This window comes from Callithrix jacchus, chromosome 11 (assembly GCF_049354715.1).
Source record: "Callithrix jacchus isolate 240 chromosome 11, calJac240_pri, whole genome shotgun sequence".
NCBI classification, from domain to species: Eukaryota; Metazoa; Chordata; class Mammalia; order Primates; family Cebidae; genus Callithrix; species Callithrix jacchus.
This window is the reverse complement of record NC_133512.1, coordinates 123,345,580-123,469,936: the sequence shown is the minus strand read 5'-3', so window position 1 is coordinate 123,469,936 and position 124,357 is coordinate 123,345,580. Positions and strand designations below refer to the sequence as shown.

Below are 124,357 nucleotides of genomic sequence, written 5' to 3'. Positions count from 1 at the left end.
GACTAAGAGAAAGGGAAAAAAGATAGGAGTAGCTAAGAGTTAGGTAGCACTCTGTCCTCAAACTCAGAGGAAAATGAAGAAAAAAAAAACCTTCAGATAAGCTGGGAAAGTCATTAAGGAGTCATAGACACTATATTATGTTAAATAGAAGGTCTGGACAACCATCCCGAGCAAGGTCCTTTAGAAAAGGGAGAGATGGTCAGGCCACAGTGGCTCACACCTGTAATCCCAACACTTTGGGAGACAGAGATGGGAAGATCACAAGGTCAGGAGTTTGAGACCAGCCTGGCCAACATGGTGAAACCCCATCTTTACTAAAAATACAAAAATTAGCCAGGCATGGTGGTTCATGCCTGTAATCTCAGCTATTCAGGAGGCTGAGACTGGAGAATTGCTTGAACCCAGTAGGTGGAAGTTGGAGTGACCCAAGATTGTGCCATTACACTCCAGTCTGGAAGCCTGGGCAAGAGAGCAAGACCCCATCTCAAAAACAAAAAAAAAGGAGTAGGGTGCAGAGGGAGAGGGAGAGGGATAGAGAGAGAGATCATTGACCAGCTGCAGGATAATAAAAGGTTGTTATTTTATATAAGAGTAAGATTATTCTTTTCTTTGTATAATAAAAGATCTATGGCTATAGAACATAGATGAGCGACCACATCTGAAAGAAAACAACTTAAGAAAACAGGTGAAAGCATTCCAAGTGATTAAGTGCTTTATGCCATAGAACTTAAAAACATCAAGTCAATAAAAGAAAGTAGTAAAGTGAGAATAAGAAAATAACACAATGAGATTAAAAAGAATATTGAAGCAATCGTTAAAACATTGAGAACTAAAACAACACGATTAGAACAAACCAGAAATAGCAAGAAAAAAAATAGATGAAAATAAAAATTAAGTTGTCGGAATGAGGAAAATCTTGAGGTAATCACAGCGAATGCAGAGAAAAAAGCAGAAAGTAAAGCAATTAGAAGGAAGATGGAGGATGAAGATAATCTAACACAAGGATAATTGGTATCCCTGATATAATACTGCAAAAGAACAGGAGTTCTTTTGAGACATACTAGTGAAAGACAAAATCTTTGAAACAAAGTAAGAACTAGATCTGCAGGTTGATATTTGTGAGATATTATAAGTAATGTTCACCAGGGATATTGGTCTGTAGATTTCTTTTTTTTGTCATGTCCTTTCCTGGTTTTGGTATTAGGGCGATACTGGCTTCACAGAGTGATTTAGGGAGATTCCTTCTTTCTGTATCTTTTGTAATAGCTTCAGTAAGATTGGTACCAATTCTTTGAATTTTCAATAGAATTCAGCTGTAAAGCCATCTGGTCCTGGACTGTTTTTTATTGTTGACAGTTTTTAAATTACTGTTTCAGTCTTGCTACTTGTATTGGTCTACTCAAAGTTTCTGTTTTTTTCCTGATTTAATCTAGGAGGGTTATATATTTCCAGGAATTTATCCATTTCCTGTCGATTTTCTAGTTTGTGTGCATAAAGGTATTTATTGTAGTATTGAATGATCTTTTCTATTTCTCTGGTATCCATTGTAATATCTTACATTCTGTTTCTAATTTAGCTTAATTTGATTTTTTTTTTTTTTTTTTGAGATGAAGTCTCACTCTGTCACCCAGGCTGGAGTGCAGTGGTGCATCTCAGCTCACTGCAACCTCTGCCTCCTAGGTTCAAGTGATTCTCAGGCCTCAATCTCCCAAGTAGCTGGGTCTGCAGGTGCATGTCACCACACCAGCTAATTTTTTGGTATTTTTAGTAGAGATAGGGTTTCAGCATGTTGGCCAGGCTTGTCTTGAACTCCAGAAGTGCTAGGATTACAGGTATGAGCCATCATGCTCTTTCAGACTTTCTGATGTAAGCATTTAATGCTATAAACTTTCCTCTTGGCACCTCTTTTGCTGTGTCCCAGAGGTGTTGATAAGCTGTGTCTTTATTATCATTCCATCTTTAATTTCTATCTTGATTTCATTGTTTACCCAAAGATCATTCAGGAGTAGATTATTTAATTTTCATGTATTTGTATAGTTTTGAGGGTTCCTTTTGGAGTTAGTTTCCAATTGTATTCTACTGTGGTCTAACAGGGTACTTGATATAACTTCAATTTATATCAAGTTTATTGAGCCTTGTTTTGTGGCCTATCATATGATCTCTCTTGGAGAATGTTCCATGTGCTGATGAAATAAATGTATATTCTGCAGTTGTTAAGTTGAATATTCTGTAAATAGCTCTTAAGTCTATTTGTTCTAGCTTATAGTTTAAGTCCATTGTTTCTTTGTTGACTTTCTGTCTTCATGACCTGTCTAGTGCTGTCAGTGGAGTATTGAACAACACTGTAAATTGTGTTGCTGTATATCTCGATTCTTATGTCAAGTATTAATTGTTGTTGCTGTGTTTGGGTTTTGTCTTTTTTTTTGAGACAGAGTCTTGCTCTGTCACCCAGGCTAGAGTGCAGTGGCATGATCTCAGCTCACTGCAGATGCAGTGTTCACACCAAAGTCTTGAGACAGCTAGCGTGACTCGCCGCATTTTGGCTGCTGGACCTATCTGCTCTCCCCCCGACTCTCGAGGGCTGTCGAGTTGAGGCAAGGGTTGCAGGCTGAGCCACTGAGGCAAAAACAAGATACAGAGCAAGGGCCTGCGGTTTACGAGGGCATTGTGCTGACTGCTTTCATATCCCCTTTAATCTCTGTGTAAGCAACAGACTTGCTGCAATTGAGATGCCTGACAGGGGCAAGGACCCCTGCCCATATTTTCTCAGGAGCTGAGCCTTTGCTCTACCTCCTGATGGAAAACATAATTAACAAGCCACCATGAGGACACCATTGTTTGATTGCACTGTGTACTCTTAAAAAACATATATTAACCTTTAAACTGCTTTGTAAGCTATTACCACAAGCCCTTTTAAACTGCTTTGTGAGCTGTTATCACAAGCCCCTGATAACTATTTTTACGTGGTTTCTGTTCCCTTTTCTGTTTACCCCCTTTTCTGCTGAGCTAAAAAGTAAATGTAACAAGAAAAATGGTATAAAAGCTGTAACCCACATAAATAAAGCTGCTGCCTGACTTAGGGTCACACAGACCTCCAGACTCCGCTTTTCTTTCTTCTTTCACTTCCGTGCACTCTCTCCCTTAGGTTGAATGAGACATCTGCGTTGGCGGTCTCGGGGACTCCCGCAGGTCAGCAGCCCCCCAGCAGATGTGCCGGACCCCAACAGATTCTTACGTTGAGTATTAATTGTTGTTGCTGTGTTTGGGTTTTTTTTTTTTTTTTTTTTTTTTTTTTGAGACAGAGTCTTGCTCTGTCACCCAGGCTAGAGTGCAGTGGCATGATCTCAGCTCACTGCAACCTCTGCCTTCCAGGGTCAAGCAGTTCTCTTGCCTCAGCCTCCCATGTAGCTGAGATTATAGGCATCTGCCACCGTGCCCAGCTAATTCTTGTATTTTTAGTAGAGACAGGGGTTTCACCATGTTGGCCAGGTTGGTCTTGAACTTCTGACCTTGTGATCCACCCGCCTTGGCCTCCCAAAGTGCTGGGATTACAGGTGTGAGCCACCACGCCCAGCCCTAATTGTTTTATAAATTTGAGAGCTCCTGTGTTAGGTGTATATATGTTTAGGATTGTGATATTTTCCTGTTGGACTGATCCTTTTATCATTACGTAATGTCCCTTTTTGTCTTTTTCAACTATTTTTGCTTTAAAGTCTGTTTTGTCTGATATAAGAATAGCTACCTCTGCTTGCTTTTGGTTTCTATTTGCATGGAATGTCTTTTTTCATTCCTTTACCTTAAGTTTATGGGAATCCTTTGTGTTAGCAGATATTTGGTTGGTGGATTTGTATCCATTCTGCCACTCTGTATCTTTTAAGTAGAGCATTTAGGTTATTTACATTCAATGTTAGTGTGGAGATGTGAGATACTGTTTTATTTACCATGCTTGTTGTTACCTGAATTTTTTCATTGTGTTATATTGTTTATAGACCTTGTGAGTTTTATGCTTTAAGGAGGTTCTATTTTGGTGTATTTCAAGATTTAGAACTCCTTTTAGCATTTCTTGTAGTGCTGGCTTGGTAGTGATGAATTCTCTCACCATTTGTTTGTCTTAAAAATACTTTGTATCTCCTTCATTTATGAAGCTTAATTTTGCTGCATACTAAATTCTTGACTGGCAATTATTTTATCTGAGGAAGCTAAAAATAGGAACCAAATCCCTTCTGGCTTGTAGGGTATCTTCTGAGAAATCTGCTATTAATCTGATAGGTATTCTCACCGGGTGGGGTGGCCCATTCCTGTAATATCAGTGCTTTGGGAGGCCAAGGTGGGTGAATCATTTGAGGTCAGGAGTTCAAGACCAGCCTAGCCAACATGGTGAAACCCTTACCTGTAATAAAAATACAAAAATTATCCAGGACTGATGGGGGGCACCTGTAGTCCCAGCTACTCGGGAAGCTGGGAGGCTGAGGCAGGAGAATCACTTGAACCTGGGAGGCAGAGGTTGCAATGAGCCAAGATTATGCCACTGCACTCCAGCCTGGGCAACAGGGCAAGACTCTGGTCTCAAAAAAAAATTTGATAGCTTTTTGTTTGTAGGTTATCTGATGCTTTTGCCTTACAGCTCTTAAGATTCTTTCCTTTGTCTTGACTTTAAATAACCTGATGACTATGTACCTGGGTGATGAGTATTTTGTGATAAATTTCCCAGGTGTTCTTTGAGGTTTTTTTATTTGTATGTCTAGATCTCTAGCAAGGTCAGGGAAGCTTTTCTCAACTATTCTCTCAAATATGTTTTTCAAACTTTTAGATTTCTCTTCTTCCTCAGGAATACCACTTATTCTTATTCTTAGGTTTGGCTGTTTAACATAATCCCACATTTCTTGGAAGCTTTGTTTGTTTTTTTAAAAAAATTCTTTTTTCTTTGTCTTTGTCTGATTCAGTCTTGTCTTCAATCTCTGAAGCTCTCTTGTCTACTTGTTTGATTGTACTATTGAGACTTAACAGTGCATTTTGTATTTCTCTATGTGTATCTTTAATTTTCAGAAGTTTTTATTGTTTTCTTCTTTATGATATCGATTCCTCTGGAGCATTTTTCATCCGTATCCTATACATTTTTTTAAAATTTCTTTAAGTTGATTTTCACCTTTGGTATTTCCTTGAGTAGCTTAATAATCAGCCTTCTGAATTCTTTGGCAGTTCAGAGATTTCTTCTTGGTTTGGATCCATTGCTGGGGAGCCAGTGTGGTCTTTTGGAGGTATTATAGAACCTTGTTGTGTCATATTACCAGAATTACTTTTCTGATTACTTCTTATTTGGGTAGACTGTCTCAGTGGAAAAATCTGGAACTCAGGGGCTGCTGTTCAGATTATTTTGTCCCACAGGGTGATCCCTTGATTCAATGCACTCCCCTTTCCTCTAGGGATGGGGATTCCTATGAGCCAGACTGCAGTGATTATTATTGCCCTTCTGGGTCTAGCCACCCAGTGGGGCTACCAGTCTGTGGGCTGGTGCTGGGGAATGTCTGCAAAGAATCCAGTGATGTGATCCATCTTCAGATCTCCTAGCCGTGGATACCACCAGAGTACCTGCTCTGGTGGAGGTGGCAGGGGAATAGAGTAGACTCTGTGAGAGTCCTTGTTTGTAGATACGTTGAGTGTACAGGCTTTCTCAAATGCTGGTTACGCTAGCAGTGAAGTTGTCATGTGGACACACTGAGGACCACTGGTTAGCAAGGATGTTGCAGGCAGTGGAATTAGCTGTTGTTTTCTCCTTCCTTGGAGCAGGGTTGTTCTGTTATAAGTTGCTGTAATGTCCTGAGTTGGTTGGCCTCCAGCCATGAGGTGGCACTTTTAAGAGAGCACCAGAGTTTTTCACCTGTCTTGTGGAATTTGCAGCAGACTGTCACTTCTTTCAAAGGATCTGTGATTTATTTCGGTTGTCCTGGTATGCTTTTGCAGTGGTTCCTGAGTTCTCTGCTCAAACTATTGGCCGGATGAGTTCATCTAGGGTTCAGGGTCCCTTCCAAGTTCAGTCATTATTGGAATAGTAGAATTCATTTTCTTCTTAGCTTTCCACGTGCCTCCTCCGTCTTCAAGCCAGCAATTGTGGGTGTAGTTCTTCACAAACTTCAAATCTCTCTCATGAGTCACTTTTCTGTTGCCGCTTTTAAGATTGTTTCTTCTGAGAATTATAAAGTAATAATAAATCTAACAAAGGATGTGCATAGCCTATATGCTTAGAATTATAAACGTTTACTTAAAGTCATTAAAACCTGGATAAATGATGAGAAAGTGCAGTACCATAAAGACACCAATCATTTCTAAATAGACCTCCTGACTCAGTGCATCTCTAATTAGATGCCTGTTTTCAATGAAACTTGACAAGCTAATTATACAATTTATATGGAGGAGTAAAAAGCCACAAATAGTTAAGACATTCACTATGCCAGCAGATATTTGGGTTTATCATGAAGCAGGAGTAATTTAGACCCACACTTTGCTATATGGGAGAGAAGACAAAACTGATACATTGGGGAAAATGGGGGCTATTCAACAGATGGAGTTTGAAAAACTGGTTATCTATATGTAACTAAGTAAAAGTAGATCTTCAGTTCATAAAAATACACTTCCAAAGGGTTAAGAATTATAAAAAGTTCTGACTGGGCATGGTAGCTCCCACCTGTAATCCCAGCACTTTGGGAGGCCGACATGGACACATCACTTGAGGCCAAGAGTTTAAAACCAGCCTGGCCAACATGGCAAAACCCCATCTCTACTAGAAATACAAAAATTAGCCGGGTGTGGTGGTACATGCCTGTAATCCCAGCTACTCAGGAGGCTAAGACATAAAAATCACTTGAACCTGAGAAGTGGAGGTTGCAGTGAGCCGAGATCATGCCGCTGCACTCTAGCCTGGGCAACAGAGTGAGACCTTGTCTCAAAAAAAAAAACAAACAAACAAACAAACAGTCAAAAAGTTCTATCTTTTTAAGCCAAATAATGAAAATGTAGTGTGTAATTATAACATATGTAGAAGTGAAGTGGCATGACAGAGACCAGGAGTGGGGATATGAAAGTATATCATTAAAAGATTTTTGGCCGAGTACAGTGGCTCATCCCTGTAATCCCACACTTTGGGAGGCCGAGGTGGGTAGATTGCCTGCACTTAGGAGTTTGAGACCAGCCTGGGCAACACGATGAAACCCTGTCTTTACTGAAATACAAAAGAAAAAAAACTTAGCAGGACATGGTGGCCTGCACCTGTGGTCCCAGCTACTTGGGAGGCTGAGGAAAGAGAATTGCTTGAGCCTGGGAGGTGGAGATTGCAGTAAGCTGAAATCGCACCACTGCATTTCAGCCTGAACAACAGAGTGAGACTCCGTCTCCATAAATAAATAAATAAATAAATAAATAAATAAAATGTTTACACATTATACAAAGTGGTAACATAATACTTGAAAACAAACTATGATAAGTAAAGACATATATGTTATATGCCCTAGAGCAACCACCAAGACCAAAAAACAAAACTCATACACATACAAATACCAAAACAGTAAAAAGAATCATAGTTAAAAAAACAAATGAACAAAATGGAATGATAAAAATAATAAATTCATTCAAAAGGCAGAAAAACAGATTATGTAGTCAGGATGGTAGATTTAAACCCTAATATGTCATTAATCATTAAATATAAGTTTAAATTAAAAGGCATAGATTATCAGATTAAATTTAAAAACAACCAGCTGTATGCTGCATTTGAGAAACCCAGATTACATCTAATAACATAATAGCTTAAAAGTAAAAGGACAGCCAGGCACAGTGGCTCCTGTAATTCTAGCACTTTGGGAGACCAAGGCAGGTGGATCACCTGAAGTCAGGCCTAGCTAATTTTTTTTTTTTGAGACAGAGTTTTGCTCTTGTTGCCCAGGCTGGAGTGCAGTGCCACAACTCCTCGGCTCACCGTAACCTCCGCCTTGCGGGTTCAAATGATTCTCTTGTCTCAGCCTCATGAGTAGCTGGGATGATAGACATGCGCCATGATGCCCGGCTGATTTGGGATTTTTAGTAGAGATGGGGTTTCGCCACGTTGGCCAGACTGGTCTCAAACTCCTGACCTCAAGAGATCCACCTGCCTCAGCCTCCCAAAGTGCTGAGCCACTGTGCCTGGCCTAATTTTTGTATTTTTAGTAGAGATAAGATTCCAACATGTTAGCCAGGCTGGTCTCAAACTCCTGGCCTCAAGCAGTCTGCCTGCCTCAGCCTCCCAAAGTGCTGGGATTACAGGCATGAGCCACCATGCCTGGCTGACATAAGACTTTAAATAAATGTCTTTTAAAATGCTCAAGGAGAATACAGACAACTAAACAAAATCAGGAAAAAAATATATGAACAAAATGCAAAATGACAGTATCAGCAAGGAGATGGAAATTCCAAAAATAGAGCTAAACAGAAATCTGGAGATTAAAAATACAACAACTGAATTGAAAAGTTCGCTAGAAGTGTTCAACAGCAGACTCCAGCAGACAAAAGCAAGAATCAGCAGACTTGAAAACAGATCATATGAAATTATTGAGTATGAGGAAGAAAAAGAAAATAGAATGAAGAAAAGCAAACAGTCCTAAGGGACTTATCAGACACCATCCAAGTATACCCATGTATCTGTAATGGAAGTTCTGTAAGTAACTTTCTTACATAAAGTTACTTTCTACATAAAGGAGTAGAAAGCTTATTCGAAGAAATACTGGCTGAAATTTTCCAAATTTGAGGAAAGATATGGATCTACGAATACAAAGCCTCAATGAACTCTAAGTAGGAAAATCCCAAAAGAACCTGCACTGACTCCCACAGTCAAATTGTGGGAGAGGAAAGACAAAGAGAAAATCTTATCCTTGGAAGTTTCTTAGATGTTAGTTTTAAAATAGTATACCTGATGTTTTCTTTGTGGTAATTAACTCTTCCTATTTCTTTTTGTGATAGTTTTGATAAATTACATTTTTCTAGGAATTTCTCCATTTTCTCTAAATTTTCAAAGTTCGTAGCATAAAGTTGATAGTAATCATATCTTTTTCTTCTATATCTGTAGTTATGTCTCTTTTTTATTTATTTATTTATTTTCTTTTCAACCCCACCACCCACCTCTTTTTTATTTATAATATTATTTCTTTACGCTTTCCCTCTCTTTCTTGATTAATCTTGCTAGAGATTTGTCCTTTAGTCTTTTCAAGAAATGACTTTTGCCAGGCACAGTGGGTCACACCTTTAATCACAGCACTTTGGGAGAACAAGGCAGGAGGATCGCTTGAGCTCAGGAGTTTGAGACCAGCCTGGCCAACATGGTGAAAGCCTGTCTCTACTAAAAATATAAAAACTAACCAGGCATGGTGTCACACACCTATAGTCCCAACTACTCAGGTAGCTGAGGAAGGAGGATCACTTGAGCCTGGGAGTTTGAGGCTGCAGTGAGCTATGATTGCACTACTACACTCCAGCCTGGACACCAGAGCTAGACCCTGTCTCAAAAAAAAAAAAAAAGGATTGTTTTTCTAAATCTTCTACAATAAATCTTTGTTTGTCAATTTTTATTAACTCCTTTAAAAAAATTTTTTTCTGATGATATCCTTTTTTCCTTTAGTCTTTTTTTTTTTTCCTTTTCCCTGGTGCCTTTTGCTTGGAGTCTTAATTAGAATTAATTTCCCCTTTGACCCATCAGATTTACTCAATTATTTTAGTCAGAAAACATTATCTGTTTTAGGAGTTAGCAAACTTTTTTCCAACAGGGTAAACCTTCCTCCCAGCCCAACTCCATCCTGGGCTGCTCTTCTAGTCACATGATCCTTTGTCCTATTTGGCCCAGTTGGTCTTTGAGCTCATCCACTTTTTCCACGTGGCTCGGAGGCAAGGGTGAGATTTTTCTCATTTATCGTGGGAGAAAAGCAAGCTCTGCCAAGCCCAGAATTTCTGGTCTCTCCTGTCCCAGCACAAACCATTCACAGTCTTCCTGCAATTATTTCTGGTGCTGGGTTTTATTTCTAGGAAGCCTTCTGTCCCTCAGCCTCACCAGCCCTTGGCTTTTCAGCCTAGAAGCTCAGGCCATGTGAGGATTGCATGTTCGGCTGTGGGCATGGGGAATGCAGTGACTACACCTGGTTGGCATCCCATACCACAGCTCGGGTAGTGGGGAGGCCAAGAAGTGGGCTGAACACAGGCTCAGTCCTCTCTCTCCTTGCCCCTAAGGGCATTCTCTCCAGCAGGTGACTGGGCATGACCACTACAGTGCTGGTCTGAAACCAGTCAGTGGGTTCAATGGGAGGGTCGGCTGCCGCCGGAACACCCCAGCCCTCTGTGGGAGCATGTCCGTCTTTGGCGAGGTCACCCACTTCTCTCTGTTCTTTCTAACAGCATCTCTTCCCTTCATAGCCCTCAACCTGAATTTCTAAGACAGATGTTTAGATGAACTCTCAATGGTATCTTACATTTTTTAAATGTATTTGTATCTCCAAGGGTGCTGTTTCCTCCCTGAGATTGGAGGAAGGAGCCAGCTCTACCCTCAGCTTCTGTTCCCCCTGGAGAGGAGGTGAGAAGAGAAAGGGCTTCTCAGGCCTCCGCCCTTGCACTCCATATCAAGGAGTGCCAGGTTTGAAAGGAGAGGCTTCAGTTCCCCCCTGCCAGGGGGATAACAAGGAGCCACATTACTCAACCTCAATAAAGCACTTCCCTAGTTATCAGCAGGGCCCCAGGTCAGTGCTGGCTATTTCCATCAAGTACAGAGCAAAGGCCAAGCTCCGTGGCTTACAACTGTAATCCTAGCACTTTGGGAGGCCGAGATGGGAGGATTGCTTGAGCTCAGCCTGGTGGATCATTTGAGACCAGCCTGGGCAACACAAGGAAACCCCGTCTTTACAAGACATACACACACAAATACAGAAACAGAGAGTGTGTGTGTCTCTGTTAGCCCACAGTGAAGTGCACTGGTGTGCTCTCGCCTTACCGCAACCTCCGCTTCCTGGGGTTCAAGCAATTTTCCTGCCTCAGGTGCCTGCCACCACACCCAGCTAATTTTTTTGTATTTTTAGTGGAGATGGGGTTTCACCACATTGGACAGGCTGGTCTCGAACTCCTGACCTCACCTCGGCCTCCCAAAGTGCTGGGATTACAGGCGTGAGCCACCATGTCCATCCCAGGATGTCATTTTTCAAGTATTTCCTCTCAGTTTATTAGTGCCCAAGGGAAAAGCCAAAGCAGATGATAGATAATTAAGAAGGTGGGGCTTTAGAACACCCAGGGTGCCAGAACTCTAGTGCGGGTGGAACTTGATTTATTGAGTCACCATAAGTGGCCAAGAAAGGAGCTCCTGATAGGTGAAGGGGGTATAGCTCAGCGGTAGAGCATTTGACTGCAGATCAAGAGGTCCCCGGTTCTAAATCCAGGTGGAGCATCTGACTGCAGATCAAGAGGTCCCTGGTTCAAATCCAGGTGCCCCCTTCCCGGATGTTTTCTCACTTCCATTTAAAAGGAAATGTTGTGAGTCACAGTGTCACCACAAAAGATGAAGGAACTTTTAACGTTCCTCCCATGTTCCAGCTGACCACTAGGACAAAAAGCCCCTTTAGGAACTCCTTTGTCTTCAATGATGACCAAGTCCTAGCCAGGCATGGTGGCTCATGCCTGTAATCCAAGCACTTTGGGAGGGCAAAGCAGGGGATCCTGAGGTCAGCAGATCAAGACCATCCTGGCCAGCATGGTGAAACTCCAACTCTGCTAAAAATACAAAAAAAAAAAACCAAACCCAAGTCTCTGAGGAAATTCTAAATCTGTAAGTCTGAGAGCTGTGAATACAATTTGGCTATCAGGTATATGTCGGTGTATATATAGAAATGTTCCGCCGGGCGTGGTGGCTCACGCCTGTAATCCCAGCACTTTGGGAGGCAGAGGCAAGCGGATAACAAGGTCAAGAGATCCAGACCATCATGGTCAACATGGTGAAACCCCGTTTCTACTAAAAATACAAAAATTCGCCAGGTGTGGTTGGTGCGCACCTGTAATACCAGCTACTTGGGAGGCTGTGGCAGAAGAATTGCTTGAACCCAGGAGGTGGAGGCTGCAGTGAGATGAGATCATGCGACTGTACTCAAGCCTGGGTGACAGAGACTCCAGGCACAATGGCTTATGCCTGTAATCCCAGCACTTTGGGAGGCCAAGGCAGGCAGACCACGAGGTGAAGAGATCGAGACCAACTGGCCAAGATAGTGAAATCCCGTCTCTACTAAAATACAAAAATTAGCTGAGCGTGGTGGCGTCCACCTGTAGTTCCAACTACACAGGAGGCTGAGGCAGGAGAATTGCTTGAACCTGGGGGGTGGAGCTTGCAGTGAGCCGAGATGGTGCCACTGTACTCCAGCCTGGCGCCTGGCGACAGAACCGGACTCTGTCTCAAAAAAAAGCACAAACTCTTTGATGACATCCTTTGTCATGGTCCTTAACATGTAGTAACAGAGTTCAGTCCCCTCTCCTTTTCGGCGATGCCACGTAAAGGCCTTTAATCACCTTCTGGTTTAAAAGACGTGCTTGTAGGTAGAGGCAGTGGTTGAACATATCCTTGAGGGCTGTGACTGGAGGTTGCAACTTGGGGCTGAGAATGACATGGTCTCCTGAGACCCAGTGGGATCCTTACACATCCCTAGGGTTTAACTGCTGATATATTTGGAACTGAAAAAGCAAAGAGAACCAATATTTAGGTGCCTGGTGCTATGCTAGAAGCTTTACAAGGTTAATTCTCACAACCACACTGGAAGGTCTGCAGTAGTGTTCTCATCTGACAGCCTATGATGCAGACTTTTAGAGGATCAAAAGCCCAGCATGGCTGGGCACACTCCCAGCTGGCCTGAGTCCCGGCAGGTTCGGACCCTTTCTACCACCATCACACTGTAGAGCTTCTCCCCCTGTTTTCCTTTCCCTTCACAGCTTGTGGATTCTTTTATATTTCCAGGAAAGGTCAGTAGCTTTTCCTTAAGAGGAAAATTAAGAATTGGCCAGACATGGCAGCTCACGCTTGTTAACCCAGCACTTTGGGAGGCAAAGGTGGGGCGGGTCACAAGGTCATAAGAGCAAGACCATTGTGGCCAACATGGAGAAACCCCATCTCTACTAAAAATACAAAAACATTAGCTGGGTGTTCTGGCATGCATGGAAGTTGAGGTAAGAGAGTTGCTTGAACCCAAGAGGTGGAGGTTGCAGTGAGCTGAGATTGTGCCAGTGCACTCCAGCCGGGCGACCGAGCGAGACTATGTCTCAAAGAAAAAAGAGGAAAGTTAAGAATCCAGGTACCTGTTAGTGTTGTCCAGCAGCTTAGCTATGATCATTTCCATTGGCTCCGAGGTTCTCATGGCCAAGGGCAGGAGCACTTTGTCACTAACAGTAACTTTATCTTTCACAGAAGGACTCACTGGCTCAAAGATTAAGCAAGTTGATCTAGCCTATGACACCAGCTAAGCTTCCAGCATTTTTCAAAATTTTATAGAGATGGGGTTTTGCCATGTTGCCCACGCTGGTCTTGAACTCCTGAGCTCAAGCAATCTGCTGCCTTGGACTCCCAAAGTGCTGGGATTACGGTTATAGGCATGAGCCACTGCTCCTGGACAGCTTCTAATTGTTAAAATAATTTTGAATAGGGCCGGGAGTGGTGGCTCACGCCTATAATCCCAGCACTTTGGGAGGCCGAGGCAGGTGGATCACAAGATGAAGAGATAGAGACCATTCTGGTCAACAAGGTGAAACCCTGTCTCTACTAAAAAATACAAATATTAGCTGGGCATGGTGGTGCACGCCTGCAGTCTCAGTTATTCGGGAGGCTGAGGCAGGAGCATTGCTTGAACCCAGAAGGCGGAGGTTACAGTGAGCCAAGATGGTGCCATTGCACTTCAGTCTGGGTAACAACAGTGAAACTCCGTCTCAAAAAAAAAAAAAAATTGATTGAATGTTAATGTTGCAGCTATATTTGCATTTTCTACTTCAGACCTACCATCATTAGGGAGAGACAATGGAACCTACAATCGTAATCTGTAATTCTTATCGTGAATAGGATGTTTTAGTTACGGTACAAAATCTGAGCACTTCTAACTCCTCTCTTTCTTTCTGTATTTTAATTTCTATATTTTCAGTAGAGATGGGGTTTCACCATGTTGGCCAGGTTGGTCTTGAATCCTGACCTCTAGTGATCCGCCCACCCTGGACTTCCAAAGTGCTGAGATTACAGGCGTGAGCCACCGCACCTGGCCAGTATTTATGGGCATTTTTGGTAACCAGTGTGTGCCATTGATTGTCATCTCTAGAAGGCTATAAGCAAGCAGACACTGGGCTAGTTAGCAAGGGGTCTATCACAGCTCAGTGCTGCTGTCACAATCACCTGCTCATTCGCTACCTTTCATTGTCACCTGGGGAGTAGGGCAAAATGGAAACCCTTCAAGGCCAGGCACAGTGGCTCACACCTGTAATCCCTGTGCTTTGGGAGGCCAAAGTGAGTTCTAGACAAACCTGAGCAACATGGCAAAATCCCATCTCTACATAAAAAGAAACCCCTCAACCTGAAAAGCCAGGTGAGGTGGTATACACCTGTAAATCCAGCTACTCAGGAGGCCGCGGTGGGAGGATTGTTTGAACCTGGGAGGTAAAGGCTGCTGCTGCCGTGAGCCAAGATCACACCCGCTGTACTCTAGCCTGGGCGACAGAGTGAGACCTTGTCCAAAAAAAAGGAAAAATACTGGAGACTGTGATATATTAATCTTTATGACACCATTGGTAACAAGCAAACCAGTCAAAATGCTTTATCAACTTCTTAGCCAAGTTTAACCCTTTTTCAAGGAGCTGGATATCTTAAATGCTGCATGTAAGTGGAATTTTACAGTATTTGTGCTTTTTAAATTTGCTTTTTTTAATGCTGAATAATATTCCATTCTGTGTATATACCACATTTTATTTGCCCATTTGATGGACATTTGGACTGCTTCTACCTCTTGGCTATTATAAATAGCATTGCAATGAACCTGCTATGCAAATATCTCTATGAAGTCCTTCTTTGAATTTCTTCGGATATATACCTAGAAGTAAGATTGTTGAATCATGATAATTTTATTTTTGATATTTTTGAGGAAGTTTCACACTGCTTTCCATAATGGCTGCACCATTTTACATGTTCACCCACAGTACACAGGGTTTCAATTTCTCTGTATCCTTGCAAACACTTGTTATTTTCTGTCCTTTTAAAGATAGCCCTCGTAATGGACAATGGTTGTTTCTATGTTGTTCTATCAGCTTTGCCAGCCAGACTTTTGGCAGGGATATTGTACAGCAAGAAGTACAGGGATATTGTCCATCAAGATGGAGGATGCTTGGGTGATCTCAATTATAGGCTAATAACAGAATTGTAAGTGTTGCAAAAGTCACAAATCTATACATTCATTTAATGTGAAATGGTGTAATAATAGCGAGTAGTTAAATAGCGGTGGCTTCCATGCACAGTAGCAGTCATTGTGGACGTGACAGCTGCAGCAGCAACGTTGTCAGAAGAAGATAGCTTGGGTCTCCCAGTCCTGTTCATAACACCATCTAGTCATGGGATATGGGAAGATACTTAACCACTCTGAGCTCATTTTCCACATTGTGAAGTAGGGATGACAATATCTCCTGCACCACACATTGTTGGTATGAGGATTAAATGAAACTATGTACATAAAGAGTCTGGCATATTATATGCTCTCAACAAATCTTAGCTTCTTTACCCTTAATCTCCAAAGCCATTTCTCATGCAAGTTAATGTATTGAGAGATCAAGACCTGAATTTTTAATAAAATTCTGATATGAAGTTTCAAGAGACATTTAGCAGCTCCTGTAATTTTTAGGAAGGTTTTTCTATGGTTGTCTATACCCAGCATTCAGCCTGAAGAGACCCTGCATGAAGAGGAGTCTACTCAGATAAGATTTCAGGAATTCTTCAGGAGAAGACTTTCCTCGATCCTTGGGTTTATTACAAAAGGTTTAATCAAAAATGTTGTTTAGCGTGAACTCTTCTAAAATCTTAAGCAACTAGGGCTGAAACTCTATTGCTGCTGCTGCTGTCACGTCCACAATGACTGCTACTGTGCATGGAAGGCACCGCTATTCAACTACTCGCCATTAATACACCATTTCACATTAAATGAATGTATAGATTTGTGACTTTTGCAACATTTACAATTCTGTTATTAGCCTATAACTGAGATCACCCAAGCATCCTCCATCTTGAATTGCTTGCTGTACTCTTAAGCTCAAATGGACAGAAAGAAGACCTCACTCTGATGTCTCCAATAGTCCACCAATCCATTCTATTTGATAAATGCAATCTGTTTACAACAGAGCAGACAGAGAGGTTTTAAAACATGAACCAAGTCACATCATACCTCTACTCAGAACTTTGCAGGGTTTCCTACTAGAATTTGTAAACCTGCAGAGCCAGGATTTTTTTACTGTTTTTTGTTCTTTTTTTTTCACTGCTGTAAACACGGTATATAGAACAATGCCTGACAGAAAACAAGCCCTTAATGCCTATTTATTCAATAAACACACACATGAGTAAAGGCATAAGTGAAGAATTCAAACTTAGAGACTTTCTGCATAGTATCCCTGGGTTCTGCTGGAACGTCATCTTGCATATGCTTCTAGGCATTTCTTGGCTTCTAATCAAGGATTCTGAAAAGTGGTCACTCAGATGTTTGGATCCATAATCAGTGCAGGCATCTCTCCCAAAAGACATCTGGGCTTAAACATTGTGAACTCCTTTCGACTCTTCTCCCAGAGCAAAGTGTTGCTCTAGTTCAGCCCCCAAGTCAGGGTACAGACTCAGGGCCTCCGTGTTGGGGATAAGCAAGTCTAGGACACAATTAGTACTCTCAGCCCATCGAAGATGCTCCTTTCACAGATGGAGGCAAACAAGGGTAAGTTAAACAGTCAATTATCAATAATGTTTTGCTCCTTCTTTATAAATAAGTTTACCCCAGGACTTTAAAGGTTACACTTAACTGAACTGAGTTGTTCAAGTTTGATCAGTCATTTCTTTCTTTGGATAAGATAGCCTTGCAAGAATGATGGCCTATCAGGAAACAATTTTCTTAAACCAAGTAAGCTAGCAATAGAATTTTATAGGAATCAATTATATTCTTGACAGCCAGGGCCCCTAAAATTACTGAATCAATTAAAGTGTTCTTCAAACCTATAATGTTTAACCAACTCTCTACTTTTGACTAGAAAATTAGATTTTACATGCCGACTGTTAGGCTGTGTGTGTGTGTGTGTGTGTGTGTGTGTGTGTGTGTGTGAAAGAAGTTCTTTGGCTTGCTGAAAATTCAGTACTGGAATAAAATTCATTTAATGTTGAGCCTTCCCTACAGAGTTCTCCTGGCATGCCCTGTTGTGCTGCAGCAAAAAGAGAGAGAGAGAGAGAGAGAGAGAGAGAGAGAGAGAGAGAGAGAGAGAGAGAGAAAGAGAGAGAGAGAAAGAGAGAGAGAAAGAGCGAGCGCTCTGAACTGGCTTACCAATTACGTCAGGAATTAGGGACTCTCATTGGTTTGCCTTCACATAGTTCATAAATGATCTGACTAATATTAACTCTGATCAGTGCAACCAAGAAGCCTTGAACTCTATGAATGTGGGTGAGAGATCCAGAATGATTAAAAATAAATTTATTCTCTAAAAAAACATATAAGGAGAGAAGAAAGGCTACTAGATTGAAGGATCAATGAATGGAATAGAGATAAATGAATACAATGTCTTTGAAATTTAAAATCTACACATACCGCCTGAGAATCTTGTTAAAAACACAAGTGTTCATTCACTAGGCCTGGACAGGGACTGAGATTCTACACTTCTAACAGGTTCCAGAGATGCTAATGCCGCCGGGCCACAGACCACACTTTGAGTAACCGCATTTCAGAACATGCAGACGCAAAAGGCCTAGTTTCACAGGTTGAGCTAACCACACAATTCAGGTAAAGTCCAAAAGCGATTTTAGAAAGTGCATGAATCACTGACATGACCATGATTGCATTATGGGAAGGATTAGTGTGCTATAATTCGAGCTGTCTTCCTCTCACAAGTGTGAATCGCTGATACTTGGTCTGGGGTTGTTATCCTGAGTCTTCACTGCTGGAGTCCTAGAGCTACAGGATGAGTCTTTTCTCTTTTTTTCTCACTGCTTTTTTTTTTTTTTTTGGAGATGGAGTTTTGCTCTTGTTACCCAGGCTGGAGTGCAATGGCGCGATCTCGGCTCACTGCAACCTCCGCCTCCTGGGTTCAGGCAATTCTGCCTCAGCCTCCCGAGTAGCTGGGATTACAGGCACGCGCCACCATGCCCAGCTAATTTTTGTATCTTTAGTAGAGACGGGGTTTCACCATTTTGACCAGGATGGTCTCGATCTCATGACCTCGTGATCCACCCGCCTCGGCCTCCCAAAGTGCTGGGATTACAGGCTTGAGCCACCGCGCCCTGCCTTCTCACTGCTTTTATGAACACTGAGGGGATGAGTCTTTTCTTACACTATTTTAACATATATAGGATAAAGAAACTGATGAGTATGCAGAAACACTGTATAAATAAAACTGAGTGCCCCGAATGACTGACATAAATAGGGAGAAGCTGTGAGTCATTGGAACAACAAAAGCTCTCGTAGAAGTCTGCCTGTGGACAGGATTTGAACTCTAGGAAAATCTACAGAGTATGATGAAACCCGATAGGAAGGCCTGGAGAAGCTCTGCCCACTTGCAGCCCCGCAGCTTGATGCTAACATGCCTCTCACATCAAGTGCCAAGACCCATGGTGGGCCATTGTGATCATCCATGTCTCTCCCTAGGCATGTTCAGCATCAGAGGCCGTGCATTTGACAACAGGGAACAAAAGAAAAGAGACGATTATGCAAGAAAGCTCTGGTGAAGATACCAAATAAAACCACTGAAAAGAAGTTCTTTGGCTTGCTGGAAATTCAGTACTGGAATAAAATTCATTTAATGTTGAGCCTTCCCTACAGAGTTCTCCTGCATGCCCTCTTGCACTGCCGCAAAAAATAAAGCAAAGTCAAGTTATTTTCCTCACCACAGACTGAATAGAAGTGTAAGTTGGAAGAAATGTGAGTATATCCATAAGCAGCAAATTCACCCACCTACAGTAAGAAGGCTCATAGACCTTTGAATCTGATGGCTTCAGGGGTTGAAGCTCTCAAATAATAAAATATGAATAGTGTGTTTAACAACACATAAATACTATGACCCATAATATAGTTCTAGACACATTTATTTTGGTCATGATATGTCAAATTGAATACTGAGTTGAAGAAAATGACTTATTCTTTATTCAGCAAGTGTTGAAGTCAGTGTGACTTGCCTGAATATTGCAGAAAATGTTCTAGAATGTGCAGGGTAGACACATTCTAATAGGTTGGGCTGGAGGCCTGTGAGTATTGGAGTAAAATGGGTGGGGGAAATGAAGCCCAAAGGAATGCAGTTATGGAAGAAAGTATAAAGAAACAAGACAGAGGGCCAAGGGTTTAGCTTTAGGAAATTTTACACTTAGGGGCAGGTGGAGAGAAAAGAACCATGCAAGGTCTAGAAAAGGAGTGGTCAGAAAAAATAAAGGAACAGGTAGGATACATGTGAACAGAAGTCAAACGAAAGAACAGCTCAAGAAAGGAAGAGAGGTGTCCAGCAGTGTTATATATTCAATAAAGATCAAGGAGTATGAGCCTTCATAAAGCTTATCAGATTTCGTAGTGGCTGGTCATTACTTTACCTTGAGTGTGAGCTTTATTAGATCCAATGAAAATGAGATTAGAAAGGTACTATGATTTGGATCTGTGCTCGCATTCAAATGGCATGTCTAATTATAATCCCCAGTGTTACAGATAGGGCATGTGGGAGGTGGTTAGATCATGGGGGTGGATCTTTCATGCATGGTTTAGCACCATCCCCTTGGTGCTGTTCTAGTGGCAGAGTTCTCATGAGAACTTTTTGCTTAAAAGTGTGTGGCACCTCCCCTCCAATCCTGGCTGCTGCTCCAGCCGTGACAAGTGCCTGCTTCCCCTTCACCTTCCACCATGATTGTAAGTTTCCTGAGGCCTCCCCAGAAGCTGAGCAGGTGCTGCCATGCTTCCTGTACAGCCTGAAGAATTGTGAGCCAATTAAACCTCTTTTCTTTATGAATTACCCAATCTCAGGTATTTCTTTATAGCAATGCAAGAATAGACTAATGCGAAAGGGTTAAACTGAAAGGATAATTTGTTGCTGAGGAAGTGGAGAAGTTTGGCTTTGTATGAAAGAAGATTAAGCAGAAACAACAAAATTAGGTTTTTGAGAGCCGAATAGAGAGAATAGGTTTATGTCAACATGACAGAGAGGGGATCCACGCCAGGTGGCTTCCATCTCCTCCTCACAGTAGATGGTGGCAGTGCCATTTCTGAGACAGAAAGGTGGGATAGTGCTGGAGTGCTGAAACAGTTGGGAAATTAGCAAGAGAGGAATACAAAGACTGCTGAGCAAAAACATAGGTACACTTGGAGGTGATATAATTTAGTATTGAAATTATCTTAAAAACATATTTTATTTTAAAATACTGTCAGTTTCTTTATTCCTTTAGTTTTATCCCTCAAAGTATATCTTTAGAAAACAATTTTTTAAGAAAACCCTTCCTAAACAAATTTATTATATTCATCTCTCTGTACATAGCTCTACTTAGCCAAAATCAGAACAGTAAACACAGAAGACACGGCAGGAAAGAGACCTGAAGTTCTGCTCCAGCCAAGGAGCCCGTTCCTTGACTCGTTGAATATGCAAAACTATAATTATCACTCCCAGTCATAACCCACTAGCTTCCCTACTCCAGTGTTAAGAGAACACACAAAAAAAGTACATAAAGATCCTACAGTCCTCTTAACATTACATAACCAGCCAACAATAGATCAAAATTCCCAGATCTCTTGTTTTGAGGCCCAGTCCTTGTCTCAAGCATATCTCTCTTTTTTGCTAGAACTCTCAACATAGACCTGAGTTCACCCAACATTTGATATATTTGGTAACTGGTCAATTTAATGCTTAAATCTAATAGGATTTACCAAAGGGATGTGTCATCATTTTAAAATGTTTAGTCAATTTCATAGTTGTGCTACACAAAATAACTCTCAAAAATGATTCTACTGATTATTTGATGATCTATAGTTATTTTAAGTGGACTCTCTGATTACGTTCTCTTAGTCCATTTTGGCTACTATAATAAAATACCGTAGACTGTGTGACTTACAAATGACAGAAATGTATTTCTCACAGTTCTAGAGAACTAGAACTTCGACGTCAAAGTAGAATCGGTATCTAGTGAGGATCCTCTTTGTGGCTTGCAAATGGTGCCTTCTTGCTGTGTCCTCAAATGGTGGAAAGGGCGAGGGGCCTCTTCCATAAGGGCACTAATCCCATTCACAAGGCTCCATTGCCCTGTCTTTATCACCTCTCAAAGGCCCCATCTCCTAATACCATCACCTTTGGGGTTAAGATTTCAACATATGAATTAGGAAGAAGAGTGAACAGAAACATTCAGATCAAAGTATTGACTAACTAATTCTTGGTATTTCTTCATAGATAAGTTACCTATGTGTTTATATTATCTTCATATAAAGATTTCTTCCTTCCCTGTAGTCACCAAGGGGTGTGTGTGTGTGTGTGTGTGTGTGTGTGTGTGTGTGGTATGTGAATCGTAGCTACTATTGGCACTGGGCCACCAGCACTCTTTTGCCTAGTTCCTTGTGATAGGGTGTGAATTCGTGCAATGTTTGACCTATTTAAAAGTATAGTCTAAATGAAACCATTATTTCTTTTGTATAAAGCTAGTTGCTGATAATGGGATTAAGCCTACAACTTTGGACTCATTACTATTGAATTCAAACTGTCTTAGTAACTCCCAAGGGCATTATTACCCTGAAATACATTTGGTTATAACTCAGAATACAATCTCATAATAATATATTAGTATTGTTGGAATATGAAATGCTCTGGCAGTGTGTTATAAAGCAAGGAAACAGGAGCAGGGATTGCAAAAGAGAGGGACATACTAGCATCCACCAAACGTGTGCAGTGGTAAGCAACCAGAATGTTGGCTGCTTCTCATAGAGCTGAGGGTCAAAAGCTGGGGGAGTAGTCCAGGGTAATTTATGCTGGTCAACCACTCAGAGCAAAGCAAGAAGGATATCCACAGGCAGGAAGGTAAGACAAGAGTTAGAGAAGCAGCAAGGAGAACCTCTTGCTGAGGTCAAGCTCCACCAGTGAAGCTCCTCTTAGGGAGAGGATCAGTTTTTGTTGTAAACCCAACACACTAGAAATTAGTGGCTTAAAACAACATCCACTCATTATTTATCATGAGTCTATGGATTCATTGGGCAGTTATCTCTGATGAGCTGAGCCAGGCTCCACTGATCTTAGCTAAGCTCTCCTTATGTGTCTGTCTGTGGTCTGCTGGTATGTTGGTCAGGAGCTGTCTGGTCTAGATGGCCTCACGGCGGAAGACTCAGTTTTTCTCCAGGTGGCTCTCTTATCCTTTCAGCGGATTGGCTGGGGCTTGTTAGCATGGCAAGGTAAAGAAAAGAGGCAGAAATATTCAAGAATTTCTTCAAGCCTTTGCTTGCCTCTAATTTGCAATTGTCCCATCGACCAAAGCAAGTCACGTGGTTAAGCCCAGAGTCAGTGTAGGAAGGCACTACCAAAGAATGCTAGTGCAAACGGAAACCATTAATGCAATCAATATTCCACAGGAAGGAGCTAATATCAGGGCTCTGGTGGTTCAGACCCAAATGATGAGGACAGGTAAATGCATATACTTTCAGATAAAGGATAGTTTGGGGCCTGATGTATGGAAAGAAAGTATTTAGCTCATAAATACTTATTCACTTGCTCAAAAGAAATTAAAGAAATAAAGACCATTCGAATCCTGGCTGCACATTTCTACCTGCTGGTCTCAGGTCTTATATTACTTATTAAATATAATATATATATATCTTTTTTTAGAATTTGTAATCTTAGAATATTCAAAGTATGAATAAGTAACAGTTCTTCTGTGCCTTGCTTTTGTTTATTTTGCAGTGTATCTTGGAGATTATCCCATATTAGCCCTTAAAGATTCCTTTTCTCTTTTTTAACTAGATTCTCTATCATAGTATGGATACCATAATCTATGCAATCATTCCACTGGTGACTGGCATTTAGAATGTTTCTAATCTTTTGCTATTTCAAAAACGCAGCAATAATTTGTAAATACATTACTTCGTGCACATGTGAGTACATCTCTAGGATAAATTCTTAGATGACGGATTAATGAGTCAAAGGTACAGACATTTGTAATTTGGATAGAGCTCTCCATAGGGTTTGTACCAATTTACACTCCAAAAGGGTTGTATACAAGAGAGTTCCTCACCCTCCTCTCAGTGTGATACTGACCTTCTCTATCTTTGCAAGTGTGATTGGTTAAAAGTAGCATCTCAATGTTGTTGTCATTTGATTTCACTTACCTGTGAATGTGTGTTAGTCCATATTTGCATTGCTTTAAAGAAATACTTGAGGCTGGGTAATTTATAAGGAGGTTGAATTGGCTTATAAATTACCCAGGTAATGCATAATTAAGTTCCATGTAGTGAGAAAATGTGTAGATTTCTGAGACAATCTTTTGCAGAGGGGTGGGGCTATGTAAGGTGGTGGCTTGAGAGTGGTATTCTAGGCTAGTGACAGTAGAATTAAGAACATCATCCTTGGCATCAAAAGGGGATTTGAGAATGTCTAAATGTGAGTAAGCAAGGGGATGAAATGTGCTGTGTTCTCAGGTGGGAGAGAGTTGCCAGAGGAGTAAATGTTCTGATCCTTTTCAGGAAAAAGGTGAAAGTTGGGAAGTTCTGGTAAATTCGGTTAGTAGGTCAGGTCCAGATGACTTAGAGCAAAAATCTGGGTCTCACATTTTACAAAATTTGCTTTGCGAGGCCTCTAGCCTATCCAATAAAAGAGTTTTTGTTTCTCCAAAAGTAAGTGTTGGAAAAGTTAGGACCTCCTACACTATTTCTCAGTAATGCAAGACTCTTTTATGAGGGACTGGGTCTTACCAAAATTAGGTGGTTAAAATGTTAGCCTGGAATCTAGGATTCTGGAGCGCTGCTGCATAGCCAATTCCTGAGAGAGGCATGAAGAAAAACCATAGAAAAGGAAGAAAGCATCTCAATTCTCAGAGCATGGGGGGTTCATTTCCGAATATGTGCAGGGGATAAGTACGACTTAGCCAGTTTCCCCTTAGTTTTCAAGACTGGGAGCAAAAGCAAAAATCACCCAGAATCAGAGAGTATTCTTTCCTCTCCCAACCTTGGAATGAAAAAAACACATTCTGCTAAGTTAATAATTAAAATAGATGAATGTATCAACATTCCAGTCAAGTGTCCAAACCAGATAATTATGGTATTCAGATATGGTGATTTTCACTTCATTCTAAAATGGGCTGAAATTCAAATAAAAGCCATTACCCAGTTTTATCTTAGTGGCTATCTGCCTCTATATATTTGAATTAATCAATGTGTGAAGATAGGGATAATCCCACACTCCTACTCAGATTTGGATTAAGTTTAATACTGAGGTTAAATATAGTTGTCTCTACTGAAATTTAAAACTTACGGGAGGATTGAATATTAAATATTTCTAGCCACCTCACCCCTGCTTTTCAGGGAAGGCCTAACTCCACTTCTGTACATGAAATGTTGTTTCCCATTTAAAAGCAAGAAAGAAAATAAGTGATGAAAGGTAAAAACGTTTGTCTAAGGAGATAAAAACTATTTTGTGGGATTAAAATCAATAAGCATTATTAATGTAAATGATAAATGAGAATATACAAATCAACAAAATGGTGATAAAACAGTAATTACTTTAAAAATGAATACCTTAACATAACTTAGATATAGAAAGAGAAAATTAGGTATAAAAAGTTGAAAATTATGAAAATATATAATAAACATTGATACTGCATTTCCAACTAATCTCTTCCAACATACAATGACAAGTGAAAGAAACAAGATAAAATGGGAGGCAGAAGACAACAGCTAAAATAGAGAAAGGTCTTCAGAAATGTGAAAAGAGTATGATCTTTTTATTTAAAAAAAATACACAACAGTACAACTAAAATAATCATGTATTAAGCCAATGTCTATTAGTGTTTACTTTGTGTCAGAACCTGCTGTATGTGCTGAGGATTCTGGGGACCTGTCAGTGAACTAGACTTGCAGTTCTCAACCATTAAGGAATCATTTTTGCCAGGAGGTGGTGCTAGAGAGACAGATGTAAATGGCAATCTTGGTAACATCTTAACACAGAGGGGATAAAAAGCTTTTCTTCTTTTAAATGTCCTGGGAAATTCAGTTGGGTGAAAACATAACAACCAATACAACATAAAGGAGTCTGAGCTAAATGATCTCAGATACATGTAAATAGCAGGAGGAAAAAATGTGGTCCAGCAATGGCTAGGATCCAAAAAAAGCCAACATAATATTTTAGAAGTCATTACTACCTGGTGTGGGTGGTGTTGTGTGGCCCTGCATGGCCTTAAAATGCTATTGCATGCATTTTTAATAGTTAGAGGATGTGTGAGACTGACTTAAGGGACCATAAAAGCAGGAAGAAGTGAGCGAGTCAGTGCATCCCCTGTCAGCGCCTAGGGGAAGGGGAGTAGGCAGGGAAAAGGAAGAGGCTGAAGAAAGGTGGACAAGGTTATCATAAAATCCAGATAAAGAAGAAGATGAACGCACAGTAGCACAAGGCCAGTAAACAAGGTAGAAAATGAGGCTAAATGGAATTTATTTGATATCTTAAATGCATAGTGTAGCTGTGGTGGTTGTAGGGACATACGGGAAACACTCCTGAGGTAACTGAGGGGCAAGCACATTAAGTAGAACTAATTTCTTTGGCAAGTTACAAAAAAGTGGAAGCAGAAGGGAATTCAAATGTGATGAGAATGCCTTTGTATGGATGACTTAGACAATTAGAAGTTAGAAGCAAATAATGATTGTTATGATTATGTTTTTGACTAAGGAAAAACTGCATTATGATGGGATATGATTAAGTCATTGTCAACAATTCCTAAAGTTTACAACTGTTGCCATATCTCTTATAAGTATGAAAGGTAGCACTTTTAGACTACATCACCCACCGCGATAGTTCCCAGACTATCCCTTCCACTGAGGGTAGCAGGGAATGTTACTGGTATAATATTCATGTGAGCAGCCATGTGATGCCTCCTTGAATGGCCTTTTCTTTATTTCTGGAATGATCTGGGCATGAATAAGGAAAGCCAAAAGACGCTAAGAAACTGGCTTTCGATGTCCCCACTTACTCTAGCAGGCATGCTTGCTTACCTCTACCCTTAGCCTTGAAATGACTCACCTTGAAAAATTACAGGCCTGAGCAGAATGGCCCTAAAGAGTCTTTGGTAAATCATGTATTAGTTCCATAAGGAACACACTGCAAGGATGATATCAATTTCTCCCTTCTTGTTCTTAACTTGAGTCAGGTAGGTTTATGTATCTTTTCTTCTTGAGCTCCATTCATTTCCCATTACCACTGGCATGTATTTATTTCTTTTTCGAACAAATTTACCTGTCCATATGGACTTCTCTTCAAAATCACTAAAACTGAAAAGAACTCTCAGCAGGAATATAGCTCTACAACTTCTCAGCTGTATGGCTTGGGTGAGTCCTTTAACTCCTCTGGATTTATGCCAGTATTTCCATCTGTAAAGCACACAATGGTTTGACGAGGTCATCATTTCCTGACCACGGCTCAAGAACCCCTAGCTGTTCAAGTCTGTGTTCCAGGTCATTTGGGTCAATAAAAGTTGTAATATAAATAATAATTATTTTAAATTTACCACAAAAACAAATACAATTGAGAGGCCCCAACTGCACAGCAGTTGAGTATGTGCTATGGTTAGTGGAGGTCAAGTGAGATTGGCAGCACTTTACCAAACCTGTACATAGAAAGCCTCAACAGTTTTGATTATCATTCAGTATTGTTTTGCATTTGGTCTTACTGTGGTTTTTAATTGCATTTAATCATTGTTTAAGACAAGCGTAAGGAGCATTGATGTTCACCTCTGAGTTAAGGAAGAATGATACGAAAATGCTAACTATGTAAAATTTACTTAAAAATATTTGGACTTTCATTTTATTAATCACCCAATGAGAGTGATGAAATATCACAATAATATGTTCCAGGGATACTAATGAAACCATTTTTAAAATAGAAAATATGATTTTTAATTTAGTTTATCTTTTTATTTATAGAGAATAAAGTGTAACCAAGCCAAAATGTGGGTTCAATTCCACAAAAGAGAAGTATTATGTCAAAAAATATAAATAGTTAAGGTCCTTGCCAAGCCTTTCAAAGCAGTGGTACTAATTTACAATATAACTAGCAATGTAAAAGAGATGCTGTTTCACCAAACTCACACCAGCAATATGTTTTAGCTAAAAAATATTTTTAAGAAGAAAAGTAAAACGCGTTTGTGATATAGTCACACTTGTCCATTTTCACATTTTTTTCCTGTGCTTTCAGTGTCATAAATCAGTATCAAGACCAATGTAAAGAAGCTTTTCCCTTATTTTTTCTTCTAGTGGTTTTACAGTTTCAGGTCTTACGTTTAAGTCTCTAATCCACGCTGAGTTGATTTTTGTGTATTGTGTAAGACAAGGGTCCAAAGTCATTCTTTTGTACGTGCATGTGCAGTTTTCTCCACATCATTTATTGGAGAGACTATCCTTTCTCCATTGACTGCATACATGTGGGTTTATTTCTGGACTTTTTATTTCCTTACTCTGGTCTGTGTGTCAGTTTTTAGGCCAGTATCACACTGCTTTAATCTTATAGTTTTATAATATATTTTGAAATCAGAAAGTGTGATGCCTCCAGCCTTGTTCTTCTTTCTAAAATTCTTTGCCCATTTGGGGTCTTTGTAATTCCATGTGAATTTTAGGATCCAGAAGTTCCACTTGTGGGTATATGTTCATAAGAAGTGAAATCAGGATCTTGAAGAGATATGTGCATCCGATGTCCACTTGTAGCATTATTCACAATAGCCAAGATATGGAAACAACCTAAATGTCCATTCAGAAATGAATGAATAAAGAAAATGTTGTATATACATACAAGAGAGTATCACTGGGGCTTAAAATGTTGGAAATCCTGGCATTAGCAACAATACGGGAAAACCTGGAGGATATTATGCTAAGTGAAATAAGATAGTCACAGAAGGGCAAACACTGACTATTTTCACTTATACAAGATAGCGGATAGTCTAACTCATAGAAACAGACAGTAGATAGTAGTTGTCAGGGGCTTTGGGGAGAAAGAATGGGGAAAGATGGTTATTGGATATAAAGTTTCAGTTATGCAAGGTAAGTAAGTACTAGAGATCTGCTCTACAACATAGTTCCTATAGTTAGCATGGTATTCTGCCCTTAAAACATTTGGTAAAAGGGTAAATCTTATGTTAAGAGTTCTTACCACACAAAAAAGTACATGGTAAACACTAAGTACACACTATCCAGAATTAATGTTAGCGTTTTGCACATTTGCTTTAAAATTTTAAAAAATTATGAATAAAGTTGAAGTACTATAGGTTACCCTTCCTTCTTGCAGGCAAGCATTGAATCTTTGATATACTTAGTCTCTTTTATTTTGTATGTATATACGGTCAATATCTTTACACTTTTTGTGAATGGTGGTTTTTTTGAATTTGTTAAAATGTAAGTAATTATATACATATTCTAGAATATCCCCTTTTCAGCTAACATTTATTTTTAAGAACAATCATACTGATACTTAGATACCAATTATTGCTTTTAATTTCTGCATAGTATGCTATTATATGACTATAGCATATTTTACATATTTATTTCTCTTTATGTAGTAAATTGCATTATTTCCAATTAGTCTCAATTGCAAGTTATGCCACATGTTTACTTCTGCTTATGTACAAGAGCTATTCAAGCAGTAATACCTAAGAGCAGAATTACTGTTTGTAGAATGTTTCTTTACATTTTATAGATAGAGCCAAATAGTCTTCCAACTGATTGTTCCAGTTTTCATATCCAATAGTAGTATCTGAGAGATCCTCATCTTAACATTTAGCATCAGAATATATTAAACTAATAGCTGTGAAATGTATCTTTTTGTTTTAATTTGCATGTCCTTGATTTCTAGAGAGGTTGAGCACTTATTCATATGCTAATTTGCCATTAGGATTTCTCTTCTATGAATTGTTTCTGTTTATATCCTTTGTTTTTCTTTCATGTTGTTTGTCTCTCATTTGTTTCTTTTTCTGAGTCAGCATCTTGCTCTGTGGCCCACGCTGGAGTGCAGTGGCATGATTATGGCTCCCTGTAACCTTGACCTCCTGGGCCCGTGTGCTCTGCCTACTACAGCCTCCTGAGTAGCCCCCGCTACTCAAGACCACAGGCATGCACCATCACGCCCAGATCGTTTTTTAATGTTTTTTATAGCGATGGAGTCTCACTACATCTTTTGTAGATCTTGCCGAGGCCAGTCTCAAATTTCTGGGCTCAAGCAATCCTCCTGCCTTGGTTTCCCGAAGCACTGGGATTACAGGTGTGAGTCAGTGTGTCAGACCAGTTATCTTGTTTTACAGTGATTGTAGAATTTCTTTATGTAGACTGGATACTCCTTCTCCTTATAATTCTGCCAGATTTTGCTTTATATATTCTATGCCTTTTTTAGGTGCATATAAATATGTTTACACCTGATATATCTTCTTGGTGGTTGTTCCTTATATTGTCATATTTTTTCTTTACTTTCTTTATTAATGCTTTTTCTTTTAACTTCTGATATGTCTGATATTATTGTCCCAAGGGTTTTTATTTGTTTTTGTTCAACATTTTATTGGTCTAGTCATTCTATCTCTTTTTTTTTTTTCAATTTTCTTCAACGTTATTTTAAATGTGTCTACCTTGAGCAGTATATGTTTGTATTAGATGAGTTTTATACATTTGTTACATTTATTATAACTGAGGTACTTTATTTTTTCATCCTTTTAGTTTATTATGCTTCTCTTTGCTTTCTATACCCTTATTTTATGCTAAGTAGTTAATTGTCAACATTTTTCTTTTTATCGCTTTTTTGTCTTTTTTTCTTTTGTCCCTTTTCATTTTCTAATGGTGACCTAACAAATTTTAACAAACATTTTACCTATGTATTCTTCCTGAAAAAAACGCAAGGATTTAACATGCTCTAAAAGTACTCCCTGAAGTCACCTATTCCATGTCCTTTTCTATCATTGTGTATTATTTTAATTCCATCATTTATGTAGAGATTTTTTTTCCTGGCAAGTAAGAATTAGTTAATTTTATTTTCTAATATATTTTACTTATTTTATTACTAAGCTTCCTCTGCCCTATAATCTCTCCTTTCCCTCTGGATTTGCTATTATTATTATTATTTTTTTGTCATCTTAGTGTTTGCAAGTTTAGTTTAAACACTCATCTTAAGTGGAATTTTCTTTTCTCCCATCACCCAACCCTTCTTTGTGCATTTTGCCTAGAGCTGCCAGTCGGTAACTAAGTCTTACTTATTTATCATCTGTTTATTTATTTATCTTTCGTCTTGGGGCCTTTGAATATCACAGTTCTAGTCCTCAAGCAAAGAAGCAGCTTGGCTCATGTCCTGATCTGTGGGGTCTTTGTCTAAACTTCCTCCTTCCAGCCTCCCTCCCTTAGCCATCCAAACACTTAGGTTTATAAGAGCTGTGGCCCTAGCTCTTAACATAGTTTTTCTTAGCCTCCTTTCTTGAGGAGACAGTCTGGCCCCAGCCTTAAATTTCATGTGGCAGAACTGGCTTCTGCATCCTTCCAGGAGTGGAGTAAATTTGGTTCCCATTACCCAGAAAGTCTCAAATTTCTAAACTACTTCAGATCTAAGTCTAAAGACCAACAAGTTTGTAGCTTCAATCATCACTTAAACATACGCTTCAGTTTTGTTTCTGTTCTACAGAAATGTTTATATTATTCTTAGCATGACTGGGTCTTATTAATTAAAAAAAAAAAAACTTCAGTTGTCTTGTGCTTAGGTCAAGCAGGGGCCAAAACTTACAAATTTACGATATTATTTTGGTTGAACTTCATTAAATCACTTTTATAAACACCTAGGAATATGATAGCTCCAAAAAATACCTATTACTCATTGAATTTGCTATGCTTCTGCTAACAGTGATAGCGGTCTATTTCCACATGATTGTTGACCAGTTAAATATCCCCTTTGGAGCACCACATTCTTTGCCAAAATGCTTTTTGGAATCATTTTTATTATCTTTCCTTTTTTATATATAAAATTGATCACCAGGTTCTATCTCCTTTTTTTTGATTCACTGTTGCAATGCTTCTACCCATTTCTAGTTTCTCAACACTTCACTCCTGTACTGTATAATAGCCTTCTAAGCATCTGCTTAGCCAGGACCATCTTTTTTTTTTTTTTTTTTTTTTTTTTTTGAGACGGAGTTTCGCTCTTGTTACCCAGGCTGGAGTGCAATGGCGCGATCTCGGCTCACCGCAACCTCCGCCTCCTGGGTGCAGGCAATTCTCCTGCCTCAGCCTCCCGAGTAGCCGGGATTACAGGCACGTGCCACCATGCCCAGCTAATTTTTTGTATTTTTAGTAGAGACGGGGTTTCACCATGTCTACCAGGATGGTCTCAATCTCTTGACCTCGTGATGCACCTGCCTCGGCCTCCCAAAGTGCTGGGATTACAGGCGTGAGCCACCAAGCCCGGCCCAAGGACCATCTTTTAAAACGGTGGTTCTCAAATTTTAGTATGTGTTGAAATCACCTGAGGACTTCAAGTGATTAAATCTGTTAAAACACAGATGGCTGGCCCCAACTAGAGCCTTCCTGAGCCTATCCCCAGGCTCCCAGTTTGTGATATAGTAAGTCGGGGACACGACCTGACTCTGAATTTCTAAGCAATTCTCAGGTGATGATGACGGTGGTGGTCTACTGACCACACTTTAAGAACTGCTAGTTAAAAACACTGTTCATGTGTTAGCACTACAGTTCTCAATACCCTTCAGCAGTTTTCTATTGCCAGTAGCATATCTACATTCCCAAGTTTGAGGTCCTCTAACGTTGAACCTCATTCCACTTTCTGATTCTATTTCCCCAGCTCTGTGGCGGTCTTATAGCGAATTATTTAACCCACTATACGTTATTCAAAAGATCTTACATCAAGCAGTATTTTTTTTTCATGAAGAGTGGATTCTTTTCTTATCCAGTAACAAACAGCTTATACATGTTTAAGTAGTTGCAGCGTTCTTTTCTTCCACAATACTCTATTTTTTTTTTCTATTTCAGCCTTGAAGACTTTACTGGATTTACATTACACTTTAACTCTCCACTCCCCTGGGCTGTATTTAAGACATATAGGAGAGTAAAATATGGAGACAGAGGTAAGAATCCACCATGATTAAGTTACACTGATCCTTTTCCCTAAGCAATGGGTTAGGCTTACTTGCATTTAATAATATGACAGCTTTGTTTCCCCCTTTTTTTTTTTTTTGGTAGTTCTTAAAAAATATCTTTGCCTATGCAGCCTGTTTCAATTTTGTGTATAATTTTCAGATATTTAAGAAGATTTGTATTTTTAATTTAAGGTTTGACATTATATTTATATTATATAACTTGGTTTTCCATTATTCTAGACGATACCTGTCAGTTCCCTACTAGGAAAATAATTAACTATCACATTGCTTATTTCTCTCATCCTTTGCGCATCCTCTTCCACTGATTCTAGTAAAAAACATTGCCTATCTTAGTGTTTGCCTTCATGTGTTAAATACATTCATACTTCTGTTATTTGGTATGTCCGATACAATGTGTCTCCTTTCACTCCCAGATACCCGACATGAGGCAATCAGTACCACTTGCCTTTTTTATTTTCCTGTCTTAACTTTATTTAATTGCATCACTTCTATATTGTCAGGGCAGATAGTATCAACATTCTGCTTAGTAATTCTAATTCCCTACATTGATTTTATTATTAGTTTTACAGTGAAATATTTTCAATGTTCTCTACTAATCAGTTTGTCATAGTTAACCCAAGCCATTATTGTTTGGCTATAACAATATGGTTTTTTGTAACCTTTATCTTTGAAGGATAGCTTAGCCAGATATAAAATTGTTTGCTTATATTTTCTTCACTTACGTATATTGTAAGCGATATTTGTGCCATATGAATTTCATATTTGTTACTCACTTTAAAATAAGTTGGATTTTCCTTAGCCAACTATGTCTAAGTGGTAACAAAAAGACTGCTTCCCATAGCCCTGAGTCATTTATGAGATTCTCTGTGTAGCTCTACATCCTCAGCTTCTCTGAGTCAAATCAGAGCCAAGGAGGTTTATACCACCACCTTGCTCTCTTTAGTTCCTGTATGAATTGCTGCAATAAAAGAAAATAGCTTTTACTACACACTTCACTCTGAAGATGAGTTCTTCACCTTTAGAAAGTATGTTTTTGCGGCATGTCTAGATGTGCTGCCACTAGGCTTTCTCACCACTCTTTACTTTTACTAGTCCTTGTATTTCTTGGGGAGTCTGCTGATTACATTATTCCAGTTTTTGTGAAAATGGAATTTATGTTTTGTATTATTTGTCATTCTCCTTGTTGCTTTTGCACAAATTTTCAGGAGGAAAAGGAGAAAGATGTCAACTTTTGCAACTATGGTCAAACAAGAAGACTTTCTGTTATCTATTTTAATATGGAAATTATTCTCATACTAAGATCACATAAGATAACATTTTTAGTTATAAAAATAGCTTTTGCATAAGCACCTCCTACTTAATTAACTGAAGTCTCTGTCTTTTTCATGTTATTTGCTATTAAGCCAGATCTTCACTTTATATACCTACATGACTGATGTTTTGAACTTAGATGTAAAGGTTTACTATGTCATTTATATCTTCCATTGTTGAGTTTTTTCCATTATTGCAGCCTATTGACATGATTTTGCATTTTATTACAAAAATAGCAATTGTGTTACGTGTTATTTTGGAGAATGTTATTCATTCTTATTCTGGTACTAGGAAGAACTGTCACTTGTGTTGAACAAGCACTATGTCTTACATAAAATGCTTCTGTGACCGGCCTGGTTTCCCTTTCCTTAACAGCTGTTAGAAAATGACAATCCCATTTTTCATTCACTTAAGATAATTGAACACATCACAATGGCATTTGTTTTTATTATAGCTTCAGTTTTTTATTCAGATAACTTTAATTAATGCCATTTGTCATACCTTATTTAACACTGTAAGTCAAATTAAATTCTTTCTGCCAGAATTCTCTTCTTCTCAGGATCTGAAAACTTCAAAATGCAATGCTCTTAGAAATTGATCAAAAATGGTAATAAATATAGCAAACATGTTGAACAATACAGAGTCAAACTGACATCAATTAATTAGATTTTCTTTGGATGTGGTTATGCAAACAGTTTTAAATTCACTAACTAACTGTTCTCCATCCAGCTCATGTTTCCTCATCTTATCCCCAGGGTTGCAATGACAATTTCTATCAAAGGCATTATAGACATCATGTTCTTTGTTTGCAAATGTCCCTTTTGAAAAAATACCAAGTGTAGTCCTTACAGGTAGAAATTACTTTTTAAATGTTGATAAATTACTTTTTAAATGTTGAATAAAAGGATAAGTGAATAGTAAAATAAATTTCAAAGTATGAAAGTTATTCATAACCCATACTATATAATCTATTTCTGTTTTCACTATTCACAAACTACCTGCTTATATTTTGTATCAGTTAAAAAAAATCATGACAAAATTTATTTAAAGCCTCTTGATCCCTCTTCCATTTTCAGTTTGGCTCAAAAATTACCAGCAGTGTTTCTGTGATTAGAACTCTGTTTTTCAGTCTCTAGGAAGTAATTTGCCTTGGCCTAAACATCTGTCATTTTAAAGTTTGCCATTTGTCTAGACTGTGAACATACCCTTCTTTGCTCTTTCTACTTATTTTTCTGGACCTTCAAGAAGTTTCCTCTCTGCTTTTAGTGCTTGTTTTTTTATTCATTCACTATTCATTTATGCAGACTTAGTTAATTTCAGGCATTTGCTTTTTTACTATTATTACCAGACTGATACTTATCCTTATTATAGAGACCTTCGCCAAGCTTTGTATATACTCTTCTAATATCTGAGCTAATGAGAGAGATTGCTATTCACCACAGCAATTTCATTCAATGACTTAGTCTTTTCTTTTTCAGGGAGACATTGAACACATGGTAAGGATTTTATGTGCAGAAGTCTACCTTCCTCTTACAGAGATTCAGGCTACTGAATCATTGCTATCTTTAAACTATTTTATAAAATCTTATTAACTCTACTTTGTGAATCTGTTTGAAATAACTAGTTCTGTTTTTCTTCATTAATATAAATCTATGACAATGTAATTTATATGCAGGGTATTTTATTTTCTTTTAGATTCAGGTGGTGCATATGCAGGTTTGTTACATGGATATTGTGTAAAGCTGGAGTTTGGGCTTCTTAGGAACCCATCATCCAAACAGTAATTGTATTACTAATAGATGGTTTTTCGACCCTTGCCCCTCTCACTTCCTCCTTCCTCCCTTTTGGAGTCCCCGGTGTCTACTGTATCCATCTTTATGTTCATGTATATCATTGTTTAGCTCCCACACATATGCAGTGTTTGATTTTCTGTTTCTGTATTAATTCACTCAGGATAATGGCCTCCAGCTGTATCCATGTTACTACAAAGAACGTGATTTCATTTTCTTATGGCTGTGAACTATTCCATGGTGTATATGTACTACATTTTCTTTATAAGTGTAACTGGGAAAATATCAGAAAAAAATACTTTATCCATTATAGTTAAGAATAAGGATCTTAGATTTACATTTTCAATTAATAATTATTGTTAAAATTCTGTTTTGCTGTGTAATCACTGTAGAGGTTACAATAGTTATGTGTTTGTTCTATGATTTATTTTGTATTACCAGTTCACTTCCATGCAAAGTAAGCTCTTTATAAATAGTCTCAAAAATACCATAAATAGTTGTCTGATTTTTTTTCTCTCTACCAGCTGCCTGACTGTAGCCTGAGGGCTTAATAGATAATGGCAGTCAAAATGAAAGTTAAAAATTAACTTAGAACAAGTTTGCAACGTGCCTGGTACCTTGGGATTTGCAAATCTATAACTCCTTTTGCTCCTGGGAGCTGAATTAATTATGGCGAATCACACTAATTAAATTATTCACTAGGTCTTTATTAGAAACAAATCTATTATGCTATAGAATGCATTGTGGATTTGACTCCCAGCTTGTCATTATTCAGTATTATAAAATTCCTACTAACACATTTAGTTTAAATGAGAACTTGAAGCATATAATAAAGCTGCAGGCTTCTCTTGCCATTGTTTAGGTCCCTAGGCCTTCCATTTAATTCTCATTTATTGAATGGCCACATTATGCAAAACCCAAGTGTTACACCTCCTGTCCTCAAAAAGGTTACACTAAATCCCGATGTAACAAATTGTACATAAATAATTACTATACAGGGCAAATAAAAGAAATATGATAGGGAAATAAAGGAAGAAAAGAGATTGGCAGGAGGAGAAAGATGTACGGAGATGGAGAAGGATGCTCTAAATTTGGTCTTAAAGGAGCAGAAGGATTTCTACTGAAGGAAATGGGGGAGTGGCAAGAAAGGGCATTTAAAAGGACAAGATGAATAAGAGCCCAGGGAAAGAAGGTGTCTTGCCTGTTCAGAGAGCAAACAGGAGATATGCTAAAGTGTCAGGTGAAGTCCTCAGGTGCATGGCAGGCCCAGGTTCTCTGTTGCAGTGCTTGTTACGTTTTTGGTTTTGCTTATTAAGGTTTTGGTTTGAGTTGCTTGAGTCAGTGAGTGAAGCGATCATCACAGTCAAACTTGCTAGGTACAGGAGAGGCTTTGAGCTTGCCTCTGCTTTGAGCCACTTGAGCAAAAACTCAAAAACTTGAGCTCAGGGTAGTTATATGGCCTTAGGCAGTTTTACTTAACCCCCTATGCCTTACTTCTTCCTTGAAGATGGTCACAATAATATGACACCTACTTTGAAATAATGCTGTGAATTTAAATGAGATAATGCATAAAGGTGCAGAAGTGCCTCATGTAGCACCTTTGTGCAGTTTAGAACATTTTGGTCATCTCTCCAAGTGAATGCAACCCTTTTCTAGGGAACCCATGTGGATGAGTGGAGATGAAGATGGATTCCAGGCTCCTCATTCCCCCCACCCAAGCAACCTTGTATGGGATACAACCTGCACAACTGCACCCAGAAGCCCTGATATGAGGGCTTAGCAAAATGCTTAGGTATAACAAAATCTCAGTAAATATAGCCAACATTATAATTATTAAACCGAAAACCACTAAAATAAACACAGTATTGAAGCTTGGTCAGAGACTATCTGGTTAGGTCTATTATGAAAAGAGACTGATATTAACAATGTACACATAAGTCTCAGAAAAGAGTTCAAAACACAGAACTGGAAAGCAAACAGGCGTCCATTCTTGTGTGCCTCTCCTTCCACTAGATGGTGCTGGCTTTCTTCAGCTTGTTGCCTTGGAACTGCCTTCCATTTAAGAATGGCTTCTATTTACCAATAACTCAGTTGGTATCTGTGTCCCACCAGCCTCCTTCAGCTCTTTGCAGAGAAGGAGGTGTTTCTCTGAGAGCATGAATGTTGCTCAGAGCATGAACATCGTTCAGAGGATGTGATACTTACTGGACAGTAGAAGGGTATGGGAGCTCTGTAAGGCACTAAGGAGAAACTCCATTAACTTCCTAACACTTTGAATTCAAAACCAGTCTATCATCAATAATTAATGTATCAAATAACACCATCATTTTACAATTTGACTTTCTTGGGCGTTGTTAGAATATGGGAGTGAAAACAGAACATGATCATTCAAGTGTGTACTTATATATTTTAAAAAGGTATTCTCCAGATAACTAGACCCTATGCCAGAGGAAGGGGATCCCACCCAACTTATGTCCTAAGGGCATATTTTTGTTATTTCTACCTTCATCTTTTTTGATGTGTCATGTTCTAAAGACCTTGTGAGCTTTGCTACATATTATGTTTCGAAAGTCTTTTGGTTAAACTGATACACATCAAATTGTGAGAACAATTTGCTACTTAAGAAACGATTTGCTTGAACAGAGCCTGAACACCACTCAGAGGAAATGATTCTTACTAGATAGTAGGATTGTAAAATTCTACTAGAAGTAGGTTGTAAAATGAAAATTATCTTTTATTGCTGTTAAAGTCCAGCTGTGAATGTATCCCATGTTTGTATATTTTCTCCCTTTTTGTCACTCCCAAGTCTGACAAGTTTTAAGGAAAAGACATGAGACTTCAAGAGTACTTTTCAAAAGATTTCTGCAAACCATTCAAAACTATACAAATAAACTTTTTAGGTAAAGCAAATGGATTAACTAGCAATCTGTCAAGAGCTTTTTACCTGTGTTGGCCATGCATTCTGGGCAGAAATTGTGTTCTGTTGCTCCATATCTATTTGGGAATAGAGAGCATCTTTTATTAATTTAGATGAAAATCTCTATCTATGTTTTAATGGCAAAATATCTGCAAAACAAGCAAAGGGAGGAGAAATTGCTGAAAATGATCATGATCTTTTCCAACCTAAAATTCTCCAGTGGCCTCTTGTCTTTTGCAGTGGTTCTCAGGCCCAGACCACTTTGAGGGAGAGCTTCAACACACAGTATGTGAAGGTAATGTCCCTGTGGAAGGAAGGATGTGTGACATCGGGAGATGGGGAGATGGGGGACAGGTATTACAATATCCAAAGGGAATGAGTGTTTCAGACGTTAAGACTTCACAGATGGCCTTTAGTGATTCTGATGAATAACACCGCTACCCTAGTGCACCCAAAAGAGAAAGCCTTTTCTCATTGCCACTGTTCTGGAGAAAGAAACAAAATAAAGCCCCAAATTCTTTTTTTTTTTTTTTTTTTTTGAGACGGAGTTTCCCTCTTGTTACCCAGGTTGGAGTGCAATGGCGCGATCTCGGCTCACCGCAACCTCTGCCTCCTGGGTTCAGGCAATTCTCCTGCCTCAGCCTCCTGAGTAGCTGGGATTACAGGCACGCACCACCATGCCCAGCTAATTTTTTGTATTTTCAGTAGAGACGGGGTTTCACCATGTTGACCAGGATGGTCTGGATCTCTTGACCTCGTGATCCACCTGCCTCAGCCTCCCAAAGTGCTGGGATTACAGGCTTGAGCCACCGCGCCCTGCCAGCCCCAAATTCTTTACTTCAGTATGTAGTTCAGTATATACATACGTCCTGTATATTCTAACTCTTACCTAAATATCCTGCTCATTTTCTCTAGGTTCCTCAATGCATTCAGTGACCAACAAGAGTAAATGTTCAGCATTCTCCCCAGATATGCCATCTTCCCTCAGGTCTATATGTATTTTCTCTGCCTGGAATGCCTCTCCCTTTATATATTATCTCCAAAAAGTTCTTCTTATCCTTCAAGTCTCAGCTCCAGCCTGTATACTGTCTAAGGCATACTCTTGGTCCCCTCTTACTGTCACCTTCTTTTGGTCATCTACTCATCTCCTCCACTGATTGAGAGTAAGAACTGCCTTGTTTAACATTATTATGGTACCAGGCACATAGTAGCTAATAAATACATACCTGGCAAATCGATGAATGCAGTATTATTCAAAGAGGAATATAGCTCATTTAGGATGTTCAGAAAGGATAACTTAGGACCATGAAAAAAACTAGCGTAAATCTTGTTTTAAAAATTAATCTACTAGCCTCGGTTTTAAAATTTAATTCTTATAGCAGGCGAAGAGATGGCAAGCATCACAAACAAATATTTTAGTGGCGTCTGAAACTTTAAAAGCATAGAATGTTCAGATGATAGAACTAAAAATGATAACATTGTAGACTTCGGTGCAGTGGCTCACTCCTGTGGTACGAGCTACTTGGGAGCTGAGGCAGGGGGACTGCTTGAGGCTGGGAGTTCAAGATCAACTGGGGCAATTATAGCAATACTGTCTCTAAAGAAAGATAAATAAATAAATAAAAGACAGCATCATCGATTCTAAAATTGAACAGAAAATCAGAGCAGTTTTGGGCCTAATTGCAACATTTCAGCTGAGGCTTATATCATATGAGGAGATATCATGGAAAGTGGGAACCAGAGACACACGACAAGGGAGTAGCATTCCTAGACTTAGGAAATTGTGTATGGGTCTTATGATCCCTTAAGCATAAGAGCACTGTCTCTTTTCTTCCTAACATCTTCATAACATACTGAGAAGCAAAGTAGAGGGGGCGGGAAGATGAAAAATCAGGAAAGGAAGTCTAGTGAGATGATTCCACAATTAAAAAAAAAAAAAAACCTAAAGGTTGTCAAATCCAATAGTCAGATCTCTGTCCTCATCTTACTTGACTTAGCAGCAGAATTTGATATAGTCGATCACTCCTTTCGGCTGTAAATCTTTTTCTTCCCTTGGCTTGTATTCCATCTCATAGCTCTCGTTTGCCCCAGGGTTCATCTCTTAAATGTCTCTATTTTTACATCTGCAAGTATTGCTTTGGTGAGCCCTTCCAGCCACATGGCTTTCAATGTCACCAATTTATTTATTCAGCTCAGACTTTTCTTTTTTCTTTTTTTTTTTTTTTTTTTGAGACGGAGTTTCACTCTTGTTACCCAGGCTGGAGTGCAATGGCGCGATCTCGGCTCACCGCAACCTCCGCCTCCTGGGTTCAGGCAATTCTCCTGCCTCAGCCTCCTGAGTAGCTGGGATTACAGGCACGCGCCACCATGCCCAGGTAATTTTTTGTATATTTAGTAGAGACGGGGTTTCATCATGTTGACCAGGATGGTCTCGATCTCTTGACCTTGTGATCCACCCCCCTCGGCCTCCCAAAGTGTTGGGATTACAGGCTTGAGCCACCGCGCCCGGCCCTCAGACTTTTCTTTTAAACTTGGACCACATTCACCTGCCAACTTAACATTTCTTGTTAGACTTTGACAGGTATTTCAAATTTTACATGATCCAAACTGAGTTCCTATTCTTTCTCTCTAATGTGGCTCTTTCTGGAACCTTTTCCATCTTAGTTAATGGCAACTCTATCCTTCTAGTTACTTAGGCTCCATCCTGCTTTAACCTCTCCCAAACCCAACATCCAGTCCAAGATAAATACTGTAAATTTTACCTTCATATTTTATTTGAATCTGAAACTTCAAATTTTACCTTCAGAAAGATAAGAAAATCCTTACATGCTAGATGGTGATGTGTTTTATTCATTATCACATCCACAGTACATAGACCAATGTATCTGGTGGATAAAGCTTCTTATAAAAGACTTGTTGAATAAATGAATGGATGATTTTGAGAAAGTATGAATGGGAACATGTCAAAAAAAAAAAAAAGAAAAAGAAAAATCTTTTTTTTCTTTGTTGCCCAAGCTGGAGTATAGTGGCACAATCTTGGCTCACATCAATTCTCCTGCCTCAGTCTCTCTAGTAGCTGGGATTACAGATGTCCACCACCACGCCTCTCGTGCATTTTAGTAGAGATGGGGATTTCACTGTGTTGCCCAGGCTGGTCTTGAACTCCTAACCTTGTGATCCGCCTGCCTCACCTCCCAAAGTGCTGGAATTACTTACAGATGTGAGCCACCGTGTCTGGCCGCAAAAAAGGATTTTAATAAATCAGATGGCCAGGTTAACAATTAGGAATGAAATAAATACATATTTTTATGTCAGTGAGCTTGTTATTTTAGATTATAAATAAGATTTTTTGAGGTGGGGGAGGATCTGTTGAGGTCAGGAGTTTGAGACCAACCTGGGCAACATAGCAAGTCCTAGTCTCTACAAAAACATTTTTAACAAGTTGCCAGGTGTGGTAGCATGTGTCAGTAGCCCCAGATGCTCAGGACGCTGAAGCAGGAGGATGACTTAAGCCTAGGTGACCAAGGCTGCAGTGAGCTATGATTGTGCCACTGGACTCCAGCTGGGTGACACAGCAAAGCCTTGTCTCCAAAAAACAAAAACAAAAAGGAAGGAAAAAGAAAGAAGTTTTAATGTCCTAATGACACAGCAAAGTGTTGTTTCTAAAAAAAAAAAAAGAGAAAGAGGGAAGGAAGGAAGAAGGGAAGAAGGGAGGGAGGGAGGAAGGGAGGTAGGAGGGAAAGAGGGAAGGAGGAAGGAAGAAAGAAAAAAGAGAGGGAAGGAAGAAGAAAGGAAGGAAAGAGGGAGGGAGGGAAGGAGAGAGGGAGGAAGAAAGGGAAAAAAGAGGGAAGAAAGGAAGGAAGGAAGGAAGGAAGGAAGGAAGGAAGGAAGGAAGGAAGGAAGGAAGGAAGGAAGGAAAGGAAGGGAAAGGAGGGAAAGATGGAGGGATGGAGGAAGGAGTTTTAATGTCCTGATGCCCAGAAATGAGCGTGTCTGAGGGAGGGGGCCAGACATCACTGTTTTCTAAAGCTCCCCAGGTGATTCCAATGCATGTCAAACCTAAGAACAACTGCTGTATAGAAGTCACGCTTAGAGTTTATATACTAGCATCTTGTTCTAAATGTTTCCTAGTATAATATATCTTTCCCCTTGTTAATAGATCAGTGTAATATTTCTCATAAGCTTTCCAACCACTCAACATAATGACATTTTGTAATGTACAGAATGCAAGAAAATCAACCTAAAAATCATTAGAATGAATAAAAATTCTAAAAGTCAGTTCATTCAAAATAAATACACAAAGAGTATTAGCTTTCAATGTGCCAGAATAACCAATTCAAATATACCAGGGGAAACACTTCTATTCACAAAGAAATAAAAATCACAAACTATTGAAGAATAACTATCTCAGGAATATTCAAGACTTCAGTAAAACTATGAAATTTTACATTAGTTCAAAAGAAAAGTTTTGAATAAATTAAGACATTTTTCTGGGTGCGTGAGATTCAATGTTTTCGAGATGTAAAAATACTGAAAATATGTTCATTCTTTCCAAAGGAATCTTTTCTTAGTGCACTTCCAGTCATAATTCCATTTTGACTAGATGATTTTAAGAGTCACCTGAAAGAAACAATGAGTGATATCAAAATATTTTTAAAAGAAAAATTATGAGTAAAGATTTTTCCCCCAAAATGGACACATTACACATAGGGATTCATATATAAAATTGCTGGGTTAACACCAGCACCCTTTGACCTGGATTTCTTATTACGTTTATGCTTTACATTCTTTTTCAGCTTTATTGAGGCATGATTAATGAATAAAACACGTATGTACTTAATGTGGCAATGTGATTGATATACTTACACAATTTGAAATGATTATCACAACCAAGCTAATTAACATATTCATCACCTTAGTTACTATCTGTGTGTGTGTATATGTGTGTGTGTGTCTGTGTGTGGTGAGAACACTTAAGCAAACTCTCTTAGCCAACATTAAGTATACAATACATTATCGTTAACTATATTTACAATGCTGTACATTAGATCTCTAAAACATATTCATCTTATAACTGAAATTCTGTTTCTATGAGTTCAATGTTTTTAGGTTCCACATGTAAGAGATATGATGCAGTATTTGTGTGTCTGTGACCGGCTTATTTCATCTACTATAAGATCCTTCCGTTTGATTCATGTCACAAATACCAGAATTTCTTATTTCTTAAGGTTGAATAATCTTCCATGATAAAGATATATCACATTTTCTTTATTCATTCATCTACTTATGGACACTTAGGTGTCCATTGTGTCTTTTGCCTACTGCGAATATTGCGGCAATGAATATGTCTGAGATACTGATTTCAATTCCTTTAGCTACATACTAAGCGGTGGGGTTGCTAGATCATATAGTAAATTTATTTTACACTTTTTGAGGGACCACCATACTGTTTTCCATAATGGCTGTACCAATTTACTTTCCTACCAAGAGTGTACAAGACTTTTTATTTCTCCACTTCATCATCAACACTTGTTATCTTGTGACTTTGACAACAACCTTCCTAACAGGTGTGATGTAATGTCTCATTTGCATTTCCCTAAGGATTAATGATGTTGAGGACCTTTTCATTCCTGTTGGACACTTGTATATCTTCTTTAGAAAAATGTCTATTCCGGTTCTTTGGCTGCTATTTTAGTCAGCTTATTTGGTTTTTCTCTATTGAGTTATAAAAGTTCCTTCTGTATTTTGGATATATGGTTTGTAAATATTTTCTCCCTTAGGTTGTCTTTTCTTTGGTTGATTGTTTCTTTTATTGTGCATAAACTTTTAAATTTAATTTGGTTGTACTTGTTTATATTTGCTTTTATTGCCTGTCCTTTTGGTGTCATATCCAAAAAATTATTGTCAAGACCATTGTCAAGTAGATCTCCCCCAGCCAAACTTCGTTTTTCTTCTAGTAGTTTTACAGTTTCAAGTCTTAAGTTTGTCTTTAATGTATTTTGAGTTGGTTTTTGTATATGGTATCAGATAAGGATTGAATTTCATTCTTTAATATATGAATATCCAGTTTTTCCAACATGATTTATTGAAAAGACTATCCTTTCCTCATTGTGTATTTTTAGTACCTTTGTCAAAGATCCGTTGATTATACATGCATTGGTTTCTTTCTAGGCTCCATATTCTCTGTGTTGATGTTTCTGTTTTGATGCAAGCACTATACTGTTTTGATTACTATATCTTTGTCTTTGTATTGTAATTTGAAATCAGGAACCATGATGCTCACAGCTTTGCTCTTTCTCAAGATTGATTTAGCCATTTAAGGTCTTTTTTGGTTCTATACGATTTTTCCCCCATTTCTGTGAAGAATGTCATTGGAATTTTGGTAAACATTGGATTGAATCTGTACATCACTTTGTAATATGAACAGTGTTAATTCTCCCAAATTCCATTTATTTGTGTCTTCTTTCAATGTCTTTTATCATTGTTTTATGGTTTTCAGTGTACTCACTTTTCACCTCCTTGTATTTAATTTTTATAGCTATTGTATATGGAATTTATTAAAATTTATTTCTGATACATCATTGTTAGTATATAGAAATGCTACTAATTTTTGTAGGTTAATTTTGTATCCTGTAACTTTACTGTATTTGTTTATGAGTTCTGACAGTTCTTTGGTGAAGTCTTTGAGGTTTTTTTATACATGGTATTATGACATCTGCAGAGATAATTTAACGTCTTCCTTTTCCATTTAGATGCCTTTTATTTCTTTCTGTTTCCTAATTGCTCTGGCTATTGAATAGAAGTGGTAAGAGAAGGCATCCTTGTCTTGTTCCAGTTTTAGAGGAAATGCTTCCAGCTTTTGACCTGTATGTTCACTGTAGGCTTATTAAATATGACCTTTATTGTTTTTGGGTACATTCCTTCTATACCTAATCAGCTGATTTTAATCTCAAAGAAAGATGATATTTATCAAATGCTTTCTCTGCATCTATTGAGATGATCATAATTTTTATCCTTTATTCTGTTAATGTGGTATGTCATATTTATTGATTTACTTATGTTAAATTATCCTTGCATCCCAGAAATAAATCCCACTTGAGCATGTTACATAATCCTTTTAATGCACTGCTGAATTTGGTTTGCTTGTATATTGTAGAGGATTTTTGCATCTATGTTTATCAGGGGTATCGCCCTGTAATTTTATTTCTTATAGTGTCCTTGTCTAGCTTTGGTATCAGGATAATGGTGGCCTTGTAAAATGAGTTTGGAAGCATTCCCTCCTCTTCAACTTTTTGCAAGAGTTTGAGTAGAATTGAAATTAATTCTTTAAGTGTTTGAAAAAAATCAACAGTGAAGCTGGCAGGTTTGGGTGTCTCTTTGTAGGAAGATTTTTGATTACCGATTTAATTTCCTTTCTCATTTCCATCTGTTCAGATTTTCTGTTTCTTCATAGTTCAGTCTTGGTAAGTTGTAGGTTTCTAGCATTTATCTATTCCTTCTAGGTTATACAGTTTGTTACTGTTTAATTATTCATAGTAGCTTCTTATAATCTTTTGTATTTCTGTGTTTTTATATCTATGGTTTTATTCATTTCATTTGAATCTTCTCTCTTTTTTCCTTAGTTAGGCCAACTAACGTTGTCTTAATTTTGTTTATCTTTTCAGAAAGCCAACTTTTGATCCTTTATATTGTTTATCTTGTCTCTATTTCATTTGTTTTTGCTCTGGTCTCAGCTCTTTTTCTCTTTCTTTCTCTCTCTCTCTCCCTTCCTTCCTTCCTTCCTTCCTTCCTTCCTTCCTTCCTTCCTTCCTTCCTTCCTTCTTTCTTCCTACTAACTTTGGGGTTATTTTGTTTTTCTTTTTCTAGTTGTTTTATAATTACAATTGTTATATTCTCTTAATAAATGGACCCCCTCATATTTATATAATAATGTATTAGAAAGTATTTGCCTGCATTGTGGGTGCATGGGCCATATCGTCAAGACTGGAAAATTACCCAGACATTCCAAGCTGCATAAAAACACCTTAACAAAACCTCAAAACTCAACGTGATTTAAAACTTTTGATATTACTGTATACATAAAGGAAATGTAAAATTTTGCTTTATTTGAATGGTAATTACATTTTAAATCTTGAAATCAAGCCATAACTAAACCAAATATTTGGTAAATAATTTGGGAATGTCCAGAATATTTTGTCTCAGTACTTACGCTGTTCTACTAAAGATAAATCTAAATCTAGCATAAATCATCATATTTTTTCTACCTTCTGGATGGAGTTATTAAACTTGACTTTTATATTAAAATCATTTTGAGGGGAGATCATGAGACCATTAGAAAGTGTCTTAACATACACAGATATCACACAAAGTGGTGTGATATAAAGATCTGTGTCAATAAGAAGCAAGAGTGATATCTTTCAATGGTAGAAAGTGGATGGACTTACATTGAAATTTTCGGGCTGGGCACAGGGCTCACACCTGTAATCACAACACTTTGAAAGGTGGGAAGATTGTTTCAGCTGAGGAGTTTGCAACCAGTCTGGAGAACATGATGAAACACCATCTCTACAAAAGAAACAACAACAACAAAAATTAGCCAGGTATGGTGGTGCATGCCTGTAGTTCCAGCTGCTTGGGAGGCTGAGATGGGAGGATTGCTTGAACCTGGGAGGCAGAGATTGCAGTAAATGAAGATCATGGCACTGCACCCCAGCCTAGGTGACAGAGGAAGAGCCTGTCAAGAAAAGAAAAGAGAAGAAAGAAGAGAAAGAAAGAAAGAAAAAAGGGAGCGATGAAGAAAGAGAGAGAGAAAAAGAATTTGAATTTAGTATGGTAAGTTTTCTTCTTTAAATTCATATAATTTCTTCTATAGTATGTACTGTTAAAATGCTCTTTTAATAATCAAATATTCATTAAATATAATTATGCATTAGCAACTTCATTTAGAAACTGAAACAAAACACAAATGCACATGAAAAGATCAATTCTTTTCAGAAAGAATAGAGTACAATCCTGAATTTTCAATAATTCAAAATTTTGTCATATAGAGCTTTATTGTAAATCCTGATTATGATTATGTTTGGTTTGTATTAAATAAGGTAGTAAGAATAGTGACAATCTCTTTGCCTTAGCACTATCAATTTGAGATATGTAAGAAGTCAGAATTACAAGAAACTAGAAGAAAAAGGAAGGTTCTTAAAAGATAATCCCTCTTACACACAATTTTACCTGTTACCCCAGTAAAAATGTTAAATGGAAAATTCTAGCAATAAACAATTCGTAAGTCAAATTGCATGCCATTCTGAGTAGAGTGATGAAATTTTGGGTCATCCTGTTCTGTTCCACTTGGAAAATAAATCACCCCTTTGTTCAGCATATTCAGTCTGCATATGTCACAAGCCTATTGGTCATTTAGTAGTTTTTCTGATTATCAGATCAATCATGATTTCATCACAGTGTTCGTGGGCAAGTAACCTTGATTTTATTTAATGATGCCCCAAAGAATATTGATGCTGGCATGTTGTCATAATTGTTCTTCATTATTAGTATTGTTAACTGTGCTTTATTTATAAATTAAACTTTATTATAAGTATGTATGCATAGGGAAAAAAACACAGCATACATAGAGTTCTGCACTACTCGTGGTCTCAGGCACTCACTACTGTGGGTCTTAGAACACATCCTCCGTTGCCTGGGCTTGTTGGCTCACGCCTGTAATCTCAGCACTTTGGAAGGCCAAGACGGGCAGATCACTTGAGGTCAGGAGTTCGAGAACAGCCTGGCCATATGATGAAACCCTGTCTCTACTAAAAATATAAAAATTAGCCAGTCTTGGTGGCGCATACCTGTAATCCTAACTACTCGGAAGACTGAGGCAAGAGAATTGCTTGAACACAGGAGGTGGAGGTTGCAGTGAGCTGAGACCTCACCACTGTACTCCAGCCTGGGCAACAGAGAGACTTCATCTGAAAAAAATATATATCCTTTATAGATAAGGGGAAACTGCTCTAACTTTAATGATCCATTAATGTAAAACCATTTTCTCTTTTTAAAGCTCATTTGTGTGTGTGTGTGTGTGTGTGTGTGTGTTTGTGTGTGTGTGTTTGTGTGTGTGTGTGTTTGTGTGTGTGTGTCTTTGTTCTCTGACCTTCTCCTCCACAGCCTTCTTAGGTCTCATCACTCTACTTCTTTGTTCTCTACACAATGGTCAGCTTTTGGGACTAGAATGATATGTCCCACCCACCTTGGCATGCCCTGAAGTGCCTAGCATCACATTCTGCATATACTAAAATGTGTGTCTGGATGTGTAGAATAGAAAACCAAATGTAATGGTTTCCCTTATGTCCATTTTATGTCCCCAGGAGTATAATATACTTCTATATCTAGACTATAAGTCCTGTATCTGTATAGGGATTATTAGTTTTTCAAATAACTTTCATAATTATGCTCTCATTTTCATGACAATGATATGAAATAACAAGAGAAGTGTTATTACACGGTAGGAAACGGAAGCATAAACCTTTAGATGCCATTACATGATTTGTCTTACTTCACAAAAATCAACAGATCTTAGACTAAAATACATATTCTCTCCTTTTAATCTGAGTTTGCTTCTCTTAGATACACTTGAAATACCTTTCATCATAGTGAAAATTAAGCACTTTGTTCGCAAAAAGAAACAAGAAAAAAAGAAAGATCAACCAGCTTTTAAAAAATTCATTATGACTCAAACTTAATTGACTTAAACTTTGGTTAAACAGGAAATAACTGCAAACCCATTTGAACAAGTCAGCAGTGTTCAAAATATTCAACACATATTTGATGAGTATTGAACACTTTGCTAGACCAAGTGATAAACTGGTAAATATAACTGAAACCCCATACAGGAAGACCCCTGCCATTTGTTCGTCATTGATTAAATGTAACTACCTATAGTGCTACCTTACTAAAAATACTATTTTCGTCACTTGCCTTTGCTTGGCTGCATGGCAACCAAATGACCAAAGTAATGCCAACCACGTCGATTCTTCCAGGGGCCTGTGACATCAGCGCTGTTGGAGGAGTTCAGTGCTAATAGATTTGGCTCATGGTTTTAGTTGTTTGATTTCAGTCTGGAAAAAGAGAGGACGGCATAGCAAAAAGAAACCCTTACCAAGCTTCAGGGAAGCATACTAGAAAGAAAGGATTTATTTTCTTTTTTCATATTTTTTTCTACTGTTTTATGCCTAACCAAAATAAAATGTGAATTTATTAAATCACAGATCCCAAGGCCAAAATAATGGTCAAGTACAACAAAGGAAGCAGGAGAAAAAGGAGAAAGCCTGAAATATATCAAAGTAAAAATGAAGCTAAGTGAGATGTATATAGGTATTGCTTACTAAACAACAACATAATGGGATATCTTAAAAACAACAAAAAAGAAAATACAAAAAAAAAAAAACCCACACAAAACAAACAAGCAAACAATAATAGCATAACTTAGAGTAGGACTCTCTGAGGTGTTTGAACAACACCATTTTTTGTAGAAGGAAGAGATAGAGCTCCAGTTCTGATAAGGCTTCATAAAGAATGGGCCGGATCAGAAAGGACGTAATAAGTGGCTTAGTAGCAGGTAGATGTGATTGTATGACTAATCATAGCAAGAGCTGTTTCTTAAAATCCAGGGCTGCAAGCCCCACACTTGTTTTCAGGAAGACAGAGAACCTGTGGACAGTGAGGCTGTAGTAGCGGCAGGTGCCTTGAACATGAAGGCCGAGCTGCCACATTGCTCCCTGGAAATTCACAAACAATGCTACCTAAATTTCTTATTCCCAAAATAGAAATAGGTGGGTCCAAGGACAGTTCCTCTAACACTGTGCTCCAACTATTTTAACCTAAGACTCTTCATATCAGTTGCTATAATTGTCATCTTGAAACAGGACATGCATTTCTTGCTATATATAGATAGAAGGAATGTATATTTGGATATCAGTGTCACTTTCCTTGGAACAACAGTAGTATTCGACTAGTCCTTCACTGTCAAGCCTGACCCCTCCCTGAAACTCACCCACCAGACAAAACTAGAGACACTGTTAGAAAAGCTAGGACTAGTTTTATCTCCCCTTTAACAAAATCCACAGGAAAGCCAACTTCCAAAAGAGGCAAATATGGAGGCAATTAGTAGCATTATGAACGCATCATTCTTTCAAATATATGAGTTACTCAAAATATGTCTGATTGTGTGTGTATAAATGACAAACTACCTGAGGAACAGGCGTCATTAAAATAGTGGTGCTGCGGTCATTGCATCGTCATCATCACTCCCGTACTACGGATATCATTTTATGCATTATTTTAAATGTATGGCATAGGTAGATCTGTAACAACTATTATATAAATGGGTAAAACAGGCATACATTAATTGGTTTAAAAGCAGAAAAGTCGGCCTGGCGCGGTGGCTCAAGCCTGTAATCCCAGCACTTTGGGAGGCCGAGGCAGGTGGATCACGAGGTCAAGAGATCCAGACCAACCTGGTCAACATGGTGAAACCCCGTCTCTACTAAAAATACAAAAATTAGCTGGGCATGGTGGCGCGTGCCTGTAGTCCCAGCTACTCAGGAGGCTGAGGCAGGAGAATTGCCTGAACCCAGGAGGCGGAGGTTGCGGTGAGCCGAGATCGCGCCATTGCACTCCAGCCTGGGTGAAAAGAGCGAAACTCCGTCTCAAAAAAGAAAAAAAAAGAAAGAAATGAAAATGAATATAAAATTTGAAATCAGTTTATAATGTAAATCAGAAAGAGGTCACTGAGACCCACGAGAAGAGTTATTTTAGTGGGGTGAAGGGGATAGAGGCCAGATGGCTTTCTGAGTGCTGACGGTGACCTGGGTTACTTCAAGGCTAGCTATGTCAAAACAAATTTAAGGCAGACTATTTTTATTGGGAAATCAGTAACACGATAAACTGGTTTTTTTGTTTGTTTGTTTTTTCTTTTTTTAAAAAGAAAGCAAACAACCTTCCTCAATTAAAATTCTGATTTTTTTTTTGCTTGTTTTATTAATACATTTGCTACTCACTTTTTTAGACTATACGTGCTCAATAACTTGACCTAATGATTCTTGATCAGATTAGATGTCACTGACTGCCCTATCTCCAACTGTATATTAAACTAGCAAATATTAAACAAAAATCAAAGACAGCAATTAGTATGACAAGAAGATTGTATTTAATGAAATTTGACCTGAATCTTAAAGATGGCCAAAGAGAAATAGTGTGTATTAAAATATGTCAAAAGTGAATTAGGGTCTGCCAAAGCAAAGACTTACAGATTTGTCTCTTGACCAAACATCTTTAAAATACGTGCTAATTCTAAGCGGTTTTGTTTTGTTCTATCAGTAGGAACACTCCCTGCAGCTGAATTGGCAGATCCTTTGTTTTCATAAGAGTTCTTTGAACCAATCAGGACACAGATAATCTTATTATACCTCTGTGGGCTTGTGTTTCTTTTGATGAGAGTCTAGAGAAGTCACGGGTAATACTTTACCATGTGCCAGAGACAGCTTATGTTTCAGTTGTACAAGGTCAGATCTTAATTTAACCACCAACTGGATACTTAATTTTAGATACACAGAGGAACACATTGGCTCCAGGGCACTTCCTCTGATTTAGGAAGGTAAGTCCCTGGATAAGAATGACAAGATGATCATTCCAAAAGGTGAGATTATGAAATATTTGATCTTTAGCTCACCAACCAGCTTATTGAATATTGTTCAGTATTGGAAATATTTTAAACAGATGGAAGTGCAGATGGTAGTAGCTACTCATTACTTTCTTTCTGGTTGATCACCTATGAGCTTACCTGTCTAGGGCCTTTTTAATTAGAGAATAAAGCTAGAATTTGTTTGTTTATAGACCACCAACTAAATTGCATAATTACTAAGCATAAAAAATTATATCATGAGAAAAACAGATTAAGAATATCCTTATAGAACCTGTCAATATATTTACTATAGAATCCTCAGAAGGATTTCAGCTGACTTCTTGGTTTCTGATTAAAAACAATTAAATAATTTTTGTGAATAAATAGAGTAAATCTCTTTTAAGGCTTTTTCATCACCTGTTGAAAAAGATGAATGCTTTCTGGCCAGATTGAAAAATTTCTTTAAATTAGTTAGATTAAAAAATAATAAACTGAATAGAATTGGAAATTTACTCCTGAAAATTATATCAGAAAACCTAAAGGTTGGAAAGTCCTTAAAATTTATGGGATATCATCACTCATATTGTTCTTAAATGTGCAGTTAACTTCTAAGGAGCCACCTGTATCTTAAATGATTTGACTTTCATGAAGTAGAGCAGTGAAGTAGACAAGAAAAATCTTATTGCTGCTTTGTGCTGAGAGCATCAAGTTATTGTGATAAAAATTATAATTTTACACTTCAGTTATGTTAATGGGAATATTTTATTTTCAAATAAAAATTTTTCTACAAGTTTTATATTTTCTCTGGAGTTTTTGGATGAATTTGCTAAGTGTTTGCTTAAACTTTTTGAGAAAACTTTTTCTCAGGCTTATGAATTTTTAGGTTACAAAATAGGATCCTCTTTTCATTAAATTCCTTCAGAGTAGCTGAGTCATCGTTAGAGTATATTGGTTAAGCCTGTGTTGCCTCTATTGTCAGATGACTGGGCTATATCCCAGTCTCCACTGCTCACTAGATGTGTGGGTTTAGGTAAATTCCCTAAGTGTTTTGTACTTCAGTTTTCTCATCTGTAAAGTGGGGGAGAATTATGTCATAGACATTAAATGACATCCATTTAATGTACTTAATGTAATGCCTGTCACAGGTAAACACCCAATAGATGTTAGTTATAATAATTATTAAACTCAATATAAAAATATTTATTAAAGACCTGCTATGTACTTGACTGTGTGCTAAACCTTAAAGAGAAATTGCTATTATTTCTGGAGAAAAATCTAAAATATATTATTTAAAGGCAGAAAACTCCCTGAGGGCATGGATCACATATATTTGTGTCTAGCCCGGTGCCTAGAACATAGCAGACATTGAATGTATATTTTTTGCATGGACAAATAGGAGAGTCTGAGCATCCTTAGGAAAAAAATAATCACTAACGATTGGTGGGTTAATTTTTCTCCTTTGTCTTTTTGATTAGCAGAGCAGAGGAACGTAGTATCGTAGATACATGCATTTGTATTTTACCAAGGTATCTGACAATATTCCTTGATGATGGTCTTGTTATCAAAAAGGAAACATTAATACTAGGTGGTGGTGTCTTTAAAAGGATTTGTAAGTGGATAGACGGCTTTTCTGGGAGGGTGCTAAATAATAGATCAACGTCAACATAGAGGCTTCTGTCCTGTGCCAATTTCTTTTCAACATTTGTCTTTATCAGTGGAGTTTAAGGACATATAGAAGGCATGCTTATTAAGTCAGCAAATAAAACAATACTTGGAGAGGTAGAAAATGCATTCAATTTTAGCAGAAGGAAATAAAGGCCAAATTGAAAAAGATAAAATGTAATAAGAATAAATAGAGTCCTGCATAAAATCGCACAGAAAACAGTGTGGGGAAAACATACGATTTGTAGAATTCTTTAGATACTGGGGTCTAAATCAAGTGTGTAACATGATAGCCTAAATATTATTATCTGAGCTTGAGCTAAATTAACAGATTTATAGTGTTTGAGAAAAGGGAAGTGGTCACATACACTTAAACTTGTGTTGGTCTGACTGTAGCTGTTGTGCTATATTCAGAGCCTGTGGTTCGGTGTCACTTTTAAAAAGAGATGGATGAACCAATGTGTTTACAGGAAAGCAATCAAGACGGTGCAGGAGAAACCATGTTATGGGCAGAACAGTCGTACAGCCTTAGAAAGAAAGGCTCAGTGGAGACCTGACAGCCTTCCTGGGGGATATTTACAGGGCTCCTGTGTTGCAGACGAACAATACTTTCTCAGTGCAGCTCTGAGAAAGAGAACTAGAAACTGTTAGAAGAGAATTAGAAACATTATCTTCAGATAATATTTTGAAGGGGTGGATTCAACTTCACTGGTTTTTCTAATTGTTAAAGCTGGCTAGGCTGGGTGCAGTGGCTCATGCCTATAATCCCAGCACTTTCGGAGGCTGATGGGGGAAGATGACCTGAGGTCAGGAGTTCAAGACCAGCCTGACCAACATGGTGAAACCCCATCTCTACTAAAAATACAAAAATTAGCTGGGCATAATGGCGGGCGCCTGTAATCCCAGCTACTCAGGAGGCTGGGTAGGAGTATCGCTAGAACCTGGGAGGCAGAGGTTTCAGTGAGCTGAGATTGCACCATTGCTTCCAGCCTGGGCTACAGAGGGAGACTGTCTAAAAAAAACACCAAACAAACAAACAACCTAGCTAAGGAGAAGCACCGTGGAGATAGCAAGCTCCCTGACACTTTGATGTTCAAGCTGAGGCTACCAATTACTTGCTGGGCATGTTGTAAATAAGATTTACAGGTAGGGCTATACCTGATGAAATTTGGTGATTCTAGGGAAAAGGAGGGAGAAGAAAATAAAACGGGGGTATCAGATTGACTGTTCAAGGGTGAGGAACGAAACTAAACTTTAAAAAAATCCTAGCATCATACTTTTTCATTCCACAGGAGTTCAATCACGAGTAGTAACAGGCAATGTTTACTATTTGTGACACACCAGACACAGTTAACCAGGCAGCTAATGCAGGCAGGTCAGGGTTTGAACAAAGATTCAACCATTATGATCAGCTGCTTCCAACAGAAGGAACTCAATGGCCTGTATATGATTTCAAACAAGATATGAAAAAATGCAGTGACTCATTATTATTTGAATCCATTTTGAAGGGGAAAACATTTGACTTGAAGCACCAGACAGGATTGTTTGCCATGTTGAACAAAATACATTATGCCAGGAATGAATTTTTTAGACAATATATGTATATGTATATGAATACTTATATGTATATGCATAAGAATAATATTTTTTTAAATGCTCAACACTCCTAATCATTAGAAAAATGCAAATCAAAACCACAATGAGATACCATCTCACACACCAGTCAGAATGGCTATTATGAAAACGTCAAAAAATAACAGATGCTGGTGAGGTTATGGAGAAAAGGAAATGCTTATCCAATGCTGGTGGGAATGTAAATTAGTTCAGCCACTATGGAAAACAGTTTGGTGATTTCTCACATAACTTAAAGCAGAATTACCATTCAATCCAGCAATCTCTTTATTGGATAGATACCCAAAGGAATATAAATCATTGTACCATAAAGATACATGCACGCGTATGTTCATTGCAGCATTGTTCACAACAGCAAAGACATGGGATCAACCTAAATGCACAATGACAGTAGACTGGACAAAGATAATGTTGTGCATATACACCACGGAATACTAGCCAGCCATAAAAAAGAATGAGATCATGTCCTTTGCAGCAACATGGATGGAACTGTAGGCCATTATCCTAAGAAAATTAACACAGGAACAGAAAACCAAATATCCCATGTTCTCACTTATAAGGGGGAGCTAAACTTTGAGTACATATGAACACAAAGAAGGGAACAACAGATACCAGGACCTACTTGAGGGTCGAGGGTAGGAGGAGGGCAAGGAGGGAAAAACTACCTATGAGGTACGATGCTTATTACCTGGATGACAAAATACTCTGTACATCAAATCCTTGCAATATGCAATTTACCTATATAACAAACCTAAGATAAAACTTAAAATGAAAGTTAAAAAATAATACTTTTTAAAAGTCTAGAGATATTATTATTATTATTATTGAGATGGAGACTCACCTGCCACCAAGCTGGAGTGCAATGGTGCGATCTCGGCTCACTGCAACCTCCCTCTCCCTGGTTCAAGTGATTCTCCTGACTCAGCCTCCCAAGTAGCTGGGATTACAGGCACGCACCACCATGCCCAACCAATTTTTTATTTTTAGTAGCAACGAGGTTTCACCATGTTGGCCAAGATGGTCTCGATCTCCTGACCTCGTGATCCACCCGCCTTGGCCTCCCAAAGTGCTGGGATTACAGGTGTGAGACACCGTGCCCAGCCGAGATATCATTCTTATTGTTACTACAGCTAATTAATGTAGTCAACATATTCTTTACTCACACTACAACTCAATTGTGCAAACCAAAAGTAGCTTTTTTATTGTCTGTAACTGGCCAAACCTTTCTTAGGAGCTGCCATTGACTAATAAATGGAAAATAAACTTTTGGTTTATGCAGACAGACACAGTAACTTACGTAATGAAGCCTCTGCCTGGGTGATACAGATAATGAATTGCTCTTTCAAATTTCTGCTCCTTCCCAAGCCAAGAAACTCTCCCTGCCAAGTTCTACTTGCTTTCCTGTACATGTGGGCAATCTTCTGTCTTCTTGAGATCACCAAGGTTCCTGGCCTGCTCAGCCCTGAGAGGTAGATGCCAAGCTAATTTTCCTGAGAGGGCTTTGTAAGCTTTGCCTCTGTAAAGTCCATCTTAGTTCCCTTTTTTTGTTGTTATTGGTGGTGAAAACTTTAAAATCTATGCCCTTAACAAATTTCAAGTATTCGATACAATATTGTTAACTACAGTTCCATTGACATACATTAGATTTCCAGAATTTATTCATCCTGGTTAACTGAAACTTGTACCCCTTGGCCAGCATCTCCTGGCCCCTGGCAACCAACATTCTACTCTTTTTTTCTATGACTTCAACTTTTTAGATTCCCAAGATAAATATCTCGATATTTGTCTTTCTGTACCTGGTTTATTTCATTTAGCATAGTGTCCTCTGGATTGATCCGTGTTGTCACAAATGTCAAGATTCGCTTCTTTTTTAAGGCTAAGAGTCCATTGTAAATACACAGCATATTTTCTTCATTTATTTATCTGTCAATAGACATTTAGGTTGTTCCTCTATCTTGGCTACTGTAAATAACGCTGCAACTAACATGGAACTGCATATATCTCTGTGAAACAGTGATTTCAATCCCTTTGGATATGCACCCAGAAGTGAGATTGCTGGATCATAAGGTAGTTCTATTTTTAAATTTTTGAGAAACCTTCATATTGTTTATTACAACGGCTGTACCCCAGGAAAAGATAAACTATGTGAGAGAATGGATAATTTACTTAGCTTGATTTGTGGTGAATATTTCACAATGTATACATGTCAAATCATCAAGTTGTACATAGTAAATATATATAATTTTTAATTGTCAACTCTATTTCAATAAAGTTGGGAGAAAAATCCATCTTAGTCTCTTAAAAGTGGTTAGTCATATTTGGTTAAATAAACATCACACTTAAACTGACACTTTACATAGAACATTAAATATTCTTTCAAATATATGAAAATTTTTTTTGAGACGGAGTATCTCTTTGTTGCCAGACTGGAGTGCAGTGGTGCAATCTCAGCTCACTGCAATCTCTGCCTCCTAGACTCAAGCAATTCCCCTGACCCAGACCCCTGAGTAGCTGAGACTACAGGCGCGCACCACCAAGCCTGGGAATTTTTTTGTATTTTAGTACAGATGGGGTTTCACCATGTTGGCCAGGATGGTCTCCGTCTCCTGCCTTGGCCTCCCAAAGTGCTGGGATTACAGGCGTGAGCCACCACGCCCAGCCAAGTACATGAATTTTAATAACTGGATAGTATTACATTTTTTATGTGTATGATAATGTCTTAGACAAATTTCCCATTCTGGGACATTTATGTTGTTTCTAATATTTTGGCAATTTAAACACAGATGAGATAAGCATTCTCACAGATACATCGTTTTTTACATCTCTGATTATTTCTTTTATTTACTTACTTAGTTTTTGAGACAGAGTCTTGATTAATCACCCAGGCTGGAGTGCAGTGGCGTGAATTTGGCTCACTGCAGCCTCGACCTTCTAGGTTCATGTGATCCTCTTGCCTCAGCCCCCCAAGTAGCTGGTACTATAGGTGCATCCCACCACATCTGATTAATTTTTGTATTTTTTGTAGAGATGAGGTTTCACCATGTTCCCAGGATGGTCTCAAACTCCTGAGCTCAGGCAATCTACCCATCTCAGCCTTCCAAAGTGCTGGGATTACAGGCGAGAGCCACCAAGCCTGGCTTTGTGATTACTTCTATAAGACAGATCACTAGATGTAGAATTACAGACAAAGGATAGGGATTTTAAAATCTTTTTATCATACTAACTTGTGATCAGGACAAGTATATTAGTAAGTTGTATCTTCATGGGTCTATCTTACTCTAGTCTGTTATTCTATAAGTTTATATTCCCCTAGACACACACAAGTTTGTGAGTCTAAACTCCTTTCTAAACTGTTGTGAGCGTAGTCCTCAAAAGCTAACATGAATCTTCCCAAAGTTCTAATTAAATCTGTTGGAGACCAATAATTAAATCTGTTGGAGGCCAAAAGTAAAAATTTCTTTTTTCTCTGTTTTTTTCTTATTGCTTTTATTTTATTTTTACTAGTCCTAATACCAATTTCATTAAAAGTCTTTACTCTTGTAATATGAAACTAGAGATAAGCAAAACTAGTGAACAGGTTCTATCATTAGTATATTTACATAGAAAATAAGCATCAATCAGTGAAGCCACAAAATTTGAAGAGAATTCAGCAAAAATATATCTATGACCTATAGAGGAAGCACAAGGCTAATTTTAAGAGTTGTGTTTATTTAATCATACAGTTATTAGTTTATTTAGTAAACACTGAATTTTTAGCACATGCCAGATATCATGTTTAGTTTCTACAGACCATTTTGCCTTTTATATCTTTTTCTAAAAAGGTGCGTTGTGTTTCTTTGAAGTAACGTAAAAGTAGCATTTGTTTTTTGGACTAAGATTGTTCATCTGTGTGTGTGCATGTTTTCAGTTTCTCAAAAGAACATACTGTGCTGTTAAGAAAGATTCTATTTAAACTGATCTAGTTCCCCCCATCATGCCTGGGATTTCTCTCTAGTAGAAAAGGCAAATACCATAAAGAGGGAATTGCTGTAACTTATTGCTTGTAAGTAAAAGTTACCTGTGACTGTGGGATAAAACCTAATTCTGACAGAGTTACACTCTTCTCTGAAATTTCTGGGGGACTAGTTGATTCTGTTGTTTAAATCATCCTAATGAATCCATTCATATGATTTGCCACTTTGCGCTATGCAATTCTTAAAAAATAAGTGTTCAGCCACCAAATAAAAAACAAAGTTGTAGCAGAATTTTGTTTTGTTTACTGATTTCTTCACATCTTTAAAAGTATGCATATGTGATCAAAGTATATCAAAATGAGAATTAGCATTGTTTTGTATATGACAACTGTATTTTTTTGACAGTACCAAAAAAAAAATACAAAAAAAAACCACAAGAAAATGTCTTTTAACTTTTGCCATTCCTCTGATAGGATAAATCCTGATGATTCTCTCAGGGACCTCCAGTAGATAAGCTCAACACTCAAGAACCATTGCAGCTTCAAGGTAAAAGAAGAATTCCCAGGGCATCAGTGTCCCCCATTCCACACAGCAGAAACTTGCATCTCCTTTAGAACCCCAGGGTTTCTATTTGGGCTGGCCTTGGACAAAATCATAAAGAAAACCAAATTTTACTGAATGCCCTTTTCTTGTCCCTTCTTATCACCTCCCACTAGAACCTAGCCTTACACTTTTTGCCATGTTCCCAGCCTCATGGCACTCCAGTAACTATCGCAAGAGATCTTGGTTCTAAACTAGGAGCCAGTATATTGCTATCTAAATTTTAAAAGGGACGCTGGAAGATGAAACAATAAGCCCTAAAGGACAGAATCTCTTGCTGATGCAATAGAATGTCACTGATGTGACAGGTGCTGGGGGCAGTGTGTTATTTATGGACACGGAGCCCTTCCTTGCACCATGGAAGCAACTGTCCACTCTGCATACTCTCAAGGCCAGCCTTGCTTAGGACTCCTAGAGATGGTTTTAATTTTGTGATGCCCAAGACAGAGTGTGAGGGTAGATGGGGAAAGCAGATCTGTATGTAAGCAGGAGTAAACCAGCTAAACAATTCACGAGAGGAATTGTTAGGGGAAAGGAAGAACCTTGGTTCTGTGCTGTGGGAGCTACTGTATTTCCAAGGAAGCTCTGAGGGGTGTCAAAAATTTATCAACTACCTTTACAGGAAGGCATTAGCTCAGATCATGGTTTGGAGGCAGTTTAGCAAAACCGAGGCAAAGAGGTATCGTATGCTCATGTTCATTCCTGCATCATACCTTGCAACGTTACCAACCTCCTGACCGCTTCAGTCAGGCACAGACTGATACGTTGATTCTGTGGTTTGGACCATGATGTTTAGACTCCAAGGCAAAGTACAGAATGAAGGTAAGCTTAGGACATCTCAGACCACCCGAAGTAACATAAAGCCTTACTGCATGAAGTCAAAGAGAAAGATTTATGTGTCCCTGGAACTATTTTTTATTTTTGGAAGTGATTGTCATCAAAAGCTGGCTGTTAAAAGCAAGATCACGGTGTTTTCTTTTAAAGGCAACAGACTGTGAGATATTTTCCTCTAATTTCTGAAAGACCTTAAAAGTGAAGGTATGCCTGCCTGGTCCAGAGTCTACTTATTAGTTCTAGGACATTTGCTGGGTCTTTTAACCTCTTGAATCTATAATACCTGTAATATAGAATTGGAATAAGGATTTAAAACAAGGTAATATATACAAAATGTTTTACACAGTGCTTGAAACTAAGTAAGCACTTGATAACTCATGGTTATTATTACTATTGCCAAATGTGTTAAAAATTTTACATGATAACCAAACTTTCCCTTTTCTCATTATCTGAATTAAGGATTTAACTTAGCCTATCTGTAAAATAAACTAACACTTATTGATAACTGAGGAACATATGTGGCATTTAGCATTTAGGGATCCTTAATTCAGTGGTTGTTTACCAGGAGAACATGAAAAAAATCTCTGAGATTACATAAGTTCCCTAAAATTGCATGCAAAATTTGGAGAGGATGGGTTTCCCTCTGAAGGGAGAATCCATAGCTTTCATCAAATATTTTCATGACCCTAGACAAGGTTAACCAGTACTTTAAATGAAGAGGCTGATTGTAAAATATGATTGCATCAGTTACTTTGTAAATCAGCTACTTATGGAGAACAAATGATTTCCCTAGTGGTCTTCCCTGGAAGAAGACTGAATGTTAAATGGCAAATTATTATAAGAGTTAATTTCTCTAGGCTGGGTGTGGTGGTTCATGCCTGTAATCCTAGCACTTTTGGAGGCTGACGCGGGTGAATCACCTGAGATCAGGAGTTCGAGACCAGCCTGCCCAACATGGTGAAACCCTGTCGCTACTGAAAATACAAAAATCAGCAGGGCATAGTGGCAGATGACTATAATCCCAGCTACTCAGAAGGCTAAGACAGGAGAATTGCTTGAATCTGTTGGGGTGAAGGTTGCAGTGAGCCGAGATTGTGACATTTCACCCCAGCCTGGGCAAAAAAGCAAAACCCCATCTCAAAAAAAAAAAAAAGAGTCAATTTCTCCAGACTGAGAAGTGGGACACCCATACATAGATCTTAAAGATGTCAGAATATTGTCTGGCCTTTCCTCATGCTTCTGAGTGGTGCTTTATATAAACGATTTCCTATAGACTGTTGCTGGCCCTCAGGTGGGATGAGTCCTAGACACCTTAGATGTGAGGTTTGGATAAATCAGTTACTCTCCTCTTGGCTTTATCATTGTGTCTTGATGTCTTCAGGTCCATTCCAGTAATGCTCCTGTGACTGACTGACTGGCACCTTAGTACTCCTGCATGCAGATCTTCACTTCATCCCAAGCTTTCAGGAAAAGGCTGGAGACACCTGGGCTGAATTGGAGTTGTTCTGCATAGTAAGAGTGTTCCCATCATTTTCACCCTACCCTCATTAGAGATACAAAACAGTTAAGAACCTAGGTAACTTCCTTTTTGATAGTAGTTAAAAGTTAAAGAAAAAAAACATTAAAATAAAAAACTTTACACAGACCAGCTCAGTTCTCTGTGAAGCCTGTGCTATCTCATACACTGAAAGCCCAGATTTCCGTCAGGGTTAGATTTAATCTGGTGATTTAAACAGGTGAAAGGCTCCATATCCTGTTACTAATCCCAGAGCCATACAATCCCCATCACCCCAGTAATATCACTGAGAAAGTCAGCAGGCAAGGCCACGGGTTGAACTTTGTCATCTACTGGTGCTGGCTGATGAACTTGGTACTTGTCTGCTAGTAATGACTCAACAACTTTTATTCCAGTGACCACTGAGAGCAGCTGTTTGTTTGCTGTAGTTGACAAGGAGTCGGAACAGAGGGAAGAGATAGAAAGAAAAACGAAAAGAGATTTTGCTTCCCCTCAGAAAACTAATGGTCCAAGTGAAAACACAAGCACAAGTATGTAAAGAACTTGTAAAGCAAATACAGAATGAGTTGAGTATAAACCCAGACATTGGAAAAACATTACATAAGAGGAGATATTCACAGATGAAGATGGCTGGAGCGGAACTGAAGAGTTACACAAGGGTTTCCATAGGAGGAAAGTCTTGTGCCAGCCTTGATACAGTGCAAGCCATGGGTGGGGGGCAGCTGGGAGGGCCTCATGAATGAAGAGGAATATAATATAAAAGAACAAAAGAGAGACAAATGAAACCAGGTACAGAGTGAACAATCAAATTTGTTTAGTTGATAAACACAACAACTCCATATCCAAAGGAAACAGTCAGTTCTGAGAACAAAGAAGAGCCTGGATTATGTTTCAGTGCTCACTTAGTAATAATTAATTAATTAATTCAACACATATTTAGAGAGCATGAACCAGGAGATGATCCTTCTCTTGGCACGGAGGGCACAGACTAATTACAGACTAATTCCCTGCTTTTACGTTCTAAGGAGAGGAGACAGACAAGGACCCAATGAACAGGAAATGAAAAGCAAAATACCATTTACATCTACTTGGTGAATAAGATCCCCAGGGTGCTTTTTAAGGAGACTGAGATACCACAGTGTGACGGAACATTCTTGGTGGAGCATGGTGACTATCTCGTGTGTGATCTCTGAACACTGGCACTATTCTATACCTTTCGTTCTGAGGTGATATTAAGGCCATTGCTATAGAACAATGAACAACTAAATCATAATATTGCTGTTGAGTTCATGCGCAGTCTGTCCACAGGTTAGAGGCCTTGGCTGTTAGCGGGTATAAAGTTTGAGATTACCCTGCCTTGGAGAAGAATGAGAAGAGGTAGAGCATGTGCCAGCTGTGTTTTGGAAATCGCCTGAAGAACACTCTTTCGTTCTCTCTCCTTGAGAAGACATACAATAAAATACAATTTCATATAGAGACTATAAAAGGCTTGGAAAGCACCATCAATCAAAGATAATTTCCTATTTGCCGGTCAACTCAGTTATAGAAATATTTTTATTTCTATATTTACTAAATTTACTCTCTAAATAAGATAAAGCAATTGATTCAATAGTAAAGAGTAAAATAGTAAATTCATTCGAATAGTAAATAGTAAATTCAAATAGTAAAGAGAAAAATAGTAAATTCATTCTTCTAATTTGATATTTGAGAGAAAGAAGCAAATGAAGAATAATCTACATTTTTCTGTAGATTTCAGGGAGATGGGCCAGTCAAGAGCAGTGGCTTATAATAGAACTGTATAAGGGAGTGAATGGGGATTCTATAGGAGGGTGGTTTCTGGTCTATGGATAGAGTTTAAATGGTCCTTATCACAATGTTCAAATGATGCTCTGAGACCAGTCAGGCCTTGCTGGTTTATAAGGCATGTAAAAGGATGACTGTTCTCCATTACAGCCACTATCCATCTTATCCTGATTGGGTCAATTTGTTAGCTTTTAATATGCTATGTACACATTCTCTGAGAAAACTGGTGGACCGAAATTGGCATCAATCAAAAACTCAGGAAAAAGTGAATTCTTGGGGCCGGGCACAGTGGCTCAAGCCTGTAATCCCAGCACTTTGGGAGGCTGAGGCGGGTGGATCACGAGGTCAAGAGATCGAGACCATCCTGGTTGACATGGTGAAACCCCATCTCTACTAAAAATACAAAAAATTAGCTGGGCATGGTGGCGCATGCCTGTAATCCCAGCTACTCAGGAAGCTGAGGCAGGAGAATTTCCTGAACCCAAGAGGCGGAGGTTGCAGTGAGCCGAGATCGTGCCATTGCACTCCAGCCTGGGTAACAAGAGCGAAACTCCGTCTCAAAAAAAAAAAAAAAAAAAAAAAAAAAAAAGTGAATTCTTATAAGCCCAACTGCAGTCTTTACTGAAAAAAAAAAAAAGTTAGAAAGTGCAAATGTTCAAAGGCAGGTTATTAAAGGTTTCAACAGTTAGAATATTTAAGTTAATAAAGTGGACTTCACATGTAATATGAATTAAAATGTTACCTGCATTTGTATTTGTTAACTAGGGAAAGGAGAATGAATTTTAGTTTTTCACTATGCATTTTTCATGTTAACTCTGTGGTGTTTTGGGTCATTTGTTAAGAACTTGTCTCTTTCAAAATTATACACAGGAATGGATACTAATGACGACCCCGATGAAGACCATCTTACAAGTTACGATATTCAGCTAAGTATTCAAGAATCCATTGAAGCCAGCAAGACTGTACTTTATCCTGAAAGGTAGTATTCAAATCAACTATCCTCAGCAAACTTTATTTATGGCATTCATTTTGTTGTAAGATAAACACCATTTCCTAATTCCTCCTCTAGGAAATTGACCTTTCCTTTCTGATAGGGAATCTAGCAGCTTTCCAAGGGCCACTGTGCAAAAGTTTTAGCAATCTGATCTTCTACAAATTCTCACCTCCTGTGGAAACAGGAAAAACTGCATGTGGAAAATTCCTAGATGAATTTGGTGGTACAGAATTGCCTATTTTCTAAATTAATATGGATTCAAAAAAGGCAAAGAGTAGTTTGAACATACTTGCAAGTACAGTTTATACAACCTATATATAGACAGGTTGGTATACAGAGGTCTGTATTCTAGAGCTCATTCTGCTACTGATTCAGCTAACCCTTTATAAGTAACATACTCCATTTTTATATGTTTAAAATATGAAGAATAATGCTAAGCCACCTAGCCTATTAGTTAATGAATGAGAGAAGAGTTGTGGGCCTTTATTTTATATGACAAAGTAATATACAAACTACCACCTATTTGATTACTATCCAAATGATAAGAATTAATAAATTAAAATATACATAAAATTGATGCATTATGTAGGTTGGAGTTACTGAGTCTAAAACTACAAAAGTAAATTTCTTTTTTAAAAAACATGCATTATATGTCTGACAGAAATAAACTAGTTTACTTTTACTTTTTGTTATAGTATTTAAAATCTTGTATTCTGGAATTTAGTAGTACTTTTGAATAGATCCCGTGTTCGAAAATTGTTGCTTTTGAGCTTTTAAAAAATAAACGTAGTACATTTAAATTTCTGGCCTGAAATTTCTCCCTTATCTCCAACAAGCTTTAGACGTTTAGAGCTTCCTGGAAGGCATTCACAATCCTGGTACACTAGCAGATGTTTCTGCTTAACAGAGTTAAGTAAATTTGTTATGGAATTCCTTCTTTCCACTTAATATGTACACACACTGGAAAACTTTCATGAGGGTTTAAATCATGACCTGCTGGGCCAGTGATTGGGGGTTTAGTAAATGCCCTGCCTGTTTTCACTTGCGGTACAGTTGATTTAAAACTCTAAAACTCTTATATGTAGTTTAGACCAAAAGCTCCCAAGTAAGTATCTTATTAGCAATTATTAAGTCCAAAGCAATAAACATTTTTTGAGCATAGAGTTTTTAAAATTAGAAAAAGCCCTAGAAATCTTTCTATTAGGTCTACCATTTTGCAGATGAAGAACCCACACCCAGAAAGGCTAATTGGCCTCCCCAGAATCACACAATCAGGCTATGATCTGAACCTAGCTCTTCTGACTCTGACTCCAATTGTTTACTCCATTTTTATTGCTTTGAGATACCTCAGAGATAGCATCGTAATCTTGTACTTTGCCATCTTCACTAATATGCTTAGATCAATGCATCATAAATAAACTCTGTATCTGACTTCCGTACATTTACTTTTTTAAGTAGATAAAATCAGTTGTATGCATCTCCTTTGGATCTTGATTACGAAGTTTAAAAATTCAATATAAATTAAAATGTTTGGTTCCTTGAAATATATTACAAGTATAAATATGATTTTTCTTTATTGAATAGATTTGTACCCCTAAGCAGTCAAAACAGAAAACTTGTGGAGGCCATAAAACAAGGTAAATGGATGTATCTACAGTGGGATGGATTGGAGATTCCACCTTGCAAAAACAGAGATTAGTTATCAGTCCATGTGTTTAATTTAGGTCACATTCTTGAGCTCCAGGAGTATGTAAAATATAAATATGCAATGGATGAAGCTGATGAAAAAGGATGGTTTCCATTGCATGAAGCTGTTGTTCAACCCATTCAACAAATACTTGAGATTGTTCTGGATGGTAAGAGAATATAAAACTTGTTTGACCAAACCAGAGCAAGAATGTTGGTATGTTGATGTTATAAGTGTTTTTCATGAACATAACTAGCAGAAAGAAAAAACAGATTAAAATATTATTTGGAATTTGAAAAAGGCAGCATCTATGTTTTAAACTCAGAGTACAAAAATTAGCCCTTTTTTGACATTCAGGGTTTACCTTTTGCATCCTTTTACCTATGAATGAGACACAGGTTGGTGAAAAGATGTGGTTATCACATAAAGGTGATAAAAGTTTATATATATCATGAATTAATTGAGTCATATATAAAACTCTTCTTTGGAAGTCAATTTAAAATTTTTCATTTTGAACTACCTCTTAACAGTTTCCAAACGATTCTTAAATAGGGCAGCAAGGAGTACTGACAATACTTGTCTTTATGTTACATTGATGTTTTCATAATGTAAGCATTAGAAAATATTATGGTAAATCAAGCTAGTGTTAAATATTAACATAACTTTTATGTTCTAACATAGTGTTTTCATATCTCAGCATCTTACAGAACACTTTGAGAGTGCCCTACCTTTCAGCCTTCACTGCTGCATGACAGCTCTATGTTCTGAAAGAGAACAATACATACTTGATAATTAGCCAGCCACCTAGAAAGCTAGACAGCTAGACAGACAGATATAGATGATATTGAGGATCATTTTGCCGCAATCATACCTACATTCAAGTACATTCTCATTCCCACATTCACAGACTTCATTTGACAAAAAAAAAAAATCAGTTACAATATAAATAATAATACAAAGGACTGAAGCATTGTTTTGTAATGTATCAAGAAATGAGACTTAGCGTGCCATTTTCAAAAAAGCAGCTAGAAACAGATTTTAGCTTTCTAGCTGTCAATTTGATTAGCAAGTCCATGTGCATCTACTTTATCCTCATGTGGTAAACTTTTGTCAAAGGCTTTTCATTTTCCTCAATTGACTTTGTTAAATCTGATGTATATCATATTGGGTTGCTCTCATTTGTGGGATATCCTGTAGTGTCATTATTTTCAACTTTTCAACATAATGCTTTCATGTCACAGCATCCTATAAGACACTCTGGGAATTCAAGACCTGTGATGGAGAAACACCCTTGACTTTGGCAGTCAAAGCTGGTCTGGTGGAAAATGTAAGAACTTTACTAGAAAAGGGAGTATGGCCCAACACCAAAAACGACAAAGGAGAGACCCCCCTTCTGATAGGTAAATGACCTTTTTTTTCTAGAGCTTTTGTAGTTTGAAACAAATAATAAGTATTTATTGGAAACCACCATATGATGCCTAAAGTTGTGATCTCAGTCCCTTCCATTCCCTGAGCTACCTGCCTAACCCCGTGTCTTTTGTCCTGTGATTTCGTTTTCCTGTTCCACAAGGATGTCAAATATGAAAGATGGCTATATCCTTCAGTATCTGGTTGTAGAGACTACAACTAACCAGGAGGGATCTGAATTAGTTTTATGAAACCAGAGATATCAATTTTAGAGGAATATTCTCTAGGTAGGATCTAGTTGTAAGCAGGGTTGCATGTGCCATATATAGCCAGAAGCAAGAGATGGAAAAAGATTCTAGAGAGAGAATCAAGTTCATGTCAGACTGATCAGGCCACGCTGGAAGGAAGGGGAGCCCGCAGATTCTGAGCACACAGATGCAGCCCATGGAACCTGTGCTGTATAAATACAGCATACATACAGTGTACAGAGGGGTACACTGTGACACAACAAAGGATCAATGGGAACTCTGAAGGTGACATTCACCAGCTGTTTTGTATATCCTGCTATTTGTTCAACAGTAAGAATTGGCAAGTCTGTTTGTGAAAGCAGAGAGAGAGATTAAGTCCAAATGACCCAAAGATAACATTTCCTTTCTCTTAGGGACATAGGGAGGTGGAGTCAGAATTTGGTATTCACACATGAGATCAGTGGGTTTAAATCTTAGCTGTGAATTGCAATCATGGGCCTCAGTTTTCTCATGTATAAAATGGAAATACAACACCTACCATGCAGAATTGTGATTAAAAATTAGAGAAAAAAATATAAAAGCTCTCACATGTAATAGATGCTCAAGAGGGGAGAGCCATTATAAAGTTGTCTGTGTGTGGCAGGAGGAGGAGAGGGAAGAGGAGCAGGAGGAGAGGGAGGAGAGAACATAAGATTATTTACCAGCAGAGGAAGACATTAAAGGTCATCGCTAGTTAAGAACCATCACAGCTCCTGCTCACTGAGGAATCACTAAATAAACAACCAACCTAAACAACTTGAATATTAGGAAGACCTGAATATTGTTAAGCAAACTTGGATAAATCATGAACATTAGTAAAACATTTATATTTGATGGCACTGATTCAACAATATCAATGCAAGAAACATATATTAAAAAGTCACATTAAGCCAGAGACTGTCTTGGCAATGTGGATATAAAGATGAATGGATTAATCTTCCTTCTCTCAGAGTCCAGGAGGAGAGTTAGATATGATTTAAATGGAAAACTAGTGTTATAAATGTTATAATTAAGTATATATTTAAACTAAATTGGGAGAATAAAAAAGTAATGAATCTGTGAAGCCTTCAAAGAACCTTGCTGTTGGATTGTCTTGAGGGTTGTATAGGGGAACATCAGCAGACAGAGGCGTGGAAGACTCCTAGGCAGGTGTTCTGCCCCGATACACCTTGCTCCATGAAGAGAGTCGCCACAGTGTGGTGTCAATTTGGCCTGGTTCCTTCTTACCTACTCTTGCCCCATGTCAGAGCTTTCGGCCTTGGCGAATTCAGATAAGATGGGAAAAACAATCTGATCCATATAGTTAGAATGCAGACAAATCTCCTGCAACATAAACCAAAAACGGATACACAAAGCAAATGAGTAAGAATAACTTAAAGAGAAAGAAGTAATTTCTCTCACACACATTGCAGGGTGGCCCACGGTTGTCAGGGTGGCTGTATCAACATTACAGTGTGCTTCCGAGGTTGCTCCCAATGTCACCATTTTCCAGGCAGCAGGAAGGAGGAAAGAGGAAGCCCTAGGAAACCATCTTCAATTTAAAAAAATGACCTGGACAGTGCACATGGCCCTTCCACTCATATCCCATTAGTTCAGATTTTGTCACAATGCCACACCTTGGGGCAAGAGAGGCCAGAGGGAGGCCAGGACATTTAGTGTCTACCTGGATGGTCTGTGGCCAGCTAAATACTTGGGGCCTCTATGGTTAAAAGGAAAAGGGGAAGCATAAATACCGAAAAACAAATCATAGTCTCTGGATATGTTTTAGCCTGCCTTTAAATCACAGTAACATGACACTTTTCATAAATAAACCAGAACTCTTTTCCTGAGCAGGCTTTAAGGACATTAAACAGAAGACATACCTGTGGGTGTTGACTCACCACTAGTAGTGTGGCCTGTATTATTTAAAGGCCAGAATATGCCACAGAGTATTTGCAACAACATCTATTTTTTTTTTTTTTTTTTGAGAGAAGGAAAGAAAAAAAAATGAGTAAAGGAGAGGAAGAAAGAGGAAGAGAAAGAGGGAGGGTGAACGGAAATATTGCTTTATTCTGAAAAAAATGGGTATTAATAATGGCCAATCAATGTTTCATTTAAACCTATGAGTAGGTGTGATGTGGTATTGACAAGAATGTATATTTTGTGTATTTGAAGTGGAGAGCTCTATAAATATTTATTAAGTTTACTTGTTCCGGATCTGAGTTCGAGTCCTTGATATCCTTATTAATTTTCTGTCTCATTGAATTTAAGTCTCTATGTATCTGGGTGTTAGGATCGTTAGCTCTTGTTGTTGCATTGATCCTTTTACCACTATATCTTTGTTGCTTTAAAATCTATTTTATCCGATACAAGAATTGCAGCTCCTGCTTTTTATTTATTTATTTTTGCTCTCCATTTGGTTGGTAAATCTTTCTCCATTCCTTTGTTTTGAGTCTTTGTGTATCCTTGCATGTGAAACAGGTCTGGATGTAACATGCCGTTGGGTTTTGGCTGTGTCTTTTGATTGGGGGATTTAGTCGATTTAGATTTAGGGTTACTGCCATTTGATGTTAACTGGCTGTTTGATCCATTCGTTGATGTAAATTCTTCTTTATGTTGGTGCTCTTTACTTTTTGGTCTATTTTTAGAAAGGCTAATACTGGTTGTTTCTTTCTGTGTGTAATGCTTCTTTCAGAAGCTCTTGTAAAGCAGGCCTGGTGGTAATAAAATCTCTGAGTACTTGCTTGTTCATAAAATATTTTATTTTTCCTTCAGTTGTGAAGCTTAGTTTGGCTGGATATGAAATTCTGGGCTGAAGGTTCTGTTCTTTGAGGATGTTGAATATTGGCCCCCACTCTCTTCTGGCTTGTAGAGTTTCTGCTGAGAGATCTGCTGTAAGTCTGATAGACTTCCCTTTGTGGGTAACCTGACCTTTCTCTCTGGCTGCCCTTAGTATTTTCTCCTTCATTTCAACCCTGGTGAATCTAACAATTATGTGCCTTGGGGTTGCTCTTCTTGAGGAATATCTTTGTGGTGTTCTCTGTATTATCTGGGGTTGAATATTGACCTGCTTTGCTAGTTTAGGAAAATTTTCCTGAATAATATCCTGAAGGGTATTTTCCAGCTTGGATTCATTCTCACCATCGCATTCAGGTACACCTATCAAATATAAATTTGGTCTTTTCACATAGTCCCACATTTCTTGGAGACTTTGCTCATTCCTTTTTATCCTTTGTTCTCTAATCTTGTCTTCTTGTTTTATTTCATTAAGTTGGACTTTGACCTCTGATATCCTTTCTTCTGCTTGAACAATTCGAGTGTTTAAACTTGTGCATACTTCTCAGAGTTCCTGTATTGTATTCTTCAGTTCCATTAATTCACTTATATTCCTCTCTAAGTTGTCTATTCTCAATAGGATTTCATCAAACCTTTTTTCAAAGTTCTTAGTTTCTTTACGTTGGGCTACAACATATTCTTTTAACTCACAGAAGTTTCTTATTATCCATTCCCTGAAGCGTGATTCTGTTATTGGGATGCGCTTGTTCTCCATTAAGCCTTGTTCCATTGTTGATGTGGAACTGTGATCATCTTTAGAGGGAGAGGCATTCTGATTTTGAGTATTCTCAGCCTTTTTATGCTGGTTTCTTCCCATCATTGTAAATTTATCCTCCTGTCGTCTTTGAAATTACCAACTTTCAGATTAGGTCTCTTGAGCGGACGTCCAAGTTGTTAGTTCCCAGGGCCAGAGCAGCCGCGTTAAGACTGATGGTGCTTTTCTGCCCAGGATTCTCCTGTCTGGCTTCCTTCTTGTGTCCGTAATAGGCGACTCTGCCTTCCCGGGGCTCCAAACCTCAGAAGGGGAACCCGTCTCGTTTACTCTGTGCCGAGAGCTGCCGCGCTGAGGTACCGTCACAGCCGCTGCGACAGCCTCAGGAGTCGTGCTGGGGACTGGTGTGGGTCCTGCAAACCTCGGTCGCAAGGGGAGCCAGCCCTGTTTACTCTGCTCTGAGCGCTGCCACGCTGAGGTGCTGGCAAAACCACTGCGGCGGCCACAGGAGTCGCGCTGGCGACCCGTGTGACTCCTCCACTGGGGATCTTCTGCTCCGTGAGCGACCAGAATTTGTCTGAAAGTGTGGTGTCCTCTAGTTCTCTGCACTTCCACTGAGAGCTGCAATCCTGAGATGTTAGCGATCGGCCATCTTGGATCGTTCCCATCTGTGTTGTTTCTATAGATCATCTTGAATTTCTGCCAAAAAAAAAAGGGACTGAATTATATACTGCTTCACTTTGCAAATAGAGAATTATTATCTACTTGTTAGTTTCAATCCACTTATTTCTTAAAGGACAACTAAGCCATGATTATCACTCCTTTGTTTTCTTTTGACTTCATTAAAATTTTTCTTTAATGCTTAAGGCCTATAATGGAGCAGTAAACATTTACATGCATTTCAAAGTTGCATATGTTGGTTTCATTCTCTATGCTGGCAATATCTAAGGTGTAGGAAAGGAACTCTATCACTAAGTTATCAGAATTTACATAGAATTAATATTTGGAAATAATGTATTTTAAAAACTAAGTGGTAATGTCAAGAGAGGACTAAAGTCTCCATGAAGTTAATATGCTGGACATGCTTATGTACATCCTCATTAGCCACAAAACTGGGGAAGAGGGACTTTTCCTGGGTTACCTTATTTGGCACCTTTGCTGTAGAACCCATGCCAAGTCTTCATAGGTTTTATAGGAAAATGGATTGTTCATGGCACTTACTCAGTTTGTTCTTTAATCTATGGGCTTCTTTGAGATTTCCTATTCAGAGTCCCTTACCTTGTAGAGGAGAGATACTGGGGAAAAAAGCGTTTCTTCTTTTTGCCTGTACGATGCCATTTTTATTTTTCTTATCCTAATGCCATCATCCTTATCTCTATTTATGAGATATCCTGAAAGGGTCAAGAAAAAAATCACTTTTGCTACCTCTAGGGCCCTTATTACCTATCAGTCATTTGACCCTTCCTTTGAGGTACTTTGATACACTCTAGTCATGTTATACAGTTACTTGCTGAGTGGTAGATATCTGATTTGTGAGGATCTGACATTTATTAAAGGTTTTTGCACTTGGACTCCTCCTCTGCCCACCCTTCTGGAGTTGGTGTCAACTTTCCCTAGTTGGATAGCCACAAGCTGATCCTGGCCAGTGGAGCCCAGAGTAAGGAGGATGCTCAGGGAACCACCTGGGATGACATCTCAGTCCCACTGCCCTCCATTCCTGATGTCCTTATGCCATCTATATGCCGTGTACAGATCAGCTCATTTTGCTTCAGACATTTTCTTTCTCACCAATCAATACACATCCTCTTCACTCCATTTCCTCTTTCAATCTCCCAGTCCTTGTCAAGATAATCAATAACCCTTTCCTATCATTTATGCAAAATTCTTAATCTAATTCCCTAAACCCTTCAACTTAAGGTCAGTTTTCTTTAAGCATTACTATTGAAGCTATAAATTTAAAAAATTAATAAAGAATTTGAACATTTCTGAAATAATTCTAAAGAATTTTAAATTCTAAATTTTAGAATTTTAAGTTCTAGAGAAAAGAATTTTATATATATTATGTAAACATATATATATGTCCCTATGTAAAACAAGACATTTTCAACTTAGTATTTTACTTAATCAGTTATGTTACATCAGTACTGTGCCTCAGGAGTTTTCATTATTTCAGTCATTTATTGGTTAAGAATGCCTTCATGGATTAGCTTGGAAGGGGTTTCCTACTATTTGCATTATTATTGCTATAGGAAGTACATTCTTAATTTCAAAAAATTGAATTGGAAGTGAAGCTTCGATTTTTTAAAAACTATTTTAAGTTGAAGGTGACCCATTTATGCTGTTATTTTCATGAAGAGAAACTACTAATATGAATCAATATGTTTCCTGATTCAGACAAAAGGTAAAAAGATTATGAGGGAAGAGGCTCATTATTTTGATATATTTTTTTCTAATTATAAAACCTGCCATCAGAACAAGATCAACGAGGACACATTTCCCTTAGATTGTTTAGCTTACTTGATGTTTGCTCTGCAATAACACCAGCTAGCGTGAGGTAATTCACTGCAATTAGAGCTGCCAGTGACAGTTGGGCAATTCGGAGAGAGGCATTTGTCAACAGGTTCTACCTTAGACAAGGAGCAGCAGAAAAACTGGAATCTTCTGCAGGGATGGCTTGCCTGCTCCCAAATGAAGTAGGCAAAGTTTATCTTCATCCTCTCATTGCCACATTGGCAGCTGCTCTCCTTGCCTTGGCGTTAGATCCTTTCTGCGAGCTGCCTCTTGGTTACCCCAGAATGTTCAATGCAGCCTCACATTTCTTTCTGTGTTTCCCAGGATAGGCCCAGACCTTGAGGTAGCATAGGCTTCTTCTCTAGGCTGTAAACTCTACGAGTGAGATCCAAATCTGCTCTTCTTCCTGTTGTCCACAGTGTGTAACACAGAGCCTTTAGTAGAGCCAGCCATATTAACTGAATAATAAATGAGAGTGAATGAATGAATGAGTGAATGTAAGTGTGTACATCTTCCTTTGTAGGGGGTAGCACTCATCCTAATCTATTTTTCAATAGATTTTACTTACAAGAAAAAAAAGCAACATTTTAAGAATTGTATACATCTAAATGAGGACAATCTCTTAATAATCCAAAAGGGGAAAAAACCTTCTAATTGTATAATTTCAGCCATTAGAGACAAGCAGAGAGGGAGAGAGATATCTAATTTGGTGAATTTCCTTAATTGTACTACATTAACTGCCACTTACTTCAACCACTGGGAACAGCTAGCCTATGTAGATTCTAAACAGTCTTACTGATAAGCATCCACTAAAAATATAAGAAAGAGAGGCCAGGCACGGTGGCTCATGCCTGTAATCCCAGCACTTTGGGCGGCTGAGGCGGGCGGATCACCTGAGGTTGGAAGTTTGAGACCAGCCTGACCAACATGGAGAAACCCAGCCTTTACTAAAAAAGATACAAAATTAGCCGGGCTTGGTGGTGCATGCCGCAATCCCAGCTACTCAGGAGGCTGAGGCAGGAGAATTGCTTGAACCTAGGAGGTGGAGGTTGCAGTGAGCCGAGATTGTGCCATTGCACTCCAACCTGGGAGTGCAAGAGTGAAACTCTGTCTCAAAAAAATAAATAAATAAATAAAATAAGAAAGAGAAGTTCATTCAATACTTACTGCTATCTTTCGTGGGATTGAGTGTTTCTATAGGGGAAAAACTGATGAACGTTATTTACATATGAGGTTCCCAGGTCCTAAGAATGATATAGTGATATAATAGTTACTGAGCTCCTGTTACATACTAGGTACTATACTGATAATTTTACATACATGATTTAATTTGTGCAATCCAACAGCAAATGTTATTTCCATTTTGTTGGTGAAGAAATTAAAGTCTAGAAAGAGAGCGCATAGCATTCTATCCTAGTGGTGTTTGTTATTTTCTGTGAAACTCTTACCCCTCCTCCAGGTCTTAAAGAAAGGTAGTGTCATCTTGTAAACTTATATCAACTTGGATATGAGAAATAGAAGGGATATGAGAAATATATTATTTTTTTTGTAGAAGAAAATACTAGCTAATATCTATTTGAATATTAAATTCAGTCATTAGTTTATACCACCTAAAGTATTTGTGTTAATATACTTACTGTTGTTTTTAAAAAACATTTTCAAGCTGTAAAAAGGGGCTCCTATGACATGGTATCGACTCTGATCAAACACAACACTAGCCTAGACCAGCCCTGTGTCAAGAGATGGTCAGCAATGCATGAAGCCGCCAAGCAAGGCCGAAAAGATATCATAGCTCTGCTGCTGAGACATGGAGGCAATGTCCACCTGAGAGATGGATTTGGAGTCACACCCTTAGGCGTTGCTGCTGAGTTTGGTCACTGTGATGTGTTAGAACATCTAATCCACAAAGGTATGTGAAAAGGAGTTACAGTTTTCTGAATTTTGTCCTACCTCTCAAGCTCTCCTTTTCAATATTCTTCACTATTCCTCCCCGAATGTAACTAGGGGAGATCCTCTTCCACTCCTTAATGGAACTTGGCATCAGGCTTTCATACCTGGTCCCTCAATAGATCCTTACTCTACAACTCAGCTAAGCCCTATATGTTGTGACCTACAAATCTACAAGCCCAGTCCTGATTGCTCTCTCTAGGGACAGTTCAATCTGCATTTAGATGGCTCATCAGGGCCTCAGGCTTATCTTCTAAACTGAATTCCTCCTGTTTTTCTACTTTTCTGATGTGATAATTTCTCTCATCATGATCTCGAATTCCTCCATCACAGGCTTTCTTAAATCCAATCAGTTGCAAAGTCTTGTAGCATTTCTCTTGTCCTCTCGTTACAATCTATCTGCCATCCTGGTTAGGTCCCTCAATCCTCCCTGGACCAATGCAAATGCTTTCTAACCATTTTCTGGGTTTCTAGTCTCCCATCAGAGAATCAGTAAATACTGCAACTTGGTTCCTCTCCCTAAAGGGCAGCTTCCATAGTGTCAACTAGTGAAAAAAATAATCCCTATTACATAATCTCCAATTGTTTTACCACATTTATCCCTTACTGCTCCCACCTTGTATCCTACACTCCAGTCAAAATACACAAGCAGTATTCCCAAACATATCTTGCATTCCTTCTCTCTGGGTTTGGGTCAGGTCTTTGCCTTCATTGCTTCAGCACAATTCAAAGTCAATCTCTTGAGACACCTCCCTAAATCCTTTCCGAATTCTTCACAACAGATTGTGACATTGCCCTCCTTTATACAACTACAGAACCATGAGTTAAGGAGACCTAACTCCTAAACTGGTTGAGCAAATTCATTCATCTGCAAATGAATGCTAGCATCACATGATACCCGGTGATTCTCTATGGGAAAAAAAAACTAACATTTTTGAGGTCTCGCACTACAACCACATTTAATTATCAAATAAGCCGTGTGAAGTAGGCTGTATTAATCATTCACAGATGTGGAGTTGGAGGTGCATGGAAGTAAACGGCTTGTCCCCAGCTTTCGCCATAAGTAGCAGAGCCTCTGTCCTCTACATCATGTCTCCTTGTCCTAATGTCACTGGAAAATCATATAGTTTGTGCTGTCTGATATTTTGTTTCATTTCCCCTCTAAGCTCCTTAGAGTAGTGACTCATTCCTCTTAGGGTCACACACACTGATTGCACTAGAGGGCAATAAAGTATTTGTTAATACTTTATTAACTCTAACTATTTGTTAAGTTAAAATAGAGTAGGCCGGGTGCCATGGTTCATGCCTGTAATCCCAGCACTTTGGGAGGCAAAGGTGGATAGACCACTTGAGGCCTGGAGTTGGAGACCACCCTGGCCACCACGGTGAACCCCTGTGGTGGCACATGCCTGTAATCCCAGCTACTCAGGAGACTGAGGCAGGAAAACTGCTTAAACCTGGGAGGCACAGGCTGCAGTGAGCTGAGATTATATCACTGCACTCCAGCCTAGTCGACAGAGTGAGACTCCGTCTCAAAGTAAAACAAAACAAAACCCAAAATCTATTGTCTTTAAATTAAAAAGTCTAATGAGCCTTTTTTGGAAAAATTTACCCATCATGAAAATTGATTTCATTTCTCTCATGTTTTTTGGCTTAAAGATTTTCTAATAAAATGAAGCATGCTGCATGCATGCATGAGTGTTGACTGAAAATATAGAAAATATGGAGGTCCTTAATTCCATACTTTTTAAGTCCTAACCAGAAAGGAACTCAACATGTTTTTTTTTAGGGGATTGTTTAAACAATAGCATCCTGATTATGCCACATGTTTTATTCTGCCAGGTGGTGATGTGCTTGCTCTGGCGGATGATGGGGCGTCGGTGCTGTTTGAGGCAGCAGGAGGTGGCAATCCTGACTGCATTTCCCTCCTGCTGGAATATGGAGGAAGCGGAAATGTACCTAACCGAGCAGGGCATCTTCCTATACACAGAGCTGCCTATGAGGGGCATTATCTGTGAGTGATAAATTATAGGGTTATTGAGTTAAAAATGCAAATGTGTATATACAGTACAATCACAAGTCTATATACAATATCTTTGAAAATCCAAAGAGCAGGAGGTGAAATCTTCACATTTTAATGCTTCATCATTCGATGCTTAGAACTTTTTTGATATTCCTGCAATTCCAAAAATGAATTTATAGTACTTTACAATGAAAATAAATTTTCTTTTAGAAGGAATTAAGGCATAAGTTAGAATTCTGCACAAGCCACCCAAGAGTGCCTTTCTGTTTACAAATGTATTTAACAAAAGGCTACGAAGTTTCTAAAAATTTCGTCCTTGATAAAAGATTACAATTTGTAACAATAGTGTCAGTGTTATTCCAATTATTTCCTAATAACTCCAGGATATTATAGTATAATGTCAAATATATTCTTGAACAGAAAAGTTTCATTATAAGTTTAGAATTCTTTATTCCATACAAATGGTTGAATAGATTCTTAAATCACAAAATGTGCATAATTAACACATTGGTGGAGGTCTAGATCACTATATTAAATTACCCACCATGAGAAGATGATTTTAGGCAATTAAATATATTTCATAAGCTCAAAAGGTTTGAAGTAATTGGGATTTATAGTTTTCAGTGGGCCACTGGCTAAGTGGCCAGTGATGCGTAATTGATGCGAAGTGACACGTTGTTAGAGTTTACCTGGATTTACTCCCAGTGTTCATAAATTTGCACAGTAGGCACAAGAGATCAAGTTATCCTTGCCTGTGGCTCTCATACATGTCTAGCTGGTTAGTCAAGTGTGAAATTCACAACCATATCACATGTACTTAGAAACATAAACTGTGGTTGGGTATCTCAACTGGACTGATGCAAGGCTGATGGAATACTACAGACTCTTCTTTTGGCTAATAATTCAATTGCAAGTTATATGGAAGCAGACAATGTACATGGTCAATATTAAAAAATAGATTGCTCAGGAATCAGTGAAAGAGGAATAATTCATCAGAATTCGAAAAGGCCCAAATTCTCATCCTTCTCTACATCTAATTGTGTGACCTTGGACAATCATTTTGCCTCTCCAGACTTTAGATTGTTCTTCTGTTAAATGAAGCAGCTGGACTAAATGACATCCAGGGTCACTTCCTATGACCCTATGATCCTAATAGTCAAGATTACAAAGCACTCCTCTATGGCATTAGAAAAGCTTACTTTTCTTCTATATTTTTAAAAATAGTATTGGTTGCCTGGAAATATTATATTGTTCAGAGAAGAAATGGAAGAGGGAGAGAGTTCTAGTACAAAACATATACGATGTAGTGTGTTTCACAAGAATATTTAGAACAGAAAGCTAAATCAAACTGAGCTAAATTACACTAAGCTAAATAGTTGTACCTTAGTAGACAGAAGTTAAATATTTCAGCATAAGGTTATCTAGTACAATTTGCATTCACTTACCTAACAAGAACAGTTTAATTTCTTGATTTTCTTTATGGTACGTAGATATCTGACTTTTTTTCTTGTAGTGCACTGAAATATCTTATCCCAGTAACATCTAAAAATGCAATTCGGAAAAGTGGGCTAACACCAATTCACTCAGCGGCAGATGGACAAAATGCACAGTGTCTAGAACTGCTCATTGAAAATGGTTTTGATGTCAATACCCTACTTGCTGACCACATTTCCCAGAGCTATGACGATGAGAGGAAGACTGCGCTGTATTTTGCCGTTTCTAATAATGATGTTCGTTGCACAGAAGTCCTTCTGGCGGCAGGTGCAGACCCAAACTTAGATCCCCTCAACTGTCTACTTGTGGCAGTGAGAGCCAATAATTATGAAATTGTCCGGCTGCTTCTCTCCCATGGAGCTAATGTCAATTGTTACTTTATGCATGTAAATGACACTCGTTTCCCCAGTGTCATTCAGTATGCCCTAAACGACGAGGTAATGCTGAGGCTATTGCTGAATAATGGCTATCAAGTGGAGATGTGCTTTGACTGCATGCATGGCGACATCTTTGGAAATTCATTTGTGTGGTCAGAGATAGAAGAAGAGGTGCTGCCAGGATGGACATCTTGTGTAATAAAAGATAACCCGGTGAGTTATGCCTTTTCTGCTTTATATTGGGTAATCATCCTAATTTACTACACATTTATTCATTTAGGGATGTTACAAGAAAAAAATAAACTCTAATTTTTCTATTTTTCTTCTTCAATTTTTGTTTGCAACAATATGAGGATATAAGCATAAATCTAGAATCTAGCCCCTCTGCCCCCCCAAAAAGATGCTGTTCATTTTTTCTTGACTTGAAAACTGAATGTAAAAGAATGTGAAATGTAAGCAATTAGTCACTTCTGACTGTTTAGTGGAATATTGGGGCCGGATGGAAAGAAGCATGATTCCTCCGTGCTTTGCTGACTACAGTCACATCAGAGCGAGGCGAGTCTTCAGGGCTGATGTTTTCACAGAAAGAAGCAAACAATTTATTTTTAATTTTTGTTCATTACAAGGAGGGATCTTTTGTTTTCTGTAATAAGACAAAAGAGTAATGTTTCCATAACACAATTGAGTGTTTATGTACATGGCATATTAAAAATACTACTAAATTAAATTTTTATCAATTCTCTCAGTTCTGTGAGTTTATTACAGTTCCTTGGATGAAGCACTTGGTAGGCAAAGTTACTCGAGTACTAATAGATTACATGGATTATGTTCCTCTGTGTGCTAAACTGAAGTCTGCACTAGAAGTACAGAGAGAATGGCCAGAGATCCGTCAAATACTAGGTAAAAACCAGAAGTTTTGCCTATAATTTTTAAATTAAGAACATATATGGGGGAAGTTCTTAATGTCTTCTTTGATACTTTTTCTATGCTACTCTACTATATTTCCAGAATTATCTGGGTTTTAAAATCATCCTTAACACTTCCTCTGTTGTAAGATACATATTTTCATTTTTCTTTATATTTTCCAGCTTTGTAATTGTATAATGAGTAATAAAATAGTTATATTAACATTCTGATTACAATTCATTTTTAAAATTAAATTCCATAATATCACATAATACGTGTAGACTGCAAGCTCCATGTGGGTAGGGATCTGCTTTGTTTCTTGTTATATTCGCAAGGCTTAGCATAAGGCCTCGTAAGTACAGGTCAATAAATACGGAGTAAATGAATGAACAGAAAGGATTAGAATTACTCTTTTTGACCTGCTTTCTCTGGGGTCTTTATTGACAAAGCCCTACCATCAAAGGTTAGTATTTATAGACAGGCCATTTTTTTTCTAGGTGAAAGTTTATCATGAAAATGAATCCTGCAACTTTCAATGAAAGTACATTTTAAAATAATTCAAATACAAACAGAAACCAGAAAAATATCACAGATTTGAGACGGTTTCAGTTACAAAATAAGAGTTTGGAAAAATAAACTTTCAAAACCTAGTTGGATATCAATTTCATGAAGCCTAAAGAAGAATTATAGAACTTCATATGACTTTAAATCATTTGGTATTCTTAGTATACCTGAATCAGCCTTTCCGTGGAATTAGTTCTATAATAGAAGAGACTCTGAGGCAACTAAAACAGGAAACTTGGAGAATCTGACGAGTAATATAGTATTGTTAGCCTAGAAATTGAACTCTGGGGTCAGATAGACCTAGAATGAGATGAAATCCTGACCTTTCCTAGAAGTAGGATTGCTAGATTATAAAGTGCAGTGTAATTCGGGACTGATGTTTTCATGAAAAAAAGCAACAATTTATTGTTACAATTTTTGTTTTTCTAAGTGAAGGAAGAATTTTTTATTTCCTATAAAAAGACCAAGATAGCCATTGTAGTTGTGTGACTTTGAGCAAATTACATATTCTTTTTATGTCTGTGTTTTCCCATTGCAAAGTAGACATAGGATAGTATTAATCTTATAAGGCTGTTGTGACACTATAAAGAAATAATGCAAATGAGATGCTTAGCGTCTGGAACATTTAAATTACATAATACACTTAGTTTTAAAACTAAAGTATTAACATTTTTATGTTTTTATTACATGGTAAGTTTATGTGAGATATCTGAAATGTATATGTAAAGTGTGCTATGAAATATTAAGTTATAGAGTTAAGTAGTATCATGCCTATTTTTTACAAAGAAAAAGCTAAGGCTAAAAGGAGATTACAAAATAGTCTAGACCCTATGCATTCTTGAAAACCACCTCTCAAAGTTCCCTTCCTGAACTTAAAGCCTGCATTGAGAGCAAAATCAAAAATCAATCAGGACAGAAACAAGAAAGGACCCCAAAAAAGAGAGGGTGGCAAACAGAGCCAGGAAACCTCAGAAGTCTAACCACCATATTTTGGGTCACTGCAAGAAAATACTAGAGTAAGAAGCTCTGTAAAGTTAGAAGAGCTATCTGGAACCAAGCATCCTTCTAAAAATTCAAGAAAACTAAATGCCAACAAAAATGAGCAACAGAAAATATCACAGTCAAATCCCATAATAGTAAGAAAAAATAGAACAGAATAATATCCCCACAAACAATGAATACATAACTGAAAAATTACACGGTCAGAACAATCAAAATTCAAACCTCTATTTCAAAATAAGCCAAAAAGCATGAGGAAAATAACATAAGATACGGAAGAATAACATGAGTCAAAAGTTTGAAAAATTCAGAAACCAGATAACAACTGAGGAAAGAATTAGGAATCAAAATCAGAAAAAAATTAATTTCAAATGTGAAGACTCAACAACTGGCAACACAGTTGACAATATATTGAGAGACAGAAAAGAGTCTATGGAAGAAAATTTTTAAATCAAATATAAATGAAGAAATAGATAAAAGAATTTTTAAATATATATATTTGCTCATTACAATAGGTTTTGGGGAAACAGGTGGTGTCTGGTTACATGGATAAGTTGTTTAGTGGTGATTTCTGAGATCTTGGTGCACCTGTCACCTGAGTAGTGTACACTGCACCCAATGTGTACTCTTTTATACCTGGCCCATCCTTCCTCCCAAGCCCTCAAAGTCCACTGTATTATTCTTATGCCTTTGCATCCTTGTAGCTTAGATTTTAAAAAAATTTTGAAAGACAGTTAAAAACACTGACAACACACAATGAATAATCAATATACGGATAATAGGACTCCTTGAAATGGAAAACCAAATCAAGGGAACATAACAAATACAAAAACCTAGGCTTCAAGAAAAACCTTCTATAATAAAAAAGAAAGATTTGAAACTATAATGTACAAAATACTATATCCTTTGGGCATGTAGGCAAAAAAAATGACATATAAGAGAAAAAATGGATTATTATTAAGCTTTTTATCAACAATACTTCATGCCAAAAGAAAATGAAGTAACATATTTAAGGATCTCCACGGAAGGAAAATGTGAGCTACGGATGCTTACGTGGCAAAATTGACTTCCAATGATCAATGCAGGCAAACTGCTGTCAGCATGCAAGAACTCAGGAAATATTGTTCTTCTTACTGACGTCTGAGGGGTCCACTAAAACATGACCTTTAGACAACCCAAAACGTTTAGAGAGATATCAACGTGAGGACTAGTATTAAACAAGACTAGCATTAATCAGAATGCCAAGACAAAGTGAGAGTTAAAAGGGAGGAGATGCAACATGTAATGGTTATATGTTCTGATGAAATAGATAACAGCACAATTATTTATTTTTAAATATTAGTAAAGAGAGAAAATAAATAATATTTAATAATAAATTAAAATACACATTTTTAAATATCTTAAAATATTCACGGTGATATATTAATATTGTTGTGCTGAGAATGACATATTCAGGAAATGAGTAATTAAGGAATATTTCAATTCCATTTTTCCTTCTATCCTTGAAGCCAAGGATTGCCAGTGTGGCAGGAAAAAAATACAAATGTAATAGAGAAGAGATTAAAGAAAAATCCTGTAGTCCTGAATTTGAATTAGAAGTAACAACATAAACTCATAAGCTGTTTTATCTTGAAAGTGTGTGTGTGTGCATGTGGACTGTGCTGTGTGTGTGTGTGTGTCAGTTTATAGATAAGGTTTAGGGATAATGATAAACCCAGTAGCAATGAGCATTCCTACGTCACAGACTTTGGCCTGGAAATGCCGTTTCCTTCAGAAGAAACCAGGGTTTTTGCTGGAGGTTGTTTTGTTTTGTTTTTGAGAAATGGATGATGGCATATGGAGAAGGAAATGAACAAGATGAACCTGGAACATCTGGTCATACCAGAAAGCAAAGAAACTCTTAAAAACTACATAATTCATGACAAAGGAATTCAGGGGCCAACTTGAAGAGATTCCAACCGGCCAAAGATGGGACAATATAAGTTTCAAAAAGGGTAATTATTTCAATGAATTGAAACCTATCTTTAAACATACGATTTGTGGGGTTTTTTTCTTTTTTTCTTTCTTATTCCTTCAACTTGTATTTTAAGTTCAAGGGTACACAGGCAGAACGTGCAGGTCTGTGACGTAGGTAAACATGTACCATGGTAATTGGCTGCACAGATCATCCCATCACCTTGGTGTTAAGTCCAGCATGCATTAGCTATTCTTCCAGATGTTCAAACTCCCTGCAGTCCCGACAGGCCCCACTGTGTGTTGTTCCCCTCCATGTGTTCATGTGTCTCATCCTTCAGTTCCCACTTGTAAGTGAGAACACGTGGTGTTTGGTTTTCTGTTCCTGCATTAGTTTGCTGAGGAAATGGTTTCCAACTCCATCCATCCATATTCCCGCAAAGGACATATCTCAATCCTTTTTATAGCTGCACAGTACTCCATCATGTATATGTACCAATTTGTTTTTATCCAGTCTATCATTGATGGGTATTTAGGTTGTTGATTCCATGTCTTTGCTATTGTTAATGGTGCTTCAATGAAAATACATGTGCATGTATCTTTATAACATAATTATTTATTAAATATACAATTTTAAAAAAACCTGGTCTGGTCAGCTTCATAAGATAATAGAAAATCAACTCATTATCTTAAAAATTGATAAAAAGAGGTAAGCATTTATTCTGATTTACATATATTTGTATAAAAAATATATGCATATGAATATAAAATATATGCATATATATGTATATATATAAAATCTGTGACATTAGTAACTAAAGAGTAGATGAGCAATAGCATCCCTTTATAAAAGTATTCTAAAAATAAAAAAGATATTACATCACCATTTTATAGCCCCCAATAAATTAATAGATGTAGTCAATGAGCATCAACAACTGCTAATATGTAGCCCCCAAAGAATGAACACGGAATCAGCTATGTTTTGCCAAAGAGATCAAACCCGAGCCTGATCAAGTCTCTGGATCCAGTTATCAATTTGCAAGAAATATAGAAGACAGTGGGACATGGAACTGCACCATGAAAATGCAATCAGCAGAGTTCAGGCTGTGGGAAACTACAGGGCATTTGGGTTCTTCAAAGATTAATTCAAAGAACAAGAGGGGGATGGAGAAAATAACCTGCAGATTATTAGAGACTTAAAAGGACATAGCAAAAATTTAAAAAATAAATTGTCAATACTATAGTGCAGGGATAGTGCACTTACGTGATGAAACTCTAAAGAAACTGATTACAAGTCAGAATAGTAGTTATTTATGGCAGGGGAAAGAAAGAAAGACGGAAGAATTATAGAGGAATTTCTTGGTTGTCTGACAAAGTTCTATGTCCTATAGACCTAGGAGGTGATTAAAGACGTTCAGCTAATAATTACTTATATAACATGAAACTATACATGTGTACTTTATTTTGCAATAAAGAGTTTATAACCTTATTTTTTAGCTTGGAGACTGCAAGGGGCAGAAAAACGCTGAGGCTTAGATAAATTAATTTCTCAAAGTAATAGACATAGAAAATAAAGAAGTGAAGATCTGAACCCTTGCTTGTCTTACTTGAAAAAACACAGACTCTTTCTATAATACCATTGTACTTCCTGTCATAGACAAATTTTGCTTCTAAGTGGAAATTAATTGCTCACTTTTTTTTTTGCAAAATAATTACCAATTCTGATGACTTTGGGAAGACAATTCGAGTAAGAATAATGCCAGGAAGTTTTTTTTAATTATTATTATTGTTTCCGGCATACATTATTGCAACTAGGGTAGAAGCCAGTTGATTGCTATGAGTATGATTAACCACTGGATGTCAGGAGTCCTCCATCTATCTATAAGGCAGCATATTTGTTAGGGAAAAAAAATTGCCTTTTTTTTAGTTGGATTTTTTTTTTCTCCTTATTTTGGTAATAATGTTGCATCAATAATTTTTGTGAGCATTGTTTTTAATTTAAAAAAGAAAAATTGTTGATATCATCAAATGTAATATACATGTGATCATGTTTCTTATTGCATTGAATGATAATGTTTATTGAATGGTTACAATGTACGAGGCACTTTTCTAATACTTTACATGATTTGTTTAATCTTCAAACAACCCTATGAGATAAGTACTGTTGTTATCCTTATTTCACAGATGAGAATACTAAACTTGCAGACATTAAGTGATTTGCCCAAGGTCACACAAATTATTAAGGGGCAGAGCTAGGAGTTTAGTCCAAGCTGACGTGGTCCAGAGTGCACATCTAAGCCTGAATGCTATGCTGCTCCTTCATTCATTCATATTGCTGCTATAAAATATCAATCTTGCAATTATCATATAAAGAATTGAAAGTATTATCAGATATTTAAATAATTTTAGTATATTTTTGAGAATATACAAGGTTTAAGTATCAGACTCTGGAAACAAAATCCAGATTGGATTATTCATGATATATGGAATCATCTGCATCAATGTTTCATGGATAATCATGGATAATTATTTATCAGATAGATTGGTAGGAGAAAGAAAGTAAAGAAATATATTTATACAATACTTAGCTCTAAAAAAATAAAGAAGAGATGTGGGCATTTGCTTTCTTAAGTCCATGTATTCATTCCACAAATTCTAGTTGAATACCTACTATGAGCCAGACTCCCTTCCTGGCACAGACACAAACTAAATTTCTGCCCTCATGGAGCTTACACTCTAGAGGAGTAGACTAGAATATTCAATTACAATTTGAATTTCACTTAAAATCACCAGTTGCTAAAGTGTGCATGCATGTTTTTCAGAATACACCATTCATGTTATTTTGAAATAGTCATATCTTAGAGGTCAATCCACTATTTGAAAAAAATTGCTTATTTTCCCCATTTCATTTAGAGAATCCTTGTTCATTGAAGCATTTGTGTCGGTTAAAAATTCGAAGACTTATGGGACTCCAGAGACTCTGCCAGCCAGCCTCAATAGAGAAGCTTCCTCTACCACCAGCTATTCAAAGATACATATTATTTAAAGAGTATGATCTCTATGGACAAGAGCTAAAGTTGACATAATATTTTAAAATGTGATTTTAAAAAATATTTTGAAATGTGATTCCCTCAGATAATTTCTTGGAACCATTTTACATCCTTAATTGTAAAGTGTATTTAAATTTGTTGACAATTTTATGGGTGGATCATGTGTTCTTATGGGGAACACCATAATCTGTGTCTTTAAAGACACATTTTTTAACGATAGTATTTTGAACTTAGATTTGTATCTTTGTCTTCAGAATCTCCCTATCAAGTGGCTCCTGCAATATCCACAATCAAGTCTCTATGACAGATAAGCACTTTCTCAAACCCACATCTCCTTCCAGTTGCTGGCCCGATTCTCCTGTTTTTCATGGTCTTGCTGTGTAAAAGAGCTCCTCCTGCCTGTAGGTTCACACACTGTGATCTGGCATCTGCCCCTATACTGCTTTTCTCAAGGTCCCTGACAACCTCTTTGTTGCTAAATCCAGTGAACATTCTTCAGTCCCTCTTCCAGTTGATTCCTGCAGCATCCGACATTGTTTCCTCCCTGAAATGATACCTCTTTCCCTGTTTCTTACAAAACCTTGTTCTCTTGGGTGTCCTCCCACCTTCCTGGGCACTCTGTCTCTTGGTTTCTTTCTGCCTAGCTCATCTCTAGCCAATCTTTTAGTCGCATATCTTAAGCCCTTTTCACTTTTGCTTTGTTCTTTAAGTTATGTATCCTAAGCCCTCTTTGCTTTGTTCTCTGGGAAATTTTATCCACATCCATGGTTTTAATCATTTTGCTAGAGACTACAAAATTTCTATCCAAAACTCAGCTCTTTCTCTCATGTGCTTCCGACCTATGTAGACAATTGGCCTAATGAACATTTGAACACAAAGACAGACGTGTCCCTAGATGAACTCACTACCTTACTCCACAAAAAAAAAAAAAAAAAAAAAAAGCTCTTTCTCCTTGATTCTCTAGCTCAATAGTTAATACAATGCTCAATTCGGTTTCTGAAGAAAAAAGCCTGGACATCGGACTTCACCATCCCATTTCCTCACCCCATGAGACAAATCACCAAACCCTATTAAGTTCATCTTCCACTCAGCCCTTCCTCCCCCTGATTTGGCCTTCAGTCTATTACCTTCTTTTTCCTGGGTTAATACATTGCTGCTTATCTGACTCCCCTGCCTCTGACTTGCCCTGTCCCAAACACTGCCTACATACAGCATCTCAGAATAGTCTTTTACAAATATAATAGAGTTTTACTTATCTGCTTAAGATTATTCCCATTGCTCTTAGGTTAAAGTCCAAAGTTCTTACTTGAACTTTCATAATCTAACTCCTAACTTTCTTTTAGTGTCATCTCTGGATGTCTCCCTTTCCTCCCTTCCCTTGAACCTTCTAGAATTTTATTTCTTAAAAGTGATTCCCAGACTTTAAGGTGTCATGTACCAATTGGTTTTGTTGTGTTAATTTTTTTAAAAGACTGTTTAAAATATACCATCTACTATCACGATCATTTCATAAAAGAGGGGTCATTTTAATGGCAGAAAATAAGATGGTTATAAACTCAGTCATTCAAGTTGAATGACTTTTGCTTCAACTTGAAGACCTCACACTGTTGTCATTTCCCCACTGTTGAGTGAGAATTTCACTGTGGGCCATCGAATATCTGAGGACCTTTGTATGGGGAATCACTGCTGCAGATTAGACCATGCTTTCTTTGAACCTCAGGGTCTTTGTTTTTCCTTCTCTCACCTGGAACTGTCTTTCCACTTTTTCTGCACCCTTTCACCTGATCAACTCCCACTTACTCCATAGATCTCAGCTGAGATATAGCTTCCTCTAGGATGGGAAGCCCCAGCACAGAACTTGTCATGCTTATTATAGAGGCCTGTGTTCCCTACTGTCTTTCCACTAGACTGCAAGCTCTACGAGGCCAGGTTCTATGTTTGTCTTGTTTTCCAGTGCTTTCTCAGGGCCAAACACATTCCCTAGAGCACAGAGTTCAATAATTATTTGTTGAAATATGTTGAATATGTGACAAAAATAATCAGTGACCTCACGGTGAAATAATAGCTTTAAATTTCTGAGCGAGTTAGATCATCTTGATAATGTAATTATTTAATGTTATTATTTTTAGATTTTAATAGTGTATTTTTCTTATATTTACTTTTATCTTATTACTGAATTCTTTCAACAGTAATATCTCACTGGTCTGTAAAGTTTTCAAGTTATATTTAGCTTTAGTTACCTTTGAAAGATAAATAAATATGAAAAAAAACTGTAAAATTAGGGCTATAATTTAACTTCTTATATTCCCTAGAGGTATGTTTTATACATAAGTTAAACTGTAATATATTTATCTTTAATTGTAACATTCTGTATACAGGATTTTATGATTCTTGTGTTGCACTCTTAGATGTGGTTAAAATGTATTGTCATCTAAATATATTGTTCTAATAAACAAAAAATCATATTGTGATTATAAGTCTGACTTATGATACTTCATATATTAGACTTTTGCTCACTAAAGCTTTGACATTTTCTTTGATACATATTTATGTAGATAATATTCAAGAAATACTACAATATAAAGATATGAATTAACTGCACATGCTGTGGGTTTTTAAAAGTGGTTTTTTTGGCATTTGTAAAGCAAGAGAAAAATGTGTCTTATGAAAAAGAAGCAATTGCTGTATCTAAATCAAATTTGATCTTTTACTCACCACATTTTGGGCTTTTCTAGCAGTGTTTTCGTTTTTGAGATGGCTGGATGGAAAAAGGAATTAATTTCCATCTCATGAGGACTCTTGTTCCTTCTAGAGTATGTCACTCTGTCCGGGAAAGGGAACAGCTGCTCCTCCCCAGTCAGCACTAGGAGAAGCCAAACATTCTACAGTGGAGCCTGTCTAACCACTGTGGAATCAACACGGCAGAGTCTGGATGTCATCTTCCCCCATGCTGCCAAGATGTCTGTGCCTGTTTTAGTCACTGTGGATTTTGTTTCGTACCACACGGAGAGTCTGGGTGGAAAAAAGCAGATCTGAACTCTCATTAAGTGTGTTTCGTTTATTTTTCCATAGGCCATCATTAAATAGGATCTCCATTTCCGGCTAAAGATAATTTTAAGAAGGACACTGAAACCAAGAGCCTCCTGAAGAATATGGTTTAATCATTTTAACTAGTCACAGAACATGTTTCCTGGTAATAGGATGTCAATGCGGAAGATGTGAAAACGATTATATCAATGTGCAGCAAATATTCATGGGCAACACCACCTTTAATGCAGGCTTTTGAACAACCAGAACCTATTGGTCAGACAGCATAGAAACGCTAACAAGATGGAGGATCTTATGACCCAGAGAACATACATAAGCCTTTCTCTTGTCATTGACCTTTTACCAGAAATACTTAGGCAAATTTTGGTTTCAAGTCGCATACTCTTATGTATATAACCACCTTCCAGTCAGAAATTACTTAGTAATATAAAAATTATAAGCTGCTACAGCAACATGAACACAGCTGGAGGCCATAACCCTACAGGAATTAATGCAGGAACAGAAACCAACTACCACATGTTCTCACCTGTAAGTGGAAGCTAAACATTGAGTATACATGGGCATAAAGGTGGGAACAAGGAGGGCAGAAGCAGGGAAGGGGGAAGTAGTAGGGAGGAGGGAGGATGAGTGGGAGGGGAAGAGGGGAAGAGGGGGAGGGGGGAGGGGGAGGGGGAGGGGGGAGGGAGAAGGGAGGAGGGGGAAAGGGGGAGGGGTGGGAGAAGGGCAGAAGGGGAAGGGAGAGGAGGTGAAGGGCAGAAGTGGGGAGGGAGAGGGGAAGGGGAAAGGCAGAAGTGAGGAGGGGGAGGGCAGGAGTGTGGGGGGGGGCAGAAGTGGGGAGGGGTTGAAAAACTACCTAATGGGAACTATGCTTACTACTTGAGTGAAGGAATCCATACCCTAAACCTCAGCATCATGCAAAATATCCATGTAATAAACCTTCACATGCACCCTTGTATCTAAAATAAATATTAAAATTATTTTTTAAAAATATAAGCTGCTTTAAGTGTTTTTATTAAACAAAATGCACGTTATGTCAATATGCACACAAGACATGACATATACATATATACACATAAACAAACACACATGCATTGTAGTATGGCATTTATTGCAGTACTGTAGGTAATGCAGTGGGCAAGGACACATACTCTGTACTTAAATAGGTATGTTAAGTGGAATAAGCCAGCCACAGAAAGACATATCTCACTTATATGTAGAATCTAAAAAAAGCAAACTCACAGAAGCAGAAAGTAAAATGGTGGTCACCAGGAGCTGGGAGGTGAGGGGATTCAGGAGATGCTGGTCAAAGGATACACAATTTCAGGAGAAGTAAGTTTGAGAAATTCGTTGTACAACAAGGTGACAATAGTTAAAATAGTGCATTGTATATTTGAAAACCTCTAAGAGAGTAAATTTTGTGTTCTCTTCACAAAAAAAGTGTGTGAGGTAATGAATATGTTAATTTGCTCAATGTAGCCATTTTACTATATATATATATATACTCCAAAGCATCATGTTACATACCTTAAATATATACAATTGTTGTCAATTTTAAAAATATAAAAAGATATCAAAACAGGTATCAATTACTTTTACAGTGTCTTAATTTTATATAAATAGTATAATTAAAAGATAAAATAAAAACAGACTCGAATCATTTTGAACCAGACTCTGCAAATTATTTGCTGGTTGGTTTTGGACAAGACATGAGCTAAGTGTCTAAAGTACTATATCCAATACAGAGTAAATGAACATGAAACCTGAGCTCTTACCACTGTTAATACATAGTGGCAGTGTGAATGTCAGAATTGCAAAAGTCAGGAACCTTGGTCTTATGGTACATGGCTGTAGACTGTCATTACATCTGAAAATACAAAAAAAAAAAATTGTTAGGAATGTATATGGCATCTCAGTGTCATTTCTAAATACTTTGACAACATTCACAGAATGAAGACTTGCAGAGAATTGTCTCTAGGCAGTAAAACCCCACATATTCTTTACCTTAGTAAAGCCTTAATGATTAATTGTTGACAAGGGAAGAAAGGGCTTCTCAGGGGAGAAGATGAGTAGAAGGAATAGATTTATTTGACCTGAGTGGCCCGAGTTGTGTAACCTCAGGGAATGCTGGAGATGTCTGGGGATTTGCTGTTTTGGGAAAGAGACAGTTTAGTAATTTGAATCTGGGCACTGGGAGCGCCTGAGTTCTAATGCTGCATTAGCCAATGATTCTACCAGAGGCACTTGACAGGTACTCACATTCTGTGCTTCAGACTCCAGGAAACTGGGAACAGCCATTGCTCTTGCTCTGGAAATCTTCCATGAATCTTTCTGGAATCTCTCAATGAGATTTAAGATAAAACTTCTTGGAAGCATCCTATATGGCTGGATCACGTAGAAAGTATGGAGGGCACTAAATGTGATACTTACCTTTAGATTGAGTGTGTGTGAGAGACCAGTAGCCAGTTCTTTTTGTTGAAGCCAAGTCCACACTGTTTTCTCATGGCAACTAGTTTTTAGGTTTTGTGGAAGTTAAATATCCAGGCATGACATTCAGTGGTCAGCAATTGCATGTTCTTTGCAATTGCTATGTTTCTGAGTGTCTGAATACCCCTAAATATATGGTTACCCAAATTGGCTTAATATCATTTCAATGAAACAACAGTTTTGATCACCTTTGACTGGAGGTTGCCAACATTTGCTTAGGCTTTCCTTTGACTCACCAGAACCTCTCAACCAGAGTTCGACTCTGCACCCAGTCCTCTCATTTACCTGAAGTACCCAAGAAGCTAAATTGAGTCTGTGAGTTGGAGGGTGCCCTGATTAAATCAGAACTTCAACTATAGTAATTTGTATACTTCCTACAACGATTCTAGAGTATCTAAAGACCCTCTCTTCAACAGTAAACCTTATCTGACAATCAAAAATACTGTTTAAAATACAAATACATTTAGAAGAGGTAGAATGGTATCTCAACTTTTTTTTTAAATAATGGACTTCGTTGAGGGAAAAAGGATGAGAATCCCAAGTCCATAGAAGAAAAGTATAGATATTATCTACAACCCAAAGGCTTAATAATTTGTTCTATGAATATGGAAAATATCTTAAAAACATCTAGTCCATTTGAATACATCTGGAAAGACCATTGCAATAATGTCTTTCATTTGTCCTGGGTTTTAGAGTTTGCAGAGAATTTCACATACATCATCTCACTTGATTCTTACAACCACTCTAGGAACAGAGGAAGGAAGGGGTTAATTATCTCCACTTTACAGATAAAAGAATAAATCTGATCATTAACTAAAGTAGTAAATGTCAGAGCTAGGACTTGACTCCAAATCCCAAGCTCTTTCCATACCATCATTTTTAGTTCATTAAGAATAGTAAGGCATCATTCACAATAGCCAAAAATCAAAACAATTCTAATGTCCATCAACTGGTGAATGGATGAACACAATGTAGCATATCCATACAATGGGATCCTGTTTGTTAACATGCTACAACATGGGTGAACCTCAAACACATTAGGTTTAGTGAAAGACACCAGCCACAAAAGATCACACATTGTATGATTCCATTTATATAAAATATCCAGGCAAAGTGAATATCGAAAGATTGAAAACAGATTAGAGGTTGCCAGGGGCTGGAGCATAGGGACAAAGGCTGACTACAAATGGGCACAAGGGATCTTTTTGAGGTCATGGAAATGTTCTAAAATTGGTTTGTGATGATAGTTGCACAATTGAGTAAATTTACTAAAAACAAAAAAAAACATTGAACGTTACACTTAAGGCAGGTGAGTTTTATGATATGTAAATTTCACCTCAATATATCTCCTTAAAAAAAAAAAGGAACAGGAGGAACATGTGTCTTACTGGCAGAGAGTGCCATGTTTACAACCTCTCTGAGAGGCCCAACACAACAATGGAATCATCTGGCTCAGAGAAAAGCACTTGGTCCTAGTGCTGGCAGCACATGATTTATTGGTTTTGCCCTGCTGATAAGGTCATTAAAAGCAGATGACACATTCTTCAAGGGCAACACAAAACCTGCTGCCTTCACCAATCTTACCAGACCTCAACCCAAACACATGTAGCTTGTTTTATTAGCCTCTGACGTTTTCATGCTGTTTGTAATATAACTTTTCCACCTTTTAAGAATACATATTTAAGAAAACAAATGCAACAAAACATGTGGATTGGAGAGCTAAAAGTGAAAGTTTCCAGTCCTGTTAAGGGCATGAACCAGGAAAGGATCATGTTACCAGTGGAATGGGTCTCTTGTAACTGCTCTGAAAACCAGCTCTGATTCACTGAGGATGCAGTAGAAAGGAGAACAAAGAGAAATTGGGGACTCCTGGTGGGGTGGGGGGTGGAAATCAGAGAAGGATAATAATCGGCAGGCCCCAGATCTCAAGAACATAGGGTGCTGTGGAAGTAAAGGTCAGTTAGGAGCTGTGAGTCTGTGTGAAAAGATAATGCCTTTGATTTTCATGATAAAATTTCAAATAAAATCTCAGTAACCAGCTTTCAAGCACTAACTGTCCCATTGTCAGGTCACATTGAGTCCTCATATTCCTGTACTTTTACAGTGACTGTGCCTCTCTACCCTCATTCACAGCAAGATCTCAACTCTTCTGTCCTTTAAGGTACCACTTACCTGCAGAACCTGGAGTCTTCTAAAGTGACAGTTATCATGACCCTGAGGAGGGAACCAAACCAAGGAGACACCTGTCTTGGGTGCTCACCCTCCACATCATTCTTCCAGCTCTGCCCGAACTTGTCAGACCAACACTCAGGATTTCAGGAAGGGTAACCGCCGAAATGAATGGAAAACCTCGAGTCCACCTCCAGTAAAATTTCCTTTTATTAGAACTTAAATCTGTTTCCTGTTTCATAACTGGAATTCCATATTCACCATCTGCTGTATAAGATGAAAGACTTGGTTGATAAATGCAGCTATTTCTTTCTCATTTTTTTCTGAAAATCTTTTTCTTTGGTCTTTACAGTTTTAACATTATCAGTTTATCTATTTGCTTATGAGGGACTCATTATTACATGTTTGAATCAGATTAGCAAACAATAAGTAGAGCTACTATACACAGGTGAAGCATTAGATGCCCTATAAGAAATCTCTGTCTTTCATCCCATCCTTCTTTCATTTTGATATCTTTTGAAAGCCTAACTAGTAGACCTCAATGTGAGAAGCAGTTTGGATTCATCAGATCATAACTATACCCATCACTTATGAGCTGCGCATACTTACAGGGATTTTTTTTAACCTCTCAGAACCTAAGAACCCACTTTTATCCTTTGTAAAATGGAACTCATTCAGTAGTATTTACTTCAGCAAGTGTTCTCTCAAAGATGTTAAGTGTTAATATATACAATTATTAAATGGAGATCATATTAGCATGTTGTTACTGCCTGGTACACTGACTGTAAATAAACGTATTTTAGGCCCGGTGTGGTGGCTCATGCCTGCAATTCCAGCACTTTGGGAGGCTGAGGCAACTGGATCATTTGAGGTCAGGAGTTGGAGACCAGCCTGGCCAACATGGTGAACCCTGTCTCTACTGAAAAAAAAAAATTATAAAAACTAGCCAAGTGTGGTGGTAATCCCAGCTACTCAGGAGGCTGAGGCAGGAGAAGTGCTTGAACCCAGGAGGCAGAGGTTGCAATTAACCAAGATCACGCCACTGCACTCTAGCCTGAGTGACACAACAAGACTCTATCTCAAATAAATAAATAATTTTATAAACTATAAATGTTATACAATTGCAAGATATTATAAATAGCTCTAATAATTTTAAATTTGACTCATGCTCACTACCACAAGCTGGCATAGCTGGGAGATTTGCTTGGCTGCCAAACCTATGAGTGAAGACTTGATAAGGGTATTGCCAGTTCTCATCTGATCCCTTTGGCCTGTTTGGTTGTTGTCTGTACAGAGCCTGACCTCTGCCTGACATTCTCCCCTGGGAGCCTTTTTCCAGCTATCTGAGAAGCTCCAGCAAACTGACGGAACAATGTCGGAAGCTTAACTTCCTTAGGAGCCATTACATTAGTTCAGCAGCCTAATTACAAGTGATCCGTAGGAAATGTTGAAAACCCAAATCCTTCTGTGTAACTGGGAAACATGTTAGATCTATTTCAGGCAGGAACCTTGCACCTGTGCAGTGAGAGAAATTAGATAAGACTTTTTTTATTTTTTTAAGGCAGGTGCAGAGGGAGGGTGGACGTTAGGAACAGCTTGTTAACAGTAGACTCAATATTTGTGAGAATAAAATAATTTACAGTTTCCCATATTTGCAAATGATAATGTAACAACATATTGCTGATGAAAAAGCCAAACTCTGTAAAATACTCCAACAGGTTTATTCAGAGCCAACATGAGTGACCACAGCCCAAGGTACAGTCTCAAGAGATCTTGAGAAAGAGCTCCCAAGGCAGTTGAGTTATAGCATTTGGTTTTAGACATTTTAGGGAGACAGGAGTTATAAGTAAAGACATAAATCATACATGGAAGATGAACATTAGTTCATCCTAAAGAGTCAGGATATCTTGAAGCAGGGGCCATCTTACAAGTGAATTTAAACATTTTCTGATTGGCAATTAGTTGAAAGAGTTAACTTTTGTCTAAAAACATAGGAAGTCAGTAGAAAGAAATGTCTGACAAGGAGGTTGTAGAAGCCAAGGCCTTTGTTAAGTAAATGAAGTCTCATAGGTGGCAGCCCTCAGAGAACATGTGATACTATACCAGAGTCACGTTGAAATTTGGAATCTTATGCCACAGACTTTTGTCAGTCTTACTGTAACCGCCCAAGGAGTTCACCTTGCCCACTGCCTAGAGAGAGCGATTCGTCAAGACAGGGAAACTGAAAGTAATTCACGCAGAGCTGGCTGTGTGGGAGACTGGAGTTTTATTATTACTCAAATCATTAGCCAGTGAGCCGGGAGTGCTGATTGGTCAGAGACGAAATCACTGGGAGTCAAAGCAGTCTTCTTACCCTGAGTCGGTTTCTGGGTGGGGGCCACAAGATCAGATGAGCCAGTTTATCGATCTGGATGGTGCCATCAAGTGCAGGGTCTGCAAAATACCTCAAGTACTGATCTTAGGAGCAGTTTATGGAGGGTCAGAATCTTATGGCCTCCAGCTGCATGACTCTTAAACCATGATTTCTAATCTGTGGCTAACATTAGCCCTACAAAGGCAATCATCTAGTCTCCTGGCAAGAAGTCTACTTTGGAAAACGGCTGTTATCATCTTTGTTTTAAACTACAAACTAAGTTTCTCCCAAAGTTAGTTCAGCCTACCCCCAGGAATGAACAGGGACAGTTTGGGGGTTAGAAGCAAGATGGAGTTAGTTAAGTTAGATCTCTTTCACTGCCTCAGGCATAATTTCGCAAAGGCAGTTTCATTATGATCTCTGATGTTAACGCTGGCCCGTTGTGCCTGAAGTAAAAAACGGAGAGGGTATAACGAGGTGTGTCTGACCACCTTCCCGTCATGGCCAAAATCCAGTTCTTCAGGTTTCTCTGGGGTCCCCTTGGCCCATGGGGCTGTCCAATCGAATCAGGAGTGGGGAGCATGCTTAGGATCTTATTTTTGGTTTACAAGATGATTTCAATGTTTCTTCATCAGCAAACTGAGGACAATTTAAATAAGAAAGGCATCCAGGGCTGGGCGCGGTGGCTCACACCTGTAATCCCAGCACTTTGGGAGGCCGAGGCGGGTGGATCACGAGGTCAGGAGATCAAGACCATCCTGGCCAACATGGTGAAACCCTGTCTCTACTAAAAATACAAACAAATTAGCTGGGTGTGGTGGCGCACGCCTGTAGACCCAGATACTCGGGAGGCTGAGGCAGGAGAATTGCTTTCACTCAGGAGGCGGAGAGTGCAGTGAGCCGAGATAGCGCCACTGCACTACAGCCTGGGCAACAGTGCGAGACTCTATCTTAAAAAAAAAAAAAAAAAGAAAGGCATCCATGAAAAGGACAAAAATGCCACCACGAGACATGAGTACTTAGTGGGCAGTTGGGCTCACTCATTAGATTGGACATACTCAAAGGCAGACGGACTGTGAAGGGTGAGCTTCAGGTCCTTGTGAGTGCTGGGGTTTCCAGGATTACTAGAGAGCTCTTGGTGGGGAGAGAAGCCAGGTTACAATGAAGTCACATTTCTCTGAAGGCATTTCTGATAAACTGCGTAAGGACATCACAGAAGAAAGAAGTCTAAGTCACCTAAGACCCAGTACTTTATCATGATTTCTATTATTGCTTTAAATACATTTCACTTTTATAACTAATTTTGTATTTATAATTTTATATTATTATAGAGGTTCCCAACATTGTATAATTCTTGGGCTCTGTAACACTGGATTTACCCTTGCCTACTCTCCAACTCATCTGTTTCGTATTCTTTTGTTTCTCTCTCTCTCTGTGTGTGTGTGTGTGTGTGTGTGTGTGTGTGTGTAACTACTTTCTGAACACTGAATAATTATGCTAGCCCTTGAGAATGGCAAATGGGGCAGACATGGTTCCTTCCTTGAAAAAAATGCTTTTCCTGCAAAGACCTATTTGAAACAGGTAATCCCAAGTGCGATACTGCCATGAAATAGTTTTGTGGTAGCTGGGAGACCTAAGCTGGCTTCAGACATCAGGAAAGGCCTCCCTGAGGAAGTGTTACTTAAGACTTGAGTAAAGTACAAGAGGCAAAGGCTTTCCAGGCAAAGAACGGAACAGTGCAGTGGCTTAGGGATGAAGGATGTGTGGACAATTCAGCCCAGAGTGGCTCAAGTGTGAGAGCTGGAAGAAGTGGCCCATGTTGAAGCTGGGGAGGTGAATAGGGCCTGAAGCTGGAAGGACCAGAGCTTGCAGTTAAAGGTTCTGTCTGAAGGACAATGGAAACCATTCCAGGGCTTTAGCCAGGATTAGTTGATGAGATTTGTGTTTTAAAAGGTTAACTCTGGCTGCATTGTGGTAAAGGGGAAAGATCACGCAGTAATGAATCAGGGAGACTACTAGTCTGTCATGATCATCATCCAAGAAAATGAGGACAGCAGCTTAGATTCAAGCAGGGGGAACAGCAAGAAATGAAGTAAGATTCAAGAGCTGTCTAAAACATAAGAGTTTAGGCTTCCAACAGAATACAATGATGTAGGTGAAGGCAGGAGACAAAGATAGCACAAAGGCTGCAGCACGTGGTGGATGAGGATACTATTTTCGGAAATGTGGAAGTTGATTACCTGAGTGACAAATTATCTGTACACCAAACCCCTGCAACATGCAATTTACCCATGTAGCAAACCTACACATGTACCCCTTGAACCTAAGATAAAAGTTGGAAAGAATAAAAAAGTGACAACAGAAACAAAAAAAGGAAAAAAGGAAAGAAACATGGAAGGCTAGGAAAGTGGGTGGGGAAAGTATAAAGGGAAATTTAAATACTGGTTTGGGGCAGGTTGAGTTTTAGCTACCAGTAATATACTAAGATGGAGATTCTCCCCCTCTCTCCCCCTTCCTTCCTGTCATTGAAAATACATATATTAAATCTGTGAGTCATAAAAGGCTATAGTAGGTCAAGTGTGGTGGCTAATGTCTATAATCCCAACACTTTGGGAGGCAGAGACAGGCAGATCACTAGAGGCCAGGAGTTCGAGACCAGCCAACATGGAGAAAACCTGTCTCTACTAAAAATACAAAAATTAGCTGGCATGGTGGCTGGCGCCTGTAATCCCAGCTACTCGGGAGGCTGAGGCGGGAGAATCACTTGAACCTGGGAGGCACAGGCTGCGGTTAGCCGAGATCGCGCCAATGCATTCCAACTTGGGGAACAGAGCGAGATTCTGTCTCAAAAAATGAAATGAAATGAAATAAAAGAAAATATAAGACTATAGTAGAATAAAGCAGAAGATCAGTGGAAATGAGGATTTTAACTAAATACAAAATATATATTACATATGATATAGTTAATAATTAAATATATTTGTATAATATATTCACTTAACTCTGTTTTGTGGATAATAGGAATGCCTAAACAAATATTTTAGAAATAGTTTCTGAAATTACCAAATTCTTCTTGAAATATGGGGCTTAATAAAATAAGAAAACAAAGAAACATTTGGTAGGGCCTCTCAGATCTTCTAAACATTAGCTGCTACAAGAGCATAAACTGCAAGCAAAGCGACTCATTTATAGGAAGTGGGAGTCTCCTTCCATAGAGTATTAGGCTGAAGTAGGAATTACATACATGTATATTTAGAAGCTCTCTCTGGTCACTTTATAAATACTATTTGTGGAAATATAAGATCTACTGGCAGGTCCAGTATTGCTGATTTTTGGAGGAACTGATACGTTTTTGCCACTCTCTTAGTTGAGTCTCCATTAAATCAGGATACTTGCCAAAGTGAACAGTGTCCTATTAGGCAATTATAGCTAATTATGGCTATGAATGATGGCTACGGGGTAATGTTAGCGATGTCCACATAACACTAGATGGTAATAAAGTCCAAAACTCTTTGGCATGGCCTAGGAAGCCCTTCAAATAAAGAAAAATTCAACTTGTGTAAGTACCTACCATGTGAAGGGCATGATGCTGGTTGCTATTAAGAGGGAGGAGGGGTAGATACCCAAAGCCATTTTTAAAAAATAGTACATGAATCAGGGCAAGTTTCTGCCTCATCTCCACCTACTTTGTACCCCTACGCCAAACAAAGTCTGATTTTTGTTTTTGTTTTCATGCTCCTGCACGTGTGCTCAGAGGCTGCTCTTTTGGCCTGGAAAGCTCTATCCGATTCTGGACTGTCTCAGACTCCACTCATGTAGGCAGTATTGCTTCTTTATTATCTATGTCTCAGGGTTCTTCCCTCCCTGGCGCCTGGCTAGAGGCGGCACTGCACTATGTTACTGTCAGCTGTCTGCCTCTATCCCAGGAGTATGAACTCCTTGAGGGCAGAGACTTGATCAATTTCCATTTTCTGTTTATAATCCCAGCTTCCAGCACAGACTTGTTCTATAGAAGGTAGTTGGTAAATGTGTGTTAAATAAACAAACCAACAAACAAATGATAGTATTTTCAGGAGGAAATCAAAAGGAAAAGAAGTTGAAAGGGAAGCTCTGTTTTCACTAAAAAGGGAATTACCAATATACTGGGAGACAGTATGTATCTGAGTGTATCTGCACATATCTGATTGGGAAGCCAGAACTACCAAGAAATTCTTCATAGAATTTCTATGTAGAATTCTACATCGAATTTTTTTTTTCACAAAAAATGTTAATCCTCAAAAGACTTTTAATATTATTGACTGTAAAAACAATTTTATCCAAAAACAAAATGTGACCAAGTAAAAATCTCAAAATACAAAATGCTAATGCTTGGAACATATATGTGACTTTTTAATGTAGACAAGGTTCCAAAGAAATCTCAATTACTCACCATATTTAATGCTAGTCAGGGTCAGGTGGCTAGTATTTGAACACTCAGCATGATTGTATCCAAGAGATTTAAAGTTTGTGAAGGATCCTTATGGGGGAACCAGGAAATATCCAATCTATTTGAACCAACTCATAAGATCATTCATGAGTTATGATTATTACCATAATCGAAATGATTTGTAACAAATATACTAGGATATCTAAATGACCACTGTTTTTAAGACAGTGTGTTTGAGAGGCCATCATGCTTTTTTCCCATGATGCTGCCACACAGAAAAGACACAAACAAAAGGCATTAAGCCTTCTCTTTTGGAGCCATTTTCAGAGTCACTCATGGGACATATAAGATTTGGGAAAAGAAATCCTTGTGAGACGATATTTATTCTGGGTTGTTCCAATGAGAAAATTTAAAATATGTGGATTTTTCAAGAGAATAGTTTCAAAGCAAAAAAAAAAATTTCTGAAGATTTGAGTCATTCAACTATGAAATGAGCTTTTGAAAATGTGCTATTTTCACTAAAGATGTTTAAGCAAATACTAGATGATCATGTATAGAAGTGATAGAAAATTCAATGTATTTCAAAGTCTTTTTGAAATCGGAGAACCTATGATTCTAAAATATCTGAATAATTATGCTGTAGCCACACTAAATGTGTATTACAGTCTGCATGTATCCAGCCCAGGTCTGTGTTCAAATGTTACCTTAATACAGAGATCTTCCGAGATGAAATACTACTCCCATAATCTTCCTTCCCTTTTACGCTGCTCTATTTTTCTCCATAGAACTTTCATCGAATGTGTTCTATAGTTACATGTTTGTCTGGATATTGTCTGTCTCTTCCAACTAGAATGTAAGCTCTAAGGAGGAAAGAACTTCGATTGTGTTCACTTCTCTAACCCAAGCAACTAAATTAGAATCTGGCATGTAATATGTATTTAGTCAATTGTTTAATAAAAATTAGCAAAAAAAAAAGATGTTAGAGAACAATTGCAAACATGACAGAGAAAGGGTAAAACACAATTCCAGTGCTTTTTTCACATATTAATATGCCCTAAACTTGCACAGTAGTCAACATGTCACATATGGCCAATATATAACTGTCGAAAGAATGAACTCGTGCTATCATTTATATGTCTTTTCTTCTTCTTTTTTCCCCCCCAAATCACATAGATTTATACATGGTTGTAATCCTTATTCATCTTTTTACCTAAAATGTGGTACTACAGCTGAATAACTCATCTCATGCATCAGATTTGGCTATCATGACTTGATGTCATTGCCAAAAATCAAACCCATTCAAATACAAAAGATGTGCCCTCACTGAACTGAGGTTACACAAAAGCATATGCTACAGACTGTAAATAAATAAATAAATTCATCATTTCTAATTTGATCATCATCTTTCTCATTAGCATCACTGAGAAGTGTCATAGCTATATTTGGAGTAGAATACCCTACTGAGTTAAGATAAAAACAGCCAAAACATTCTTTCAAGAGAGCAAAATCAGGCAGACTTATACACATCCTGATTTCAAAACTTATTATAAAGCTATAGTAATTAAGATCATGTGGTACTGGCATAAGGACAGATATATACAGATTAACAGAACACAATTGATTGTCTAGAAATATTTATGGTCAGTTAATTTTCCACAAAGGTGCCAAGGTCATTCAATAGAAGAAAGGATAGTTTTTTCAACAAATGATATTAGGAGAATTGAATATCTGTATGCAAAAAGATAAATTTGGGCCAGGTGTTTTCACTCATGCCTGTAGTCCCAGCACTTTGGGAGGCCAAGGAGGGGGTACCACTTGAGTGCATGATGAGTTTGAAACCAACCTAGGCAACATGGTGAAACTGTGTCTCTACAAAAAAATTAAAAAAAAAAACGAAGTAGATGGGGTGGCTTGCTGTCTATAGTCCCACTACTCCAAAGATCGAGGTGGGAGGATCACCTGAGCCCCAAAGGTAGAGGCTACAGTGAGCTATGATGGTGACATTGCACTCCAGCCTGGGCAACAGAGTCAGACCCTGCCTCAAGAAAAAAAAAAAAGATGATGAATATATACCTCTACCTTTACCTTACATATACACACGAATAAGTCAAAATGGGTAGGAAGCCTAAATGAACCTAAAACTATAAAACTTTTAGAAGAAAATATCAGTAAATCTCTGTGGCCCTGGGTTGGAAAAAATTTTCTCTCTTTTTTTTTTTTTTTTTGTAAGACAGAGTCTCACTCTGTTACCCAGGCTGGACGGCAATGGTGCCATCTCGGCTCACTGCAGCCTCCACATGCAGGGTTCAAGTGATTTTCCCACTTCAGCCTCCTCGGTAGTTGGGATTACAGGTGCCTGCCACCAGGCTTGGCTAATTTTTAAAATTTTAGTAGAGACAGCATTTTGCCATGTTGGCCAGGCTGGTCTCAAACTCCTGGCCTCAACTGATCTGCCCAACTCAGCTTCCCAAAGCACTGGGATTACAGGCATGAGCCACCGTGCCTGGCCAGAAAACGACTTCTTAACTCTAACACCAAGCAGTACAAGAAAAAACAAATTGACAAACTGGACTTGGACTTCATCAAAATTTAAAAAGTTTGCTCTTCAAAATGAATCAAAAGACAAGCCCCAGAATACAAGAAAATATTATATGCCTGAAAAAAGAATTGTCTTCAGAATATATAAAGATTCTTACAATTCAATATAAGGAGACAGTTAAACCAATTTTAAAATGGGCATAAATGAGAGACTGAGGCTGCAGTGAGCTATGATTACTCCACTGCACTCCAGCCTGGGTGGCAGAGCAAGATCCTGTCTCAAAAAAAATTTTTTTTTAAAGGGGGAGGTAAGATTTGAATAAATATTTCACCAAAGATGATGTAAGGTGGCCAATAAACACATGAAATGGTGAACATCATTAGTTACTTGGGAAATGAAAATTAAAACTATCATTTGACACCCTCTAAAATGACTGTAATAGAAAGCCAAGCAATAATAGGCGAGAATGTCAAGAAACTGGAATTCTCATTCATTGTTGATTGGAATGTAAATTGGTGTAGCCATTTTGGAAAGCAGTCTTTTTTACAGTTTCTTAAAATTTACCATATAACCCAGTAATTCCACTCCTACATGCCTACTCAAAATAAATGAAAACCTGAGATCACTCAAACACTTGCATGTAAATTCATAGAAAACTATTCACAGATAAAAGTTAGAAACCCAAAGCCAGAAACAACCCAAATATTCACCAGTTGTTGAAGGTATAATCAGAATATCATGTACTATACATGTATTGATAAATGTATTTTTGTATGCATATTTTTAATAGATTTTACAGATCTGTATGCTATTTATTAAGTCCTATAAATTATGCATTTAACACACATATAATATGCTCATATATAATTTTTTAAAAATTTGTACAAATTTATGGAGTACATGGGAAAATTTGTTACGTACATATAATACATAGTGATCATGTCATATATCTAATTTCAAATTCACATCTCCTCCATTTTCAGGCCAGGTACAAATCTGGGCTCAGATTCTAGCTCTCTCACTTCTTAGCTCTGCACTTCCATGTTGGTGACTTAACCTCTCTTAAGTGTGTACTAGTAAAGTATGGACACTCATGTCCACGTTACAGGATTGTGGAATTAAAGGAGATAATGCTTAACACTGCAATGGCATAACATCAGTCTTTAACAAATTATATCCAGTACTATTGTTTGTCTTTTTGGAGTGTTATTTGGAAGTCTAGTTTTTTACTAATCATCATGGTGAGAAGGAGGAAGCATTTTGGTCAATGGAGAAAGACACCTCTCTGTATTTTCAGCTCTCTGACATCTGATTTTTCACTTAATCTCTGAGAGCCTCAGTTGCCAATATCTATAAATGAGAATCATGTTATTCATCTCACAGGATTTATGAATAGAAAAATTTATTAAAGTGCTTTGTAAACTGAGAAGTACAACAAAATTATGAAACACTATATTATTATGACCTTCTGTCTCCATCAATACCACCCACAGTATGTTTATAGAAGAACCAGAATAACTACCCATGGAGTACTGTGCAGACATTTCTCAACCCTAAGATTACAATGAAAGAATCTTTTCATGGCTGTGGTGGTGGCGGCAAGTCATTTTCAAAATAAATTTTATTCCCTGTTTTTTGAATACAAAGTGAGAACTGTGTACTCCTTATCTGAAACACTCTGCCTGTCCTCATGAGCTATCAGGCTCAGCTAAATATGGCCCTGGCCAGTATGTTAATAATCCCCACTGGTTCTGAGACCTCCATCCACCACTGATGTGACATTCTTTGTGTTCAAATGTCTAGCTGACGTCTGATGCTTAAAACAGCCCATGCCTTCACCCCTATCTGCATTGTCACAGCCCTGTATCACCACTCTTAAAAGGCTCCCACAGCCACTCCTAGCACCAGTTGTTGACCAGCCTGCCACTTGCCTCTCTGCCTGCTTCTGGCTCCCTTGAATGCCTGGTCCTTCAAGCTCCTTCTGGGTCTGACAAAGCAGGGACCATGTCCACCTTTGGCTACCGAAGAGGACTCAGTAAATACGAATCCATCGATGAGGATGAACTCCTTGCCTCCCTGTCAGCTGAGGAGCTGAAGGAGTTAGAGAGAGAGTTGGAAGACATTGAACCTGATCGCAACCTTCCCGTGGGACTAAGGCAAAAGAGCCTTACGGAGAAAACCCCCACGGGCACATTCAGCAGAGAGGCACTGATGGCCTATTGGGAAAAGGAGTCCCAAAAACTCTTGGAGAAGGAGAGGCTGGGGGAGTGTGGAAAGGTAGGCTCTCAACTTTTTCTTGGCTAACCTCACCTCCCTGTCACCCCACCCCAAACTCAGACACTTGTTTTCCCTAATTTCTCAATTCTCATCACTTGAATTTTCCTGTAACTCATTTACACTTGCTACTAAAACATTTTTCAGGCTGAAATAGTCATATAAATGCTATGGCCACCCAATGGATCATAATATGTAAAATTCTTAGTTGGGGCTCTTGATTGATTAAAAATAGAAAGCTCAAGAGGAAAATAATTCACAACCAGGGTATGGAATTCAGAATTTTGCCAAACGTAAGTCTTGTTTGAGCTATAAGTTGGGAATGTGGCATAATATTTGTTCCTAAGATATATGTATATGTATAACATGTACACATTTTTTTTTTTCAATTAAGTACATTTATTTTCTCCTATAAAGACAACAGTGGGAATGCTGGTTGCTTTGACTGTGACAGTAGCTATAGTGAAATAGTTCTTTGTCAACACCAAGAAGTGTTGGCTGATGGGAAGTACATGACACTGAGTGTCACAGGGCCTTGTTACTAGTCCTTGCTCTGTTTGCATGTAGTCAGGCCTTGAACAATCGCTTCTACGGGGTTCTCTTTCTCTCTGGACATGGAGGGAGTTAAGAGACAGTGTTTCTTTTGTGAATCAAGAACCCCTTTGAGATTTTGATAAGTTATGGACCTTCTCCTTAAGAAAATATCTCTGGGCTTGTGCAAAATACACCTTTGGCATAGAATTTTAGAATAATACATCCTGAAACCTATCTGAGGACTCATTGCAGCATAGCTGTACAGACGGTCTCTAAGATTTCTGTCTCCTTTATGATGGTGATTCTGAGGTTAGGAAATGTGTTTATATCAGAGTTCAGGTCTGTAAAGCTCTTGTGTACTGCCCAGTAAATAGTTTCTTTGAATTTGCCAAATGAGTCATTATCAGAAGGAAGTCAAAAAGATTATTATTCTCTGGGAAAACAGTAATGATAATAAAGTTTCCATATAACAACAACAACAAAAATTCTTCCTGAATTACAGAAGAACACAGGTCAGGAAAAACAGTTTAAAACCCTTGCATTCTGTTGGAATCATCTAAAATCAAAATGGCCTAAAGCCAATGGCAAGACTTCCACAGTACTAATCTAGGGCTGTTAGATGATCTTGATTATAGGGTTATGTGGGCCACAATTGCAGCAAGATATGTCTGAACTCTGTCCATGTCAATCACTGCAGGAAGGGCCCCTGGGATCCGGCCAGGGTCTGCCAAGGCCACGGTATTGAGGAACTAGAAGGGGAGTTAGAAGGAAGGACACATACAAGTCAGTACTTGGGCAGGTCAATCCCTCCACAACCATCATTTTAAGAGGGATTTTTTTTTCTTTGATGTGATAATGAGTGTCAAAATAATAATGAAATTGTGATCACAATTATTTAAAACTCTCTTTAATAAAATAAAACTGGCCGGGTATGGTGGCTCATGCCTGAAATCCCAAAACTTTTTTGGGAGGCTGAGGCAGGAGAATCACTTGAGCCTAGGAGTTCGAGACCAGCTCTGGCAATATGTGAGGAATAAAAAATTAAATGGGTATGGTGGCACATACCTGTAGTCCCAGCTGCTCAGGAGGCTGAGGTGGGAGGATGGCTTATGCATGGGAGGTTGAGGCTGCAGTGAGCCATGGCTGTGCTACTGCACTCAGTCTGAGCCACAAAGTGAGACTTTGTCTCATTAGAAAAAAAAAAAAAGAATAAAATGGTCTCAGAATGTCCAGGCTATACAATCAGTGTATCAACATTCAAACAAAGGCTTTTTAATTCCACGATACTGGCATGATAGCGGTGGGAACCAAAGGGCAAAACGTATCATCAGCTGGATGAACCCACCTGATCCTGCCAAAGGTTTTGCTGATCCCTGCCAATGGCTTAACAGCTCAATTAGAGAGGCTGCTGGGTTATGGACATCAGTTCCTTTCTAGGCTAGTTTACTTTTCCCCCACTACACTTTCCCTGCTGGCCAACTGTCTGTAGTTTCAAGGTGTGATGAGCAGGCGCTTGCTGATGGAGGGTGCAAATCCACTTTGCAGCACAGGAAAAATCTCCAAGCAGCTGTAGGGTGGCTGGGGGAGCAAGGGAGCTGCATAAGTGCAGAGCTGCACAGTAGGAACCATGAGAAGGAGCTGAGGGTCTTGACTGATTGTCAGGTGGCCAGCTCTGTAAAGGCTTAGAAAGAGCAGATGCAATACCTGTTGAATGCCAGTCTTTCTGCCCACCTGGGCTCACACAAACTTATGTCGCACTGGAGCTCCCAGGGACACTAGAACCCCAATGGTCTAGACCCCCCTATTGAGCAGTGGCTAAATCTCAGCACAGGTGCCAGTGAGTTTCTCCCCTTATCTTACTTCATTCTTAACTTTCTGCCCTTGAGAACTGAGACAAGGTGAGGTCAAGAAACTCATTAGAGGTTAATAGCTTGTACATAGAAGTGAAAATTAAAGAACATATCAAAACTGTGGGCACCCAGTCAGCAGCATCAGCATTACCTGGGATCTTCTTAGAACTGCAAATTCTAGAGCTCCCCTCAATCTGATCTGAATGAGAAACCTGAGGATGGGGCCCGACAACTGGTGCTCTCACAACTCCTGAACAACACGGGAATCAGGAGAACCAACTCCTGCCCCTGCAGCATCCAAAATTCATGTATAACTTTTGACTCCCCAAAACCTTAACTAATAGCCTAGTGTGCATCAGAAGCCTTACCAATAATATAAACTGTCAATTAACACATATGTTGAATGTGCTATATACATACATAATGTTAGGGAGGCGATCAGGAGAAATGAACGGCCACTCTTCTCATTACGTGATTCATTTTCTAAGTTTACTAACATTCCCCTTCTCCTTGTCCAGTCCCTTGCCATCTTACCTCCCACCTCTTCATTCTACACCCTTCTTCCAACCTCCATTCTCCAAAGAATCAGGGTTAATGCTAAGGCAGTGGCATATACCAAATCTGGAATAAAACAGCTCTCTTAGTCACAGAATAATTTATAAAGTAAGCAAAGTCTGTTTTGTCCATCCTCTCACCTTGCCTCTATCAACACCTTTTCCCCTTTTTTTGTTCTTTCCCCAGATGTCCCCCACCTAGGGTGACTAATCATCTCAGATTATCCAGGACTATCTAGATTTCATAACTAAAAATCCTGGGAAACCCTTCAGGCTCAGGCAAACTGGGAGGGTTTGTCACCTTACCCCACCAGGCTTTATCAGTACTTTCTCCTGTGTGTAGTCCTGACTCTCAGTTGCTGTTAACAATGTCAACTTAGAGCCATTCAGTAAACAAATATTTATTGAGCTCCTACTACATGTTAAGCACTGTGCTAGGTGAGCAAAGCAGACATGGTCCACTGCTCTCAACAGCTAACAGCTAAGTCTGCTGGGAAAAACAAGTGACCAAAATAAAGTATGACAGGTACTTTATTGGGGAGGGGGAGGGGGGTACAATGCTATGGGAATGCATCAGAGGGATAATTGGAGGGGATGTCAAAGAAGGCTTTCTGGGAGAGCTATCATTTAGATGCTATACAACAACTCACAGTTTCGGGTATTATCTTTCCAGGTACATTATGAGGGGGGAAACGGCTCTTGCAGAGCTCTTGATAGAGCCAGAGTGTCTTTAAAAAAACCAAAAGGAACAAAAACACAACAGTGTCATACAAGGCTCTAAACCTTAGATTTTGAGACAGGCCCCTTTCCTCCAAATACTAAAACAGGTAAAAAGAATACACACAGCTTTACAGGGGCTAGAATTATAAGGAATTTGGAGTGGAATGGGGGTGAGGAGAAGTCAGCCCACAATTCTTTCCTTCCTCAGGTTAATCCATTTGCTCCACTGCTGGGCAGGGAAGGCTTATTCTCTCCCCTCATATTTGCCAGGAGACTTGGCTACAGCCCCCTCTTTCTTGTGTTGTTGCTTTGTGATTTGCAACCAGCTGCCACCAAACATTTCTCTTTCTTTCACACACACACACACGCACACACTCGCACACACGCACGCAGACACACATGTACGCAGACGTATCCCTCTCTTTCCCTCCCTGCTCCCAAAGAAGTGAGTAAATTAAGACTGCACAAGTTATTCCAGGAGTGGCTGACCCCTTCTCCAGGCTATCACTCAGTGCCTGCCACTCCAAACAGTGGATAACTGGAGGCTATTTTGTGATACCAACTGGGCAAACAAACCTGGAGACAAGTACAGTGTTCTCCAAAGCTAGATCCACATGCCTCAGGCGGCAGGTGCCCTTGGGGTAAAAAAAAGAAAAAAAAAGTTGCCAATATAGAGAAGAATCAGGGCTTGGAGGACAGGGCAGGGCCCCAGGTCTGTAGAGAAGATAAAAACGACTACAAAGACAGCAGGAGAAAAAATCAGACTCTCAGCAATTTCTAGACTTTTATTTTTTTTTTAATTAGGAAAGACAGCAAGAAAAAGAGAAACAAGGGGTCACTTGAGCTTCTTTGTACAGCAAGTCTTGTAAATAGGAAAGACAAAGACAGAATGAAATTGTGTTTGCCTGAAAGTCTTTCATAATTGATACATGCTAAATAATTTAAGACCATCAGGCTGGGCAATGGCTTACTTCAAGATTTTCTACTGTTCTCTGCTGTTCCATCCACGTTACCTAATTAGAAGCTAGTGGGTCCAAGGGTGATTTTCTTTCCCACTTGGTCTTCTGCAGTCTGTCTCATTTAACCCTGAACTAGCTGGAGGATTCAAGTTGATTTTCCCAAAAGAGTGACTTGAATGTTTTCTCTGCACCGAACTGGATTTTGACCTCCTACTGTCCTGAGCAGCAGCCTTGCCTCTAGGCTGCCCTTCCCCACATCAGGGACAGGTACAGAGGCAGCTTTCAGGTGATGTAGAGTCTCTGAATCCCTGTGCCGGTCACAGAAGCAGATACATGCTGGAGGAGCAAATGACAGGTCTACTTCTGTCTACACGGAGGCAAGGCCTGGGAGAGAGCACTTGACTTTTGTCACATCTGCTATAAGGATGGCAACGTGGGAATGTCTGAACATTAAAAAAGGGAATTCATGAACATATTGTATATTTTTGTTGTCATTCGATTGCTTGAGATGGAGAAATAAGAAAAAACAGAGTGATTCCAGAAGGGAGGGTTGAATTTGCTACATTGTAAGTAAATGGAGAGTAAAGCAGTTAAGAGTCTGTCTTCAGGAGATGGACAAATTTATGGTTTTCTAAAGCTGAAGTTCTGATTTATTTGTTAAAATTGGCAAAATGATTATATATTTTGCTTCAGTAAGTTGAATTCTGGATATTCTGCAGAAAACAAGAGAAATGTCTGTAGCAAAAGCTATTACTATTTATTGCAATATAATGTCAGCCTTGGTCATGAGAACTAGCCAAATCAGAAGCAGAGAACTGTTAATTTTTTTTTGTTATAAAGTTATATCACTTTCCAGTTGCTACTTTTGCAAGTGAAAAAATGTAGTTAAAATTATGTTATCATTTTTAAGATGCTTAATGTTAATATCATACTCTTCAGGTTGCAGAAGAAGACAAAGAGGAAAGTGAGGAAGAGCTTATCTTTACTGAAAGTAACAGTGAGGTTTCTGAGGAAGTGTATACAGAGGAGGAGGAGGAGGACTCCCAGGAGGAAGAGGAGGAAGAAGACAGCGATGAAGAGGAAAGAACAATTGAAACTGCAAAAGGGATTAATGGAACTGTGAATTATGATAGCGTCAATTCTGATAACTCTAAGCCGAAGATATTTAAAAGTCAAATAGAGAACATAAATTTGACCAACGGCAGCAATGGAAGGAACACAGAGTCCCCAGCTGCCATTCACCCTTGTGGAAATCCTACGGTGATTGAGGATGCTTTGGACAAGATTAAAAGCAACGACCCTGACACCACGGAAGTCAATTTGAACAACATTGAGAACATCACAACACAGACCCTTTCCCGCTTTGCTGAAGCCCTCAAAGACAACACTGTGGTGAAGACTTTCAGTCTTGCCAACACTCACGCTGACGACAGTGCAGCCATGGCCATTGCAGAGATGCTTAAAGTCAATAAGCACATCACCAACGTAAACGTCGAGTCCAACTTCATAACGGGAAAGGGGATCCTGGCCATCATGAGAGCTCTGCAGCACAACACGGTGCTCACAGAGCTGCGTTTCCACAACCAGAGGCACATAATGGGCAGCCAGGTGGAGATGGAGATTGTCAAGCTGCTGAAGGAGAACATGACACTGCTGAGGCTGGGCTACCATTTTGAACTCCCAGGACCAAGAATGAGTATGACAAGCATTTTGACAAGAAATATGGATAAACAGAGGCAAAAACGTTTGCAGGAGCAAAAACAGCAGGAGGGATATGATGGAGGACCCAACCTTAGGACCAAAGTCTGGCAAAGAGGAACACCTAGTTCTTCACCTTATGTGTCTCCCAGGCACTCACCCTGGTCATCCCCAAAACTCCCCAAAAAAGTCCAGACTGTGAGGAGTCGCCCTCTGTCTCCTGTGGCCACGCCTCCTCCTCCCCCTCCACCTCCTCCTCCTCCTCCTCCTTCCCAAAGGCTGCCACCACCTCCTCCTCCTCCCCCTCCTCCACTCCCAGAGAAAAAGCTCATTACCAGAAACATTGCAGAAGTCATCAAACAACAGGAGAGTGCCCAACGGACCTTACAGAATGGACAGAAAAAGAAAAAAGGGAAAAAGGTCAAGAAACAGCCAAACAATATCCTAAAGGAAATAAAAAATTCTCTGAGGTCAGTGCAAGAGAAGAAAATGGAAGATAGTTCCCGACCTTCTACCCCACAGAGATCAGCTCATGAGAATCTCATGGAAGCAATTCGGGGAAGCAGCATCAAACAGCTAAAGCGGGTAAGTAACCGGAGTAGACACAGGGGCACAGATGTAGTAAATGAGTTGTCCTCCATTGCATGATGGTACCAAAGTCACTTCTCACAATACTTAATACTTTCAATATTTTAGTGTGTGAGAGCAAACACACCAAGTTTGAAACATCAGGAGCAGGCACACAGGTGAGCACATTTCCATTTGAGAGGAATGCCTGGGCCACTTTCCCAGCCTCTTGGTCATATAAGGGCCAGGACCATTTTAAGACACTCCAAAATATACATGTCCTAATTCTCTTAAGAAGAAAACCAGGGAATATAATCTAAATTCCAAAAGGATTCATCAATGTCAAAAATTTTGCCAGAGTTGTGATTGATACGTAATTTATAACATAAAATGTATAACATGGTAACAAAAATTATTACCACTCAACAATAATCAGCCTATACTTGAGTTCTTCTCAGAGGATACTACTAGAGACATATCCTATGGATATTTTTCACTTTATCATGTGTGTTGTTCATTGAGAGAAAATCCCCTATTTTTGTAGGTGGAAGTTCCAGAAGCCCTGCGATAAAAACACGATCTTTAGAAGAGGATGCAGAACTGTTCAGTGGTATTACACAAAATGCATTATGAGATGTTTTTAAAATACCTTCTTCAATTCAAAATGATCCCTGACTTTAAAAATAATCTCACCCATTAATTCCAAAGAGAATTTTAAGAAACAATCAGCATCTTTCTTCTGTAAATATGAAAATAAACTTTTTTATGTTGTGAGATTTGTATTGGCAAGAAGCAGTTAATTTAAAGATGCTCTTTATATCTGTGGATGTTTTGCTAACTCCATCAATGTCAAAAATTTTGTAATGAGTTCATGAAATGTGCTGTTATTTTTGTAATCTTAATAAATGTGGATTGAAGTTTTTTCCCTTTTTTTAAAAAACCAAACTAATATTTTTCTGTCAGTTGATACATCTGTGAGGTGTGCATATAGCATTACTGGATATTAAAAAATATACCATTCTCACCCAAAAAGGGTTTGGGTCTAAACATTTGCCTTTGTTTCCTTTTGTTCAAGAAAATCTGATCAGCTCTTTCCAAAGGACTGGGAAAAATAATTTTTTTCGTTTTGTTTTTGAGACAGAGTCTTGCTCTATTACCCAGGCTGGAGTGCAGTGGCACAATCATAGCTCACTGCAGCCTCAAACTCTGAGGCTCCACTGATTCTTCTGCCTCAGTCTCAGGAGTCCCTAGGACTACAGGCATGCACCACCACACCTGGATAACAATGTTTTTGTAGAGACGGGGTTTCACTGTGTTGCCTAGCTGGTTTCCAACTCCTGGGCTCAAGAGATCCTCCCACCGGGCCTCCCAAACCACTGGGATTTCAGGCGTGAACCAGTGTGCCCCGTAACAACTTTCTTAAAACTTTGCTTTGGTAGTGAGATAAAAGGTTGTGAAAAGATCCCCAATGTGGTCATTATCATCTTAGATTGACTGATGCTAGCTAGACCTAGGATGATAGCTGATGCTTCCATATTTCTGTAAGTCCCATAGGTACCCAGACATCGATTTAATCATTTATTATAAAAATGAATGATTTCTGAAAGTAATAAAATTGAAGTTTCTCGATAGCAAGGAGATAAGTGCTAGAAGAATATTGGAAGATAAAACCCCTAAATTCAAAGCTACCTTTTGGCTGATGCTAAGGATGGACCACTCAAGTCTCTCTTTGAACTCTCCTTGGATAAGCCTTAGTCTAGTGGGTGTCTATGCAAATCACCATGATGCCAACATTCACAAAATACACATGGGGACATGAGGCACATGCATTTGAAATCTCCAGCTATCCTTCTACCCCTTTAACTCAAGAAGTGTCTGAATTCAAATAAGAAAAAGACATATTGAATTACCTTCACTTCACTCTAGTCCTCCACTCTAATTTATGAAAGTTATAAATCCCTCTAAAGTCCTTTGTATTAACTATGATTAGTGTTACACCCTTTGTGTCCTACAGATTATAACAGTGGTCTTGGCAAACTCTCTGAGCCACCCAGTAAATAATTGTTTGCTTCATATCCAGAGCTTTGGATTGTCTCCAATCAAAAGGATTGTTTCACTAGAAAATCTCTCCCATAGTCCTTTGGCCTGGCTCTTTGAGTCTGTTTCTACCGTTCAGCCATTCTCTTACAGAATAAGAACTGACATAATCACTTAAAGAGGATTCCAGTGGCCCATGAGTTAGTAGGTACCCTGACTTCATGTGAGGGAGGGGAGGTGACTGACATTTTCTGAACTAAGTTGTCTCATGTTTTTACAACAACATTAAAAGGTGCTATCACAATTTTATAGATGAGTAAACTGAGGTACAGAGAGGGTAAGGCTGGTAATCTCTGATTGCAAAGCCCATGCTCCTTCTGTGTCACTACGCCTCTCTTCTTCCATCCAGACTCAACCTCCCAAAGGTTTGTTGTTCTTAGAACAGTGCAGATCTTATTTCCCTTGGTAGAGACTTCACTATTTTCACCTCTTCACTATTTTCACTCGTGTTCACAATTACACTCATTCTTGTTGTTCAAGGAAATAAAAGGTGAAATGTAGGTTTTTTTAAAGGCATATATGTGTGAATGTATATGAATTTAGAACAGAAAGCCAAGGCAGGCCTTCCCATCCTCTGACTCTTGTGAGTGCATGAAGACAGGGCTCTTCTAAGTCAAAGGGTTGTGGGCAGTGAACAGCTTCTACCTCCAGTATGATGAGGGAGAGGAGCAAAAGTTTGCCGAAAAACAGGGTCATTGATTAAACCATGCAGAAATCCCAGGAGTGGGGTGTGGCAGCCCTCCTGAATAAAGAGGAAAAGGCTAGCACGAGCATGGCCAACAGCTGGTTGGGCTGGGGAGATGGGCCAGTCCTTCTGACCAGAAGCGAGTGATGAGGAGACATGTTTTCTCCTTTGCATTTTAACAGGTTGCCTTACTGTGGCTTTCTGTGCCTTAAGAGAGAGCAACATGTACTTACCAGGTACTTCACAATGTTTAAAGGAACAGACGAGCCCTCACATCAATCTAAGAAACAAACTTATAAAGCTCTTAATAAGGCAAGTATAGTATGGTCAGATTCTAAGTGGGTACATTTATCATTATAAAAAAAAATTCTAGAATGCGTTATTTCAGAATCCAGTACTGTAAACATGAAAAGTATGATGACGATCATTATTCAGCACAGGATGGGGACCCTGGTTCATCCTCCCTGGAAATTCAAAGACCTGATATGAAAACTAATTAGTTCATCCTCTATAAAGAGCTTTCAACTGACTGGGAGAGAGACTGTCCAAGACCAGATGAAGTGTTTCGGCTATGATTAATGTGGGCATGTTAATCTCTGAAAGTATAGCTCAGTACAGCTCACCCTGATTTGAAATGGGGCCAGGATGCTGAGTCCCTCTGCTTCATGAGCCCTGCTGCCACAGGTATTTAATAACTCAGTGTCAGCAGGATCTTGATTTAATACCTGCCCTGAGATAGTTGCTACAACTGGGTGAAAGGAAGAGGTAATTACAGGCTGCAATGTCTATATGCAGATGCGCTAAAGACAGGGGTAAATCAATATTTACCCCTCTTGAAAGATTTACCCTCAAGAGCGGTCAATCAATATTTACCGCTCTTGAAAAGATCTCATAACTGCTTCCTTTCTAGACACAGGAAAAGCTGCCTCTTTCTTATCTGAAGTTCTTAAAGTGGACTTCCATAAATTTCCAAATGAATGACATAAAAGACTAAGAATTGATCTAAAACTTACAAAACTCAGAAATATGGTACCAACATTGGTGCACTTAACATCCACAAATATTTTCTGAGTGCCTGCTGTGTTCCAGATACTCTTCCAAACACTGGAGATAAACAGTGAGCAAAGACAATAGAACCCCTGTCCTCGTGTAACTTACATTGCAGTGTAAGGAGGAAGCTTACATCACTTCTTGCATTCTGCCTTTATTTATTAATGGCTCCTATGGACAAGGTACTCTCCTCTAGGCTGGGGAGACCAAGCTGAATTAGAAAGTGTCCTCTACCTCAGAGCAGTGGGAATTTTAAGGAAACCAACCCTTCCAGAAGAGTAAAAATTTCCTTGGTTCACATGCTGTACAAAAATAGGAGTTGGATGGCTTCGGCCTCTGAACCATATTTTATCATAGATTCCTGACCTACAACAGACACTGGATCAAGGAAAGCTTTGCAGTGAATGTGACAATCAGAATTTTTAAACAATAAAGCCACCAGACTAGGAAAAAAAAGTTTCCTTGATATGAGGACTGGGAAAGACATTTCAATTTGAGGAAAAAGTCTAGTATAAAAAATGGTTGGAAACCATAGAATTTAATGTCATTGTGTAAAAAAGAATTTGGTAAAAAGTTAATATTTTAGGGTTTTTTTCTAGTATTGATAATTTTGGTGGACTAAGAATATAAATATTGTGTAGTTTCTGTATGGTCTTTTCTTTCTAGAAAAATGGTGTGTGATCATTAAGAAGAATCAGAACATACAGATAAACAAAAGAACACAAAGAACCCCATAATCCCATCCACACAGAACAAGTACTGATAACTCTTTAGTGCATACCTTTTATTTAATTTTTTAATTTTTCTGTGAGAGTCTTTCTCTGTCACCCACGCTGGAGTGCAGTGGCACGATCTCCGCTCACCGCAACCTAGGTCTTCCACATTCAAGGATTCTAATGCCTCAGGCTCCTGGTAGCTGGGATTATAGGCATGAGCCACCATGCCTGGCTAATTTTTAAAATATTTTTAGTATAGATGCAGTTTCTCCATGTTGGCTAGACTGATCTGGAACTCCTGGCCTCAAGTGATCTGCCTGCCTTCGTCTCCCCAAGTGCTGGGATTACAGGCATGAGCCACTGTGCCTGGCTTAGTGCATATCTTTAAAAATTCTTCTTAATATATATTTGAACATACACATAACTTTTTTTTTTCTTCAAAAAGGGCAAGATAGTTTCATACCATTAAAATTTTATTTAAGCAATTTCAAGAACTGTTGGATATTTAGATTATTTTTATTAGTCCTGTCTCTGGTGTTAGATAGTCTGTTTGTCCCAGCTCTTTCCTATTTAGCTATTCTAACTTTTAACTTTTCCAAAAGCCCTTAGAAGAAGTGATTGGCTGACAAACCAGAGCTAAAAAGCCATCCCCCAGACATACTGTAGAGTTGTGTGGCATCATTGTGGTACACCAAAACTGGAAATTAGGTTTCAACTAAATTGTCAAGTTAACCAAGTTTCTCTCAGACAAATTATATGACGATCTGAACCACAGAGCATGTATTTGTAAGATGCATTTCAAAAAGCCAGTACAATTTTCTATATGTGAATAAGAAGGCTGGTATGGGCTGAGCATCACAGGAGTCTGTCCTGAGCAACTTAGTGTAAGCTAGGGAATGTGGACTTAATTAATTACGAAAAGCCAAGAGGAGCATCAAAGAAGTTCAAGAGGAGTGACGTGATATTTATATAGGTTTTAAAAACATGACTTCTGTAGTCAACAGAAGAATGGATTCAGTGAGGACTAGGCTGGTGGTAGGAAATCAGTTAGGAGACCTCTGAGAATGAAGTGATGCAGATTTGAACAATGAACTCTGTGTAGAGGTGAAGAGGCTAGAACAGATAGAACAGAGACTAAGAAAGCATAAACTTTCCAGAATTCAGTTACTAGTTAGCTGTAGGGGGCAGGCGGGGTGCAACAAAAGATAGGAGACTTGTATTCCTAACTGGGCCATGTGGGACAAATGACATAAAATGGGGTAGGAAATATAGCAGGAGCAGGTTTGGGAGGGGGGAAAGATGAGTTTAGCTTAAAACACATGGTCTGAGGTGCTTGTCCATTTGAACGTGTGGGTCTAGAATCGTGGGGGTGGGATTTGTGCTGGAAGTAAGGATGTGCGGGTCATGTGTTATGCATGGTAGTTAAGGCTAGGAGTTTGGATGAGGTCACTCAGGAACAGTGTAGAGAATGACAGAGGCTGAGTATGACCAGAGAGGGCAGAGAGAAGCCAGTCATGTTGTAAAGCAGCGAACTGCACTAAGAAAGGTGCAGTAAACAGCATAAAATGCCTCAGTGAGTCCTGGAGCTAGAAAGCTTTTATCAGAATATTGACCTTGGTGACAAGAAGTTCATGGGACAGTGGAGGTGGAAATCAGATTGCAGGGGTGGCGTGGCAAAACTCACCAAGATGAAGAGGGTAGTGTAATCCTTCAAAAAATGAGCACACCGCTCTGCCGGAGAGTCAGAGGGTCCCCAAAGTCTCAGGATAAAAAAGGTGTATCTTCTGGTATGTCATTTTACTTGACATGAGAAAAAATGTATCTCATATAAAGGTATATAAACTTATATGTAAGATCCAAATAAAGTCGACTGAAAACTCCATTCCCTCCATGATAGCTCAAAGTCTTATGCAAGATTTCTGAGAATTCCTGGATGGAGGGGTGGTGGCTGGAGGTTTGTACACTCACGGTCCTCTTCAGCTTCATACTCTTAAGCATGCCTTTTTGCAAGCTTATGATTAATGCCACTATTCCAAACTACTGACGACATCAGCCCTCATTCTTAACTTCCACAGATTCAATACTACATGAAATTTTGGGAAAAGAAGATGAGGTTGACATTATAGCAACACAAACAACTTCAAATTGAATATTAAATGCCCTGTGATTTAAAAAAAAAATCCTCTGGCTAACTTACCACCAAAATTTATTCCCACTGGCTATTTTGTTTTCTTGTTTTATCCCTTCTTTCTTCGCATGATTCTGCTTTATTACCAACCTCCTAGATTACTCTTGAGAATTCTGAATTCTTTCACTCTTTCATGTACTGCAAGTTCAGCTCTTTCCATCCTCCTCCCAAAGGCAGGTCTGGCTCTACTGTTGCATAAACAAATGGGTAAATATGATCAGCAGATACATCTTTATTCAATAGGAGCCACTCTAAAGTTGTAGCTGTGAATAAAATTTTCTTCCCTTTGGAAAACGGTACACCTCCTTGGTCACTACAAAAACTCTTGCTAAGTCACTCATAATCTGTTATCTGGACTACCGCATAGCTGTTGCTGTCTAACTGATGTCTCTATCTCCATCCTTTTCTTTTTCTTTTTTTTTTTGAGACAGGGTCTTGCTCTGTCACCCAGCCTGGAGTGCAATGGCATGATCACGGCTCACAGCAACTTCGAATTGCTGGGCTCAAGTGATCCTCCCCGCTCGGCCTCCTGAGTAGCTAAGACCACAGGCACATAACATCACACCCACATAATTTTCAAATCTAAAGATGAGGGTTTCATTTTGACATATCTGCACACTGACAATGCTGCATGAATCTTCAGATGACTAATCACTTCTTCCAGAATGAAACACTGTGTGACTAGCTGTATAGCCTTTAGAAAAAGTTAAACAGTTTGTTAGCAACACAGCGTTTTTTTTTTTGGAACTATATACTTAGAAGGTTTTAAAAATTAGGCAGGTTATTGAAACATGTATGAATCTTCTCACCTCACACAATACTGGAGTCTTTAGACTAAATGCTAAATTTCTCCTTCTCCCTAAATAGAATCTCAGAAGATCCATTAATCAGTGTTACATAAACACAAAAACAAATTATCTAAAGCCACTCTCGGGTTATAGTTCATAAGTTGCCCTTCCTGAATTTATCATGAAATAATTCCCTGTCAAGCTGGGGTGGGCTGGTGGCAGCACCCAGATTAAAAGCCAATACATTCCTGTGAACAAATTATCCAACAAACAGCAGCTCAAAGGGATGCTTTACACTGAGGTAAAATTGGAAAAATACAGCTTTTTTTTTCTTAAATTACATTTAAGGGGAAGAGTCAGAGGGAAAATATATTGATTGATACCTATACACTGCAATCTTCTGCAGTTCTTGCTTTTTCTTTTCTTTCTTTCTTTTTTTTTTTTTTTGAGACGGGGTTTCGTTCTTGTTACCCAGGCTGGAGTGCAATGGCGCGATCTCGGCTCACCACAACCTCTGCCTCCTGGGTTCAGGCAATTCTCCTGCCTCAGCCTCCTGAGTAGCTGGGATTACAGGCATGCGCCACCATGCCCAGTTAATTTTTGTGTTTTTAGTAGAGACAGGGGTTCACCATGTTGACCAGGATGGTCTCGATCTCTTGGTCTCGTGATCCACCTGCGTCGACCTCCCAAAGTGCTGGGATTACAAGCGTGAGCCACCATGCCCGGCCAGTTCTTGCTTTTTCAACATGTTACCAATTGGGAGTTGTGGTGACTATGCAGGAAACCAGTGGATAGCTGAAAATATCACATTCAAGACAAGTAAGGTAACACCAACTTTTTCTCTAAGTGCTGCCAAGAATTTCTGGTGACTCTCTGCAGAGACACTCACAGAAAATTTAATAGGACTCTTGACCTGTTAGAACTTGCTAGGATGATTAAAATCCTTTTTGCCCCAGAAGCTGTCACTAATAAAAGCTGTTTTCAAAGAAATACAAAAATTTTTTTAAAGCAACAAATCCAAGTTGTTCCTGATCTCCTTAAAACTCACCATTGGGTTCACTCCTAAGTATGAAATAAATAGGAAATACTTAAGAAGACACATTGGCAACGAGTACTCTAAATTCACAGAGAAAACTCTGAGGTAATGCCAAATAAATTCTTATGTAATCATTTATTAAGCATGTGAGATTACTCAAACATACCAGTTACCTAATCTTTCAAGTGGAAAAAATACTTCATTGGTGATGAAGTAGGGAATGGGAATAAGGGATGAGCAAACCAGAGAAATATTTTAAAAATTCTACTCATGTCTCCAAAAATCTGGGGCTATCCTAATCTCGAAACTTGCCATAGTGGCTGCTAGTTTAGTTGCATGATTACAATGTATTTTCCTTTCTGTTGCATTTTTTAAAAATAAGAGCGTGATTTTATGTTTTTCTGCATAAGCAGAAAAATCCCAAGCCTTCCACATTTAAAGTAGACACTGGAGTAACCATTTTATTATTGCATCCAGATCATCTCTGATGTCTTAATGCTAACTGGTAGGCAGGATACTATAGTGGTGAAGGGTTTGTATTAACACAGACTTGACTTTGAAGCCCATCTCTGCCATTTACTAGCTGCTTAACTGTGTGCAAATTATTTAATCTAAGTTTCATTTGCCTTGGCTAAAATATTGGGATATCTTGCTCTTATAAACCATTTCATGTAGTGCGCAACACTTAATAAGCACTCCAATAAATACTAGTCAGTATTATAAGATTCTTTTCAACATGCTTTTCCTCAAAGAAAAAATATTTTGGTGACGAAAGGTCTGGGAGTGGAGTGAACAATAGCCATGAGACATTTGGAAGCCCCTCTAAATGGCTTCATCACTGTCATAAAAAAGTAGTCTGGTTTGAAACTAGGTAAGAGCCCATACAACCACCTCCGTAGAAAGGAGACAGGGCAAGAAGATACCACCCTGAGGAAGTCAGAGAGCAGTCTACACTGGGAAATGCAAACTAAGTGGCTCAACTGTGCCCTCTGGAAAGTGTTATTAGAAAAACACCACTATGGACTGATACACACACACATTGCTACTGCAAAGCAGGACAAATATTTGAATGTGTTCTTGTTATTACTAATAAGAAGTCCATGAAACTTTCACTGTGCTCCCCATCCTCCAATACCTATTCACTTACAAGTTATAGAACCCACAGACACAAAAAACCAAATCCTTCTCTGTGCATTTTATATCCCCTCCCCCCTACACTGCCCTCTTAATACCTGCACCTGAAAATTAGTACTCGTTGTAACAAGGGATGGAAGTAGGAGGGAATGGCAGGAACTATAAAACAAAATTGCACTGGATAAGCAGAATGAAGGCTATTCTCATAATGTTTAGAGAAAAAGTAAAGCAATGCTTTGAAGAGAGACAGTAACTGAAGACTGAGAAGCAATGCCATAATTCTCTCAAACCTGTTGCTTCTTCTAGTTTTCTGTTCAGCATCATGCAGTTTCTATCTTTTGAGATGCTGCAGGGGAAAAAAGTGCCATTAGAAATTTAGGTCTTGAAACCACACACTTGAGAAAAAAAGTTTTCTACATTTTGAATTTTATAAAGCACTATTTATGTTCCTCCAGAATAGAGCCGGAACAGCTCTAGCAAGTTGACTAATCCCATTGCCAAAGT

At 38.5% G+C, this 124,357-nt stretch overlaps 3 protein-coding genes, 2 long non-coding RNA genes and 1 other non-coding gene across 24 annotated transcripts; 4 read left to right on the top strand and 2 right to left on the bottom strand.

The window, feature by feature from the left end:
- The first annotated feature begins 11,368 nt into the window (after positions 1–11,368).
- Positions 11,369–11,487, top strand: TRNAC-GCA (transfer RNA cysteine (anticodon GCA)). Its single transcript has 2 exons — positions 11,369–11,404; positions 11,452–11,487. It is a non-coding gene; the product is annotated as a tRNA-Cys (tRNA).
- A 2,957-nt stretch (positions 11,488–14,444) lies between these two features.
- LOC144578463 (uncharacterized) lies at positions 14,445–39,107 on the top strand. The gene is made up of 3 exons (XR_013524302.1): positions 14,445–14,887; positions 32,439–32,533; positions 38,825–39,107. It is a non-coding gene; the product is annotated as an uncharacterized LOC144578463 (long non-coding RNA).
- Positions 39,108–43,069: 3,962 nt separating this feature from the next.
- LOC128928472 (uncharacterized) lies at positions 43,070–56,471 on the bottom strand. Its single transcript, XR_013524301.1, has 3 exons — positions 56,395–56,471; positions 47,029–49,695; positions 43,070–43,204 (listed from the first exon to the last, which is right to left on the bottom strand). It is a non-coding gene; the product is annotated as an uncharacterized LOC128928472 (long non-coding RNA).
- On the top strand, positions 52,181–91,646 carry ASB15 (ankyrin repeat and SOCS box containing 15). 18 transcript variants are annotated; one of them, XR_013524299.1, is made up of 14 exons: positions 52,181–52,274; positions 59,980–60,052; positions 62,322–62,452; positions 62,852–62,986; positions 65,130–65,238; positions 66,838–66,890; positions 66,978–67,109; positions 68,182–68,340; positions 76,335–76,580; positions 78,461–78,632; positions 80,155–80,725; positions 81,259–81,412; positions 84,802–84,975; positions 87,848–90,461. XR_013524299.1 is itself a non-coding variant. In XM_078343877.1 (14 exons), the coding sequence occupies exons 6-14, from the start codon at positions 65,132–65,134 to the stop codon at positions 88,018–88,020; spliced, it is 1,767 nt and encodes a 588-aa protein (XP_078200003.1). In that variant the 5' UTR covers positions 52,181–52,232; positions 59,980–60,052; positions 62,322–62,452; positions 62,852–62,986; positions 63,482–63,623; positions 65,130–65,131; the 3' UTR covers positions 88,021–90,461. The 18 variants fall into 18 exon arrangements, 15 of the variants coding, with proteins under 15 accessions (XP_078200003.1, XP_078200002.1, XP_009001402.1 ...); XM_078343877.1 differs by lacking the exon at positions 84,802–84,975 and adding an exon at positions 63,482–63,623 and having other exon boundaries at positions 52,181–52,232; XM_078343876.1 differs by lacking the exon at positions 84,802–84,975 and adding an exon at positions 63,482–63,623.
- LOC128928471 (uncharacterized) lies at positions 70,659–90,891 on the bottom strand. Of its 2 annotated transcripts, none has more exons than XM_054237740.2 (2): positions 90,700–90,891; positions 70,659–72,859 (listed from the first exon to the last, which is right to left on the bottom strand). In XM_054237740.2, exon 2 carries the CDS (start codon positions 72,848–72,850, stop codon positions 72,314–72,316), a length of 537 nt encoding a protein of 178 aa, XP_054093715.2. In that variant the 5' UTR covers positions 72,851–72,859; positions 90,700–90,891; the 3' UTR covers positions 70,659–72,313. The 2 variants fall into 2 exon arrangements, with proteins under 2 accessions (XP_054093715.2, XP_054093714.2); XM_054237739.2 differs by lacking the exon at positions 90,700–90,891 and adding an exon at positions 73,439–74,147.
- Positions 91,647–106,909: 15,263 nt separating the features above from the next.
- LMOD2 (leiomodin 2) lies at positions 106,910–115,206 on the top strand. The gene is made up of 3 exons (XM_009003144.4): positions 106,910–107,280; positions 112,834–114,177; positions 114,704–115,206. Exons 1-3 carry the CDS (start codon positions 107,008–107,010, stop codon positions 114,728–114,730), a joined length of 1,644 nt encoding a protein of 547 aa, XP_009001392.2. The 5' UTR covers positions 106,910–107,007; the 3' UTR covers positions 114,731–115,206.
- Positions 115,207–124,357: the final 9,151 nt, after the last annotated feature.

Excerpts from the sequence above, each read along its gene's own strand:
- ASB15 (XM_035254854.3), top strand. Across the intron at positions 76,581-78,460 it reads AGAACATCTAATCCACAAAG|GTGGTGATGTGCTTGCTCTG; the intron begins GTATGTGAAAAG and ends TTATTCTGCCAG. Across the intron at positions 78,633-80,154 it reads GCCTATGAGGGGCATTATCT|TGCACTGAAATATCTTATCC; the intron begins GTGAGTGATAAA and ends TTTTTCTTGTAG.
- LOC128928471 (XM_054237739.2), bottom strand. The coding sequence starts at position 73,498 with ATGGCATCGTACAGGCAAAAAGAAGAAACGCTTTTTTCCCCAGTATCT. Across the intron at positions 72,860-73,438 it reads CAGTATCTCTCCTCTACAAG|AAATTCAAGATGATCTATAG; the intron begins GTAAGGGACTCT and ends TTTTTTTGGCAG.
- LMOD2 (XM_009003144.4), top strand. The coding sequence starts at position 107,008 with ATGTCCACCTTTGGCTACCGAAGAGGACTCAGTAAATACGAATCCATC. Across the intron at positions 107,281-112,833 it reads GGCTGGGGGAGTGTGGAAAG|GTTGCAGAAGAAGACAAAGA; the intron begins GTAGGCTCTCAA and ends CATACTCTTCAG. Across the intron at positions 114,178-114,703 it reads GCATCAAACAGCTAAAGCGG|GTGGAAGTTCCAGAAGCCCT; the intron begins GTAAGTAACCGG and ends CTATTTTTGTAG.